Here is a 144,179-nt window from a genome sequence, read left to right on the forward strand (position 1 = left end):
GAAGAAGATAGAGAGAGAGAAATGGGAAAGGATGGTGGAAGGACTAAAAAATGAGAGTCAGATATGGAAAGTGGTGAATATGGAAAGGAAGGGGGGAGCGAGGATAGACGAAAGGATAAAGATGAAACAGTGGGACGAATATTTTAAAAAAGTATTAGGAGGAGTAGATAGGTGGGAAGGAAAGGAAGGGGTGGGTAGAAGTGAGAGGGATGGGGAGAGGAAGCTAGATAAGTCGGAGGTCAGCAGGGTGATTAGGGGTTTGAAGGAAGGGAAAGCTGCCGGGGGGGGGGTATACCGAATGAAGTATGGAAATATGGAGGGAATGAGGTGGAAGAATGGTTATGGAGAGTCTGTGACAAGGTTTGGAGGGGGGAGGGATGGCCGGAAGACTGGAAGGAAGGGATAGTGGTGCCAATAGCCAAAAAGGGAGACAATAGTAAGGTGGAGAACTACAGATGTATAACGCTCACACAGACAGCGTATAAAATATACGCGGCGGTATTGGCGGAGAGGATGAGAGAGGAGATAGAGAGAAAAGGGTTACTACCAGACAGTCAGGCAGGTTTTAGGAAGGGGATGGGGTGTATAGACAATGTGTACGTGTTAAATTATTTGATTAATAGACAGGTTAGAAAGAAAACAAAAAACAGGGGGTTGATTATTATGTTCATAGATTTAAAAGCGGCCTTTGACTCGGTAGACAGGGAGGTGCTAATGAGGGCAATGAGGAGGAGGGGGGTAAGGGAAGGACTAGTGGAGAGGTGCGAGGAGCTGATGAAGGAGACGAAAAGTAAAGTCAGAGTGGGGGAGGAAGAAAGTAAATGCTTCTGGACGGTAAGGGGAGTGAGGCAAGGGTGCCCACTAAGCCCACTACTATTTACGTTACTAATGGCAGATGTAGATGAAGAGTTGGAGAGGGGTGGATGGGGGGGGGGGGTAAAAGTAGGAGGGAAGAAAATTTATACGCTAGCGTACGCTGATGACATAGCGATGCTGGCGGAGGATGAGGAGGGGATGAGAGGGATGATGGGTAAGATGGAGAGGTACCTGGATGAGAAAAAGCTGCAGTTAAACGCGGAGAAATCTAAAATAATGAGATGTAGGAAAGGCGGGGGGAGATGGAAAAAGATGAAGTGGAGGTGGAAGGACAGGGAGGTTGACGAAGTAAGGGAGTACAAGTACCTGGGATACGTGATAGCGAGGAATGGTGGGCAGGAAGCGCAAGTGGAGGAAAGAGTGAGGAAAGGAGCAGCAATAATGGGGAAGGTGTGGGGGATAGGAAAAAGGAGGTTTGGCAAAGATTGGGGTAGGAGAGTATGGCTTTTTGACAAATTGGTATGGTCGGTAATAAGTTATGGGGTGGAAATTTGGGGATGGAAAGAGAGGGAAGGCATGGAAAAGCTGCAGGAGAGATATCTAAGGTGGGTCCTGGGAGTGGAAAGGACAACGCCGGGATACATGGTGAGGGAGGAAATGCAAAGGGAATTATTGAGGGGAAAGGCAGGACTGAGGGCGTGGGGATACGAGAAAGAATTAGCGGAAGGGAAAGGGGGAAAGCTGGCACGATTATGTTGGGAAGAAATAAGAAGAAGGGATAGGGTGGGAGGGGTAAGAGATGGGTGGGAAAAGGAGAGGTGGGAGTTCTTTAAGGAGAGGGGATGGTCGGGTGAGATAATAAATGAAATGATTGAGGAAAGAAGGGAGAGAATGAGCGAGGAAATAATTAAAAAGGAAAAGGAAAGACAAACAAAGGGAAGGAGGAGTAAGATAGAGGAGTCAAAGTCAAACAAGTGGTATGGGATGGTGAAAGGGGAGGGACTGCCGGGGTACCTTAAGAAAGGATGGGGGGAAAGTAGATGGAAAAGAGTGGCGAGATTTAGGTTAGGATGACAGATGAGGGGAGAGTGGTATTGGATGAATGAGGAGCAGAAAGCGTGCAGAGTGTGCGGATGGGAGAATGAGACGTGGGAGCATGTGTGGGAAGTATGCATGAGAATGGATGAGGAAAAAGGGTGGCAGGAGAGAATGTGGGAGGTGTTGGAAGATGAGGGAGGAGGTGAGGAATGGATGAGAAGGGTGGAAGAGTGGAGAGAGGGGAGAAAGGAAAAGAGAGGAGTGGGAGATGAGCGAATGGAAGGGGAGGTCCAAAGGGTAGGGGGGTAAATGTAAGACTAGCAATATAAGGTCGTTTGTATATACAATTCTCTCTCTGTGTCTCTACATAGTTCATAAGCATGGTTAAGTATAAGCTATGTATAAGCTAGGTTAAGTCATAAATATAAGGTCTATTGTAAATAAACTCTCTCTTTTCTCGCTATATAGTATATAAGTCTAGTTTAAGCTAAGTATAAGTATAAGTTAGGTTAAGTTAGATTAAGATAGATAAGGTCTAAGTTAGAGTAAGCGAAGATGGAAAGACGGCGATAGAAGGAGGTGGTGTAAGGGAAAAGGAATTGTAACCCTTAGAGGAGGCAAAATAAAAGTATATATATATATATAATCCCTATTTCCATTTAAAGAAATGTTAAGTAGATAAGTAATACATCCCATAGATGACTAAAGGCCGAAAGTACTCCAAAAATATTTTTCCGGAAAATTATTAAAAAATAGTTTAAACATAGTTAAAAAATGTTTTTACAACAGCGTAACAACAATCGTACGGTTAGAAATCGAAAAAACATCTGATTAAAGAAAAAAAAACATTGGTCCGGTGCGGGATTCGAACCTGGTCCAAAAAGTCTTCAGCGGTTCCGCAGTCGGAGACCATAGCTACTGCACCAATCGGCGCCGTTGAAAGCACCTTCAAAATATTGGGATATACCGTGCATAGTATAATTGTTGTTTTTTGTACGACGCAATTTTTAAAGTATGCACGATGTTTCTCTGAACTTAGGGATGTTTAATATTTGTTTGGCGTCGACCGAAGGTCGGAGTCGCCGGGGGGCCGGGACCACTCAGAAATGAGCGCGCGAGGAGGCAAGGAGAGACGGGAGAATTAAACCCTTGTCCTTCGGGAAAATGCACTTTATTTTACTCGGTTGCACGGCGCACGAGGTGCGAGGCACTCGAGGGCGCGAGAGAGAACGCGCGCACGAGAATCGCGAGCCGGCGAACGTACGGAGATCTTGCGCGTGCAAACTTCTGCCGTCGGATCGCGAAGAGGAAATCTTGAGCGGCACGAAAAGCGTGCCGCCGCGAGACGGAGATCTTCTACGCGGACGCCGGAAATCTTGTCGCGAAACAGAGTGCACGTAACGCGGCGCGGGAGATCGCGAGAATACTGCTCCCGAATGATGCGAAATCGCGAGAGTCTCAGAGCGCGAGAGATGAGAATCTCTAACTATCGCGACGAGAGCGGACAGACGAGCAAACGTGCTAGAGCGATACCTTGCGATTGATGAGCGTTCAGAACGTTAAGAGAGTGAGAAGGCATACGCAGGTGCCTTAAATAACAAAGACCGTCGAATGTGGAGCACCGTGATTGGAGCTCGAACATCGGACGATCCTTGTTTGTCTCAATTTGAAGGATTCAAGCTGTGAAATTCGGCCAATGAGAATTGAAACGGTTGCTACGCGGTGTCGAGCAACGGCGACACGCGCTCTTGCCGCGTGTTGACATACGCGACAAAAACCGTATGAAATAGCGGTCGCCAGTTCGACAATAGGCACCGAATTCCACAGCTTGAATCCTGAACAATATTACATAATATATTTTTACGATAATTATAAATTAGTTTTTCACGGAAAAAACGCCGAAAAAAGTGGTTTTTATTTTTTCCCACTATGGCGCACCAAACGCAGGAATCTGGAAAAAATTGAGCATAATACTTAGGACAATATCTTATTGCTAAATTAATTCTGTTCTAGTGTCTCTTCGATTTCCATATGAAATCTGCATTTTTTCGATTTTTTTTTTCGTGTTTTTCGATTTTTACAGCCAGAGTTTGCAACGGAAAAATCTGAAAACGACTCAAAGTATGTGGTTTGGTGTCTGAAATGTGTCAGATTTTTTTCAGAATTTTAAATTGTCATTAAATGGGGAAAATTGGCCAAAAACTGGATTTTCGTTTTTCCTCTATAATTACCCTTACAGACGAGCTATAGGGCTTAAACTTGGCTGAAAGGTATCTTTTTTGGTAGGCTATCAAATGGCGCAAATTGGAACAAAATCCCTTCCGGGGCCGATTTGGCCCCCAAAGCCGGCTATAGCCATTACAAAGAAAAAGAAAAGTTGCAACTGTTCGACGTTGAGTTGCACTTATTAGTGCAACGCCACTGACCCGATCAGCTGGTAATGTAAAATTGGAAACTTATTACAATTACAAAAGGATTGTATGTGATCCAAAAGCTGTTCGACGTTGAACTGCACACTTGGAAAATGGTTTCAGTAGCGAATCTTGCCTACTCTGGGACTGGACCAGTGATGCCAGAATCTAGCGACGCCGTCCCACGGGGGAGGGGGGTCAATCCCCACCGCCGACTCGGCCCCAAATTTTACAATTATTTTCTTGTTTTATCCCTAGTGTTACGTATGGAGACGTTCTCCAGGTTCATTTCGATTAGAAGTTTTAATCTCTTTTCTGAGAACGAAAAGCGTCCCAACAGACCCCCTTTATCAATGGAAGACACTGTATGCCTTCTTTATATCAAAATCTCTAGACACTCCCTTCTGGCATCCGTTAATTAATATTCTGATAAGAAATAGCCCGGATAACCTTCACTAACCCCTTTTACCAAAATCTAACTGAGGCCTGCTTTTCATTAGAAGTGACAAAAAATGTGACTATGACCCTACGTGACATTAAATCTTAAACAGAGTACCCCTTTCACTTTCAAGATATATAAACCCGTTCGTTTTCATCCTCTTTGGTTCAGTCGAGTTTCAGAAGTGATTCGGTAACGTCGCATTACGCGCATAAGAGTCAATTCTAGTGAGATCGGGTTAAAGTCCCTTTCGGATCAAACGTAACCTTATAGATTCTGTTAGTTCGTGTATTCTATTTGGCATTCAATAATTGCTCTCTGACCCCGCATTGCCAGTGCGTCAACACCGTGCATCATAGGTAACAATTTCTATAATTGTACACTTATTCCATTCACTCGCGACACAACAATTGTAACAATTCCAATTCATAATAAATTGTCTTGTTCGTTAACTCGCGTACCCTTAATTATAGCCTAAAATTCTAATCTAATAATTGAACGTTCCCACACGATACAATCTTACCGCTCGGATTGTATCAATTAAATTATATAGAAGTTACGAGGCTTACTAATCTTAAAATTCAATTCAACAAAGATTTCTCCAACCTAGTGGCTCCCCGATTTCGCATCGAGTGCGTCCACGAAATTATACCATCCTAGCGGATCCTCGATTTCGCATTGGGTTCTTCCGTATCCTAGCAGCTCCCTGATTTCGCATCAGGTGCGTCCGCGCTCTTATACAACCTCCTTTCGTATCGGGTTCGCCGCGTGTCTCCCTAGTAACTCCCCGATTTTGCATCGGGTGCGTGCACGAAGTTCCATCCTCCTAGTAGCTCCTCCATTTCGCATCAGGTGCGTCTGAGTTTGACACCAACCTCCCAGAGGTTCCCTAATCTCGCATCAGGTGCGTCCTCGACGTCAACTATCCTAGCGGCTCCTCAATTTCGTATCGGGTGCGTCCGCGTACCTAACTAACAATTGAAACCATATTCCTGGGGTAAAAATCCCCTCGCCGGCCTCTCGCGTTGCTCATAGCCCTGGCTCGCAACACTAGAATGAAAAATTCGAATACCAAAATGAACAAAAAAACGTACAAATATGGTACACCAGATAATTCTAATTCAGAGGCGAGTGATATTGAATTGCCTGTTCCTTTTTACAAGCGGAAATTTAAGAAACGTCGTCTTTTATTATCTTCATCAGAATCAGAAGATAGTGTAGCGGCGTGAAGTGAGCGTGAAGAGAGAAAGAGAAAGAATGTGTCAGTACGCGTAAAGTGAGCATGAAGAAAGAGAGCGAGGATAAACAAATGAGCGTGAAGAAAGAGAGCGAGTATGAACAAATGAGCGCGAAGAAAGAGAGAGAAAGAATGAGTGAATACGTGTGAAGGAGCGAAAGAAAAGATAGAACGTAGAGACGCGTGCGTGTAGTTTTTACAGAAGCAAACGAACCAGCGTGCGAGACGGTTGCAAACCGCGTGTAAAAAAGTAATAAAAGTGAATTCCAAAAATACAGCGTGCAAAGTGAATAAAGGCAGCCTAACAATAGCAGTATAAAAGCGGCACCAAAGCAAACAAAACGTAAAACCAAATTTTCCTGGACGCGTGGACACTTTCAACCAGCAATTTACGAATTTGATATCCAGAATAGTAGAATCAAAACCAATATAACTAGAAAATCATCTATCCTCAAAATATTTCAAAAGTTTTTTTCGGAAGAGTTAATAGAATTCATTGTAGAGCAGATTAACAAATCTTTCGAAAATAATACAAGAGACGATATACACAGTTCTAATGCAACTACTGTGCCCGAAATGTATAATTTTTTAGCCATTAGCATTAATGGGACGAATTCATAAAATATCTTTATCAGAATATTGGTATAAAGATAAGTTAATAAGAACAGAGTCGTTTCAAGAAATAATGTCAAGGGATAGATACATACTATTGCTAAAAAAAAAAACTTGCATTTTTGTGATAATAATATTACAAATCACGATCCAATTATGAAAATACGTTACATTGTTGAACAGTTAAGAACATCTTTTAAAAATGCATTTTATCCACACGAAAAATTATGTATAGACGAAAGCTTGTTAAAGTTTAAAAGGAGATGTTATTTTAAACAATTTGTACCGTTGAAAAGAAACAGATTTGGGATAAAATCCTTTGTATTGTGTGACGTTCGGACAGGCTATATTCAAGATTTACTTGTATATTCCGGGGCAAATATGATAATTTCTGAAGATATACCATCCAAATCAATAGGAAAATCCGGACAGATCGTGATGACACTTCTTAAACCTTATCTTGGCAAAGGTCACACACTCGTAATCGACAATTGGTATAGCAGTCCCAGTTTATTTAACGAATTATATAAAAACTATACCAACGGGTACGGAACGGTAAGAAAAAACATGCTGGATATACCAGATTTGAATAAAAAGATTAAAAAAGGAGAGTATGTATTTCGTTCAACGAAAAATATGTTAGCTTTGAAATGGATGGACAAGAGAGAAGTGTGGATGATTTCGACCTATCATTCTGCAAATATGATCGAGACAGATAAAATACATTATCTTACGAAAGAAAAAATAATTAAACCACAATGTGTAATTGATTATAATAATACAATATATATATATATAATGAAATAATAATGAAATTGTTGAGTTTCGAGGTCTCGAGGTTGGCAATGTTTGTGTTACGGTTTGCGGTCTGAAAGATTGGCGCGGGCCCCTCTTCTGCCATGGACGTCTGTGAGGATGGACGCGTTTCGTTGTGCGATAGTATATAGAGATAGAATAGATAAGTTGTTTTCCAAAGAGTAATAGTATAAGTAAATATATATATTCTATAATGAGTTTAACAGAATATTTAAGCGTGTAATCAATAAATCCATAAATATAGTAGAAATAACAGAAAATAACAGAAATAATAATAATGAAATAATAATATAATGAAATATATATATAAGTTAACAAGTATCACTAATAAACAAGATCCTGGAATATTCCAACAGTAATAAGCGGTCGAAACACATAGATGTAAGTAAATTATATCATATATCAACTCGTAAATTTATAACAATCCCAACATAAATAAATGATTTCTAACTTACCTTATCTATATTCATTTTTTGGAAAGCATTGTCCAAAAGTTTTAAATTGTTGATGTAGTCGTATTCGTTTCTTGATTGTATTTTTAATTTACTAAGTGGGATAATTCCTGGAAACATTTGATTAAATAGCAGGCAATATGCCACTCCTGTGTGTAGATCAGATAATGCGACTATTTCAATGCCTAATGTTGACAATATCCAGTCCTTCATTTGTACAAGGCTCCACTGTGGTTCTGGCCTTGCTATCGAAAGGTTCGCCCACTTATTGGTAAACATTGTATTTATTATCTGAAATACAGCAATGAAGGAATTAACCATGTTGTATAATGCTAATCTTTCCGAGAAAATGATTATGCACGACCTTTTATTCGTGGCACGCTAATTTAAAATCATCAACCTTATACGTAATACATACCTTAACGTACCAGATGAGATATTTTTACTGTAGCGTGGCCAGTTGACCACGCGAACATAGCTAGATATATATAGTATCGATTAATGGCGCGGAGAGGCAAATTTAAATATAAGATGTAATCGCGTATTTCATACATACGTATTTTATTTGGGCGAGATAGTTTAGAGTAGGTAAAGAAAGACCGGGAGAGTTCCATAGAGATCCTCGACGAAATTCGAGTCGGCAAATTGCGGAATTTAGAGAAAGTCACGCAGCCTCTTAGAGTAGCTTCTCCAATTCTACATAAATTAGGGATAGTCGAAGTCCGGAATCAGTTAAGGACAAGAGGTCATAAATTCTCAGTCAAGGACCTCTTGGAACTCCCTCGGACCTCTCTCTTGTTCGGTCCTACATGGCCCCAAGTCCCTCGTTTTGGCGGGGCTTCACCCTCATGCGTACCCCACTCCCGTGCGTGCGCTATTAAGATCCATCCACTACCAATCACCATCAAGCAGCAACCGGAAGACGAGTGATCCGACGAATCAACGCCTAGCCAGAAGATCCTAATTTTCCTATTGGCTAAGGAAGCGAGACGAGAAGGAAGAAGCTGGAAAAGGATTTGAAGCTCCAGGATGAGACAGAACTCATTGTAGAACCGAGGGAGTTACATCTCAAAGAACTACCAATAAAATCTTTAACAATTTTCGCCATTTTACTCTGTGTACTAGGTTATTTGTGAACCTCCACGAGCAGAGCGCTTCAGGGCTCCACGGGCACTCGAACCCACAACAAAAGTCCCTATTCCACCACACTGCGACGCAACATTACAAACTGCCAGACTTACGGGAGAATGTGTCTCCAGAAAAATACGACGTTTTCTACCGCCCTCTAGAATAGATTTTGGCTGGTGTAGGAAACAGAAGGCCAACTACGGTATTTCGTCGGTGCAGAAGACCACTAAGGAAATTCACGTCGGCGAGAAGGTGAATCATCACGGAACCGTATCGATTATTTATCAAATATTACATTCTCCGACGAACGTATTCGAATTAAACAGATACTTTTTTTGGTGTTGCTTTTTAAGACGTAAAATATTAAAAGTAAAACTAATATCAAGGACAAAAAATTCTTAGTAATATTGTACGTAAGAAAGTATTAAAACATAATTTTAGGAAAATCAATAATTACTACTTTAAATTTGATGGAGTATCGCGTAGCATAGATATATGTATATATGGAGAGTATCGAATGCGCGCGCAGCACTCGATAAAACAAAAGAGAGAACGGCTCTCCCGCGTGGAACAGACGAAGGGCTCTCTCCCTCGCTGACCATGAGACAACGAGCATGTAGCGTTTTTCAGTATATTTATATTTAATTAGTTCTTTATTGTTCGTATGATGTAAAGTTTATTTCAAGGAGATTAAAGTTTATATATATAATGAACGGAGTTCTGTGATGTAACACCTCAATCCCACAACAATTTGGTAGCAGAGCGTGGTTACGCTGAATGGGATTGAAACACGTGTTGCACCGAAAAGAAAGATTAACCGGTAAGATCGAAAGAAACAAGTAATCATGGCAGAATCGGCATCGTTTGCTATTTCGAGAATAGAGCCATTGACGAGCAAGAATTACGCTCTATGGAGCATGAGATTAGCAGCATTAATTAAGGCGAAACATCTATACCAAGAGGTTATAGTACAAGATGAGCCGATTAAGGACGAAAACGATGCGGAATCTGTTGCGAGATGGAACGATTGGTCGAGAAAAAACGACGAGGCATGTGCAATTATTATCCTAACACTTTCGGCTGAACAAGCAATGGCGTGTAGAAATATAACTAAGGCGAAGGAACTATGGAATACAATAAAAAGGCGGCATGAAGGGGCCGAACGCCAAAGGAAAACGCAGTTGAAGATGAAACTAGCGCGTATTGAAAAGTTAGAAAAGGAATCAATAGACGAATACTTGACGAGGGTCCAATCTTTAGCAACAGAGATCTCAGAGTTGGGTACTGTCATAGATGAAGGCGAACTAATCTATTTTATTATCGAAGGTTTACCAAATAAGTATAGCGAAGTAACAACTGCGATACCCTCAAATCCTAATATAACGTATGAGACGATGAGAGAGACATTATTAAGGTTCGAGAGTAAATATGATAAGATGAGGAATGAAATAGAAGCCAAGGCATTTAAAGTTATAGAACAGAAGAAAGGTAGCTGCTACAACTGTGGGAAATACGGCCATCTTGCTAGAGATTGTCGAAGCAGGCCAAGAATTCAATCAGAGAGAGGAAATAATACCAGTACCGAAAGAGGCTACAGAGGGCAACACTCGAACAATAAGGGGAATCGATATGGATACCAAGGTAAAAATAATTATAAGAGTTACAAAGACAAACGAACGTACGAACATCGTGATGAATACGCGAAATGATATTTGTGAGTCTTGTATCAAAGGAAAAATGAACAGATTGCCTTTTCCAGACGTTGAAGTGGAAAAGAGTCAACGAATTTTAGAAAGGCTGCACGTGGACTTGTGTGGTCCTATGCCAAAAACATCTCTCGGTGGAAGTAAATACATGCTGGTAATAGTGGATGAGTATAGCCGAAGATACTTTGTTGAATTTCTACGCTCGAAAGGTGAAACAGCGAGCAAGCTGAGAGCATTTATAGAAAAATGTGAGAATGAAAAAGAAAAGAGAGTAAAGTATATCAGATCAGATAATGGAACTGAGTTCATCAATGAACCGCTACTGAACTATTACAACGAAAAAGGAATTAAATGTAAGAGAACGACGGTACATACGCCTCAGAGCAATGGATTGGCTGAAAGAGCCAATAGATTCCTAATAGACATGGCAAGAACGCTGCTGATAGATGCTGGTTTACCCCAAGAGTTCTGGGCAGAGGCTGTGTGGACTGCGTCATACATTCACAATGTTGTACCAACAAAGAGGAGAATCATAGTACCATTAGAGATATGGATGGAAAGGAAACCATCTATTAAACATTTAAGAGTTTTTGGATGCAAGGCATTTTATAGAAACGACAACTTGCCTCGGAAGAAATTTGATGAAAGATCAAGAGCTGCTGTCTTCATTGGGTACTCGAGGGACAGAAAAGCATACAGAGTGTATGATATAAAGAAAGAGAAGGTAGTTGAAAGTAGAGATGTAAAATTCATCGAAATGGAAAAGGGATATATAATGCAGAGGAACATAGAATCTGAGACATTAAACTATGTTATCCCATACAGTAGTACGGAGGGATATATTGAGATGAGAAACCAGACAGTCTCGATGAATCAAAGCCAAGATGAAACAGGAACACAAGAGGTTACTAATACAGTAGAAGAAGAAGAATTGAGTACAGAAATGAACACTGAGGGATTTACAAAAAGAGGCAGACGAAAAGGTGACACAAATGAAGTTTTACAAGAAAGACATAATCGGATAAGAGAAGAGAATGAAAGACAATTGCTGAATCAAGGTGTACGAAGATCTTCTAGAGAAAGGAAACCAAACGTGAGACAGACTGCAAATATGAGTCGGGAAGACACCCCGAAAACGTATGATGACGTCATTCGATCAAAGGAGAAAAACAAATGGTTGGAAGCAATAGAAGGTGAACTAAAGACATTAGAAAATTACAAAGTATGGAAAGCAATTGAAGAACCAAAAAACGAAAAAATAATTAGGAGCAGATGGGTTTTTGCGAAGAAAGGGAACGGTGATGGCATAAGATACAAAGCCCAATTAGTTGCTGATGGGTCGAGACAACAGATAGGCAGAGATTATGAAAATTCATACAATCCAGTTATGAAAAAGGAATCTCTGCGCACACTATTGGCAATAGCAGCAGCTAGAGGATTTCAAATAAAATTCATAGATGTGGAGACGGCATATTTGAACAGCAGACTGAAGAGGAAGGTATACATGAGACCCCCACAAGGAGTCAACGTTGAAGGAGGGAAAGTTCTCCTGATTGAGAAAAGCCTGTACGGTTTGCCAGAAGCAGGTAGATGCTGGTATGATAAGCTAGTCGAAATTTTGAGAAAAGCAGGTTTGAAGTCGACGAAAGCAGATCCGTGCGTATTTGTCACGGAAGAAGGTAACGATTTCTTAGCCGTAGGATTTTATGTAGACGATTGCGTTATAATTGGTCAAAATGATAGGATAATAAATATGTTAATATTAAAATTAAAAGAACAACTGAAGATTAGAGAGTTAACAGGTAATATAGAGTTCCTGGGAATCAGCGTTGATCGAACCAAAGACGGCTTTCTATTGGGTCAAGGGAAGTTCATAGATGAAATTCTGAGTAGGTATAGCATGCAGAACTGCCACGCTGTCAGAACACCGGGAGTAATAGGAACAAAGCTAGACGAATACGAGGACTCGGAAAAGGTTGATGACATCCTGTATCAAGAAATCCTGGGAAGTATCGGATACCTGGTTGCTGGGACAAGACCAGATCTGGCATTTGTTTACAGTAAACTGTCGCAGTATGCTAAAGATCCGCGTGAGATGCATCTACAGGCGTTAAAGCGGGTGCTGAGGTATCTCCAGGGTACGAAATCATTAAAATTAAAAATAGGTTCCGAAAGTGGCAAGCTGATCATAAGTTCAGATGCAAGTTGGTGCACAACGAGCGACTCGAAATCATTCGCTGGGTATACAGTGAAAATAGGAAATTCCATGATTGGTTGGAAGAGTCGGAAACAAAAGATGGTAACACTATCCACCATGGAATCAGAATTGGTTGGATTATGTGATGCTGTTAGCGAGGGAAAATGGATGGTTGTGTGGCGGCGACAAGCTGGCGCCACGTCTCCGCCATGTGTTTAGTTTTAAGAAAGTATGTTTGTACGAATGAATATCGGGTTGCGTGCTGCGCGATAGCGTCAAGTGGATGTTTAGATGACTGGGTCGAGTGTCGCGTAGGGTGAGCGTGTTTAGTTTAGTTAAGAGCGAATGCAGACCGTGAGAATGAAGAAAGAGGGATTGTTGTGAGAATGCGTTAGCGAGCGAATGGTTAGTTCGTAAGTTAGTTCTGTAAGAGAATTCGTCGAGAGCGGACACGCGGGCTACGCGGGTGTATTATCCCTCTCAGAATAAAGTCTAGTCGAACCACGAGCGGTACACCTTTAATACCCGTAACCTATCCCGACCGTACACACCATCCACAGTTGGATTACTAGAGGAGCTAAACCAATTTGATTTAGTTGTAAGACCAATTCAAATCAGTACGGACAGTCAGGCAGTGATAGACTGGATATCAAATCCGAGAGTTAATAATAGGAACAAACATATTCATCGTAAATATCACTTCATAAGGGATGAAAAGGATATGGGAGAAATAACACTACAATACATTAAGTCATCGGAACTGGAGTCTGACACAATGACCAAAGACTTGAGCGCAGACGTGCTACAGAAACATTTAAAGAGCTTGGGTTTGGAATACAGTTAAAGTTGCGACGCGAAAGGAGGGATATGATGGAGTATCGCGTAGCATAGATATATGTATATATGGAGAGTATCGAATGCGCGCGCAGCACTCGATAAAACAAAAGAGAGAACGGCTCTCCCGCGTGGAACAGACGAAGGGTTCTCTCCCTCGCTGACCATGAGACAACGAGCATGTAGCGTTTTTCAGTATATTTATATTTAATTAGTTCTTTATTGTTCGTATGATGTAAAGTTTATTTCAAGGAGATTAAAGTTTATATATATAATGAACGGAGTTCTGTGATGTAACACCTCAATCCCACAACAAAATTTCATATGCGATACCACAATTTGTAATTTAAAAATATTTCATAAACAAGCATTATTTCCTTAGACATTTTTTTATAGTTAATTGTTCCAAGAATCGATCTGTGGGAACAGAAATATGTTGAAAACCAGAATAACGTTCATTTGACATACTATTCCGAATAACAAAGGGTTTGAGAGAGAATCACATGGATAAATTAATATAATATAAAATAATGTAATTGTAGGAGCAAAGATGGGCTAGTTTTATTGAAATAGACATTTCAAATAATGAATAAAAGATAAAAAGAATTATTTGTTACGCGTTAAACAAAAATAATTATGTTATCTCTATTCCACACGTAATGAATATATTCAACGAATAAAGATAACTTTTTTCTGAAATAACGAGATAACGGTCTAGGATGAACGAACTATCTCAGACGAGGGATAGGTATAGACCAATCACCATATGGGGCTTCTTGTCTCACATGTAAACAAATGGTTTTCTTACGCCCTCTACGCTGACGAACGGTAAATGCTGGAACCAGATCTACAAGAATGATCAAATCTGATTGACGAGTTACGTATCTGATGTTATGACTATATGCTCAAATTATATTTTTTTATTTGATGTTATTATGTTATATATCTGCAATTGTCTCTGTCAACATAATATTAATAAATATAGATACCACGTTTTCAAATTATAGAAATACAATTTTCATAAATCTTGAACGTGAATATCTTTACGCATACATTTATTTTATACATTTTATTTATACGTATGATTATTATTCGCATTTCTATAATTTTTTAACACTATTAATACGCATCCATTTTGAATATATTTCGTAACTGAATTTGAAAAAGGAATTAAATTGAAATTTACTATACATTTTCATGTATGTTTCATTTAAACAACATGAATTTTGCCTTTAAAGAATCTTGCAAAATATCAATAAATATTAATTGTGAAATTTGAAAGAGTTCAGAATTAATCAATCAATAATTATTTAGTTGATCGTTTTTTGATATATGTCAATCTACTTTACTACTGACTCAGACCGTAGTTGTATTGTTTTCTTGCACGTTTGTAGTGAGAAAATAAACAACGAACGCAATACAGTATTAATTCGATTTAAGGGGGCCGGCAGGAATTTGACCTTGACTGTCACGCCACTTCTCAAACGGTCCTCGAACGGTCAGTAGGGAAAACTCATTGTGGAATGGTTAAAATTTTTTTTGTGGAACTACGTCGCGTCTACGAGATATCGGTAAAAAAGAATATATGAAATGCCGACTGAGGATGGTAAGAAGATTGAGTAGTAGCGGAAGAGAGAAACGAAAATTGAGAGAGAAAGCTAGCGACTAGACATGGTTGTCACATATAATCCTTCGCCTCAGTGTTGCCATGTCATCAAAACCGTAAATGTACAAGCGTTTCGTGAAACTGATTCCTGCCTCGTGAGCCCGATTCAGCCGACCATCACAAGCTAACACATACATTGCCACGGGCGCGTAGATATACGCAGGACTCGTTGTCACATTATCTCTGCAGTTTTTCGCTAATATCTCTGGAATGAAACTCGAATGGCGGTCACGTGTATGCAAAAGCTAATGAAATCATTTGATGTATATTAAATTAAATCAATTTATTCTTAACATTATAATAATTTTATATATATTACCAGGACTTCTTGAAAATGTGCCTGAATTTACTTCCTGGCAGAAAGAAAATTATATTCAAATCTCATTTGAATGAAATTTAAAGCAGCTCTTTTTATGCCACGAAGCGCATAAATGTAATAATATATGTATACTATTATATATATGTATATTTATATATATATATATCGTCTATGTCATGCCGTATTTTATCTAGACTACAAAAATTGGTGTGGCGCGACGATAGCGTGCCAAGCTTTCACCCGGCCGTCCAGGGTTCAAATCCTGCCTACTAACGCATTTTTTAAAAATTTTATTATGTTTTATCGTTATGTATTTATATTTTCAATCGATTTTTATATAATAATTATATATTAAATTTTATAAATTTCCTGTGATTTTCCGGATTTCGAACAAGTTACTATTACGTTTGTGTGATGAGACATCTCGATATCTTAAAAATTGTTGATTTTAAATAGACGTGTTAAAAAACGGATCACCCTTTTTTCATTACATTATAAAGTCAGAAAAGTAAAACCATAAAAGTATCTACTAAAAATGTTTCCCCTTCGTAATGACCCCTTTAGAAGGATGGAGAATTGAACATTGGCTTCACAATGAGCTGGAAACGGACGCGGAGTGTCTCCGTTTCAGGTATTGTACGCTCGGCGAGAGTTGGCACAGAATTTCGTCAGTGGGGTGCAGGGGGAACGGCGAATCCCCACTCTTGACGCAAAGCTGCGGATCCCACTCTTACGCTTTACTCCCGGCGGGGACGGTCGACATAGGCGTAAATAAGTAGGATCCGCATAAACTATGGGCGGCACATGATATTCTCTGATTCTCACTAACCGTGAAGACTGGAGTCTTAAATTTAATAAAAAAAGTCATAAATTTCAAGCGTGGGTTGATGGATCCCTGCTGTGCGTGCAAGGAAAATAGGTTTCCATGGACCTGTTTTCCATGGAAATTTGATGAAAGATCAAGAGCTGCTGTCTTCATTGGGTACTCGAGGGACAGAAAAGCATACAGAGTGTATGATATAAAGAAAGAGAAGGTAGTTGAAAGTAGAGATGTAAAATTCATCGAAATGGAAAAGGGATATATAATGCAGAGGAACATAGAATCTGAGACATTAAACTATGTTATCCCATACAGTAGTACGGAGGGATATATTGAGATGAGAAACCAGACAGTCTCGATGAATCAAAGCCAAGATGAAACAGGAACACAAGAGGTTACTAATACAGTAGAAGAAGAAGAATTGAGTACAGAAATGAACACTGAGGGATTTACAAAAAGAGGCAGACGAAAAGGTGACACAAATGAAGTTTTACAAGAAAGACATAATCGGATAAGAGAAGAGAATGAAAGACAATTGCTGAATCAAGGTGTACGAAGATCTTCTAGAGAAAGGAAACCAAACGTGAGACAGACTGCAAATATGAGTCGGGAAGACACCCCGAAAACGTATGATGACGTCATTCGATCAAAGGAGAAAAACAAATGGTTGGAAGCAATAGAAGGTGAACTAAAGACATTAGAAAATTACAAAGTATGGAAAGCAATTGAAGAACCAAAAAACGAAAAAATAATTAGGAGCAGATGGGTTTTTGCGAAGAAAGGGAACGGTGATGGCATAAGATACAAAGCCCAATTAGTTGCTGATGGGTCGAGACAACAGATAGGCAGAGATTATGAAAATTCATACAATCCAGTTATGAAAAAGGAATCTCTGCGCACACTATTGGCAATAGCAGCAGCTAGAGGATTTCAAATAAAATTCATAGATGTGGAGACGGCATATTTGAACAGCAGACTGAAGAGGAAGGTATACATGAGACCCCCACAAGGAGTCAACGTTGAAGGAGGGAAAGTTCTCCTGATTGAGAAAAGCCTGTACGGTTTGCCAGAAGCAGGTAGATGCTGGTATGATAAGCTAGTCGAAATTTTGAGAAAAGCAGGTTTGAAGTCGACGAAAGCAGATCCGTGCGTATTTGTCACGGAAGAAGGTAACGATTTCTTAGCCGTAGGATTTTATGTAGACGATTGCGTTATAATTGGTCAAAATGATAGGATAATAAATATGTTAATATTAAAATTAAAAGAACAACTGAAGATTAGAGAGTTAACAGGTAATATAGAGTTCCTGGGAATCAGCGTTGATCGAACCAAAGACGGCTTTCTATTGGGTCAAGGGAAGTTCATAGATGAAATTCTGAGTAGGTATAGCATGCAGAACTGCCACGCTGTCAGAACACCGGGAGTAATAGGAACAAAGCTAGACGAATACGAGGACTCGGAAAAGGTTGATGACATCCTGTATCAAGAAATCCTGGGAAGTATCGGATACCTGGTTGCTGGGACAAGACCAGATCTGGCATTTGTTTACAGTAAACTGTCGCAGTATGCTAAAGATCCGCGTGAGATGCATCTACAGGCGTTAAAGCGGGTGCTGAGGTATCTCCAGGGTACGAAATCATTAAAATTAAAAATAGGTTCCGAAAGTGGCAAGCTGATCATAAGTTCAGATGCAAGTTGGTGCACAACGAGCGACTCGAAATCATTCGCTGGGTATACAGTGAAAATAGGAAATTCCATGATTGGTTGGAAGAGTCGGAAACAAAAGATGGTAACACTATCCACCATGGAATCAGAATTGGTTGGATTATGTGATGCTGTTAGCGAGGGAAAATGGATGGTTGTGTGGCGGCGACAAGCTGGCGCCACGTCTCCGCCATGTGTTTAGTTTTAAGAAAGTATGTTTGTACGAATGAATATCGGGTTGCGTGCTGCGCGATAGCGTCAAGTGGATGTTTAGATGACTGGGTCGAGTGTCGCGTAGGGTGAGCGTGTTTAGTTTAGTTAAGAGCGAATGCAGACCGTGAGAATGAAGAAAGAGGGATTGTTGTGAGAATGCGTTAGCGAGCGAATGGTTAGTTCGTAAGTTAGTTCTGTAAGAGAATTCGTCGAGAGCGGACACGCGGGCTACGCGGGTGTATTATCCCTCTCAGAATAAAGTCTAGTCGAACCACGAGCGGTACACCTTTAATACCCGTAACCTATCCCGACCGTACACACCATCCACAGTTGGATTACTAGAGGAGCTAAACCAATTTGATTTAGTTGTAAGACCAATTCAAATCAGTACGGACAGTCAGGCAGTGATAGACTGGATATCAAATCCGAGAGTTAATAATAGGAACAAACATATTCATCGTAAATATCACTTCATAAGGGATGAAAAGGATATGGGAGAAATAACACTACAATACATTAAGTCATCGGAACTGGAGTCTGACACAATGACCAAAGACTTGAGCGCAGACGTGCTACAGAAACATTTAAAGAGCTTGGGTTTGGAATACAGTTAAAGTTGCGACGCGAAAGGAGGGATATGATGGAGTATCGCGTAGCATAGATATATGTATATATGGAGAGTATCGAATGCGCGCGCAGCACTCGATAAAACAAAAGAGAGAACGGCTCTCCCGCGTGGAACAGACGAAGGGTTCTCTCCCTCGCTGACCATGAGACAACGAGCATGTAGCGTTTTTCAGTATATTTATATTTAATTAGTTCTTTATTGTTCGTATGATGTAAAGTTTATTTCAAGGAGATTAAAGTTTATATATATAATGAACGGAGTTCTGTGATGTAACACCTCAATCCCACAACAAAATTTCATATGCGATACCACAATTTGTAATTTAAAAATATTTCATAAACAAGCATTATTTCCTTAGACATTTTTTTATAGTTAATTGTTCCAAGAATCGATCTGTGGGAACAGAAATATGTTGAAAACCAGAATAACGTTCATTTGACATACTATTCCGAATAACAAAGGGTTTGAGAGAGAATCACATGGATAAATTAATATAATATAAAATAATGTAATTGTAGGAGCAAAGATGGGCTAGTTTTATTGAAATAGACATTTCAAATAATGAATAAAAGATAAAAAGAATTATTTGTTACGCGTTAAACAAAAATAATTATGTTATCTCTATTCCACACGTAATGAATATATTCAACGAATAAAGATAACTTTTTTCTGAAATAACGAGATAACGGTCTAGGATGAACGAACTATCTCAGACGAGGGATAGGTATAGACCAATCACCATATGGGGCTTCTTGTCTCACATGTAAACAAATGGTTTTCTTACGCCCTCTACGCTGACGAACGGTAAATGCTGGAACCAGATCTACAAGAATGATCAAATCTGATTGACGAGTTACGTATCTGATGTTATGACTATATGCTCAAATTATATTTTTTTATTTGATGTTATTATGTTATATATCTGCAATTGTCTCTGTCAACATAATATTAATAAATATAGATACCACGTTTTCAAATTATAGAAATACAATTTTCATAAATCTTGAACGTGAATATCTTTACGCATACATTTATTTTATACATTTTATTTATACGTATGATTATTATTCGCATTTCTATAATTTTTTAACACTATTAATACGCATCCATTTTGAATATATTTCGTAACTGAATTTGAAAAAGGAATTAAATTGAAATTTACTATACATTTTCATGTATGTTTCATTTAAACAACATGAATTTTGCCTTTAAAGAATCTTGCAAAATATCAATAAATATTAATTGTGAAATTTGAAAGAGTTCAGAATTAATCAATCAATAATTATTTAGTTGATCGTTTTTTGATATATGTCAATCTACTTTACTACTGACTCAGACCGTAGTTGTATTGTTTTCTTGCACGTTTGTAGTGAGAAAATAAACAACGAACGCAATACAGTATTAATTCGATTTAAGGGGGCCGGCAGGAATTTGACCTTGACTGTCACGCCACTTCTCAAACGGTCCTCGAACGGTCAGTAGGGAAAACTCATTGTGGAATGGTTAAAATTTTTTTTGTGGAACTACGTCGCGTCTACGAGATATCGGTAAAAAAGAATATATGAAATGCCGACTGAGGATGGTAAGAAGATTGAGTAGTAGCGGAAGAGAGAAACGAAAATTGAGAGAGAAAGCTAGCGACTAGACATGGTTGTCACATATAATCCTTCGCCTCAGTGTTGCCATGTCATCAAAACCGTAAATGTACAAGCGTTTCGTGAAACTGATTCCTGCCTCGTGAGCCCGATTCAGCCGACCATCACAAGCTAACACATACATTGCCACGGGCGCGTAGATATACGCAGGACTCGTTGTCACATTATCTCTGCAGTTTTTCGCTAATATCTCTGGAATGAAACTCGAATGGCGGTCACGTGTATGCAAAAGCTAATGAAATCATTTGATGTATATTAAATTAAATCAATTTATTCTTAACATTATAATAATTTTATATATATTACCAGGACTTCTTGAAAATGTGCCTGAATTTACTTCCTGGCAGAAAGAAAATTATATTCAAATCTCATTTGAATGAAATTTAAAGCAGCTCTTTTTATGCCACGAAGCGCATAAATGTAATAATATATGTATACTATTATATATATGTATATTTATATATATATATATATCGTCTATGTCATGCCGTATTTTATCTAGACTACAAAAATTGGTGTGGCGCGACGATAGCGTGCCAAGCTTTCACCCGGCCGTCCAGGGTTCAAATCCTGCCTACTAACGCATTTTTTAAAAATTTTATTATGTTTTATCGTTATGTATTTATATTTTCAATCGATTTTTATATAATAATTATATATTAAATTTTATAAATTTCCTGTGATTTTCCGGATTTCGAACAAGTTACTATTACGTTTGTGTGATGAGACATCTCGATATCTTAAAAATTGTTGATTTTAAATAGACGTGTTAAAAAACGGATCACCCTTTTTTCATTACATTATAAAGTCAGAAAAGTAAAACCATAAAAGTATCTACTAAAAATGTTTCCCCTTCGTAATGACCCCTTTAGAAGGATGGAGAATTGAACATTGGCTTCACAATGAGCTGGAAACGGACGCGGAGTGTCTCCGTTTCAGGTATTGTACGCTCGGCGAGAGTTGGCACAGAATTTCGTCAGTGGGGTGCAGGGGGAACGGCGAATCCCCACTCTTGACGCAAAGCTGCGGATCCCACTCTTACGCTTTACTCCCGGCGGGGACGGTCGACATAGGCGTAAATAAGTAGGATCCGCATAAACTATGGGCGGCACATGATATTCTCTGATTCTCACTAACCGTGAAGACTGGAGTCTTAAATTTAATAAAAAAAGTCATAAATTTCAAGCGTGGGTTGATGGATCCCTGCTGTGCGTGCAAGGAAAATAGGTTTCCATGGACCTGTTTTCCGTGCACGCACAATAGAGTTACGCCAATGTTCTGAGCTCAGCGTTGCGTCGCCACGCGACATCGCTCTGTTGCAGTCACACTCAATACGCTCGTTTGCTGTCTTCGTTGAGTGATTCGGCCAATCGCGGAAGACGTGTAGCGCGTAGTGGGAGCACCACGTGGTACCTACGAGTTTCTCGTGCCAACTCTCGCCGAGCGTATAATAGGTGAGTGGTGCGCTCCGCAATACCAGCCGACTTCGTTTACGACTAAATGACCCTATTTTTACCTCGAGAACTATGGGTCATCCCTGTTGTAGTAATCTTTCGGCTTTTATTCTTTCTATGTAGTGTTTAGTGACCGAATCTCAAAGGATTTTTCGATCTCTTACAAATTGTTGAATTTACAGACATTTCAAAAAACGTGTCACCCTTTTTCCATTAATTCTAAGACTAGAACTCCCAAATCGACGTTATGACCTTCGAATGACGAATAAAATTTTTTTTATCTTTTATTCGTTATTTTCAAAATTTTCTTTTAAAAAGAAAGTGAGCCGGAATTCACTTCCGATCAGAAAGAAAATTATATTCACATAAAGCAGCTTTTTCCATGCCACGAAGCGCATAAAAAATTAAACAAAATTTATAATATTTTTTATACTTTAGATGTTGAAGTAAAAACTTTAGAAGTTTTATATACGCATATGAGGGATGAGGGACGAAGGATGCTAAAATAACTGTAACAAAATACATAGTAATAAAAGAAAATGTTTTATTTGGCAGAAAAAGAATACCAGCATTCGCTGCTAGGATAAGGAAAACTGCCAAAACCTTATCAGTATTCATAATACAAAAATTACATTATAAATATAATGAAATTGTAACAGTATGATCGATTACAGAAACGTCCCCTCAGTCCTCCTATTGGACTTGGCCGCATGAATCTCACCTGTAACATGACATAAGTAAAAACAAATAAAGTATTGAAACATATAATAGATAAATTCGTATGATTGTGTATACTTACCGGGTCTGAGATACGCAGTCGGATGGTTTGGGATCCATTGGCAGCACTCTGGAATCTATCAGGGAAGTCGAATCTGCAAAAATAAATAAATTCTAACCGCTGAAGTAATCAGCGGTTCCGCAGACTGTTTCAAAGTGTGCGGCCCGACGACATCGCGTCAGGAAGCTCGAGCGAATCCAATGATTCGCGAGCTAAAGAATGATCTAGTTTGCAATTTTCAACCGCTGAAGTAATCAGCGGTTCCGCAGACTGTTTCAAAGTGTGCGGCCCGACGACATCGCGTCAGGAAGCTCGAGCGAATCCAATGATTCGCGAGCTAAAGAATGATCTAGTTTGCAATTTTCAACCGCTGAAGTAATCAGCGGTTCCGCAGACTGTTTCAAAGTGTGTGGCCCGACGACATCGCGTTAGGAAGCTCGAGCGATTCCAATGATTCGCGAGCTGATGATGATAGGCTTTCTTCGCTCTATATCGGAGGGCTCTCGAATGACCATACTCCTATTGTGTCGACTGTCCACTATTTCCGGCAGCATGCAATGTATGTAAAATCGGCACAATTTCGACTGCATTTCTTGCTGCCAAAATTTGTCGGCTCTATATATCTTTAGCGATATCAAGCCTTTGCGTGTCCAAACACAAAACAGGCAATACATTTTTTGCGTAATGTGCAGCTGCCCTTGCACTTGATAATAGTAGTAATGGTTTTTGTTCATTACAGTACCCGCATCATCCACAAATATTTTGCGTACTGCAGGTACTGTTTTTATTGCTTCTTTTGGCGATATATTTTCTGCCGTTTTCGGGTATTTGATTTCGACGATACCGTCGTCATCATCGATCACGCCGTCCGGAGAAGCTCCCAAAAATGGGATTGAGGCATCGATGAAAAGGCCACATTTTCTTATTTTGATGCCTTCTTTCCGCGAGAGTTCTTCTCGGGCAATATGTTCGCACTGCCGCCCATGCTCAATAGAAGGCAGGTCCAAAACTTTTGGGTATAGCAGCGACCTTATCAAATTACCACACGGCGTTTTTTTCAAACGCCGGCACACTTGCCCGAAGTTCGATGCCGTGAGTAATTTGGATCTATACATTTGCCATTTTTGGCTCTTCACTTGCTCTGTAGTGTCCTTTTCAATGGTTTTTCTATTATTCTGCCAATCCTGCAGAATTTCCATGTGTCTTTCCTTCTCTAGGTTGAACACATGTTCCTCCATGTCCGGTTTTTCTGCGCTGGGTCCGTAATCATTGTCTCTCGTCGTCTGTGAAAACGGCTTTCGCGCCTTCTTCGGTGAGCACTTCCGCTTTTGGTTTCAGTTTTCATTCTCTTCTTTTCTTCGTTTCTCCATGGCTTCCAAACATTTCGGCGGCTCCTTTCGCTTGGCTCGCATAATGCGGGACAATACCTCTTTTGTGTTATACTGTATAACAGCAGCGGCACATCTCGCGGTATACGATCCCCTCTGACTCCAATTTATCCTTTTGCCGCCAGTATATTTCGCAATGATTGAATTGAAGCTCTCCACTGAGTTGTTATTGCTATTATATAACAAACTTTCAGCGTGAGCTATCAGCGGACGGAAGATATCTTGAATCTTGTAATATATTTCGTTTTCCATTAGGTGCGGCACCGTGTTTTCTTCGTCGTTATTTGCGATGCGGTCGCAGAAATATCCGAGTCTTCGGCACTCTTTGTGCTCTCCAAAGACGTGGCTAGGAACGTTCGTCAAATCCTTTTGCAAGTTATTTATCTTGCGATTGATCGAAACATTTTCCTTTACTCTGTATTCCGCAGCTTTCGTAATGTCCGTACGCATTCTGCGAACGCTGCTTTCCACGGCTTTTCTATATTTCCCAGGCGGAGTCGTCTTCGCAATATCTTTTAGCTTATTGCAGAAGTTGCGTAGTAAATGGTTCGTGCTTTCAATCTTTTTCACACGAACCATCTCCGCTTTGTACGGATCACAATCCAAAATTTTCTTGTATACGCTGCTGTCGCCGTCAACAATCAGTGTCGCATACACGAGACCTCTTTTTTTATGCTGGTCTCGAAGCCATCAGCAATTGCGTCGCTCTCCATTTTTGTTGACGTTTGATGTCGTCCCCAGTTTTTGAAGCACGAATGTTTTTTCGGCTTCTCGTTTTTTCTGGCAGCGTTGTGACAAATGACGCACATCTTGTTCTTCACTCCTGCAAATAAAACTTTTTGCATGTGGTATCCAATTATTGCACCCACACCGGACATGGAGTCGTATTTTCCAGTACGGTAGGATCTCTTCATCCAACTACCGTCAGCCACGACGGGGATGAATGGAATTCCCGATGGTAGAACGTCGCCTCTTTCAATGGCTAAGCGTTTTTCTTCTTCAGCCGCTGCTATCATTTCTGCTTCTGCAGCATTGATGGAGGTCTGCACGATGTCGTCATGACATTTTCTGTATATCCATCGAGACATGCATGGAATGTTCATTGCTGAGAACATTTCCTCCATTTGCGTGTAACCACCTCCACTAGTTATTGTGCCGGCGACCGCACTGCAATTGATATTCAATCTATCGCTTTCTGCGGATTCACTATTTATTTCCGTTTTATATTTGCACATCTTGCATTCGATTAGTATTTTTGTTGCAAGCCCAAGCGCCTCGTGCCGGTTATGGTTAAATTGGCCATGGAACATTTCAAAGTTTCCGAATGGCTCTCCAGTTTTTTCATCTCCTCGAAGATGTGCCGCAAATCCACAATGCACAATTCCGCGATAGTGGATTTTTCGGAAGTTTCCTCCCGCGTTGATGACTCCGCGACGAAACAGTCTGTGTCGCTGGTCATTGTTGTTGCCACATCCATCTTCTCGGGAATATCCTCGATTCACTGTTCCTGCGTTTCTTGATTATGAACTTCTAGCTTGGCAACCTTATTTTTTGCTGCATGCTTGCGTCTGAAAGTACAACATAACAACATGCATCAGTAATTTGTGTACTGGGGTCATTCCACGCGAAATCGGGCACAATTTTGGAGTACTGCTGTGGGATTTTGTTCAAATTTGAATATGTTGTAGTCTTTAGCGACCTATGAACGAATGTCAAAGGATTTCTCGATATCTTAAAAATTGTTGATTTTAATAGACGCGTGAAAAAGAGGATCACCCTTTTTTCATTACATTATAAAGTCAGAACTAACAAACCGATGAAAATGACTTTTTAGGAGCTTATAGTAAAATTATAAAAGTATCTACTAAAAATGTTTCCCCTTCGTAATGAACCTTTTAGAAGGATGGAGAATTGAACATTGGCTTCACAATGAGCTGGAAAAGGACGCGGAGTATCCCCATTTTTTTCATCTTTTATCTCTGGTTTTCATTGAGCAATGACACCTTTCTTGTAGAACATATTCAATTCATATAAAAACTAACATCTATACATAATCAATCAGAATTCTCCATTCTTCTGAAGGGTTCATTTTGAAGGGGAAACTTCAGAGAATGTGACCATATTTTTCCAAAATTTGAATCACTGGCTCATCATCGAGAACAAACATTGTTTATCGACAATGTAGGCAAAAATTGCAAACTTCGAGCTACAAAAAAGAAATGATTGCTAAACCTCTTCTACTGTCACATGGACTACAACATATTTCATTCAGTACAAAATCGCCGATAGGGACATCAGAAAGTAATCGATCTGACATGGTATGACCCCATATGATACTCTGCTGCGAATAAACGAAGTTACTGGAAGATAACGGATATTTTTCTATTCTATAAATAAATAGTAAATAATCAGATTTTATTCGAATAGATCTTCGAATAAAGGTATCATATTGTCATCAGACATCGGATTTTGCCATTTGTCTGCACTGTGCGACGCTGTGCTACATTGTCGTCAGCTATGGTAACGCGCGAAAAAAAAATATGCGAGCATACCCTACACCAGCGTTCGGCAAAATATTTATCTAAATTAAAATTTCGAATAACGAATAAAAGATAAAAAAATTTTTATTCGTTATTCGAAGGTTCGAATAAAAAAAGTATCTTTATTCGACGAGTATCGGATAAATAATTTTATTCGACGAGAATTTATCCGACGAATAAAGATAATTTTTTTATTCGAACTTCGAATCATTTTTTCATCTTTTATCTGTATCTTTTATTCGAAGGCTTCGAATAAATCTTCGAATAACTTTTGCCGAGCGCCGAGCGCCGAGCGCCGAGCTTCAAAGACCCAACGACGACAGACGGCAACAATATAAGCGGATGGAGAATCGCGCACGTATGAAAGTTTAAACTTTTAGATTTTTCAATATATCCTCATGAAATTGTGACGAGAGAATGGAGGGGATTTTCCTGATGAAAATGAGGTCAAATTCGAGTGTAATCGAACAAGTTTCACTGATACGTAATGTTACGATAAAAATTACAATCTCATAGACAGTCCAAATTATGTCGTGTTTGGACTCATTTTGATCGGGATAAGCTCTACAACTCATTCGTCTTACCAATATTGTTCTGATTAAAATCATAAAAGCATAAATTGCCAATAATGCTCGATTCTCCATCAGCTTACATTGTTGGCTGTTGGTCGGTCGTTGGCCTTTGAAGTTCCGAGCTCGTAGAGTCGCGAGATATCGGTGTGAAACAACTACCACTCCAATTGCAAAACTTCTTTATTCGTCATTATTTTTTTATGGGACTTGCGCCAACTAATTCGTGGCATTCTTTTGATTAAAATGACACTAAACACGGTACGAATTGGACTGTATTTAGCATAATATATTATAATATATCCGCTTACATTGTATGCCGTTTGGCAGTCGCTGGGTCTTCGACGTTCGGCGCCCGACAAGTACCGACCGACGCCGTTTATTCGACGAGCTCGCAAAAGTTATCCGAAGATTTATTCGAACCTTCGAATAACGAATAAAGATAAAGTATCTTTTATTCGAATCGTTATTTAAATAATTTTTTATCTAAATAATGCCCAACTCTGCCCTACACTGCTTGCAATATTTTTATATTTTTATGTCTGATTTTCAACCACAGTTTCTGACAAAACAAAATAGACAAAATTCTGTGATAAAAAAAATAAAAAAAATTTTTTAAAACCATCCTTTAGCGTGGTCTCAGGACAGTTCTATCGTCCTGGTACAGGGGGAGGTTTATGGTACTCTCAAGTGCTTTCTCATTTCGGGTTCTTCGACGGGGAAAATCATACTGGCGCAGAAAAGGCTGACCGAGACGGGACTAGCTAAAATATGGAAACACGTGCACCTGAGCAGGACAGGCCTAACTGACAATGTCCAGATCAGAGTTGGGCAAAATATTTATCCAAATAAAAATTTCGAATAACGAATAAAAGATAAAAAAATTTGAATTCGTTATTCGAAGGTTCGAAGAACTAACGAGTATCGAAGAACTAATATTATTCGACGAGAATTTATCCGACGAATAAAGATCATTTTTGTTATTCGAAGCGGATTTATTCGAACTTCGAATCATTTTTTCATGGAACCTGCGCCAACTAATTCGTGGCATTCTGACACTAAACACGGTACAAATTGGAATGTATTTACAAGGAGATGCCATGGCTCGGGTCACCGATTCGGTTGAAACTTTGCACACTTATACAGGGTCATCCGTTTTTAAACGGCCAAACGTCAACCAGCTATAGAGGACCCCAAATGAAACAACTTTCACCCCTAACACTTTTTTTGATTCGGTCTTGATTTTTAGATAATTGCAAAAACCCGTCATTTTTTGCGTTCACAAGATTAAATATATTAGGACTGCAATTATGTATCTTGATGATTTTTCCTTTGTTTGCTTTAAAATAAATAGGGGCATCTTTTTTATTCAGTCAACTTTTTTGTATGACCTTCGGATCTTGGTTTTTTTGACATGGGGCACGCCGCACAGTGGGCAATTTGGACAAAATCGGATTCAAAATCAAGGAACTTTCGATAGGAATGAGGTTGTAATGCTCGGCGGTGCGGGAGAATCGTGCCGGCTCAGTCGGTTGTCCGGGTTCCTGAGCCGCGAATGAGTGAGACGTGTTTCGGCTGGGTAAACGGTATATTTCCGTATCGTCTACGGTGACGGTATATTTACACTTTGTTATGCTTACGGCTACGGCTTATAGACTACGGTACATCCGCGGTTATGCTATGCTTACGGCTACGGCTTATAGACTACGGTACATCCGCGGTTATGCTATGCTTACGGCTACGGCTTATAGACTACGGTACATTCTCGGTTATGCGATGCTTATGTCTACGGCTTATAGACTACGGTACGGTGGTACGGCGGACGCGCCGATCGGTCGTGTGCGCCGGTGGGAGCGCCGGGCATCGGGAGGGCACTTGCCCGAGGACGGGAGTGGGGGATGGCGGCGTCGCGACACCCCGGGGCCTCAACGGCCTGCGCTAGGGTTCGTGCCTAGATACCTTTGCGTCCGGTGCTCCTGTTAACACTTCGCGCACCGGACAGAGTGGGAGGGTCGCCGTTCTCGCACTCCGTAAACGGAGGGTTGGCGGGGAGCGGGCTATGCGCAACGGGAGCGGCACTCGCCGCGGTCACCGTTGGACCCGTTGGAGGAGAGAGAGGGAGAAGGCGCAGTCTCGAGGTTGGAGCGTGCTGGTCGTTCATGTACTCCACTACTAGACTTGTGTGGCTCGTCACCCGGACTGATTTTCCCCGTTCCCGGTGGCGGTACTTATCCCCGTGGCCGATCATCTTTACTCGCGAGAGCGGCCCGTCGCGGCGTTGGCCCTCTCGCGGTCGCGGTCCGTACTGGCGCGGCGCGCCTACGGTGTGATCGGCCACGGCGGTCTCCGCCGGCGCGCGGCCAGGGGAAGGCTCGCGTCGAGGGCAGGATCGTTACAAGGTAGAGCGATGAAATTTTTTTAAAATGAAAGCTGCAACTTTGTAGAATATGGGAAAAATAGAGAGATTGTGGTACGAACGTTTTTTAACCTCGAGAAAATTCGTTAAACGCGAACAAATTCAAGAAAATTTTAGTTTTTCCAATACCACGCGTGGAAAAAAATTTTTTTTAACATGCTATACATCATTTCCCATAGATTTTTTCATGCTGATTTCAAATCTGGTCTCAAAATTTGTCCACGACCTCAGGATTTTGCAAAAAATAGATTTTTGTGACAAAAACTAATGAAGTCATTTTTTCGTTGAAATGATTGGATGGTAATAATCTCTCTATTTTCCCATATTCTACAAAGTTTCAGCTTTAATTTAAAAAAAGTTTCATCGCTCTACCTCATTTCTATCGAAAGTTCTTTGATTTTGAATCCGATTTCGTCCAAATTGCCCACTGTGCGCCGTGGAGACTGAATGAAATAACTTCGAATCAAAAAAAAGTGTTAGGGGTGAAAGTTGTTCCATTTGGGGTCCTCTATAGCTGGTTGACGTTTGGCCGTTTAAAAACGGATGACCCTGTAGATCTCGTTCTCCTGTTCACGAATATATACCATTATAGGTGCAGATATCCAATAGGTCGTGGTCTCTCCTTGTTAGTATTTTTATCCGTAGATTTATTCGAAGGCTTTTTATTCGAAATTTTTATTTAGATAAATATTTTGTCCAACTCTGGATAGCTCATCTCTAAGGGTAGTTATAGAGGAAAATCGAAAATCCATTCTGAAAAAAATCTGATAAATTTCGGATACCAAACCACATACTTTTAATCGTTTTATTATACTCGTTGTCAGTAATTTAGAATTCATATAATGGTCATACACATTTATATAAATAATATCGTTAAAAATTGGAAAATAAAGTATTATAATAATGAAAAAAATACAAAACAAATACATAACTATGTAACGTAAAGGATTGCGGTGGTTGCGGAATGACAGGAGTCGGAATATCTGGAGACATAGGATATATTTTCCAAACACGTTAGTACAAAGGATGAGGAGATAGGTTTTGTTATAAAATAGATTCTTTCAAAAGAGTGAGAGACAAAGCTAGCAACGATTAATTTAGGAAAAGATTTTATAATACGCGATACCACCATCGGGCGTCCGGTTTATTTCAACCGTACTCTCCCTCTGGGAATACGACGACGACGCGGTTTCGCCTGTTTTCTCATGTCCGATCGGCGGCCGGCCTTCATGGCTGTCCTCTCCGAAACGTACAGAGGAACCAGGCGTCCCTACTCTCAGGCGGCCAGGAAGCTACCCTGTTCTTTCCTCTCGGCGGGCGGCCGGCCTTCATGGCCGTCCTCTCCCATGTATCCAGAGAGGCGTCCAGGTGCAACCCCTGTCCTCTCCTGGGCTGCTGGGCGTCCGATAGCATTGCTTCGTACTCTCCCGTCCTGTGGGCGGCCGTGGTCTTACTCATCCTCTCCCACAGGTGCAGCCCTGCTGCTGGGCGTCCGATAGCATTGCTTCGTACTCTCCCATCCTGTAGGCGGCCGTGGTCTTACCTCGTCCTCTCCTACAGGTGCAGCAAGAGTGCTTACTCCGCGGTAATCTACCGATATTTATATGGACTCGTTGCTATCTTTATCAATAACGCGTTACTAGGGGTCTAGAAGGTTCCAGACCCCGCGGTTCCTCTTGAACACCGGCCACGCTGCCTCGGAGCAATTCTTCTGTTACATCGGGGGGGGGGGGGGGTGACGAGGGGTCTTGACGCTTTATTGTTTCCTCGTCGCGTTACAACTACATAAATACATAAATACATAAATAAATAAATAAATCATAACATATGATTTCATATATTATGTTATATATTTATGTTATAAAATCTCATTATTATGCCCGTTCCATTTTACTTTCAGTGAGTGTAAAAAGTATTCGTACACCTCTTGTAGGCTTAAAAAACCATGTATTGCTCTATGTAATTGCACACATGTTTATAAAACGAAACATAATTGTAATTGTTATATATTTTAACTACATACTGTCATATAAATATACTTGAAAAAGTTTAACGTTAACGAGAAAAATTAAAGAGTATGAGAAGTGTCTCTAAATTGGCGCGCAAAAAGTATTCGTACAGGTACTAGAATGCACTTGAAAGGCGTCCGATTGTTTATATTATGGTTTAACGGGACCCGACAAATAATCAGACAGAGTCTTTGATGCACAGTCTAATGGCAACCTTCTGCAAAACCAGTCAATTTTTGTAACATTCGGTAAAACGGGTTGTAAAGGTAAGGAAACAAGTGAGACTGAAAGAAAAATTATTATACAACTGCATAATCAATGCAAATCATTGCGAGAAATAGCAAAAACAAAATAGGCCACATAGCACTATACAAGGAATTATAAATCGATATGGTGAACGAAAAACCAATAAAAGTAAAGCGAAATCTGGTCGACCTCGAAAACTTAGTTCACGCGATGAACGTTTTATAGTGCGTGAAATAAAAAAAAATCCTAAAATTAGTGCCCCTAAGATCGCTGCTGAGCTTGCAAACAATGCTGGAGTAAGTGTATGTGCCAGCACTATTCGTAATAATTTACGAAATAATGAATATCACGGCCGAGTTGCTCGCAAGAAGTATTTCGTAAATGCCGTAAATAGAAAGAAGAGACTTGATTTCGCGAAAAATAATATATCGAGTTTTGGCGAAGAGTCATATTTACTGCCGGAAGTAAAGGGCCTAGCCGATTAAGATGGTCAAAACTGCCCTTAGAGGTTTTTCAATGATTAATGAACCATTCGAAAGCTGACCCAGAAAAACCCCTCTGAGCAAAATTTCAACCCCCTATCTTGCCCGTGAGGGTAGTTACAGGGTAAATTAGATTTCGCGCTTTTCCGCGCATTTCCCACACTCTGATGCTTCCTAAAATTCTGAAAAAATGTGGCATATTTTGGATCCTAAGACAGATTTTTGAGAATTTTTTCAGATTTTTTTCTTGCAAACTGTGGTCGCAAAAAATGAAAAACCTCAAAAAAAAATCGGAAAAATGTACATTTCTCAAAAATATGAAAACATGCTATTTTGCTGTTTAGTGCCCCGATAAAGTATCATAACAGGCAGTGTCCTCATTTTTTTTTAGATTTTTTCTTGTGGGCACTTTTTGTCTAGACAAGAAAAACCGAATTTTTTCGCCGTTTCTGCTATTAGGAGGAAAGTTACACTTGTTGGTTTTATCGTAGGTATATATTAAGTCATTTTAAACATTATTACATTGAAACAAGTAAGTGTTTGACCTAAGAAATGTTTTAAGAGGAAAAATGGATTGTATTTTGTGCGGTATATACCAGAATGTTCGTAACGTTTACAACATCGCTGGTTGGCACAGCGGTTAGGGCGTCGGACTACGAAGCGGATATGCTGGTGTTCGAATCCCGTCGGTGGGAAAGTTTTTTTTCCATACGTCATCTTTATTTTTTCAATTTCTTATATGGTTTATTTATGTGATTTCAACAATATTTCTTTAATGTTTTAAAAATATTGAGGTAACATTTTTAACTAAAATACATACAAAAATAGTTTTGCAGTATCTATTATTTCCTCGATTCTCGAATTGTATATGTTCATCATTGCGGTCCTGTTTAACATTGTTAATATTAAAATTCATTAATCTATGTTCTAAGCCTTGCGTCTTCAGAAATTAGGGAGGAAATAAGAAGAACTCTGAATAAATAACACGCAGCAAAGTATTGGTTTTTGTCAAATTGAGAGAAAAGGGCTACATACTACCACTATTTTGAAAGTGAGGTATCAGGTACAAATAAGCCTAAGCCATTCCTGTTTATTGTAAGGTACATGAGGAAGTAATTCCCGTTTATAGTTACTTGAATGAAAGACTTGTTCTGTGGACATTTATGATACGGATCAGGAAGTTCATTATTTTCGGTGGGATGCAGGGGCAATTCATAGTATACTAGGTCAAAAGTACCAGCTTCTACACAAACAAGTAGACAACAAAACCTTTCCAAAAATTGGAAACAATTGGAACTGCAAAAAGACTCCATTTCAAACAGTATCCTCGGTAGATACTCTTGATTTTCCGGAAATGACAGAAGTAGATTTAAAAATTCTTTTCACGGAATCTTACCAATTTTCACAAGCAATTTCATATCAGGCAGAAATCGTGGACGAACACAATAATATAAATATTAATTTATTGCCTAATGCAAGAAAATAATATCATTAAATTCGAAGTAAAATCGGAGTGATATAAACAAAAGGTCAAACACTTACTTGTTTTAATGTAATAATGTTTAAAATGACTTAATATATACCTACGATAAAACCAACAAGTGTAACTTTCCTCCTAATAGCAGAAACGGCGAAAAAATTCGGTTTTTCTTGTCTAGACAAGAAGTGCCCACAAGAAAAAATCTAAAAAAAAATAAGGACACTGCCTGTTATGATACTTTATCGGGGCACTAAACAGCAAAATAGCATGTTTTCATATTTTTGAGAAATGTACATTTTTCCGATTTTTTTGAGGTTTTTCATTTTTTGCGACCACAGTTTGCAAGAAAAAAATATGCCACATTTTTTCAGAATTTTAGGAAGCATCAGAGTGTGGAAAATGCGTGGAAAAGCGCGAAATCTAATTTACCCTGTAACTACCCTCACGGGCAAGATAGAGGGTTGAAATTTTGCTCAGAGGGGTTTTTCTTGGTCAGCTTTCGAATGGTTCATTAATCATTGAAAAACCTCTAAGGGCAGTTTTGACCATCTTAATCGGCTAGGCCCTTTGTTACGTGTACGAATACTTTTTGTGTGCTAATTTTGAGAGACTTCAGACCGTTTGATTAACGAACTTTTCGTTAGTTTATTCATGTCACATTTTGTAGTTGAAACATATAATAATCGTAATTGTGTTTTTGTTTTATAAAAGAATGTACAATTACATAAAGAAATATATGGTTTTCTAAAACTATAAGAGGTGGACGAATATTTTTTACACTCACTGTATATCGAAGGATAAAATAAGGTAAATAAATATAAAAACAGTGGTTCCGATTTTTTCAGATTTTTACGGGGTTGGAAGAATTACCCAATACAAGCTAGACATAGTAATACAAATATACACTTACCTTTCCTTCATTATTTGTTTTACACTGCATCTTCTACTGGAAAGACGAAGCCTGCTTGTTGGACACTCCCTCGCATATCGTATCGACGCGGACGATACACAATCTTGGTCACTTTCTCTCACAATTTTTGTCATATTTGAATAATAAGAAATAAATGTCGCGTTTTGAACAATTACAGCACTGAACGCGTCTCTCTTCGTCAGTAAACAACATCTTTCAGTTTTTTTCTTTCGTGCTGCGGCCAGCAGTCGCGGGAAATTCGAAAGACTGTAACAGACCTGGCTGCGCCAGGCCTGTTCCTAGCTGTACGCGCCCCGAACTCGAACCGCCCCGAACACGACCGACGGATACCGAGATCCGTCGGTACCCGCGAACGCACCCCCGCGACCCCCGCACCGCGGAACCGATCTTGGCGGGAACCGGAACCCGCCATGATGCGACACCGTCGCACCGGATGCGTGACGACAACGGAAAAGCCGGCCGCGATCCGTACCGCACCGCACCCCCTCGCCTGGCAAGACGAGAGAGACGAGCCGGAAAACGGTCTCTTCGGTTTTCCGCCGTCATAGCGACCAGTCGTGTTACCGAGCCGTATTCTTCAGCCGCCGATACCGACCGCACGGATATGCCCGAACTCGCGCTGTTCCGACGTCGAGAAACCGCCCGCCGATTCTCGCAGAGTATTATTTTACCCGCGGATCTTGTAACCGCGAGTGTGACGAATTACTCGCGACCCGCGAACCCCGATCTACGCCGCTGCGTACGGGACCACCTGGAGAGCCGCCCCGAACGCCGAGCGATCGAGGACCGGAACCAGGGTAAGTACCTTTCTTTCCCGTTAAACCCGACGTCCCCGCCTCCACCCTACACCCTCGGAGAGCGAACCACCCGCGACCGGCGTAACGCCGGCCGTCCAGGGGCACGGGCTCTCCGTCCGCCGAAGTTGCCCTGGTCCGGAAACGCCGCTGCGTACGGCCAAGACCACGCCGTGACCCGACACGCGCCCGAGACCTGAGTCGCGACCGCCGACCCCCGAACCGCGAAGCCGGGGGAGTGATGAACGTGTAGCCGAGCCGCGTCATTAACCAACCGCGCCCGACCGTCCGTGTCCCGCCGTAACCATCGCGTTATCCCGCCGCGAACCCTGGCACGGCGAGCCAAATCCGGCCGCGAGGAACCAGTTGTATCGAGATCCGCCGGGAAACGGACTCGTTACAAGACGAAGGGGGGTTCGAGCTTTCGTGACCAACCGACGTATTGATGACATTCGAAAAACCTTGAAAACGACTACTATTGGAACATTTCTTTATATTACCATATTCCTAACATTCTCTTCTATCTCTAAGCCTAACGGAGCTATTTCGGAGTTTTTTGGTTTTCTTTATTAATAATAAAGAAGTTAAATTTTTCAGCGCTCACGCGGGCTTTGATATGTGCCTGCGGCCGCCGAGGAGTGTGCCATACATTGTCGGCTATATCGGTGTGAGAACAGAAGACCACCACTAATCCAATTACAAAACTTCTTTATTTTTCGAAATTTTTTTATGAAACTTTTACCAACATATTCGTGGCATTTTTCTGATATCAAATATGATATAATTCCGATGATATTTACTTGTGTAACAAGCGATAAAAGTTTCAAACACAGAGAAGGACAGCGTATCTGAAGGAAAGAACCGCGGAGAGACACGGCCGCCGGCACAGATCAAAGCCCGCGTGAGCGCAGGCGAAAACTCCTTTATTATTGAAACTTTCACCAATATATTTGTGGCATTATAAATGATATCAAATGCGATATAATTGGGATCACATTTACACTAATTTTTAATGTAATTGTAATGGGAAGTAACTTTCATCGTCCGGTTTATTTTAACCGTACTCTCTCCCTGGGGATACGACGACGACTCGGTTTCGCCGGTTTTCTCATGTCCATTCGGCGGCCGGCCTTCATGGCCGTCCTCTCCGAAACGTACAGAGGAACCAGGCGTCCCTACTCTCAGGCGGCCAGGAAGCTACCCCTCTTGGTATCGCGATTCGTTTCGTAAATAATTCGTTGCTAACTTTATCAATAACACGTTACTAGCAGTCTAGAAGATTCCAGACCCCGCGGTCCCCTCGAACCGCCGGCCTCGGTGCCTCGGGGCGCAATTCTTCTATTACATCAGGGGGGGGGTGTCGAAGGATCAGGACGCTTTCGTCGCGTTACACAATTCTTTTATCTGTGCTCATTCCAAGTGTGACTTCGAAAGTGGAAATAACGTAAGTACAGTAAAGTCTATCGCGAATAGATGTGAAAAAAAACGTTTGTAAGTGCAACTATTTGAAAGCAGTGCAATAAAATGGAGTTTCTTCTTTATTTATTACGCGAATAGACTTGATTCATTGGACACGTGGTGAAGTGTTATAGCATAGTGATATATACAATTTAGAAGTGTGCGAGAATGTTTTGTTCGACATCGTATCAGATTCGCGAACAAAGATTGTGAGTGACTGCCGGTGTGCAATAATTCGACAGAGTCGGGTACTGAATCGTTTGGACGTGTCGGAAATCCATGGGGTCGAGACGAATTAGTGATGAATTTTGCTCCTCAGTGATTCATCTCGATCCTACGGATTTCCGACCCGTCCCAACGATTGGGTAACCGATTCTTTCGAATTATTGCACACCTGCAATGACTTACAATCTTTGTTCGAGAATCCGATACGATCCCGAAAAAACCGTTCTCGCACACTTCTAAATTCCGCACAAAGCTATAACACGCGTCCAACAAATGAAATCAATTATTATTTTATTTGTATATTATTTTCCTTCTGGTTGCTATAAAACGTTTTTTTTACATATATTCATTTTACCCCTTCTATAATTCAATTTGAACCTGATATTTTAGTAATTCTTTTTTCTTTTCCAGCTTTATGGAACCCAACAGAAATAAATTAGAAAAAATGAGGTTGGACCAGGAGCCATCCACCTCCCCGGGGGGGAGCATAGCTCTCCCCGTGATAGGCCGACACCCCCCGGGTTAGTTTCCCGATGTGGGGGGGTGTAGGTCCGTCCCTCCCAGATTGGGGAGGGGGATCCGTGGGGGGTATTGGGTGAGGAAGGGTCGGGGCGTGCCGGATCGCGCCTCCGACGGCCCTTCCTTCCGGTGGCGGCGTCTTCTTGCCTCGGCCGGGGCTGGTTCCTTCGGGACACCGGCCCCGAGCGGGGCACGAAGACTCCGGGAGCTGTGGGTGGACCGAGCTGGGGCTCGGGAAACCCAATCCGAAGGCTCCAGGGATGGGGACACCGGGCGGGTCCCTCCGCCCGGGGTCTTATAGCGTAGGCAGTGGGGGAGGTTAACCCCTCCCCCGGGGCATGATGATAGCTGGGAGGTGTCCTGTTGAGTACTCGCGTGATCCAGGCACCTCCCGTGTAGCTTAGGTGGGCGTGAGGTTTTAGTGGGTAGTCCCCGGGGGTTCGTCCTCCGGGGAGAATCCCACATAACCCCGGCTTCCCCCAGGGAGTCGGGGTATGTATAAAACATTTCCTCACGAAAAAAAAAAAAAAGGGATCAGAGGGACGTGGGCCAGAGATAGATACGAAACGCGGTAGCGTGTAGTTGATATAGAATAGTAATCGAGTAATTGGTAATTACAGAGTGCGGTTTTCGAATAGAGTTGTAGAATTGTTTATTCTAGATGAAATAAGAGTAAGATTTAGATTTAATGTAACGAGGTAGCTGCAGTGAATAGTGTCGAGCTGCTCGCGCGCTCGGTACATCCTAGGCTGCGTGCTCCTTGGTTGCAAGATAGTGCAGGGCAACAATTTAAATAGCTAAAAGGCTGAATAACAGTTCATAAAGCCAGGAGTAGATAGACTAGATTGAAAGGAATAAAATAAAATCAGTTTGGGATATACTTACCGGAAAAATTCTAGTAGCATAGACGATAGAGTGAGAACGGACAGGGCTGGTGGGACTCCGACGACCGGAATACCAGGAGGAACCGCCCTCCGAAAGGGACAGCTGGGAATCGGGTCCTGAAACAAAAAAGAAACGGAGTTAGGCAATTTTCCGCTACGTTTCAAATAAGAAGACGGGAAATAGAGAAAAAGGAAACCGGGATTACGTGCCACTCAACGGGGAAAACCTAACCTGATAAAAATAGAACGAGGAAACGGGGAAAAAGAAGGGTCGGTTGTTCCTAAGGGCGAGTGAGGCGAGTAAACAGGAAATAAACTGTTAGAACTAATAAAATAGGATAGCTATATAGTGGATCGGCGGAAAAAACACCGCCGAAACCGGAATTTGTAGTAGCTGGAGCAATTCGCGCGACCCACGAGCGCCCGAAAGGGTTAAAATCGTGAAGGGAGGGACCGCTGCGAAGCATAGAATAACCCCAACGTTAAAAAAGAAGGGTAAAACCTAAGGGAACGCTAAAAATCGAGTTTTAAGAAAATCTAGTAAGAGAAACCAACCGGATAATAACAAAAATTGACAGGGAGGCTTCAAGGAACCACAGAAGCACCCTCCAAAAATTTAGAGCCCCGGAAACGGAAAAAATACCTAAAAAGTCGTTTTTCTAGGACTTACAGACGATTGGGACAAAATCGGTCGATAACCTCGTTGACGTATATAATATATATAATATATTAATATTATATCGTCAACTCGGTTATCGACCGGTCCCAGGGGATTGGCCTTTAGCCTCCCCTGGTGTTTTATCTATGTTTCGCGAAATTTCGCAAAAGGGACCGTTTTCGAAGAAACGGGATAGGGCGCTAAATTAAGGGTATCGAGCGACCTTCCAAGGGAGGGAGTAGACACAGCGAGGATCCTGTACGGGGGGAAGCGCCCAACGGGGAAAGATAAAAAAATTAAGATTTAGCGATAAGAAAAGGTTGGAAACGGACTAAGAACACCGAGAGTGTGACAACCGTTTGTTAAAAATCGCCAAAAAGGCAGAACGCAGGGGGGCCGCACGCGATATAGGGCGCAACGTAAAGCCCAGCGACCGGGGCGTATTAAATAGCTTAACTATAGAGTGTAAGAAAGAAGATAGCGGCGAGAAAAATCGGAAATTCGAAATTATAGACTAAGAAACTAGAAAAAATATAGTTAAAGAGCGACGAACAAACAATATAATTTAGGTTAGGAGTTAGATATTTACAATAGTGATAAGGTACATGTGATAAATTTACAATCTATTTTTAAATTCTGAGATCAGTCGTGCGAGAACATAGAAAAAATATCCGGAAAAAAATCACGGAATTTTTGTAGGACGTAAGAAGGTGTTAGTAAAGCAACACACGCGTTAGATTTATAAGTGAAAAAAGAAAACAGAATAGGATAAATTAGAGATTTAGTTTTTGGATAAATACTTAGTATATAATACAAGGCGTTAGAAAAAATTCGAAATTCAAAGAAATTAGCATTAGAAGCGGAAATATAATAAAATAATTAGTGTGTAAGCGTCGTAGCGAATAGTAGAACTAGACATAAAACATTTAATATTTTATTATCTACGCGATAGCGAATTTAGTTTTAAGAGAAATTTGGAACCTAATTTAGGAAGTTTAAGTAATAAAAGTGGGGAAAATAAGAAAAGGAGAAAGAGAGAAATAAAGTTATACCGGACCGCGTCGCGTGAAACGCGCGATAGGTACCGAATAGCGAGAGCAAGGTCGCGCGTGTTGGCATAATACCAACAGACGGGTGCGAGAGAGTCGAAGCTATACGTCGCGCCGTCTCATCGGAATGCGAACATAGACGCGCGAAGATGCAGTTCGCTGCAAAATAAGTGGGCTCGCTAAATAGAAAAACGGATAAGAGTAAGCGAAAAATAGTAGGAGAGAGAGAGAGAAAGAGAGTGGCGAAGAGAGAATAAGGATAAGAATAGTAATATAAGCAGATTATTAAGAAATACCAGCGGGTATACGCACTAGTTAAATAAGAGCAGGCCAAGAATAAACATAGAATAAAATTATAAGGATAAATTAGCGATTAGATATAATAATTAAGAAGCATACGATAGAAATAAGATTATAATGTAAATAGACAAGAGAAATATAAAGGAAATTCATTTACTAAAAAAAAAAAAAAAAGAGGGACGTGGGCCAGGCTTGAGGACGGGATAGGTATCAGGGGGACTCCGGCCAGGCTTGAGAACTGGACAGGGATCAGAGGGACGTTGGCCAGGCTTGAGGACGGGATGGGGATCAGAGGGACTCCGGCCAGGATTGAGGACGGGATAGGGATCATGGGGACTCCGGACAGGCATGAGGACGGTATAAGGATCAGGGGGACTCCGGCCAGGATTGAGGACGGGATAGGGATCATGGGGACTCCGGACAGGCATGAGGACGGGATAGGGATCAGGGGGACTCCGGCCAGGCTTGAGGACGGGATAGGGATGAGGGGGACGTGGGCCGGGCTTGAGGACGGGATAGGGATCAGGGGGACTCTGGTCAGGCTTGTGGACGGGATAGTGATCAGGGGGGCGTGGGCCGGGCTTGACGACAGGATAGGGATCAGGGGGGCTCCGGCCAGGCATGATGAAGGTATAAGGATCAGGGGTACTCCGGCCAGGATTGAGGACGGTATAGAGATCAGGGGGAGTACGGCCAGGCTTGAGGACTGGATAGGGATCAGGGGGACTCCGGACAGGCATGAGGACGGTATAAGGATCAGGGGGACTCCGGCCAGGATTGAGGACGGGATAGGGATCATGGGGACTCCGGACAGGCATGAGGACGGGATAGGGATCAGGGGGACTCCGGCCAGGCTTGAGGACGGGATAGGGATGAGGGGGACGTGGGCCGGGCTTGAGGACGGGATAGGGATCAGGGGGACTCTGGTCAGGCTTGTGGACGGGATAGTGATCAGGGGGGCGTGGGCCGGGCTTGACGACAGGATAGGGATCAGGGGGGCTCCGGCCAGGCATGATGAAGGTATAAGGATCAGGGGTACTCCGGCCAGGATTGAGGACGGTATAGAGATCAGGGGGAGTACGGCCAGGCTTGAGGACTGGATAGGGATCAGGGGGACTCCGGCCAGGATTGAGGATGGGACAGGGATCAGGGGGACGTGGGCCGGTCTTGACGACGGGATAGGGATCAGGGCAACTCCGGCCAGGCATGAAGACGGGATAGGGATCGGCGGGACTCCGGCCAGGCATGAGGAAGGGAAAGGGATCAGGGGGACTCCGGCCAGGCATGAGAACTGGACAGGGATCAGAGGGACGTGGGCCAGGCTTGAGGACGGGATGGGGATCAGAGGGACTCCGGCCAGGATTGAGGACGGGATAGGGATCATGGGGACTCCGGACAGGCATGAGGACGGGATAGGGATCAGGGGGACTCCGGCCAGGCTTGAGGACGAGATAGGGATGAGGGGGACGTGGACCGGGCTTGAGGACGGGATAGGGATCAGGGGGACTCTGGTCAGGCTTGTGGACGGGATAGTGATCAGGGGGGCGTGGGCCGGGCTTGACGACAGGATAGGGATCAGGGGGGCTCCGGCCAGGCATGATGACGGTATAAGGATCAGGGGTACTCCGGCCAGGATTGAGGACGGTATAGAGATCAGGGGGAGTACGGCCAGGCTTGAGGACTGGATAGGGATCAGGGGGACTCCGGCCAGGATTGAGGATGGGACAGGGATCAGGGGGACGTGGCCCGGTCTTGACGACAGGATAGGGATCAGGGCAACTCCGGCCAGGCATGAAGACGGGATAGGGATCGGCGGGACTCCGGCCAGGCATGAGGACGGGAAAGGGATCAGGGGGACTCCGGCCAGGCATGAAGACGGGATAGGGATCAGTGGGATTCCTGCCAGGCTTGAGGACGGGATAGGTATCAGGGGGCGCCGGCCAATGGATGCGAGGCGGTCAGAAGCTGCATCCTATGCATAAGGGCGGGTCTACCCGCAGCAAAAGCCGAGCATGTAGCGGGCGCGGTAAACTGCCCGCAATACAAGAAATATATACCGGATCTAAACAAGGGAAAATAAACATTTATAATGGATATACTGCAAATAAATCTCAACCATTGCAGATTAGCGCACTACCTACTAACTCAGACAGCTATAGAATCGAAAGTAAATTTAGTATTAATAGCAGAACCACTGTATAATCCGGGTGACTGGATTTTATCTAAGAAGGGAACTGCAGCAATATGGATATGGGATCTAAAAGGAGGAAAAAGACAAAAAGATGGAGATAGAGAGGAAGACGACTTCGTGTTAATTAGAATAGGCGACACTTCGTACGTGAGTATTTATATATCACGCAATATGTCATCAGATTACTACTCTTACAGAATCAGCATCCTAAAGGATGTACTACAAGAAGAATCCAAGAAAGGAAGGAGGATAGTAATAGGAGGGGACTTCAATGCAAAGTCTCCGGCATGGGGCTCGAAAGAACAGAACGCAAAGGGAAGAATCCTCCTAGACAACCTTATGGAACTAGGAATCCATCCAATAATTCCAGACGGGGGACACACGTTCGAGAGGGGGAAATCCACCTCAAACCTCGATTTTATTGCGATTTCAAACAGCCTAGCGAGGCAAAAGGATGCGAGGACAAGGGTTTTGGATACCGAATCAGCTTCGGATCATAAATACCTACTTACTAAAATTCCGGAGACCGGGGAAAAAAGAACAATTAATAATGTATCTGTTTCTAGGTGGAAAGTGACGCAGAGAGGACTATCAAAAATCATAAGAGTCATGAACGATGCTCTTAGAGGGGAAAAAATTAATGAGGAAGAAATATTTGATGCGGAAGACGAAAAGACGTTCTTAGACCTAATTCCAGGCTGGTGCGAGAAGGCCTTAGCGAAAATGGACAATGAGCAAAAACAGAGCAAGAAGAATAACCCCTGGTGGAGCGAGGAGATCAACGAACAAAGAAGGAAGGTTCAACAACTAAGAAGGAAAAGGCAAAAGGAAAGGAGTAGAAATAACGAAGATATAGCGGAAATCCTGGGCTTTTTGTACAAAAAGGCAAAAAGAGAACTACAAAAGAAAATAAGAAAGGAAAAGGACAGAACTTGGAAAGAACTCTGCGAAACAGTTGAAAAAGACCCCTGGGGGAAACCCTATAAGACGATCATGAAAAGAATAAGGCCCAATGCCCCACCAGCCGCAACCTCAGCATTAATGGCTAGATCGGTCCTGAAGGAACTATTCCCAGAAGCAGAGGCAGAAGAGGGGGAGTGGGGAAAGGAGGCAGAAGATGCGGAAGGTGGACCGGATGACGGAAGCTCATCAGCAATGGAGGCAATACCAAGAATAAAGGAGGAAGAGATCTTAAAGGCAGCCAAAAAATTAAAAATTAATAAAGCCCCAGGACTAGACGGTATACCACCGGCAATCATAAAGAAGCTAGCGGAAAACAGACCGGACAGATTCGCGGCACTGTTCAACGGTATTATAACAAGAGGAGAATTACCTGGAAATTGGAAAAAAGCAAGAGCAATTTTCCTCCGAAAAGAAGGTAAAGATCCAACGTTACCGGCAGCCTACAGACCAATATGCATAATAGATGCGATATCAAAAATGTTGGAATATGCTATAAGGGATAGATTCGAAAAGGAACTGGGCGAAAAAATGTTCGACGAAAACCAGTTCGGTTTTATTAAAGGTAAGTCTACGGTCCATGCCATGGTGAGGGTGAGCAAAGAAGCAATAACATCGTCAGAGAAACAGAGATTCGGTACGATGATCGCTCTCGATGTTAGAAATGCTTTCAACTCACTAAAATGGGACGCAATTATGAAAGAAATGAAGTTTAGAGAAACTGCGCAGTATCTTATAAAACTGACAAGGAATTATTTTAAGAATCGAGAAGTTTGCTATGCAGCAACGGACGAAATTATATGGACAAAAATGAATATGGGAGTCCCCCAGGGCTCAGTATTAGGACCGTTCCTATGGAACTTGGTTTATGACGGGCTCCTCAGGAAACCAGTGCCTCCAATGACGAGGCTAACGGCCTTCGCGGACGATATCATAATTACGACGCAAGCGGCAACGCAGAGAAGACTCAAGATTAGGGCTAAAGAAACTATTGATGAAACACAGAAGTGGATGAAAGACACGGGACTGGTCTTAGCGGAACATAAGACAGAAGTGATCATGATGAATAAAAAGAAAATAGATGACGGATTCCAGATAGAGATAGGTGGAACTAAGATCACCCCAGGCGAGCACCTAAAGTATCTAGGAGTCATCTTTGATGATAAAAAATCTTTTAGAAAACACTTCGAAACGGTGACAAATAAAGCAATCAGAACACTGGCAGCATTAAGCTGTATTATGACAAACGGGTGCAGAACCAGAATGACGATTAGGAAGCTATATTATACAACTATAGAATCTATTGTGTTATACGGAGCTCCGGTATGGGCGGAGGCGGCCAGCATAGGAGCAAACCACTCCCTACTGAAGAAAACACAAAAGATAGGATTAGCCAGAGTGACAGCCGCTTACAAAACGGTCCCCGCGGAAACGCTGTGCGTGCTGGCCTCAGTCCCACCATGGCATCTAAAAATTGAAGAAAGAAAACAGTCATTCGAACTAGAAAAAGAGATACTCCTTAAAGAAACCCTGAGAAGAATACAAGTGGCAATGAGAGGGGGGGGGGTAAATATAGGAGAAATCCACCCCTGCATAGAAGGCATCACGCTGGAAAGGATGGAAAACGAGGAAGAGGAACTAGAGGACATAGGAAGAAGAATAAAAATAGGACTCAGAAGAAGGGTGAAGGAAATGACGGAAGCCAAATGGCAGGAAGAATGGGAGAGAGATTGTGTAGGGAGATGGACTTTCAAACTCATCCCTAACTTGTCCGTGTGGAACAGGAGGAAGCATGGTGAACTGAACTTTCATATGACGCAAGTATTAACGGGACATGGGGTTTTTAACTTTTTTAGAAAAAGGATCGGCAAGACAACGAACGAGAAGTGCTGGTGCCAGCAAGAGGAAACCGATACAGCCGAGCACACGGTCATTGATTGCCATATGTGGAGGGAGGAAAGACAAACGCTGAGCAGGGGCCTGAAACTGATGGACGAGGCCATGACTATGGAAAGGATAATGAAGACCATTACAGAGAACGAAGACAAATGGAGGGAATTTGCCAACTTCTGCGGACAGGTGATGAGGAAAAAAGAAAAAGAGGAAAGAAGAAGAGAACAAGAAAAGGGGGATAATCCTGTCGGCAGGGGAACTACCGAGGATCTAGAATCAGGTGATCCAGACAGGATGCAACACCTTTAGATATAGCACAAGCTAAGTTAACTAATTGAATAATACAATGTACATAGTAATGTAAGAACCAGGTAGTGATATAAAATACTTGCAGCGGCGCTGGAGCGGGCAGGGACGAGGAGAGGAGGGGCGACAAAGGAGAAATGAGACTGGAACGTCACACGGAACGGAGTATGCGGCCGGGACGCTCGGGAAATCCCTCTACCAACCCCCTCGGATGCCTGTGGAAAAGCTTAAAGAGCGGGACCAGGCTAGGAGAAGGGAACATAGAGGGAAGGTAAACTGAGCCAAGACGGTAGCTGCGCCGCGACGGGTGGCAGTCAGGAACCCAAATGCAAGAAAACAAGAAGGATGGGAAGGAGAGAGGAAAGAGGAAGCAGGGTGTTTGTAAGATTGTAAGATGAAAACATAAAGAAGGATGAGATTGCATAGTGTACGGAAAGAGGAACAAGGAACGAGCACAGACCTACAGAGCCCCCGCGCTCCTCCACTCTGCCTCTCTACCTCCCCCTCTCCCTCGCCTGAACCAGACAGCTGCTGCATCCGCAATCTGAAACAAATTAAAAAGTAAGTCAAACATAAGACAAACAAAGTAGAGAAGAAGCCTGGAATAGCCGGGTATAAGAAGGAAAGGGTAGATAAGAATAGTATCAGTTAACAAAAAAAAACCTAGCAGAAATGAGAAAAATAGTAAGCAAGATAGTAGAGATAACCGGAGGGATAAATGTAAATACAAAGTGGAACAAAGTAAGGAGAGTGAATGAGATATAATAGCTTAGTCGAATATACAGCAACATCGATAAAAGGAAATTATCCGATCAATTAAAATAAGGAGAAATTTAAACTAGTAGGCTTAAAAACAATATTCGAATAACAGACTACATTTTTAATGAAACAAAATGAACACTCCCTTACTAGGGTGAAGCTAGTGTATAAAGAAATTATTAAATAAATACGGAATCCAAGTGAAGAGCAAACAGAAGGCGGTAACTAGAAAATAGACAGTACCGACAGGGAATAACGAAAACCAAAAGAGTTTACTGTAAATGCAAAGTGGAACAAAGTAAGGAGAGTGAACGGGATGTAATCTGTAGCTGAAGATACTGAGTAATATTCGAAAAAGGTAACGAGTAGAAGAAAGTAAAAGCAAAAGTAGAAATAATTTTGTAGATCAAAAGTTAAAGTAAAATTCGAGATTACAACTTAATAAACTAAGAGAACACTCCCTTATCAGAGCGAAACTTGCGCATAAACGAACATGGATACCGAGAGAAACTTCCAAAAATCAATTATCCACAGACAGGAAAGGCCTCTCTCTGCCTTAGAAGAGAGATAGGTATGAAATAAGAACAAGAATGAGAAAGTCAAATAAAGAAAGGTAAATATCAATCAATGAGGAAAAGGAAATAAATAAATTTAATTTTGGAAGTAACATGCACAGCGGGTGCAAGAATATGTAGAGACTTGGTTCGATAACACGCGGTAGGAAAGTCGCTTGGGATGTATATACGGTGTTTATTATTTCGGTTGTGATACACGTTTGACAGGAGTGGTCGTGATCGGCAGCGAGCGACCAACTGAACTCGGTACACTTTTTGGGCGCTATTTATAATAGTCTAACCGCGTAGAGGAAGGTACCAGGTATGTCCATACCGAGGTCACGCCGGTGTCTCGGGAAAAACCCTGGTACCCTTCGGTATACAAAAGGGAGCGGTGTGGCGGCAGCCGGGCCGCTACAAATACAATGGGCAAGACGGCCCAGGTAATCGCGAAACGAGGATAAGAGAATGTTAAGCGGGTTGCAAGTAAGACAGGGGCTCCGGGGATGGAGGAGCATAGCTCCCCCCGTGATAGGCCGACACCCCACGGGTTAATTTCCCGGTTTGGGGGGGTGTCGGTCCATCCCTCCCCGTTTGGGGAGGGGGATCCGTGGGGGGTTTGGGGAAAGGAAGGGTCGGGGCTTAGAAAAACTTCCAAACTTCCGCTAAGAGGAAGTTTGTCATCGCGATACATGCTATCGTAGAGAAAAAAAAAAGATAGGGACAGAGGGAATCTCGTCAATCCAACGCTGCGGTACGCATAGACCTTCAGGGATACACTACCTAACAATACGGAGCATCATTTACAACCGCCGTTTACCCGTGCAATTTGTAGAACAGAATGTAGTACGGCCGGGTGTCACTCGGATCGCTAATAACTCGGTAAACACGCTCCCTAGTCGTTTGTCATCGCGATACATGCTATCGTAGAGAAAAAAAAGATAGAGACAGAGGGAATCTCGTCAATCCAACGCTGCGGTACGCATAGACCTTCAGGGATACACTACCTAACAATACGGAGCATCATTTGCAACCGCCGTTTACCCGTGCATTTTGTAGAACAGAATGTAGTACGTTCGGGTGTCACCCTACTCAAGTCCATTATTTGCTAATAACTCGGTAAATAATAGTAGTAGCGAGTTTGGTGTTATGATATATATTGTTAGAAACCGTCTATATTATAGTGATATCACGTCGAAAATCGTCTAGGACCGATACGGAAAAAGTTTCCTCTTAGCGGTGGGACTTAGAAAAATTTTCGTCCAACGTCCGACGCAGTAGTACATCCGTCCATTATTTGCTAATAACTCGGTAAATAATAGTAGTAGCGAGTTTGGTGTTATGATATATATTGTTAGAAACCGTCTATATTATAGTGATATCACGTCGAAAATCGTCTAGGACCGATACGGAAAAAGTTTCCTCTTAGCGGTGGGACTTAGAAAAATTTTCGTCCAACGTCCGACGGAGTAGTACATCCGTCCATTATTTGCTAATAACTCGGTAAATAATAGTAGTAGCGAGTTTGGTGTTATGATATATATTGTTAGAAACAGTCTATATTACAGTGATATCACGTCGAAAATCGTTTAGGACCGATACGGAAAAAGTTTCCTTGTCACGTGCTAAGCCTTCCCTGAAGTAGAGCTTGTAACGAGGCCTGAGTAAGGGCGGATTTGTTCGTAATTTCGTCTGAGGAGGAACCAAAACGGAGCAACGAAGGTGAGGGTGATACTGAGGCTTCTTGACAACAACTGGTATTAACAAGATTTATTTGTGCGTGTAAAAATAACAATAGCTGACTCTTATGACTAACTTATAATTAAAATTCTTGACTAATATTTACATTAATTTACTTAAGGGCCAGTTTTCCCAGGTGGCCTTGAAGAATCGATAGTACCGCCATAACGGCCACTAGAAGAAGCTAAATAGTAACATTTTCGTCCAGTATGGGGAGCTGGGTGCACTTTCCACATTCAGTGTCGAGTGGCATTTTCCGAGTATCCTCTTTGATTCGATCGCATGATCTCTGACAATAGACGCGATCTGGGCACGCGTGGTCGACATCGTAAACGACGGCGCTGCCGTAGCTTCGTTCGAACAGCCGTGTCGCGGCACTCTCACACACCGCCAAGTCGGCGTGTACGTGTACCGATGAGACTAGCAAGGGTCCGGGATGCCGCGATTCCTGACTCTACAATACAAAGGTGGGGCCTGTCAGTGGTCAAAAGCGGTAGACGAAGGATAAATCTAGATCGCTTGACCACCGGCAGGTCCTTCTTTCCGCTTGTTAGGGAAGGGGAGGCGTAGATGTGTGAGAAAAAAGACAACTTTCTTTATTTTATTTTGTTCTTAGTTAGGGTTAGAGTTAGGATAGTAGCGGGGAATGGAAGGAGGCGTAATAGAAATGTGACCCTGAGGGGAACAATAAATGAATAAAGTATATTTAAATATATTAAAAATAATAAACTATATTTATTAGTTACAAACTAATATTTATGTAGGGGGCCGCGCGGCCCCCGCGGCCGCCACGCCACCCGCCGCCGCCACGCCCCCCGCGGCCACCGCGCCTTTGTTTCCAGCCTCCTCGGCGGTACGAATTTCTTTTCATCTCCTTCATTATCTTGGTCTGAAAGATATACACAACATTTATATACAACATTTATATGCAACATGTACAGTAAGGAGCAAAACTGAGTCCACACTATTTGAAACAACATAACTTTTTTATAATTAGATCAAATGACTTGAATGTTATTGAGAAGCTAGAAGGATTAGTTTATTAGACGAAGTATAAAAAATTTTTGAAAAAAATTTGTATTGGAAAAGAAATAGTAAAAGTTGGTTTTTTCACCTTTTTTATTTGAGCCTGTATCTAAAATTTAAAGAATGTGTTTGATTGGCTCGAATAAATTATATCCATGCTGAAAATTTCATCGATATTGGTTAATTCGTTTACGAGTTATAAAAATGGCAATTTTCCCACTTTTAAGCGTTTATAACTTGTAAACGAATTAACCAATATCGGTGAAATTTTCAGCATGGATATAATTTATTCGAGCGAATCAAACACATTTTTTAAATTTTCAATACAGGCTTAGAAAAAAAAGGTGAAAAATCCAACTTTTACTATCTCCTTTGCGATTCCGACCAATTTCAATTTTTTCAAAAATTTTTTACACCTCGTCTAATAAACTAATCCTTCTAGCTTCTCAATAACATTCAAGTCATTTGATCTAATTATAAAAAAAGTTATGTTGTTTCAAATAGTGTGGACTCAGTTTTGCTCCTTACTGTATATAACATTTTTATGTTTCTGTACTCACGAACATATCTTCGGTCATTTGTACGACCGGGCTGGATGGCGGGTTGGGCGCGGTCCTCAAGTCTATTGATGTCCCCTCGCCGGAGCGGCCGTTTACAATTTTCTGTAAATGAAATGAAAAGTTTTAGAAATAAATAAACGTTTAGGAATGACGAAATATACCGTCTACTCACTACATTTTCTTGACGCCTAGATTTTAAAGATAGGCGGGCGACGGCCGCCATCACCGCCGCCGGTACTGCCGGTGCAGGTGCCGTCGCCGCCGGTGCTGGTGCCGCCGCAAAGTGTATATTCTCCATCTGAAGAATTGCCACAGTCAGTCAAATATCAACACTAATCAACACTAACTAGAAGTATCAACACTAATATACAGGGTGGCCCACATAACTCTGAACAGCTCAATATCTCGAAAACTATGCCATCGATTTTAAAGTTCTTAGTCTTAAACTGCATGGAACTGAACGGCCTTTCTGACTACATAAACGTGAAGTGGCCTCCCTTCCCCTTTAACGGGGGAGGGGAGGTACCTTTGTAATTTTAAATGGAACCCCCTATAAAATGTTACATATTTAGATTCTACCGGAAAAAACAAGTCAATTTTGTCTGAAACATTTTTTTGTCAGATACTTCCATGATGAGATATAACAGTTTGAAGTTTCGAGTTGTAGGTACTTGAAGCGCTCGGAAATAGCGTTATGGAATTATACGCGCTTGAGTCCTTTGCTTATTTATGAAGAAACACAAACAATAATATTTACAATTCTTGAGTTTGACTCGCTTATCTATGAAAACGTTTTCAGTTTAGAGCTGTTATTCAAGCAGTAACATTGTGATTATGGCTACTTTTGACACAGAAGTGAATATGTTATTAACGTTAGGTGAATGCGAAAAAAATTATCGGCGTGCAGCAGTGATGTTTTTTGAACGTTATGGGATCAAAAAATGTCATGCAACATTTCATAATTTAGAAAAACGGCTTCGCGAGCACGGTGAATTGTGTAAAAAAACTCGCAATAAACCTAAAGCTGTCACTAATGAAAATAATAGTGCCAGTATTCTTGCTGCAATTACATTAAATCCTCATATTAGTCAACGTACACTTGCACAAACATCACATATTAGTCGTTCATCAATTCAACGAATTTTGAAACGGCAAAAGTATCATCCATATCACATGGTTTCATCACAAGAGCTTTCGATAGCAGATTACGATCACCGCGTAAGATTTTGTGAGTGGCTGCAGGGCGTTGTGGAAAATGACTTTTTGTGCAAAATACTTTTTTCCGATGAGGCCACTTTTATGAATTCAGGGCATGTAAATAGACATAATCTGCATTATTGGGCCGTGGAAAACCCAAATTGGATGCGATGTGTTCCCTTTCAACATCGATGGTCTTTAAATGTTTGGTGTGGCCTAATAGGAGATTTTGTGATTGGACCTTATTTTTTTCAAGAAACTGTAACATCTGCAAGTTATTGTGATTTCTTAAAAAATCATTTGCCTGCGCTTTTGGAAGATGTGCCACTGCACGTTAGAAGAGAAATGTGGTTCCAACAAGACGGCGCTCCTCGACATTTTGCAATCATCACCAGGCAATTTTTGAACGAAAAATTTGGGAACATATGGATAGGTCGTGGGGGACCTCGTCAATGGCTTCCTCGATCCCCCGATCTAACACCATTAGATTTTTTCTTATGGGGATATGTAAAGGACAAAGTTATGTTTGAACCACCGACGACAAAAGAGGATATGAAACAAAGAATACGTGACGCTTGCGCTTCAGTGACTCCCGAAATGTTAAAAAATGTTAGAACAACTTTGATGTTTCGAGTAAATAAATGTTTACAAGCCCGTGGTGGACATTTTGAACATTTAATTTAAAGTACATTTGATTTCTTCACGAATAAGCAAAGGACGCAAGCGCGTATTATTCCATAACGCTATTTCCGAGCGCTTCAAGTACCTACAACTCGAAACTTCAAACTGTTATATCTCATCATGGAAGTATCTGACAAAAAAATGTTTCAGACAAAATTGACTTGTTTTTTCCGGTAGAATCTAAATATGTAACATTTTATAGGGGGTTCCATTTAAAATTACAAAGGTACCTCCCCTCCCCCGCTAAAGGGGAAGGGAGGCCACTTCACGTTTATGTAGTCAGAAAGGCCCTTCAGTTCCATGCAATTTAAGGCTAAGAACTTTAAAATCGATGGCATAGTTTTCGAGATATTGAGCTGTTCAGAGTTATGTGGGCCACCCTGTATATTCTACAACAAGTTGGATACGTACGACTGCGTGGTTCTTCAAGGAAAACTCTTGACTAATTTCAATTCGTCGTTGGCTCTGGCGCGTTTGGAACCGAATTGACTTGGAGGATCGAGCGAACCGTAGATCCTCCCTATTGCTTCGGGATTTTTCCTCCCTTCCTAGATGACAAAAAACATCCCTGGATTGGCCAGGACGAGGACCAGTAGGGAGTGGACGGTAGAAAAGTAGGAGATGGGACTGAGGAACATCCTGATAGCCCCAAGGCCCTCCTGATCGGCTAAGCGCCATCAACCACTTGCTAAATACAAAGAGTTGCTAGACCCTGGGAAAAACCCAGAGCGTCTGGCAATCGTCAAGCGCAAAGCTAAAGAAGGGCAGGATGGGACCTCTGGCAAGTTTATGGCACGGTCCTAGAAAACTACATACAATTGCTAACTGTACGCCTTGAGAACGGACACGATTGGGAAATTAGCTAAATTTACGGTGACAAGGCCACTCCGTACTTAATTTCTAAAAATCCCAAAAGTCATGTTCCAAGAGCGTAAAGCAATACCCATGCCATAACCAGATGTCCCAATCCAGAGTTAGGCATTATTCAGATAAAAAATTGTTTAAATAACGATTCGAATAAAAGACACTTCATCTTTATGCGTTATTCGAAGCCTTCGAATAAAAGATACAGATAGAAGATGAAAATATTATTCGAAGTTCGAATAAAAAAAATTTTCTTTATTCGTCGGATAAATTCTCGTCGAATAAAATTATTCATTCGATACTCGTCGAATAAAGATACTTTTTTTATTCGAACCTTCGAATAACGAATAAAAATTTGTTTATCTTTTTGAAAATTGTAGAATATGATCTTGTAGAATTAGTAAAAAGTAATGATGTTGAAAGCGTAAATTCGGTATCATTGCAGTTCAAAATTGGTCATTGCTATTGAGTTTAGTTATACAATTAAAAATACATGTTCTAATATGTTAATATTTTTATAAGTACGCGACATTATTTACCAACCAAATTATACTTTTTCTTTTTTAGCATTACAGTTAGATAAATTCTCGACGTTTGGAAAAAAAATTGTCTAGAACGCACTGGGAACATAACAAACGGCTTAGAAATGTATGCAAATTTGACTATTTTTTCGAAGTAACAAAAACAGTTCCCTGTAATTAAATGTTAGAATATTTTCCAAATGCTACCACATGTAATCCTTTGCTTACCACTAGACGATCAAGCCATATTTTAATTTGGTTGGTAATTAATGTCGCGTACTTATAAAAATATTAACATATTAGAACATGTATTTTTAATTGTATACCTAAACTCAATAGCAATGACCAATTTTGAACTGCAATGATACCGAATTTACGATTTCAACATCATTACTTTTTACTAATTCTACAAGATCATATTCTACAATTTACACACGAGTCATCATGAATTCTCGAATATTCATACTTCGAATTTGTGCGTGTGTAGCGGTACGCGATTCGCATCGCAAGATGTTAGAGTTGACCGCCTGCAGATGTTAGGGTCTAAGGTAATAAAACCTACCCTGACGTTTGCAGGATGGCAAAATTATTTTATTTCCGAAATGACTTTACGGGTGTAGAAAATTTAACTACCCCATCACAAACAGTTAATTGATTAAGGTTTATGAACAGAAATTATGCTGTTTGTTAATTTTCGAAACTACTGAATTTTTATAAAACCGGTGTCTCTGAAACTTCAATACAAAATACGCACTTTCTTCGAATGTTTGGAGATTTCCACTTTTTTTTAAACAAACACGTTTGCATAATCCGAAAGAACTGTAAAAAAATACACATTAATAATCACAATGAAGACACAGCGAACATAACAATATAAGGGGGTCAATCGAGAAGTTTGATATAAAATCGGGCATTTTATGCTTTCGGATTTGTGTAAAAATCGATTTTTCCACCTAAAATTCGGAAAAAATCTCACTCATGTATGCTAGTAAGTAGAATATCCATGAATTTTTTCGTAATTTTTTGTTCGGCACGGTGTGACTACAAATCAATTTGATTCGGGGGTCACTTTTGAGGATCGTAGGTGGCTATACCGAAAAAAGAAAAAAAAATTATTTAAAAATTACAACACATTTTTCAGTATACACAGATAAACAAATCAAGAGCGAAAGACCTGTTGGTGGGGGGGGGGCGATGACGCAACTGGCAACAGCTAGTTGGGGCGTTGTTTGTTTCGTTCAGTTTACTGATGGACAGGAACGCATTCGTGTCGCGTGCGAATCATTCCTGTTTCATTTGTTAAACAATTTATACACAGCGCGGAAAGATAAGTATACGGACTTGTGGTGACGCGAGTGTGTGTAGTTTTTTTTTTATTACGCTTTATGCCAGAACTGGCCTGTCAGCGGGAGTGTGTATAGTTTGCAGTTTTTGTGAAAAAGTGTGAAAACTTAAAAAATGGAGTTTGGTGATTCGTCTTCTACTGAGCACGCGGGAAAAACGGCGGCCAAGCGAGCATCCAAGGCGACTGCATCAACCAAAAAACTTCGCATCTCAGCGAAAAGATACAGCAGAAGAAGATTACACCTGAATAGGTAAGTGACAAACAATCCATATACTGTGTGAACTTTTCAAATAAATAAGAAACCAAACAATCATTGTGGGAGTCGGGTGAAATGACTGAGGCCGTGTTCGCGGGTATACGTCTTTATTCGTCGGTGGACCGTCAACCGTCCTATACCGACGTTCGCGAGCGAGTGTCGATCGCATGCCTTCGACCGACCAATTCTCCCTCGCGTCAGTAGATTGTTTAACAGATGGCGACCGTCCCCGAAGCCGATCTTCACGTGTTTCGCTGCGGCTTTCCGAGGACGGTCGCCGCCGCGTATACAATGTATGTTGTCGGTGGTCGGCGTGCTCTTTGCGCGGGCCGCCACAATCATCATTTAGCGACAAACTATTTTCGAAGTCGTGTTCTGTTCTAATTTACATTTAAATGAATTATTTACTATAAACACATTATAATAAATTAAGACAACTAATTATTTTTTAAATACATAAATGATGAAGGTTTGGTTTCTTAATTATCAGCTGAATTTTACGTTACTAAAAATTATAGACTTTTATATACAGTCAGTCAAAAAAGTCTCTGTACACCGTACAAGAATTTATTTAAAGTTGCATAATTTTAAAGGATATGGTAATAAATAAATAATTCTTGCGTTATTATGTTCATAAACATAACATTTATTAACAGTGCAAAAAAAGCTATATTACATTTATTTGTTGACAAATAAACAAAGGCAAAAGTAAAACTCAATGAAAACGAGGTCAAAAAAGTGTCCGTACATGTAACACTATTATTCATAATTTGTTAATTAGTGATCAGCTGGAAGATAAACGACTTTTTAAGACGTAATTTTCTGGCACTGGTTTTTAAATTTTCTTTCAAAGTGTTCCAATATTTATGCTGATCCATTATACCGTCAATAAAGACTAAATTTCCCACCCCTGCTGCACTCATACACCCCCACACCATCACGCTGCCGCCTCCGTATTTACGATGGGAGTAAATTTTCGAGTTTCATCTGGTCATTTGGTTTTCTCCACACTTTAACATTTCCATCCGAAGTAAAAATAGTAAATTTACATTCATCACTAAATATAACATTATTCTAAAAGCTTTGATCCTTATTAACGTGTGCCTTTGCAAATATAAACGTTTTCTTTTATTAACTTTGTTCCGTCGTAAAAACCCTCTGCAAAGGGACATCTGCACGACCGTGAAGGTCAACTAGACCAACCACCCGCGGCATAATGACCATGACCGCCATAAAAAACCTACCGTAGTTTGGCGTAGTCAAACATCCGAACAACCTCAGCTGACGAGCACATGTTGGCCTGCGAACCGTTAGCGTACCAAAATGTATAGTTTTATAACCGTAGCCGCCTGTAACCAAATGTATCTTCCACTCCCACTCTTCCTAATTTTCCACCACTTCCAAACACATCCTTCAACCAATCATAGACAACTTCCTAAGACCACACCCACATCCGAGCCTACCTTATTCCAAAATATTGTAACAACAACAGAACTGTCTGATACACCAACCCGACTAGTACACCGAGCTCTCTAGAAATATCGAGAACCGAATTCCTTCTAGCACCGAGCTGCTTAGAAGCTACCGAAGGCAAGCCGAGTCTTGCATTTTAGAAATAAAGACTAGTTCTCCGGAGTTTGAATTTACAATCATTCGCCGTTAACCCACTACCCAGTCGCGAGCCGATTCTCCCCAATTCCGGGATCGACGCGACACCACAAACTTCACTTACGAACGGTTTTCTCCTGGCTGTACGACCATTGTGTCCAGCTTTTCTTATAACATTTCGAATAGTTTCGGGCACTACTTTTATATTATAGTCATTTTCTATCATACTGGCCAATTTTGGTGCACTCGTTTGTGGATCACAACGAATTGTTCGTAGGATTGCACGTTTACGATTAGTTTCTAATTTTTGTGGTCGACCTGTACGTTGTAAACTTTTAATAGATTTAGTTTTTGCGTATTTCTCAAGAATATATTGTACTGAAGAATTTGTCCTTTTTACTATTTGACCTATTTTTCTAATAGATAATCCATCTTCTCTTAATTTTAAAGTTAAATCTCTGGTCGCAAGTGCTACTTCCATTTCGGAGAAATTATTTCGCGAAAACGTTATTTATTCTTGCTAACAGCCAAGCAACTAAATTGTACTTGACCATAGAGTGTTTCCTTGAGAGTTATTTGTAAACATTCAGCTGAACCGTTAACAAAGGAAATAAATTTACACGCTCACAGTCTCTGTACGGAGACTTTTTTGACTGACTGTATTTTGTGGTAGTTGTTGACCAGATCCGAACAACGATATTATAAAATTCAGATTGGGTTAGGTTTGCATTGCATTTAGATTAATTTTCAATGAATGTAGAAAAATTAGCGTCACTGTTTTCTTATCTATTTCGTCCTTAATACACTGCTTTTTGAATTATATAAATATTGCTTTTCGTTTGTTTTTTATGAGCTTTTTTCCAAATCCTAGTAAAATCGTGAAATCCGGCCGGTTAACTTCGCATAGGCACCTCTTTTTCGCCCGGCACTAAAAGGGTTAATATTGCATCATACGATTTGGATTTTGTCGACAAGTTAGAACAATTAGTTAACAACATGTCGTGGAAAAGAAATTTTGAACGAAATTCTAGGTGCCCTCCTGTCGGCGCCTAACACCTGCTAACTGTCACTGTATATACATATATATACAACGTAATTCATCGAGCATCACAGGTGTGGGGGGGGGGGGGATCGACGTTCTCAGCTGATCGCTGGAAAAAAAAAGAAAGCAAACTGTCGTACAGTGGTTCAGATTGGAAAATCGTGCGACATTTTTGTATGACTTTTAAACCGTATGTGATATTAGCGTGAAACTTGAACCAGATAATGTTGAATTGCTAACCTACGGATAGGTTAACCCTTAAGTGCATAGGTAACAAAAAATTCCGTAAAATCTGTATGACGCGTTTCTTGGGCCTCCTCTGAAAGTTGCCCTATTGGCAACAACGCATTTTTTATAATTTCCGCCCCATGTACTAGTAATTTATGAATCGACGCTGGCATGTAATACCATTCATAATTTTGTACATTGCCACTAAAAGATCAAATAGACTGATAGACATTTAAGAAATAGTATATAAGTATTAAATATTGATATGCGATAGTCGATTTTTTAAGGAAATGTCACACGATTTTCCTATCTGAACCACTGTGTGTCGTTACCGTAACAGCTGACGGACATCGGCGGGCTCTGCTGAGTACGTCGACCTTGCGCGGGTGAGTGTGTGCGTGCGTGCCTGTGTGAGCGGCAAAGATGTTGGGTTGGCGCAGCATGCCCGCGAAAACATTAGGGCCTACGGGGTAATTAGCAGGTGTTAGGCGCCGATAGGAGGGCGCCTAGAATTTCTTTCAAAATATTTTTCTTCACGTCATGTGGTCAACTATTTGCTCTAATTTGTTGTTATCAGCCAGGGCTGCGAGCAACGCGAGACGCCGGCGAGGGGGTTATTACCCCCGGAGTATGGTTTCAATTTGTTTTCAATGTTGCAATCTGTGTTGATTTGAATTTAAGATTTATAGGCCTCGTAAGTCATATATAATTTAATTAATACAATCCGAGCGGTAAGATTGTATCGTGTGGGAACGTTCAATTATTAGATTAGAATATTAGGCAATAATTAACCCTTTGCACTCGGCGCTATTTTCATTCTAAAACTAAATTTTTCTTCCGTCTTAGAATATTTTCATTTTATTCATACGAAACTGATCCGATTTCCACATATAATATTGAAATGTTTAGTAATCTATGAAATACAAATTTTGCAATAGAACAAATATTTTGTAATATTTTTTGTAATTTCTTTGAAATAATGTCACAACAATCTCCAGTGGTGCTTCAGAGTAACCACTCGAGTGCTAAGGGTTAAGTTTCTGCAATTATTTTAAACAAAGGAGGTGTTTCTCTACAGTTTCCCTCTTACAGACCTGTTTTTAAAAATGATAAGGCGAAATTAAAATTATTTCAATTGGACGCTGCATCGTAAAACAGTTATTATTCATTGCTCAATGGACATCATGAGAAAGTGGAGGATACGTTCCATTAGGAAATAATGAAGAAGACAGACGGAAATGAAGACGGAAGAAATGACTCGTTGTGAAGAGGACGTGTCGTCACAGAAGGCGAGGGTGTGATCTCTGTACCAACGCATCGAACTCCTTTCATTTGTGGAAGATACGGTCCCAGGTATTCGGGGGAGGAAGTGGTATCCTCGCGGGGATACGTCCCCAGGAGGGTACCCCCTTTCCCGACCGGTCCACAAAAAGCGATGCACCGGCTCCCACATTACTGCAGATTGATTTTTGCGGTAATTGGAGCATCCTGAAAGAAGTTTCGGTGGTTGTTTGGAGGGGAAAACACCCGTGAAGACGGCAAGAAAGAAGTGCGCAAATCGTCTTCAAGAAAGAAGTAAAGTATCGAAGCCCCAAAACGAAGAGTCAAGAAGAAGACGCGAGAGCAACAGTATTCGAGAAGTACCGACCGCATGAGAAATGTTGTGACACTTGGAAGTTCGCAACATTATGATGAACAACTGAATTGCGATGCAGCGTTCACTTGAAATAATTGTAATTTCGCCATTTTTAAAGTGTTACCATTTTTAAAAACGCATCTGTAAAGGGGGGCCGTATAAACCTAAAGCAATTTTTTTTGTAATCTGTATGTAGAATGAAGCGGATAGCGAATCTTGCCGTGGAGGATACTTCAAGCCGTCTCCAAACATATGAAGAGGCAGGGTCAGCAGAAAATGTGCACCTCGTCGAAGAAAACAAAACAACGGTCGAGCCATCCACGATGGAAAATGTAACGCCGTCGTCAAGTGGACAAGAAAAGGAACTATTACGGACAACCTCTTCTGACGCCGGGCGTAGTCAAGAAATTACACAACAAACCGATAACGTTGAAGAACTCGGGGAGCAAACTGCCACCGACGAAGAAATGCACTTCGTCGAGGAAAACGAAACGACGATCGAGCCATCCACGATGGAAAGTATAACACCGTCGTCAAGTGGACAAGAGAAAGAAATATTACGGAATACCTCTTCTGACGCCGGGCATAGTCAAGAAATGACAAAAAAAAAAAATAGCCAAACGTAAAAAAACCATCAAAGACATCCTGAAGGAAGAAGCGGAGGTGCAGGCCCACCAGCTCGTCGTGGAAAGAGAAACGACGGTCGACCCACAGGAAGAATTGTGTCTTCGGGACGGATCTCTCAGCATTGTGGACATTCCTCATATTTTTCAAGAAATGAAACGCATAAGCAAACATTCCGAAATATTAGATTGTTCGATGGAAGATTTGAACATAATACGTATGAAGAGAACGGGGTTGGAGACCACCCTGACCGTGAAACGCATGATGTGCGATTATAGAGCCGATATCCACAGTCAACCTGATGATCCTCAGGTCATGGATATCAATCGGAATGCAGCGGCAGGAACAATTCTCAACGGAGGCGGCTACGCACAAATGGAACAATTCCTCACTGCCATTAATGTCCCCGGTATGTCAACGAAGAGATACAGCAAATGCCATGACGACATCGTGGAGAAATTAATCCGTACTGCGGAAGCGGAAATGGTAGCAGCGACTGAAAAGGAGAAAAGACTAGCCGTTGGAAGAGGCGACGTGTTAGCATGTGGAATTCCACACATTCCCGTCGTGGCTGACGGAAGTTGGATGAAGCGGTCCTACCGCACAGGAAAGTACAATTCAATCTCTGGTGTCGGCGTGATAATAGGCTATTACACGAGGAAAGTTCTATTCGTTGGAGTACGAAACAAAACGTGCTCCATTTGTTTGAACGCGGCGAAAAAGAAAGAAGAGCCGCGGCAACACGCATGCTTCAAAAACTGGGGCAGAAACCAGCCGTCCACCAGAATGGAGAGTGACGCCATCGCAGAAGGTTTCAATACCAGCGTGGAAAAACGTGGATTGATTTATTCGACATTAATTGCTGACGGTGACAGCAGTGTCTACAAGAAAATTCTCGACTGTGATCCATATAAAACATGGATGATCCGCGTGAAGAAAATTGAATGCACAAATCATTTGTTGCGCAACTTTTGCAACAAAATGAAAGATGTTGCGAAAAAGGCTCCGCCCGGTCACTACAGGCAAGCCGTAGAAAATAATATTCGGCGGATGCGCTCGGGGATAATGAAAGCTGCGGAGTATAGATTCGAAGAGAATCTGCCGATGGTACAAAAAATAAAAAATTTATGCGACGATATAATGAATATGCCCAGCCACGTGTTTGGAGAGCACAAACACTGTAGTAGAATAGGATACTTCTGCGATGGAACCAGGAAGAAGGATGAGCAGAATATTGTTCCGGAATTGTTGGACCTTGGAGTTTACCAGAACATCCAAGATATCATCCGGTCACTGTCAGCGCACGGAGAAAGCATCCTCTATCGAAGCAACAACAACGCAGTGGAGAGTTTCAATAATATTGTTGCAAAATATATTGCTGGAAAAAGATTAAATTTCGGCCAAAGAGGATCTTACACTGCAAGATGTGCTGCTGCTGTGATCCAGTACAATACGCAAGAAGTATTATCTCGTCTACAACGGTCCATGGAAAAGAAGCCGCCTCTACTTGTAACACAGATGGAAGAACGGCACAAAAAGAAACGACAACTCGAGCAACAAGCTCAACAAAACAGCACGACGAGAAACACAAGGAAGCAGTTCGGCGCAACACAAGATTCCGATTACGGACCAAATGCCCACAAGGCAGATATGGACGAATGCATGTTCAATCTGCAAAAGGAAAAGCATATGGAAATGCTAAGCGATTGGCAGAAAGATAGAGAGACGATTGAACAAGAAACTATTGGACAGGCCAAGAACAGATAGTGGATGGCGTACAGAACTAAACTTTTGACAGCGTCCAACTTCCGCGCCGTGTGCCAAAGAAGGAAAACAACGCTATGTTCGAAATTAGTGCGGACATTGCTATATCCACGCCTGCTAGACGTTTCCGCTGTAGCGTATGGAAAGCAGAATGAAGACACAGCTCGCGAAGAATTGTTCAGAAAGGAAAACATCGAAATTAGACCATGTGGTCTTTTTATCGATGCATCGATTCCCTATTTGGGAGCATCGCCAGATGGTGTAATCGATGACGACGGCATTGTGGAGATAAAGTGCCCAGAAGAGGCAATATCAACAATAGAAGCAGTAAGTAAAATATTTACAGACAGTACTGGCAGCGTTATGAATAAAAGCCACGCGTACTTCTACCAAGTACAAGGGCAATTACATATTGTTTCGGCGTCGACCGACGGTCGGAGCAGCCTGCTGCCGGGACCACTCAAATTTGAGCGCGCAAACGAATCCACAGGATGGGTCAATGAGAGGTTGAGACAGAGAGAGAGAGAGAGAGCGAGGATTAAAGGTGGAACTGCACTTTTAATAGAGTACTCGCACTTACAATGCGCCGTGAGAGGCGCGAGCCGGCGGACGAGCGGAGATCTTGAGCGAGCCAACTTCTGCCGTCGGATCGCGAAGCGGAGATCTTGAACGACACGAAACACGTGCCGTCGCGAGGCGGAAATCTTCGACGCGAACGACGGAGATCTTGGCGCGAAGCAGAAGGCTCGTAACGCGGCGCGAAAGAGCGCGAGAAAAATACAAACGAGTGTTTTGAGAGCGCGAGAGATCAGCGAACGGGCGCGAGAACTAGTACAGTACTATTCGAATATACCTTGACGACTGACGAAAGTTACAAGAGCGATGCGAGAGGCGAACATGAAGAGAGCGAGAAGGCACGCGCAGGTGCCTTAAATCACAAGGACCATCGAATGTGGAGCACCGTGATTGGTGCTCCCGAATCGGATAATCCTTGTTTGTCTCGATTTGAAGGATTCAAGCGTTGAAATCCGGTCAATTAGAGCGACACGCGTTCTTGCCGCGTGTTGACATACGAGACAAAAACCGTATGAAACAGCGGTCGCCCGCCAAGACAATAGCCGCCGAATTCCAACGCTTGAATCCTGAACATACCGCCCGCCTCGAAATATTAATTTCGAAATGCAGTGGAGGCGCACGGAAGCGCGTTAGCGCGAAAGAGCGGCCAAGTTTGGCCTAGCGAACTTAAACGATAAAGAGACAGCGTTGTACAATGCCCGAGCGCCTGTCCCCATGAGCGAGTGACGGACCGCCCGCCGTGCGAGTACCGGCTAAGAACTAAACGCGAACGTTTTCCAATACGGAACAGAGACATGAAAGTTACGAAAGGGCCGCCCGCCTTGTCGGCTCGGGGGCGCGAGTTTTATACACGTTGAGCGGTGTGACGGAAAATAGCGAGAGACGCTTAAAACACAAAAAGAGAGATACATTATAAAGTAGAGTAGAGATAATCGCAATGGTACATGAGTCACGAATAACATTGAGTTTGACACGTAGAGCACGGTGCGTGTACTGAACACTTTCGGAATCGACGCACTTATGAATTAGAGTCGGGACCGCACGCAACGGGTAGAGGACACACTTTTACGAGCGGACGTTTGAACGTGGACGTAGCAGTGCGTACAGTCACGACGCGAATGTGGCCGTCGTCGCCGGGATGCAGCTCGATGACGCGACCGAGATCCCACTTGCACGGGGGTATGGTAGGATTCCGAATTAGGACTAACTGCCCTATTGCTATAGCGGGGCGCGCTGTACGCCACTTCCCGCGTTGCTGGAGAGAGTTGACGTAGTCATCCTGCCACAGCTTCCAGAAGCGTTGAGCAGCGTGACGAATGAGCTGCCAGCGTGAGAGGCGATTTTCTCCGAGATCCAGAAATGAAGGTTGAGGAGGGACGGTTAGCACGGAACCTACCAGGAAGTGCCCCGGAGTAAGGGGTTCGTAGTCGTCGAGAGTGTCCGATAGCGCGGAGAGCGGTCGCGAGTTGAGACACGCTTCTATCGCACAGAGGAGTGTGCTGAACTCTTCGAACGTGAGCGTGCGGTCACCGATGACGCGGCGGAGGTGGTACTTCACGCTTTTAACCCCAGCTTCCCACAGGCCACCGAAGTGGGGCGCTGAAGGGGGGATGAAATGCCACGCGGTCCCGTCGCCAGCCGTTTTGTTCTGGAACTCAGGGTTCCGAAGCGCAGCGCGGTAGGCGGTTGATAACTCGCGGTCACCACCCACGAACGTGGTGCCGTTATCAGAGTAAACGGCTTCAGGAAGACCGCGGCGAGAGCAGAATCGCAAGTACGCGTTTAGGAAAGCCGGGGTGGAATAATCCACGACCAGCTCCAGATGAATGGCCTTGGTGACCATGCACACGAACAGCGCGATGTAGGATTTCCGCGAGGTAATACCGCGACCGGCGGAGGCGCGAACATTGAAGGGACCGGCGTAGTCGACACCGCAATGAGCAAAACAGCGGGTCGGAGGGGAGACTCGCGAAACAGGTAAATTTCCCATTAATTGTTCGGGAACAGCGGCTTTCTCCCGAACACAGGTGATGCAGCGGTGAATCACCTGTTTGACGAGGCTTCGAGCGCGAAGGAGCCAATAGTCCTGACGAAGGGTGAGGAGAGTGAGTTGCACACCACCGTGCAAAGTCCGAAAGTGAGCCTGCTCGACGAGAAGTGTCACTAAACGATGAGGAGCGAGCACGATTGGATGTTTTATCCTGTGAGGGAGAGGAGCGTGATGCAATCGTCCTCCTACCCGAATGATGCCGTCAGAATCAATAAACGCGTTGAGCGAATGAAGTGGGCTTTTGGTGGAGAGGGGCAAACCTCGGATGAGAGCGCGGATCTCATCGGAGAACGCGACGGATTGGAGATGCTTTATCCAGAAGCGTCTGGCAGAGGAAATGTGGTCCGCAGTGAGCGCGCGCTCTGATGCTTGTCCCGAAGGGTGGGAGCGATCCCTGCGACAGTATCGGGTAAAACGCAGAACGTAGGCTGTAACCCGAAGCAGTTTGGACCAGCTCGGAAACCGAGAGGCTAAGTCCCATTCGGGAAGAGGGGTTTCCGAGCAGTGGAATGATACTTTAACCTCTGGTGGGTCAGTGTCCTCGTGAAGGAGCACTTGAGGCGGCCAGGTGGAGGCGTCGTGGTGCAACCAGACAGGGCCTTGCCACCAGAGGGGGAAATTCAGAAGGTCGTCGCTGAGAAGACCGCGCGAGCCGCAGTCAGCGGGATTATCCGCGGTCGTCACATGCCTCCAACTAGCGTGCGGCAAGCGAGCTTGTATATCGGCAACGCGGTGCGCGACAAAGGTCTTCCACCGAGAGGGGTGCGATTGGAGCCACGCGAGGACGACCGTTGAATCGGTCCAGCAGAAACAAGGAATGTCCCGATTGTCGAAGGAGGAGAGCACGAAGGTCACGAGGCGTGAGAGCAGTACCGCAGCCTGCAGTTCGAGTCGCGGTATGGTCATAGGGGAGAGTGGAGCGACCTTGGACTTGCCAGCGAGCAGAGAGACGGTAACGCGACCATCGGCTGAAATGCAGCGAGCATAGACGACGGCAGCGTAAGCGACCGTCGACGCGTCCGCGAAGCCATGGATCTCCATTTGGGAATCGGCAGGAGAATGACCGGTCCAACGAGAGAGTTGAACGCCGCTTAGTAACGGGAGACGCGTATAGATCGCGTTCCAGCGGTCGAGCAGAGGAGGTGAGATCGGGTCGTCCCAACTCAGACGGAGACGCCAGAGATCCTGAATGAGTATTTTCGCACGAATGATGGCAGGCGTGACCCATCCGAGAGGGTCGTATAATTTAGCAATAATTGAAAGAATCGTCCGCTTGGTTGAGGGGAGCGATTCGGACAACGAGACGTTGAACTGGAAGGAATCGCGAGAAGGATTCCAACTAATCCCGAGCACCTTGACGTGATCGTCAGGAGCGAGAATTTTGGAGCAGGCAAGGCCATGATCCGACGGATCGATGTCCTCAAGGAGAGCGCAATGATTGCTAGCCCATTTCCGCAGGGTCATATGAGCGCATTGTAGCAAATTATTAAGCTGAGATCGAGATTGCAGGAGAGATTGTACGTCATCGGCGCCGAAGAGAACGTCATCGACATAAATGTTCGAGCGCAAGATCGGAACTGCGAGCGGGAAACGAGAGCCCTCGTCTTCGACAAGGCGCTGGAGAACTCGAAGCGCGAGAAAAGGGGCGCACGTCATCCCATAAGTGACCGTCAAAAGTTGGAACGGAGTTGGCGCGTTTGCGGGAGACTCTTGCCAAAGGATCCGCTGATAGTCGATGTCGCGAGGATCGACGAGGATCTGACGGTACATCTTAGCGATGTCCGCTGTGTACACGTAGGGGTCTTATAAGCGTCAGGGACTTATATCATGGTATAACCCTGACGCACCAACCCCTCCTTCACGTGGTAGGACCTGGACACCTTCGGGTGACTAACGGGGCTCTGGTAAGAGAGTTCCCTGCGAGAGTTCTCGCCATGCGACAACCGCAACTCTGGGAAGAGAGCTCTTGCGGAGTTGTCGCATGGCGGGGACCGCGGCTCTCAGAGAGCTCTGCGTGAGTTGTCGCTCTGCGACAACCGCGGCTCTCTCATTAAGAGAGTTCTGGCGGAGTCATCGCTTTTGCGATGACCGCGGCTCTCAGGGAGCCCATGCGTGTGTTATCGTTCGCGATAACCGCGGCTCTCACCCGGAAGACTCCCCTCTGCCGCGACGACCCACCGGATACATCCGGTGGTATGTTGCAGAACGGGAGAAACGGGGGGCTTACCTTAACCGGTCGGCCTAACGGGGAGGCGAACCCCTTGAACAAACCCTTAACCTCTAAGCTGAGAACGCGGCGAAAGAGGTCCTGTGTTTACACGGGCGGTCGGTGGGTCCATCGACCATTAGCGCAAACCTCAGGATACCAGGCGAAACCTGAGCGTAAAAATGCCTTCTCCCCGGAAAGGGCGTAACCCGGGGAGCGACCGTCTTTCGTCCCTACTCGTGGGAACAATTATGAACTCAATAACTAAAATACAAAACAAAACGAAGAAGACGGGAGGCAAGAAAGGAAAGAAAGGAGGAAAGAAGACGGAGGTGAAGAAGGAAACGACCCAGGCACAAGGGGACACAGCTAGTGCCTGGGAAGATGTAATGGACTCAGGAGAGTCGGACCCAGAACTGGGATTTGAGGAATTTTCATGGGGAGACATCCCCATAAACAGAAAAAGGAAGAACAAGCACTCAGACGACTCGTGTGACGAGTCACTGAGACAGCTTAAAGAAGTAAAGATTGAGTTGGTGAGGTTCGATGGCATGCCATTGAACGCAGAAGAACGCCTCAGAAGTTTCTTCAGGGGACTCACAGAGCCCCATCGAAGCAGCGGCGAAGAACTCCTCGACACCCTACTTAGGGAACACGAGGAGGTAGAGACGGAAGCAAGAGAGTTCAGGATTGAACTCGGCAGGGACAACAAGTCCCTTAGAGAAAAATTAGACGCACTAAGGGAGCAGCGCTCCGTGCAAGACACCGTTATCGAAAAGATAACGGAAAAGCTGAACGAGTTATCAGCAAAGATAGACAAGCTTTCGTCCGAGAGGAGCAGTGCTCAAGAGGCCCCGTCCTCTAAGCCGCTCCTGTACTCGGACATCATTAAGGCAAACAGAGCAACAAAGCAAGTGGCCAAACGGACCCCCGTAGCTAAGTCCAAGCCAGCTGCAGCCATCTACCCGGTAAAGGGTAGCAAAATTAAGACCAGCGATGAAACCAAGAAGGTCCTGTCGGATTGTATCAATCCGACAGAACAGAAGATCAGAATCCGGAACCTGAGGAAACTCGGGAACTCCGGCATTCTTATAGAGACAGAAACAGCTGAGGACCTTGAGCAAGTCCTCAGCAACGAGAAACTACAAAAGGTAGTAGACATTGGTCCCCTCCCCAAGAGGAGACCAAAAATCATAATATTTGGAATCCCCTCGGAGACATCCGAGGAGGAAATCCAAAAAGCAATCCAGAATCAGAACCTGGAACTTGACTCGAAGGCAAAATTAGAAGAGGAGTTTAAACTCCTCTTCAAAACAGGCAAGAAGGACTGTGAAACCACCAATTGGGTGGCGGAAGTGTCAACGAAGACCCGGAAAATCCTGCTGGACAGGAACCGGGTCTTTATAGGGTTCCAAGCCTACGGGCTAAAAGATTATATAGCTGCAACGAGGTGTTTCAAATGCCAGTCATTTGGACACGTTGCAAAACATTGCAGAGCAAAGATCGACACGTGCGGGCACTGCGGCAAAGACGGGCATAATTATGACAAATGCCCGTCCAAACAAGAGAAGCCTACTTGCATTAACTGCAAGAGAGCAGGAAGACCAGCCAATCACGGGCTGAGAGAAAAGAGCTGTCCGGCGTTTAAACACGCTATGGAACTATGCCTTAGCAGAATAGACTTCGGCACATAGGAAACAGGCAAAAACAACCCTGACGATCCTTCGCAGGTAATACCTCAACAACTGGGTATTCGGGATCGTAAGGTGAAATAGTCATGAGAACGGCTACCACACCGTTGACGAAACCTGCTAGAGACCGAGCGCTAAGCTGGTAACTCCGCCTCCTCGTGGCCCCCGCTGGTAACGCTCCTGGGTCGGCGCAAGTCGATTCGGTAGCGGCTAAGCGAGTTACTTCCCGTACGGGACGGTCTACCTTTGTGATGATCCTTAATTGGTGAACGAGGGGTTTTTCCAATGCCCAAGTCCACAACATCTACGGGCTGTTTCCTTTGCAACTGATGGAGCTAGGGGTAGAGAGCCTAACATGAACGGCTGACTTTTCCGGTATGGGGCGAATCCCCGAGGTACGGAACTCCCCTCACGGGGGGTGGTCAATACTACATGTGTACACGTAGCGAAAGTTCCGCCACCGTAAGATTACGGAGGGAAGGTCCGACTGTAACTTCGGGCCTGGAAACAGGTGGTCATTCAATGACGTGCCGTCTGAGGTGACGCTTGAAGCATTGAAGACTACGCGTAGGTGCGTAGTCGCGCTACCTTCGCGGAGGACGGGGTGATGGGGTATGTAAACGCACTGCGGAGAGGGTTGAGCAGACGAGAGAGCGCGTCGCATATGACCCATTTCTTCGTATTCACGGAGAAAGGTCCGATACTCCAGAGCGAGAGAGGGCTTTGACGAAAGCTTGCGATGGAGCGATCTACTAACCTTCGCGGCAACCGAGTAGGAGTGTCCGATTCTGATCGGAGGACCGTCGCGAAAGGGAAGACGGACCACGTAGCGGCCGTCGGCCGTTCGTGTAGTGTTGGCGCGGAAATGAGCTTCGCATTGCTCTTCGTCTAGCGTGAGGAGAGTCCGACGAGGGATTTCCTCAATTTCCCAGAATCGAGTCAAATCGTGGGAAAGAGTGTCCTCTGGAATGCAGTGATGCATTGAGAGGCGAGATGCTGCGTGTGGAGAAGCGCGAGAACGGAAAGCGTCGCGATCCGGGCGCGAGCAGGATCCAGAAATAATCCAGCCGAAAACGCTATCTTGAGCGATCGGGTGTCCTCGTGGGCCTTTACGCACGCCGTCGAGTATGAGGTCAGCGTAGACGTCCGCGCCGAGGATGAGATGGATCGCGGAGGAACTGAATGGGTCTGGATCCGCCCAATTGAGATGCGAGAGATGCGCGAGAGAACGCGAGTCGAGAAGACGCTTCGGAGAATACGTCGAGAGCGACGGAAGCACGAGAGCGACCGCGGAGATCGTAGGGATCGAGGATGTCCGGGGTGACACGCGGAGGCGCACAGCGTGACGCACTCGACCGGCATGCACGCCACCGACGGTCGAAATCGAGGTCTCGACCCGGAGGCGTTTCGCGCGCAGGAGGGAAACCATAGCTTCAGTAATGAAGCTCGCCTCTGATCCTTGGTCGATTAACGCGCGAACAGGGATCGATTGGCCCGACGGGACGTGAACTTGGACCCACGCGGTGGCGAGCAAGACGGCGGAGCGCGGCTCGGTCAGAGTGGACGCAAGATGAGAATTCACCTCTGGAAGAGGTGTCGATACCGGAGAAATCGACGCTGGGAGAGCCTCAGTGTCGTGGAGGAGTGAATGGTGTCGGTTATGACACACGCGGCACGTATATTTGCTCGGGCAATCCCGTACAAGATGCTTTGAGCTTAAGCAATTTTCGCATCTCGCGGAACGGTGTACGAGATCGCGCCGTTCGCGAGGGCTGCGTGCTTTAAATTGCGAACAAGAGCTGAGCATATGCGAAGCTCGACAGACGGGGCACGGAGGATTAGAGGTTTTATCCGACGGAGACGCAGTGGCGACATGGACGCGAGATCGACCGGCAGAGGACCGACTCGATGCGGCGGGAGACGCAGAAGAGTTCGCCGATGCACTGGGCGCGAATTCCTCGAGGGCGCGAACGCGAGAGTCGATGAATTTCGTCAGTGAGTCGAACGAAGGAGACTCGGCATCGTCACCTGTCTTGATTTTCCATGCCTTGCGAGTCGGCGCGTCCAACTTTTGTGACACGATATAAACGAGAAAGTCGTTCCAGAGATCGGCTGGGCCACGCCCGAGATTTTGAAGTGACGCTACAATAGTCGAAACACGGTCGCGTAGATTCTGAAGGTCGGACGCGGACTCACGAGGCAGCGCTGGCAAAGCGAGTAGTGACGTCAGATGCGAACTGAGGAGACGCCGAGGATTTTCGTAACGCGCGGTGAGCGCGTTCCACGCGATCTCAAAGTTGTCGGCCGTCACGGGGAGATTCCCGACGCATTCGAGGGCACGGCCCTTGAGCGACGACACGAGATAATGGAGGCGCGTGACCTTCGCGAGTGATTGATTCGCGATAATGAGCGCGGTGAAACGATCGCGGAACGTCTCCCACGCTTCATAACGGCCGTCGAATTCAGGTAACTGAATGCTCGGCAGGTGCGGAGCGGCGGTCGTGGGACTCGCTTGTCCGTCGGAAGAATAATTAGGACGACTTACAGAAGCGCCGGTGAGCTCGTCGAGCACGGCTTGCATGGAGGCCAGAGCATCGAGGTACGTTTCCTCCGTCGTCGAGAAAGAGTCATCGGAGAAGTACGGAAGCGCAGCTTTCTTGTCCGATGAGGTGGAGGCGAGGAGTCGAGCGTGCCCGGCCTCGAACTGCGTCCAGTTGGCCTTCAGATGGTCCATCCGAGTCAGCAATGTCGAGCGGGTCCATTTTGCCTTCCCCAATTTATTGAGGTTGACGAGCGCGCGCTCGATCGCGCGCTGCGCCAACAGCTGACGTTCGAGGACTTCCTCCATAATGCGCGAGCTCTCTCTCGTTTCTTACTGACCACGTGGATGTTTGCGATCCGGCTCGAAGGACCAGAATGTTTCGGCGTCGACCGACGGTCGGAGCAGCCTGCTGCCGGGACCACTCAGATTTGAGCGCGCAAACAAATCCACAGGATGGGTCAATGAGAGGTTGAGACAGAGAGAGAGAGAGCGAGGATTAAAGGTGGAACTGCACTTTTAATAGAGTACTCGCACTTACAATGCGCCGTGAGAGGCGCGAGCCGGCGGACGAGCGGAGATCTTGAGCGAGCCAACTTCTGCCGTCGGATCGCGAAGCGGAGATCTTGAACGACACGAAACACGTGCCGTCGCGAGGCGGAAATCTTCGACGCGAACGACGGAGATCTTGGCGCGAAGCAGAAGGCTCGTAACGCGGCGCGAAAGAGCGCGAGGAAAATACAAACGAGTGTTTTGAGAGCGCGAGAGATCAGCGAACGGGCGCGAGAACTAGTACAGTACTATTCGAATATACCTTGACGACTGACGAAAGTTACAAGAGCGATGCGAGAGGCGAACATGAAGAGAGCGAGAAGGCACGCGCAGGTGCCTTAAATCACAAGGACCATCGAATGTGGAGCACCGTGATTGGTGCTCCCGAATCGGATAATCCTTGTTTGTCTCGATTTGAAGGATTCAAGCGTTGAAATCCGGTCAATTAGAGCGACACGCGTTCTTGCCGCGTGTTGACATACGAGACAAAAACCGTATGAAACAGCGGTCGCCCGCCAAGACAATAGCCGCCGAATTCCAACGCTTGAATCCTGAACACATATCACTGCCAGAAAGTACTGCCTCTTCCGTATATGGACGAGGAAAGGTATAAAGTCCATTAAAGTTGACAGAGATGACGAATTTTGGCAACATAAAATGGAGCCAAAATTGACGCGCTTTTATATAGATTGTATGTTGCCCGAAATAGTTGACAGTAGATATACGAGAGGCATGTCCATTCGGGAGCCCCAATATATTATCGAAGCAATACAAAATTCACAAAGAAAAAGAAAAGTTGCAACTGTTCGACTTTGAGCTGCACTTATTAGTGCAGCATCACTCACTCGATCAGCTGGTAATAAGAAATTTTAAAGTTATTACAATTACAGATCAAGGATCGTATATGATTCAAAACCTGTTCAACGTCGAATTGCACACATGCAAAAAAGTGTGCAGTATCGCTGATTCCATCAGCGAATGAAAATAATATTCAAATATTATACAGTTGCAACTATTCGACGTCGAATTGCACATACTAGTGCAGTACCACTGACTCGATCAGCTGGTAATATGAAATTATAAAGTTACTACAATTATAGCCCAAGGATCGTATGTGATCCAAAAGCTGTTCGACGTCGAACTGCACACATGCAAATAAGTGTGCAGAATCGCTGATTCATTTCAGCGACATTTTTGGCATGGTAACAATGGCCGACAGCTCTCCGCCTCACCCAGATTCCGAGGCGACAATGGATGCAGCATCAGCTGCTAATATAAGTAGACAAATGCAATTTTACTTTTCACACTGTCGCGTGGATTTCAACATTTTTCTCTTTTTCTATATTTGATTTCTGTTTCAGTTGCAGCCACGAATCATCTGGGCTGCTTCGTCGTCGAGACGATGAAGGACCACACTGGCCGATTGCTCTCCGCCTCACCCAGATTCCGAGGCGATAGTGGAAAGCCAGAGAAAGTATTCGACGAGCCACTATTGGTGAGTTACCGAAGCCACATATGTTTGTACAAAATAACAAAATATTTGTTAGATTGCTTCTTTTTAATTTACATTTTACATGTTTCAGAACAAGCTGAGGCGGGGTATCAAAAGGAACTCCCACTGAAGAGGCGGCCACGGCAGCCGCATCATTAATTTTACAATTTATTAATTATTTTAAAATTGTAATTTATTTATATTCTTTTTTATATATTTTATAATATTTATATTTTTTCGTCTATTTATATTTATATTCTATTATATTCACGTTTATATGTTTATTCTTTTTTTAATGTACGATTGTTTGTATTTTTCTTTTTTCGAATAAAAAAAATTATATTTATTCGTCGGATAAATTCTCGTCGAATAAAGATACTTTCTTTATTCGAACATTCCAATGAAGAATAAAAATTTTTTTATCTTTTATTAGTTAATCGAAATTTTTATGTAGATAAATATTTTGCCCAACTCTGCCATTTTGCATTATCCCGAAATAACATACGGATTCCGAACCCTTGAGATTCTCGGAAATACACGTACACGCCGACTTAGCGGTGTGTGACTGTGTCGAGGCAACGTGTTTACGTTGTCGGCCACACGTCATCCCGGACCCTTGCTATTCTCATTGATACACGTACGCGCCGACCTAGCGGTGTGTGAGTGTGTCGAGGCAACGTGTTTACGATGTCGGCCACACGACATCCCGGACCCTTGCTAGTCTCATCGGTACACGTACACGCCGACTTGGCGGTGTGTGAGTGTGCCGCGACACGGCTGTTCGAACGAAGCTACGGCAGGGCCGTCGTTTACGATGTCGACCACGCGTTCCCAGATCGCCTCTCTGACGGGCATCATGCGACCGAATAATGGAAAATGTTGCTCGAAAACGCAAAAGTAGGACCTGCCGGTGGTCAAGCGATCTAGATTTATCCTTCGTCTACCGCTTTTGACCACTGACAGGCCCCACCTTTGTATTATAGAGTCAGTAATCGCCGCCTCCCGAAACCTTGCTATTCTCATCGCGGCACGGCTGTTCGAACGAAGCTTACGGCAGCGCCGTTGTTTACGATGTCTGAATTTTGCAAATTACGCCTAGAAAACGCAAAAGTAGGACCTGCCGGTAGTCAAGCGATCTAGATTTATCTTTTATCTAACGCTTTTCACCCTTGAAAAGCCCGATCTTTGCATTATCGGGCCATAAATCGTGGCCTCCCGAACCCTTGCAACCTTGTACGATCTAGCGTTGTGTGCAGCACACCATGGCACAAGCACACGGCACACACACTGTCATTTGAGCTTCTCCTATGCAGCCGTTTGTAGCGTGAAGATCGCTAGGAAGCTTCTCCTAGTTCCTGTTTGGAGCGTGGCGACTCAAGGCCACGTAGGAAAACTGGCCCTTAACTTTAGAAGGGGGAACAGGGAACAGTTTTCGCGCATAGAATTTAATACGGGGATCCGATTTGACGGCTTGTCTAAAATCTGGAACGCTCGTTACGGGGAAAGAAATGGGGGTGAGCTTCCAGGTGGGGAGGGGGAGTGGCTCGATGGGTGGCGTTGATTGTTCTTCCTTCTCTTCGGCGATATGACTTCTTCTTCGGCTGCTTCTCCAGGGGTTGTTTGAAAGAACAGCTTCTTAAGCTGATTCAGTTGGTGTCGGCGTCCTCCGCGCCTAGTCTTCTTCTTCTTAATTACTCGAGATATTACAACGCCGGTCATTAGTATACTAACTATGTGCTTCTATAAGGGGGCAGCGTCTCAGTCTTCGTCCTCGTGCTAGTGACACGCACCGAGAGCAAGATCGTGGAGGCTGGGGTAGAGATTTCTAAGCTTAGCTTGTAGAGATCTTTTCCGTCTTCTGCTCTCGCCGCTAGGGGTACTTATAGGTATCCTCGAATATTTTTAGCAGCGAGAAAGCTCGGGTCCTGAGGGTGTATCTCAGGAGATTCAGTTTCTGAAGCGAGAAAAATGTTGGGTCCTTGACCATCTAGTTTCCGAAAAAGGAACTAAAAGGCCTGAAGAGAGAAAAAGCAAAAGTGGCTGTTAGAATGAATGGGACGGAGCACGATGAGGGCCAGAAAGATAGCATGATTGTATGCTTGAATGGTTGCGAGGGAGAAAATACTAGTCTTGTATTCGGCTGGGCGTGCGAGCGAGGCGGTATCTGTTTAGAGTGAGAGGGGAGATGCAATGGGTGCGAGTGAGAGCGCACTGGCCATTGGTGTGAGTGCGATCGCACTAGCGCTGAGAGTTAATGAGTGTGCGTGAGAGGTTTTGGGCTACGAGTACGAGAGAGATAGCGCCACTTCGTAGTTACTCTCTGGTTTCTGGGATGTCGCTGGTGTTCTCGTGATAAGTAGGGCGTGACTGTTGGTAAGAAGCTAAAGGTAAGTTTGCTGATATGATAATATATAGGTGGTGGATAACCGAAAGACGAACGGTAACGTCTAGAACGTAGGTATATAACTGGCAGATGGTAACATACAGGCGGTAGGTAACTGTTTAAGACGTAACGCAAGATATAATTATAAAATATAAAAGAACGCAGTATAAAGTAAGTTGTTAATGAACGAACGCATGTTTAATATATGTATATATGTAAAAGAACGCATGAGATATATATGTCGGGGCGTGATGGCAGCGATGCACCCCGTCGGCAACAACGCGTAACGCGTATAGGATTTAGTTTAATCGTAAAATAACGATTTACCGTACCCTGATAATTGCCCTGCGAAGGGGCAATAAAACAGTCACTGCGTACCTGCGCTACCCCTCTTCGCGCGCGGGGCAAAGGGAGATGCGAGACAGGGTGCCTGGAATGATGGGCTGGGACCCTGTTGAACGTGACCACGGGCGGCAGAATAGTTTGGGCAACGGTAGGCCGAACACCAGCTTTGAGGAAAGTCACTTTTCGTGGGTAGAAAACGTAAAGACGTACGCGAACATTCTGTGAGGCCCGTGTGCTCGTTGACGTGTCTCTCGTTGCACCACGAGATCGGGCATAGCGTGTACGTAGAGTCCATACGACAATCGCGTAAGCGCAAAAGGGTCGAATCGATGGAGAACGACGCTGGACAATCTCCGGCGGGTCCGAGGACGGAAGAGTCCGCCCAGCCTCCGACATATATATGTATTGATAAATAATAAAACGCAAGAAGATTGTTTAATTAATAAAGAACGCATGTGTATTGTTATTTAATAATAACTATACTTTAGATAATTAATATATGATAATGAAAGTAAGTAAAAGATATAATTATAATAACGGTAAGAGAATAGTCGTAGTATATAATATATGTATATGTATATTTATATGAATGAATATATGTATATATATTGTGACGGGTATCCGTCGGGGTGGAGGAAGTGCCGACTCAGCCGGCTGCCAGGGGTCGGTAGTGCCTCGAGGAGGAATGAAGAGTAGTCTTTTTCTGGTAGAATGCTTGTGTCTTTATTGTCCCTGTTATGTACAACGGTTGCCCTCAGGTGGCGTGATCGCGGCGGCGGATCGATAGCGCGACGGCGCGGTATCGCGGCGGCGGTTCGGACTCGCGACGGTCCTGCGGCGGTATCGCCTCGGGGTGTCGGGGAGTCGGTCAGGTTTAGCAGGACGGTCCCGCAGGCTTGCGCCCCTCGGGCGAGGGATTCCGGCCCGTTTGCACGGTGCCGGCTCGGACGAGTTTCCCGTAGGCTTGCGCCCCTCGGGGGAGGGATTCCGGCCCGTTTGCACGGTGCCGGCTCGGACGAGTTTCCCGTAGGCTTGCGCCCCTCGGGGGAGGGATTCCGGCCCGTTTGCACGGTGCCGGCTCGGACTAGTTTCCCGTAGGCTTGCGCCCCTCGGGGGAGGGATTCCTGCCCGTTTGCACGGTGTAGGCTCGGATGCGGGAACGGGGGTGTCTGGCGTGAACGGTGGTTTCGTTAGGAACGGGGTGCGGTGTGGTTGGAGGTACAGCGGAGGTCTTACGTGGCAGTAGCGGTGCTCGGCGGAGATCGGTTCTCGGACTCGCATCGGATGCCTTGCCTCAACTGCCCCGTTTGGCTGTTCTCGTGGCCTATTTATTCCTCCCACCGCCCACTTCCACTCGCGAGCAGCCGTATCGTCGCGGTGGCCACCTCGCGGCCGCGACGGGAGGCTGTGCTCGGCCGTGGTCTCGCGGCGCGCTCGCTGGGAGTGGGGCGGTAGTAGGCGCGGTGTTAGGCGGGGAAGTCGCGGGCCTTCGATATACCCGTTACAATATATATGTGTATATATACTGAGCGCGAGACTCTAGGTAGCGCGTAACATACGAGTGAGAACGCATCGTGCAAGCTTCACGGGCGCGAGAGAGATGTACGTGAAAGCTTATGAATGAAATATAACGGGATCGTTCCTGTGTGAATGAAGCGTAGCGGGGAACGCTCTTGTGAGGGAGACGCAAACCGGTACTGGCCGCGGGTGCGAGAGGGAAAGCGATAGCCGCGTGTGCGAGTGAGAACGCGGGACTATGCTGACCGTGGGTGCGAGTGAGACAGAGCTACTATAGTGAACGCTGCGCGTGCGAGAGAGAGGTACTATGTGTTGGTGCGAGAGACAGAGCTATTGGGGTCAGCGGCACGCGAGTGGTGGGGGTTAGCCGCGTTCAGCGTCAGGCAGGAGCGTCGAAAGTGTGTCTTCTGGGCGACTTTCGGCCAAATCGTTGCGTTTGCTGCATGAAATGCACGGGAACGTGACATCCTCTTAGCGGTGGGACTTAGAAAAATTTTCGTCCAACGTCCGACGCAGTAGTACATCCGTCCATTATTTGCTAATAACTCGGTAAATAATAGTAGTAGCGAGTTTGGTGTTATGATATATATTGTTAGAAACCGTCTATATCGCAGTGATGTCACGTCGAAAATCGTCTAGGACCGATACGGAAAAAGTTTCCTCTTAGCGGTGGGACTTAGAAAAATTTTCGTCCAACGTCCGACGGAGTAGTACATCCGTCCATTATTTGCTAATAACTCGGTAAATAATAGTAGTAGCGAGTTTGGTGTTATGATATATATTGTTAGAAGCCGTCTATATTACAGTGATATCACGTCGAAAATCGTCTAGGACCGTGTAACGGTGCATGCCTCGTTGCGTGGAGCGCGGCGAGGCGTGCGAGCCCTCCCCGGATTGGCTCAGCGGCCAGGGTTCTTTGGGGAGGGGGGACAAGGTGACTAAATGAGAAACGCTCAATTAAAGTAAAAAGAAATGATAATAGTTTATTATTAACTCTTTGCGGACGAGTGTCGGCAAATAGCCGCCCTAGTCTTTTTACCGTTGCGGACGAGTGTCGGCATATAGCCGCCCAATTCTCGTGCTGCGGCTGGCGTATGTTTATCGTTCTGAACGATATAATACGCATAGTTATCCCTTTGCGGACGAGTGTCGGCCTATAGTCTTTGTATCGATAAGATCTTATCTTCCTTATAGTGTAAACTTACGATGCGAGACCATGGTGGGTTGTTTCATAGGTGATTGTTTCGAATTATATCAAACAAAGCACGAATATAAAACATCGCCTATGTCCAGGGTGTCAAAAAATTATATGTCACGGCCACCATAGCGTGATTCTACACCTACGATTTGGTGAAAATTGACATAAAAAAGTCCACGCAAAATTGACCTTGACCTTGAAAATCAAGGAAATCTTAGAAATCAATTCTTATAATTTTTGCAGCTTCTTTATTTGTCAATTTTTTACATCCAGCGCCAATATATAAGTAAATAGCGTACTATCATACAGCGGGTACCATCAGTAAGGAATCTCGTTCGGTATGAAATTATCATAATCATGATACTCCTATTTCCCTAACTACAGAATGAAAGAAAGAAGCTGCAAAAATGATAAGAAATGCAACATCATTTTTTAAGAGAACGGTTGAGATGCGACGGTTTCTTTCACAAAGTTGAACGTTATGACTAGTAGAACACGATTAAACAAAAAATTCTTGTTTTTTGACCTTGATTTTCAAGGTCGAGGTCAATTTTGCGGGGAGTTTTTTATGTCAATTTCCACAAAATCGTAGGTGTAGAATCACGTTATGGTGGCCGTGACATATAATTTTTTGACACCCTGTACAGACGACTAAATTTGTTTCTTTATGATTTTATTGGATTTTATAAAAATGTTATTTGAATAAAGCTTTAGATTTTATAACGCAAACGTGCGACGTGAACATTTTCTTTACTGCGCGCTCCAATACCTGTCGTCCACAGTGACGCTCGCCCGTCGAGCGCCCCCGTCCGCAAAGGGTTAATCTCGGTCGGCCGGATTCCCCGTTGGTCCGGCGACGGAGTCTCGGAGGGAGCCTATCTCTCGGCCGGCCTGGTTACAAAGAAACAAAATAAACTGTGAGTGTGGACGCCCGGTAACGACGCGAATCTAACGTAATTATTGCCGAATGACGCGAGCTTAACCTAATCGGTAGAACACCTAAATCTAGCGCACTTATCTCCTACTAACGCGGGCTTAATCTTAATCTATACGCGGAGCGTCGTTATCTCCGGTACTGGTACTGGTATCGGTGGTCCGGAGTATCGCGGTGGGCGCCGTCCGTCGGTGGACGGCGGCAGAAAACCGGAGTCGTGTTCGGTACGGTGCGCGGTACCGCGGTGCGGGGAACGCGGGGCGAGTCGGGCTCGCCTGGCGTCGGCACGGCGATCGGGCGTTCTCGGCGCGGTCCCGAACCCCCACGATTCCCGTCGCGCGGTCGCCTCAGCGAGGTGATCGGAACGGCCGCGGCCCAGCAAAAGATCGTGAATCGGTGACGTTTCCTGCGTCGGCTGGGCTCGCGGAGCGCGGAGAGGATTTGCGGGATTCGCGGAACGCTCCGTTTCTCGTCCCCGCGCGGCCGCGGCTCGAGTACGTAGACGCAGACGTAAACCTAGTGTCTACGACTCGAAACCGGCGAGGTCGCTCGTCCCCGGTAGTATACCGTGAGGCGAGCTCGACACGCTGCTGCGGTCGGTGGGAGACTAGACTCCTGGAGCGCGGCGCGGAATCTCCGGTCAGGAGCGCGGGATGCGGAAACGGGTCCGAGGAGTGGGGGATGACGATCCGGAGTGTCGAAACTACGGTGCTCTGAAAAGAGCAGGCCGTCGATCGACTGCCTCCCAGAACCTATTCGCGGTCTCGGTTTCGGCGTATGGGACGTAAACCCACGTACGCCTCGGCCGGTCCCAGCGCTTCGGCGTGTTCGTCCGGTAGTATACCGAGGCTAGCATGATTCTGCGGGGCTGCGAGAGGATCTGGGCTCGGGTGTTCGCCCGAGAGCTGCTCCAGAGCAACTCCGCTCTCGGGTGGTTTCGTCGCGATCTTTATAGCCCGAGCGCGGACCTCGTGTGCTCGTTCGCGAATCTTCGGTACACGTCGAGTGGTCCGCGCCCGGGCCGGATTCGCGGATTGGCGCGCGGCTGGTCCTAGTCGGTGATTGGTGCGGGCATGGTCGCAAACTCGCTCGCAACGAGACGTACGTGCCTCGTTGCAACCGATACGGAAAAAGTTTCCTCTTAGCGGTGGGACTTAGAAAAATTTCCAGAGTTGTGTCGACGGAGTAGTACATCCGTCCATTATTTGCTAATAACTCGGTAAATAATAGTAGTAGCGAGTTTGGTGTTATGATATATATTGTTAGAAACCGTCTATATTACAGTGATATCACGTCGAAAATCGTCTAGGACCGATACGTAATAATTTTCCTCTTAGTGGTGGGACTTAGACAAATTTTCAAAGTTCGGTGAATTATGAAAAGTTGGTTATTTTGTGTAAAATAACATAGAAATGTTAAAATTTATCTGTAGTAATCGGAATGAGTACACTTTAAATCCTTTAACGAGGATCCATTGGAGGGCAAGTCTGGTGCCAGCAGCCGCGGTAAGTCCAGCTCCAATAGCGTATATTAAAGTTGTTGCGGTTAAAAAGCTCGTAGTTGAATCTGTGTGTCACAGAGTCGGTTCACCGCTCGCGGTGTTTAACTGGCATTATGTGGTACGTCCTACCGGTGGGCTTGCTCTTCACGGGGCGGTCCAACTAATATCCCATCGCGGTGCTCTTCACTGAGTGTCGAGGTAGGCCGGTACGTTTACTTTGAACAAATTAGAGTGCTCAAAGTAGGCTATCTTCGCCTGAATACTGTGTGCATGGAATAATGGAATAGGACATCGGTTCTATTTTGTTGGTTTTCGGAACCCCGAGGTAATGATTAATTGGGACAGATGGGGGCATTCGTATTGCGACATTAGAGGTGAAATTCTTGGATCGTCGCAAGACGGACAGAAGCGAAAGCATTTGCCAAAAATGTTAGAGGTAAATGTTAGAGTTAACTGTGAAAGTTAGAGGTTCGAAGGCGATCAGATACCGCCCTAGTTCTAACCATAAACGATGCCAGCTAGCGATCCGCCGAAGTTCCTACGATGACTCGGCGGGCAGCTTCCGGGAAACTAAAGCTTTTGGGTTCCGGGGGAAGTATGGTTGCAAAGCTGAAACTTAAAGGAATTGAGGGAAGGGCACCACCAGGAGTGCAGCCTGCGGCTTAATTTGACTCAACACGGGAAACCTCACCAGGCCCGGACACCGGAAGGATTGACAGATTGTTCGCGATCGCGCGAACGTTCGCGGTAAAACATGACCACAGGTTTACGGCATGGGGCCCTGCGGCGACCTCCCGGTCCTTCGTAGGACACATTGAAAGCCCACGGTTTTCACCCCTCCGTGTGAGCCTTACCGGCATGGAAGGCCCTGTCAGGATCCGAAGATCCCGCCGGCATCGCCTCACACATCATTGGGACTACTTATCGCGGAATGCCCCTCGCTCCGTTAGCAACACACAACTATGTGTGTTCCCAGGGTCCACTACGAGGAGGTGAAGCGAGGGGACTTTAGACCTGTGAGATCCCTCAAATAGAGAGGACGGCTCGACAGTAGGACAGATGGTCCTACTATAGAGGGCTCAGGTCCTCGGACCTGTAACCGTACATTCCTTTCTTGACTGCGTTGATTCGATTTATCCCTGTTCCGACGACTTAAGGGTTATTTATACTAAGACACGGGGGCCGGTTACTACTCCCAATTCCCAAAGCGTGTCAATTCGCGAAGGAGATGGATTCGTGCCTCCAGGCACTGGAAAGCGGCGAGGTTTGGACGAGACAAATAAAGCTTGTAGACAAATTTCTGGTAAAAGGGCAGTATATTCTTGGAAGAACTATTTATACTCTTTCGAAGAGCGATCTCTCCGATATGCTCGGAGACGAGCTATTTGTTTACAGGACGGCCCGTGATCTTTCCCGACGTACGGGGCAATAAATTCCTTTATGATGACGCGCTGAATACCGCGTATCGGTAATCCGCACCGAATTCTCGTAACACGTAAACACGCAGTGTATACCGTGTTACGACGCACGCAGTTCGCTCGCTTTGCCTCTACCCCTGGTTTTTCAATGAACGATTTTAACGATTTGAATGCGGATCGCGCCTCGCGATATGCGAATTCGTGACCTGTCTAACCAACCGTGCACCCGGCCGCAAATGCGTACGAGTAGTCCGGTTGGAGACACACACACTAAAAACCCCTGGCACTCCACGCGCCCAAGAAGTTTACTCTTCAGCACAATACGTGGCCTCCGAGCAATCTCCGTATCGGTAGCGGCAGAATGACAAGAATCGTGCACAGTCCGCTCGCTCTAATCCGACCCGTGTGCCCGACGCAGTGACGGTTGAACGACTCGTTTCGACCTCGTAACCGATCGAAGGCGAACCTGTCAGACCACCCAAGTATCTGGCCGAATTCTCGTACAAATGGCCCAAGTGGAGACACACACTAAAAACGCCTGGCACTCCACGCGACCAAGAAGTTCACTCTTCAGCACGATACGTGGCCTCCGAGCAATCTCCGTGTAAGTAGCGGCAGAATGACAAGGATTGTGCAGGGTTCGGTCGTATCGAATCGACCCGAAGGGAAATTGTGAGTTCGTTCGAGCAATCCGTATGCGTACTAAGCACTGCACGATTGTGGACTTGTCAGACCATCCATACACTCGTCCGAATACTCATATGAGTGGTATGGATAGAGACGCACACCAAGCCGTAAGTCACGCCACGCTACCAAGGACTATGCTCTTCAGCACGATACGTGGCCTCCGAACGTATTCCTTGTTGATGGCGGCAGAATGATCACGACCGTGCACTTCCTACCGAAGCAGTGATGGGCATTTCGAACGAGAACCACGCTATTTACGATGACGAAGTGTCCACTCGGTACCACGATTACGACGAACGATTTATAAATTCTAAATAACCCGTGATAATTCCACAGAACACAAACTGCGTCTTAATCGTCGGCAATGCCACAGCGCAGTTTGCACCTGTGACTCCTCGGTTTGAGGCGCTTACGCGTCGAGGATAGAACAGTCGGTTTGCCTGTTCTATCGGGTCGGTTTGACCCCTCGATCGCCTACCGTGTTTCGCCGACGGGACACTTCGCGAACGCGTGCGGCTAGAACCGCTTCCAGATGTAGAGTGATCTATCTGCGGCACGCATCGACCTCCTTCGATCGGTATCGAGTGGGGATCGATGCGTGCGCATTGCGACAAGTGTCGCGATATCTCGCGGTCCTTCTCTCCGTCAGGACTCGCGGGTTACGTCACCGAGTGTTACGGTGGGGTTGACATCGACGTTCGATATATGGGGTGTATCGATATGTAACCTGTACGGTTACATATTACCCCCTCCCCCACGCTCGAGATTACCAGTGCAGGTACGCAGTTTATATGCATTGGGAATCTCGAACACGACCACGGAGATCCGTAAAGACAATTCAGTTTTTGTAGCAACGCAGGAACCACGCAAAAAAAATATAACGAGAATGTAACGCAGTCAAAAAAAAAAAATTATCACAATGTTCTGACCTGAACGAACTGAAATGTTCCTTTTGCTAATACTAAATGCATCGCAGTCTTAACAAGAGAAAAGAGAGAAAAAAAAATAAATAAAATACATATATAAATGTGGCAGTAGCGTTATGTGCTGTGACGTGGCATATTTGTCCACGTCCCGCCGATCAAGGTCGAAAGACCGGGCCACCCTTTGGCGGCACCGCGGCAACAACGGTTGCCGTGATCGATCTCCCTGGGAGCACCCGAGACCCCAGATCGAGAAATTGACGCGGTTGAAACGCCGCGCCACTTGGCGCGACGAGAAGTTGCAGGACCGTGGCCGGGTCCCTGGGGGGCCCGGATACTTTTCACTTCTCCCAGGAGCGCGGAAAATCCGGAAAGGAACGCTGAGGGGCCGGCTACAAAGGACGCCCGCAAGGATACATCGAGGACGACACCGAGCCCGGGTTTGCCAACCCGGAGGCGCCGCCGAGGAATTACGGATCAGAGAAGGCCTTCGTCTCGACCTCGTCGTCGCCTCGCCCGGAAAAATTGAAGAGGATCCGTGAAGGGATAGGCCCGAGGTCTTCCTCAGCGGGAGTTAGCCAATCGACGCGTGTCATCGGAAGAGCGTTAACCAATAAGTTTGTTGCCGGAGGCCCCGGACCGCTAGGTGCGGCCCTGCCGCGTGCGAGCGAGTAATAGGTCCGAGTGTCGCGTGGGAGCGGGAAAAATGAGGAAAGTGGGGGACGCCTCGCTTCCGCGTTTGCGAGGCTTCGCGAAATGGGTCACTGTGCCGCCAGATCTAGTCGGGTTTAGACTTTTTACAATTGCCTAAGAGAGTCAGTTTTTGTACGACCTATTGCTGCCGGAAGGACGTGGTAACGCTGCAGACCACCGAGCGAGCGACACAGCTTATTAACCACGCTGCCGGGTGGTAAGTGCCGACTAGGCTTTTCGTGCCCTTATTATTTTCGCGTTGGCTCGGTAAGCGTTTTGCGAATCGGCCGGACTTCCCGTCGAAATAAAGACGGAATCTCGCCCGCCGGGAATCGCGGTTCGAGGGAATTCGCGAAGGGGGTGAGACCGTCCGTCGGTCATCGGGCGAGAGATTCGTTCCGATACCGACCCTTGGCGATATTTGCGAATCTGGGGGTGACCCACGGTGGGACGACGCGACGTAGGCCGTACCGCCGTTTCCGGCTGTTTCCGACGGTCACAGTCTTTAGAACTTTGCTGCCGCGTATTCTATCGGAATCCGGTCGCTTCTCGACCGGCTAATTGCCACTCGTAGCTGCCGTACATCGCGCCCACGATCGGATTCGACGCGTAGGAGAGTAGCATCGGGAGAAATAAGCGCGAGCGACCGTCCAACTGTCGAACTATTGTACTATACCGCGCGGGCTTCGTTGCCATCGCTGCCGGGTCGCCCCGGCAGCCTTCTGTAATCAGCAAGATTAATAAATGTAAAGTCGAAGCCCATTCTCGTCTATCTTTCTTTCGTGAGAAACCTTTCCGCCGCGGGAAACGTCCCGCATTCCCTCCGCGTAGTTTCCTGGCCCAGGCTGCCGCTATTCAGGCCCTCGCGCAGTTCTCGTAGGTTCGGCCGAATAATTAGCGTCTCGCGTAATCTTCGAAATTGTTCGTGTGACACTTGCGAGTGTCTGGCGCCCGTTTCGAGTCCCGAACCTGGTAAAGTCTTCCGTCGGGGAAAAAGTCGAACCTACGGGATACCGTTTGTCACCGGGCGAAACACGTTCCGCGCGGCCGAACGTGCCTAACCCGTCGTGGCCCCGGTTTTCGTCTAATAGTTTTCGTCAAATAGATCGCAGATATGTACGCAAAGGAGACCGCAAAAAACAAAACTCAAAGCAAAGTACAAAACAAAGTAAAGTACTAAAGTACTTAATGATTGCTCAGTCTTTGTTGCGAAAATAAAAAAAAATGGCGTATCGCAGTGTTTCAACGGAAACGTCACGATGTTCGACCGCGCCGTGTGTCTCGCTAAACAAAAATTCTAAACTCTCGCTAAACAAAACTCTCGCTAAGAGAAAAAAATATATATGCAGCTGTAGTGCTGTACGCGTAACTTAAAATGTACTTTTGGCGACTGCGAGATCACTTGAATTCGATAACTAAACTGACTACGATCTTAGTCATTACAGTATAAGGAAAAATATTTATGGCGATGAAACAAAAAAGAAAGGAATAAAAGCACTGTCATTTATGACCTGCTAAGCAGTATCTTACCGCAACGCAATGTAAAAGAAAGAGAAAAACCAAAAAAAAGTCTGTATGTGCATGAAACTTCACTAACCACTTTCTTCGTGGACCATGTGGATCACTGCAGCGTCTCTACTCCCCTGTCGGTGGCGACTCCAGGAGTTTGTTAATGGCACTCTTCGTAAGGGCCAACAGTCCTAGTGGATCCCGGGGATTTAGGTCGGGGACTTCCACTGTAGGATCGTCTTCCCACCGGCATGACTCCCAAGACTCGTCGTGGTCAGTGTCGGGTGCTGCAGGTGGCTCACGAGTTTCCCGTGGTTCTTCCGGGATCACCTCCCATGACAGGTCCAAGTCGGCTGTTTTCGTGCCCCCGGTTTTGGCGGTGCCTGGCCTCTCTTCCTCCGGTTTCTGGTCCTCTTCGTCCAGAATTTTCCCTCGTCCGAGGCTTGCCCACGTTTTCCGTGGCATTGCCGGTCCCCCTTGTGGTGTCTGCGTTTGCGCCGGCACCATTTTTACACGGGCCTGGGTGGCCACTCCGGCTGCGTACCGTCGCCTCCTGCACCTGATTATATCTTACTTGCGAAATATATTAATAATTTGATTCCTTTTCAGATTGCACGTAAAGAGAAAGTATGTAGATTATTGTTTGAGATATATTTAAGCACAGTCTCACATTCTATACATGTAACACGATCTCTATATCTTACATCTTTATTTCATATCTTACATGTAATTCGCCGTCTCCACTTTACATTGTTTTAAAATTGTACATATACTCAGGACAATAAACCGACACGAACGACGCTGTTGACGTTGCGCACCCGGCGGCCTCTCGCCTCGCCCCCCAGAACCCGCGAGTGCCACGGGTGGACCGAGTAGCTCGAACACCGCGGGGGGCAAGGGGCGAGCGAGAGGTGTCGCGCGCAACGAGTTCAGTTCAGTTCACGTGTTCAATTGGGATCGACAATTGATGCACTAATGGTGGCCTCATCATTATGGACTATCTCTTCAAATATTTTCTTATTTCCTCTAGGAATATGTAATTTCTCCCATGAACCGGGAACGGCTTTCCTCAATTCGATTTCTACTCTATCACAAAACATATTAACTCTACTATCTGCAACACAGACAACCTGCAAATATAAAATTATAAATATGTAGTGTGATACTTTGTTGAAAGATTGTTTAAGACTTCAAATACCTACCCCTTCTAATTCTAAGTCGCGAAAATATCTAGAATTATCTTCTGGGAATGATAAATCCACAATTAAACGTACAGGATTCACCTTAACTTCCGAGTAGAAATATGGCATATACTTGTTAGCCAAAACAATAACCAGAATTGTTCGTGGCTGGATGTATCCCAGAATGGGGGATTTCTGCTCGAGGTTGGTCGAACCGAAAGAAAACTAGCTTTTTGAAAAGTGAACACGTGATGTGGTCGTGTCTTTATTATAAGTTACGCGATCGCGCACTTAATGTGAACGTATGTGACTTTGCGGTTGGAAATAAAGGTGGTTGAAATAACCGATGGGTTTAATGAAACCTTCAAAATACAAAAATCGGTCCGCGTGCATGGCGCAAGGCAAAACTCAGGACAATTGGTCGCACGTGGTTTCTCTACAACGACAGAGACGAAAATGAGAGCGAGACGAGTGCGTAACGAGCCGACGTTCGTCTTGCCTAGTCTTGGGGGAGGGGACCACCGGCCTAATTAATTGGCACGCGTGTGTGCGCTCGCACGGGAATCGCGAATTGCGAAGTCGCGGACTCGGCCGAGTCGACGAATCGCGTCATTACGTTCGCGACGGCTGAGCTGCCAAATCGGCGCGATGTTCAAATCTGAACACACCGGCCCCTCTATTGAATGAATTCATTCAACGAACCGTACCGGTGGGAATCGGTGCGGCACACGCGCGGTGGCGGGGTTTGTGCCTTTCGGCACGGTGTTACGCATTTCACGTACGCAGTGCGTTACAAAGTGTCAAATTTGAGCGACGTGACAACCAGAGTTGATGGTTGGTGAGACGACATCGCGATGGAAAGGACGGTAAGCGCGACTTAACCTAATTATTCTAACTTAATCTAATTATTTACACTATGTACACGTTGTATATGGACTAGATACGACTATTTACAAAATTTTCCGTGCAAGTGTCGCATGGTGTCGAGAGGTTATGTTCGGTCATAACACTGACGACGGCGTAGTCGGTTTGGACGCAGTGGTAACGAGAGGGGATGAACTGCGGTGTTCATCGTGCTCGTTGATGGCAACTGGCAAGAAACAAATTTTGGCGAGAGGACGTTTGTACTCGGATCTGCTGGTCCTTATAGTGACGACTCGGGTGAGCCCGTCCTCTCCAGGGTGGCAGGCCGTGATCCGTCCAAGTTCCCACGTGCTGGGCGGCAGTGCTGTGTTCCGGAGAAGCACCATTTGCCCCACCTTTGCGAGACCTTGGACCGTTCTCCACTTCGGACGTTGTTGCAGCGTATGGAGGTAATCGTTTGACCACGATTTCCAAACGTTCTCGGTAATGCGTTGTACCAGTTGCCACCGCGAGAGTCGGTTTTCGGTGAGGTGTACCACGCTAGGTTGAGGCTCAGCAACGATCGCAGTGCCGATTAAGAAATGCCCCGGTGTCAAGACTTGGTAGTCGTCGATGTTGTCGGATACGGCGGATATTGGTCGCGAGTTAAGGCAGGCTTCGACTTGGCATAGGAGCGTCGTCATTTCCTCGGCAGTGAGTGTGTGGGACCCCATGCAGCGTTTAACATGATACTTCACGCTCTTTACGGCGGCTTCCCACAGCCCACCGAAATGAGGTGCAGCGGGAGGCAAAAAATGCCACTGCACTCCCCTCACGGCGGTATGGTTCGCGAAATCTATGTTTTGCGATGCTAATCGAATCGCGGTAGAGAGCTCGCGGTTTGCTCCTTGGAACGTGGTGCCATTATCGGAATAAATGGCTCTAGGCCTTCCTCGACGCGAAATAAAGCGGTGATACGCGGCGACAAACGTACTAGCCGAATAGTCGTTTACCAATTCAATGTAAACTGCCTTAACTGCCATGCATACAAAGACAGCTATGTATGTGGGAGCGCGAGCGTTCCCTCCGCGAAGGCGTCTCGATGCGACGTTTCGGAACGTTGCGATCGTTCCCGCCATAGAGACGCATCGGTGATTCGGGAAGCTTCGAGAAGCGTGGCGACCGTTGCGATCATCGAAGATTCGAGAACGCGGAAAAACAAATAAAACGCGCGGAGGCGCCGGGCCTGGGGGTCTTTCGTCTTCGAACCACGAGCGTGAGCAGTTGATTATACGTTGAACATATTTTCTGGACCTTTCATATTAAATTCTTGTTTTGTTGAACACTTGTAACGAGTCCGTTTCCCGGCGGATCTCGCACAACGGATTTCCTCGCGGCCGGATTTGGCTCGCCGTGCCAGGGTTCACGCCGGATAACGCGAGGGTCACGGCGGGGTGCGGGCGGTCGATCAGGACGGTTCCGTGTCGCGTTCACGCGGAATGTTCGCCACTGTCCCGGCTTCGCATTTCGGCGGTCGGCGGTCGCGGTTCGTGACTCGTATCACGGCGGGGTCGGGGCCGTACGCGGCGGCGTATCCGGACCAGGGTAATTTCGGCGGGCGGAGAGCCCGTGCCCCAGGACGGCCGGCGTGGTGCCGGTCGCGGGTGGTTCGCTCTCCGAGGGTGTGGGGACGGGAGCGGAGGTACCGAGTGATAGAATGGAGGGCTACTCACCCTGGATCCGGTCTCGATCGCTCGGCGGTCGGGTCGGCGTTTCGGGAGGCTCGGCACGCTGCGGCGTGGCCGGTGCGGTGGTCTGCTGACACACGTCGGTTCACTCCCGGGTAAACTATCGATGCTACTTTTACGCGGACTACGCGGGTTAGACTCCGGCGGCTTCGGGGTCGCGGCAGAGCGGTCTTCGGCGGGATCCGGCGGTTCGCGTTCGGTTCGGTTCGCACTTGTCGTAGCATGCGTCCGTACTTGCGCGTGGCGGAAAGCCAAAGAGACCGTTTTCCGGCTCGGCTCTTTCGTCTTCACGGCGAGGGGTGTGGTGCGGTACGGTTCGCGGCCGGTTTTTCCGGCGTCGTCCGGTATCCGGCGCGGCGGTACTTCGTCATGGCGGGTTCCGGTTCCCGCCAAGATCGGTTCGGTGGTGCGGGGATCGCAGGGGCGCCCGCGGGTGCCGGCGGATCTCGGTATCCGTCGGCCGCGTTCGGCTCGGAACAGGCCTGGCGCAGCCAGGTCTGTTACACACTTTGTTAGTCCGTTACCCGTCTCAATCCTACATGTATGCTTTATGCGTTTTGTAGCCTCGACCGGGCGTGGTGCGAATTAAAATTGGCCCTGCATAGTCGACTCCGGTATTGATGAAAGCCCTCCTTTCAGGTGTGACTCTCGCTGTCGGAAGGTCTCCCATGAGTTCGGTAGGTACTGCGGCCTTTTCACGTGTGCAGGCAACGCACTAATACAATACTGCACGGACAGTGGCTCTCGCTCTCACAATCCAGTACTCTCTCCGCAGCACTGAGAGCGTGAGCTGTGGTCCTCCGTGGAGTGTTTGGAGGTGAGTATCGCGAATGATTAAACTTAAAAGGCGATGAGAGCGGAGAATAATTGGATTTTTTCTCCAGCCGGGAGCGAGGAGTGCCTTAATCTCCCTCTTGCTGTTATGAGCCCGTCGTCGTCGATAAATGGCATCAATGAGCCGATTGCGCTGGTCTTCGACAATGGGCGGTTGTTGGACAGCTGGGTTTGTTCGGACGGGAAGGTCTCGGCCTGCATGGTCTTTAACCAGAAGATTTTGGCTTTTGAGATTTCTTCTGGGAGCAGGACAAGCGGAGATTGGGACTTGGGATTTCTGGACGTCGAGTCCTCGCGGTCGCGTTTTCGAGCTGCAGCGGTGAATCGAAGCACGTACGCTGTTACGCGAATGAGCTTCGGCCACGACGAGTAGCGTTCGGCCAGCTTCCAGGACTCGGTGGTTGCGGTAACGCATGACGGGACGGTAGATCGTTCTTCGCGACACGTATCGGGTGGTAACGAAGGCATCGTCTTTGGCCACTTTTCTTCCGACTCGCGTAGCCACTGTGGACCGGGCCACCACAAAGGGTGGTTTTCTAATTCCGATGGGAGGAGGCCACGGGACGCGCAGTGGGCAGGATTCTCCTCGGTGGAGAGGTGACGCTATGAAGCATCGGGCAAGGCTTCGTGAATTTTAGTCACTCGGTTTGCGATGAATGTTTTAAGCTGGTTTGGTGGTTTACTGAGCCACCACAGAGTGATGCTTGAATCGCTCCAGCAGAAAACATCGAAGCGATGTGATCGAAGTGCCTTTTGGACGGTACAGAGAAGTTCGGCGAGTAGCAATGCTGCGGACAGTTCGAGTCGCGGAACAGAAATTGTCTTTACGGGAGCGACTCGGGTTTTTGCCGTGAATAACCCGATATCAACTGTGCCGTTATCCTTTATGCTACGTTGATAAACAACCGCGGCGTAGGCTTTGGTCGAGGCATCGGCGAAACCGTGCAACTCGCGACTGACGATAGCACCGGAAGCTACTTGACGCGGGATTGACAGCTCTTTCACGCAGGGAAGTTGGTTGCAATATAATTTCCATTGCTCTGAGATTTCGCGCGGGGCGTCGTTGTCCCACTCGCAGCGCGCTTGCCAAAGCTGCTGCATGATAACTTTGGCGGTGACAACGACGGGAGCGATCCATCCAAACGGGTCATAGAGCTTCGCGATAGCAGATAGGATTGATCGTTTTGTTCGCGGCGCATCCGGGATCGTGACAGATGTTATTTGAAATCTGTCCTGGACTGGGTTCCACGCGATCCCAAGGACGGAGAGTGTATCGCCGTTAGCAAAATCCTTTCCGCCAGCTAAGCCATGATCGGACGGATCTATATCTGATAGGAGCGCGGGGCCGTTACTGGCCCATTTCCTCAAGCGAAATCCGCCTTTTTCGAGAAGTCGGATTAATTGGTCGCGATGCGAGCGGAGCTGAGTTGGGTCATCAGCTCCGAAGAGGCAATCGTCCACGTATGTCTGCTCGTGGATGATCGGTATCGCGAGAGGAAAATTATGCCCTTCGTCGCGAGCGAGCTGTTGCAAAACCCGAATAGCTTGATACGGGGCGGACGTAGTACCGTATGTCACGGTGAGTAATTGATACTCGGAGATCGGTTCGCCCGGTTGTTCTCGCCATAGAATGCGTTGGAAATCAACGTCGGCGTCATGCATCAGGATTTGGCGGTACATCTTAGCGACATCGGCGGTGTATACGAATTCGTATTGCCTCCATCGCATTAGAATAGCCGACAGGTCCTGCTGCAGTTTCGGTCCGCTCAACAGTAAGTCATTTAATGACTGACCGTTGGTGGTTTTCCGCGATGCGTTAAAAACAACTCGCGTGCCAGTGGTCTCGCTGTGGTCGCGACGTACCGCGTGGTGGGGAATGTAATATCCGGGAGCCGCGATGGCACTAGATTCTACGCGCCTCATGTGCCCGAGCGATTCGTACTCTCGCTTGAATTCTCTGTACTCGTCAGCTAGGGACTTATCGCGACGAAAACGATTTTCTAATTGGAAGAGATGCCTCGTCGCGGCGGAACGCGAATCTCCTAACACCGGTTGAGTCGTTTTGAATGGCAAGCGAACGATATACCGTCCGGTGGTTGACCGTGTGTGCGTTGTCTGGAAGTGGTGTTCGCATAACTCAGCGTCGGGGGACAACGCGGGTTTATCGGTTATCGCTTCAACCTCCCAAAATTTCCGACTGCTCTCATCCAGCCGCTCGAAAACCGCGCCGTGATGCACGTCGATTCGCGTCGGAATTGAGGAAGGGATGATGGGACCGGACATGATCCAACCCAATGTCGTCGACTGCGCAATGGGTTCGTCATCGCCACGTCTGCGCAACTCACCGGTGAGCAGCTGGCCGTAGAGGTCAGCTCCGATAAGTAATTCAATGGGGTCCGAACTCATGGGGTCGTCGTCGGCGAATTTTAACCCTGCAAGGTAACCCAAATTAGTGATGCTTACGTTGGACTGCGGCGTATACCTAGTTATATTTTGCAGTATAATTGCCGTAGTCGAATATGCAGTCTCAACTTGATCCGTGGACGAGAGACGCACGATCGCTGAGTGCGTTGAAGTCGACGCTGATGATCCGATCCCGGACGCAGACGGACTGCTGATCGCGCTTCAGTCGGATTCGGCGTGATAGGGCAGCGGTGATCAGTGTCGCGACAGAGCCCTGATCAAGCAACGCACGCGCTTTTATGGGGTAACCGCTGATCGAGTACACATGTACTCGCGCTGTCGAAAGTAAGACAGAACGGTTAGTACATGTTTTCGTGACAGTGTGAGAACTTGTCTCGCTCGTGTTTTGGTTAGAGGTCGCCGAGTCATCCTGACCGCTTTTGTTTTGCTTCAGCGATTTGGTTGGAAAGTGCAGGAGCGTGTGGTGGCGCTGGTGACACTCCTTACATTGGTGGACGCTCCGGCACTGAGCGCCGTCGTGTTTCACGGAGAAGCAATTCAGGCATCGACGTTGCGATTTTATGAAGTTATATCTTTCGGTTGGCGTTTTCGCGAGGAATTGATCGCATTTGTAAATTAAATGCCCGCCCTTGCACACTGGACAAGTGATTGCAACAGCGGTGGCGGCGTGAGCGGGAAGGACCCTCGATTTGGTGGGTTTGGTGTTTAGATCGATCGGTCTTTCTTTTTGAAGTGGAATAATAAATTCCAGCGCGCTAATTCGCGACTCGAGAAACTCGTCGAAATGGTTATACGCGGGAAACTCTGTTGTGGTTACCAAAGTTAATTCCCACGCTTTGCGAGAGGATCGATCTAAGCGCTGTACCCCGAGAAACACCAAAATGTCGTTCCAAGAATCAACCGGGCGGTTTAAATTCTTAAGCGCTTGGATGGCTCCGTTCAACCGATCGCGAAGGTTGCGTAATTCCTTCGGCGACTCGGTTGAAACGGTTGGCAAGGAAACCAGAGCGTGGAGGTGTGTTGTTATTAGTCGACGGTGGTTCGCGTATCGCGATATGATAATTTTCCACGCTATGTCGAAATTCGCGGCTGTGATGGGAAGATGCATTATCGCGGCTTTCGCTTCACCTTTGAGCGCGGAACACAGATACTGCATCTTCTTTACACTAGACAGATTTGTATTTGTCGTTACCATGGACGCGAATTGATCGTGGAAGCTCTCCCAGAGGTCGAGGGCGCCGTCGAACGTTGGCAGCTGCAGGCTTGGAAGATGGCTGCCGGAACGGGATGTCGAAGCGGTCGTCTTTCCTTCGTCTGCAGGGTTTGGCCTCGTTGGGGCCAGACCAGTGAGCCACTCCGCCATGAAGTCCATGGTCTCGTTGTAGGTAGTCTCGCTGGCGGCGAAATGGTCGTCCGTTTAGTAAGGGATGGTCGCCTTCTCCTTGTCGCTCACGAGGTCGTGCAGCTGGGCGTCCAATCTCGTGCATTCGGCGAAGATTTCCTTCACCGTTTGCATGCGGCTTTTCGTGACCGCGGCGGTCATCTTTTCTTTACCCAATTTTTTAAAATTGGGTAGAGCGCGCTCGATTGACCGCATTGCGCACGTCTGCTTCGTCAGCGTGGATGTTAACGCACTCATGTTCACTTGTGGCCTTTCGGTTCACTTCAACTGAATTTTCCGCGACGAAATCCGGCTCGAAGGAACAAAAATGTTCGTGGCTGGATCTATCCCAGAATGGGGGAATTCTGCTCAAGGTTGGTCGAACCGAAAGAAAACTAGCTTTTTGTTCGCGATCGCGCGAACGTTCGCGGTGGGGTTTTCGTCTCGCGCTCCTCTTGCCCCGCCGTGACGTCGGCCACCGAACGCGGTGTCGCGGAAAGCCGTTACGCCAGCTCGCGTTACCCCCGTCTTTCCCCTCGGGATCCATCGATCGCGACCCAATAATCGACCATGGATCATCGCGTGATCCAAAAAGGACCAATACGCGACTTCCAGGAAGGCAGAATTCGGTCGCGCTCCGAATTCTGCTTCCTTCTTCGCTGTGCAACCGTCGTGCGACTCGGTCCTGTTTCTCTGCGCTCTTTCTAATCGTTGGGTTTAAACTCGTTATTCAACGCGTTATTCTGTATATATCTTGTATATTTCAAAGTACAGTGTTCGTACATTTTCACATTCATTTCACGTTCATACAGTTCAAAATACAGTCCACTTTCATCCAAAATAAACGTGTTCGTCACAGACTCTTTTTCACTCAACTTCGACGCACAGCGCTGTGCGATTCCGGCTCCTCCTCATTCCATGTATCGTTCGGTCGGCGACCTTTTCCGATACACTTTTTGAAAAGTGAACACGTGGTGTGGTCGTGTCTTTATTATAAGTCACACGGTCGCGCACTTAATGTGAACGTATGTAACTTTGCGGTTGGCAATAAAGGTGGTTGAAATAACCGGTGGGTTTAATGAAACCTTCAAAATACAAAAGTCGGTCCGCGTGCGTGGCGCAAGGCAAAACTCAGGACAATTGGTCGCACGTGGTTTCTCTAGAACGACAGAGACGGAAATGAGAGCGAGACGAACGCGTAACGAGCCGAGTATAAACCTTTATAAAAAAGTCTCTATCCCAAGTTATCGTAACGTGGCGATGGGAAACTCCCGGAGTAAGCGCCGGGGGTGGGCGGTGGATGCACCAGCCCTTAAGCGTTGTACAACCTCGGGACACCTGCCGACCTCCCATTGTACCTAGGCTTACCGGGGCATGCGGCTCTGCCACGGTGGACACCCCTTTCCGCGTGCTGTATTTAGGGTATCAAGTGAGGCGCTTCCAGAAATGGGGGCATAGTAACCAGGCCCGCTAATGATAATGTTAAAGGATGCAGTAGGAGTCGTGGAGGGAGTTAAGAAACTTCGATGCGAGCACTGTGGTGTTCTAAATATATCGTCTATTTTATTCAAAACTTGCGTGAGTCACTTATTAACTAATACCGTCACCAACTTAAGACTATGAGTAACACAAAGTAAGAAAACTATAACTAAACGAGGCGCGGAGACCCGAAGAAGCGCAACGAGTTTCCTTTTGTTAAGCGAAACAGCAAGACTCTAGCTAAGCGATGCGTGTTAGAGAGCGCAATTCAAAGGACTAATTATATAACGAATTATCGGGAGTCGGTTGCGCTGAAGGTGGTGGGGAGAGGTGACGAGAGGCTCGGTGGTCTAGCGCCTTGTTATGTTTGGGCATTCCCGTCACCTCTCTTGCCCCTGGCCCAGACTTGGGTCTCGTGCCGCCGCGGAGCTCGCGTGATCCGAAACAGATAACTATGGATTTTTCAAAGGACGTGCCTCGGAGAAATCTTGAAGAGGTTGTCGAGGGGTTACCACGCCCGGAAGTAGTCGTGGAGAGATTGGTGGTGCCAGCACCATCGAAGATGGGACCACCCTCGGCCCCGACCGACCTAAGCTCCGGCCTGGGAAGGGAACGCCGGGAGGTGATAACCCGGACCTGGAGGGGGACAGAGCCTCGGTGAAGTCGACCAAGTAGGCTCGCCCCTCCTGCAGCGGCGCGGCGCGCGAAACGCCCACTGACCGCGACTCCGGGGAGGACCTCACCGACCCCGTCGGTGGATAAACGGCCACGACCCGTGTATCAGCCCTGGCCGGAGATCCGAAGCCTCCTCCTGGGGGAGTTGTCCGCCCAGATCGTGGAGCGTGGCCTCGAGATCGAGGATATGGCGGGCAGATGCGGGAACCTGAAGGGTACCTTTCAAAAGGCCTTCAGGGACAACTCCCGCATCATCGTAGAGTCTGCGCGGGAGCTGAAGCGGAGCCGCTGCCGGCTCCGTCCCCTCCGATCCCGCTAATGCCGCGCTACTGGAGAGGTGTGCGGCCCTCGAGAGGGAGCTGAGAGGGACGCGTGAGACGCTTGAGGCCATCAAGGGGGAGCTGATGGCCATGAAGCGACTGCGCGACGCTTCCACCCTCCCCCCCGGCCGGAAATACCAGCCCCCAGCTCCAGCGGGGATACCACGGCGGTGGGCGTGATGGCGCAAATGCAGGCGCTCCTGGAAGCGGGGCTGAACTCCATCCGCGACGAGATGCGGGTGGAGCTGCGGCGCGAGGTCGTGGCCGTTGCCTCGGCCTCGGGCGCGCATGGGGCCCCTCAACCGCCGTCCCCCGTGCCTCCGGTGCCGCCGACGCACGCCCTTGACCCGGTGGCGCGAGCGGCGACGAAGAAAAAGAAGAAGAAGAAGAAAAAGAAGGCGGGGGGAACACCCCTGCAGTCCCTGCAATCTCTCTACTAAGGATCTGAGTATTTTTGGTTGCTCGAGAAACGAAATTGGCAGCTAGTAGCAAATTAAGTTGGATTAGGGAAAATTGCAAAGCGTACAAGGGCGTTCAAAATGTTAACGCTATGTTTCCTCGGCAAGAAGCTTTCTATAAATAATTAATTAAATAAGTAATTAATTATTATAACCCAACCCCAAAATAGAGTAGAAAAACAATAAAAACCTAGGAAGAAGGAAACCGTTACGAGGCGAAAGACCGGGTTGAGGTCGAGCCACCCGAAATTTTGTAGCGTTAGACGGACTTGAGTGCTCGAAGAGAACGGTCGATTGCGAAATTGGCCAGTTTTCGAGTAGAGATTGGGAAGTTGATATTAAAGTATTAGATAGTGTTATTGAAAGGAACAATGCTAACGAACGCGAACATTCAAAAGGGACAAAATAAATTTTAATATTCACGGTAAACCAGCTACAAGTGAAGTGAAATAACTTTCGAAGGAAAACTCGAACGGTTACCCCTGACCCGGGATAAACCGCGATAAACATTGAATTAGTGGACAATAAACAGAATAGACAGTAGCCAAAGTGAAGTGTTTAAAAAAGAAAAGTGGACTAAAGATTAAGGTTAGATATAGGGAAAACGTAGGCTAGAGTTAGAAAAGTAGAATAGGTTAGTATAGGTTAATGTAAATATAGATATAGAATAGTGTAGATTTTAAATGATACGATAGGACAGATGTATAAACACTTCGAAATACTCCGATCGTAAAGAAAATCTGTACCAGGATATTTCCGAGGGTGGGGAGTAACCAAGGGTGAATTCGGAGAAGTATTCTCCCCCCTGGGGAAAAATTTCCGAAATCCCCACTCTTTTAGGAGTGGGGATCACTCTTTGAGTGCTCGGCCCGGGCTTCACAACGAGCCGTATCTCGAAGAGATAGAAAGACTTTTAGTTTCGGCATATAACGGGTGTCCGAGAAATATATTTGCGAAAAATTTGTTCTGAGGGCGTGGGCGTGTGTGGGGTGGGATCGTAAGACAGTAGCGGGGACAGGGTAACTGGGTTCCCCCCTGGTGAAAAGAAAATCCCCACCCCCCGCACCGTTTTCGAGATAACGGTACCTACAAGGAGAAGGGCTGGGTCCACAAAAAACTCAATACAGGCCGATTGCTAGGTAGCCCTAGGGCTATCCAAAACCGTCAAAAAAGTGGGGCTTAATAAAGAAAAATCCCCCACTTCCCTCTTGCGCGGACCCCCGATTTGGACTATTTTTAGTTAATAAGTTAGAGAGAGAGGGAGCGATAGTTTTAGGCAATTGCGGAAATAGTTGTATAACAGCGATAGATTTAGAATTAGACTTAGATTCAGATTAAGCAATGTAAAAACTTGGAAGTGAATAAACTGTAAGAAATAGCTCATAAAAAAAGGTGCTCTACGACCATGGTTGCTTCGGACAGTAGCTGCACAAGATGGGGCGGGAACCGACTGCGCAGTGCCACCACTGCGGTGAAGGCGTTGACACGACGCGGCACACCTTAGAGAAGTGCCCGGCCTGGGCCGAGCCACGCCGTCCCCTTAGAGACGCAGTGGGCAGCTGGGACACTCGCTGGCGGCCATGATCGACCACATGGTCGCCGGCGAGAGGTCGTGGATGGCGGTGGCCTCCTTCTCCGAAGGCGTGATGACGGAGAAGGAGGCCGCCGGGCGGGCCCGGGAGCGGGACCCGGGCTCCGCTAGGAGAGTATGGTAGCGGGGTCGACCCCCGCTCCGACGTGTGACCCCACGAGGGGGGCGACGAGGGATGGGAGGGCGCGGGGGTCTCCCCCGCACCAAATGGTGCCCCCGGGAGTGGGGGTCGGCGCGGGGGGACTCCCCGCGTCCTGATGTGCCCCCGTCATGGGGGGCGGTGGATTTGGGGGCCCGGGATGTGAGCTGACCCGGGCCTCCGGGGGGAGCGTGGCTCCCCCCGTGTAGGGACGTCACCCACCGGGATTATATTTTTCGGTGTGGGGGGGGGGGGGGGGGTACCGGTCCGTCCCTCCCGTAGGGGAGGGGGATCCGTGGCGGGTTTTGGGTGGAAAGGTTCGGTGCGTGCCGGATCGCGCCTCCGACGGCCCTTCCTTCCGGTGGCGGCGTCTTCTTGCCTCGGCCGAGGATGGTTATTTCGGGACACCAACCCCGAGCGGGGCACGAAGACTCCGGGAGCTGTGGGCGGACCGTGCTGGGGCTCGGGAAGCCCAATCCGAAGGCTCCAGGGATGGGGACACCGGGGGGGTCCCTCCGCCCGGAGTCTTGTAGAGTAGGAATTGGGGGAGGCTAACAACCTCCCCGGGGTATGATGATAGCTGGGGGGTGTCCTGTTGAGTACTCGCGTGATGCAGGCACCTCCCCTTTAGCTTAGGTGGGCATGAGGTTTTAGTGGGTAGCCTCTGGGGATTGTCCCCAGGTGTAGTCCCACATAACCCCGGCTTCCCCCAGGGAGCCGGGGTATGCGAAAAGCATTTCCTCGCGAAAAAAGGATAGGTTCCTCAGGTGGGTGCTAGGGTTAGAGAGGTGCACGCCGGGGTGTATGGTAAGGGAAGAGCTGCAGAGGGAGATGTTGAGGGGGATGGCGGGGTTAAGCGCGTGGGGCTACGAAAAGAAGCTGAGGAAGGGGAAAGGGGGGGAGCTAGCAAGACTATGTTGGGAGCAGTTAAGAGGAAGGGATAGAAGGGGGGTGGTAACTGGTTGGGAGAAGGAGGGACGAGGATTTTGGGGAGGGAGGGGGTGGACAGCGGAGGAGGCGGAGGTTTTGATGGAGGAGAGGATAGAGACAGTGAGTGGGGAGATAGTGAAGAGGGAGAAGAGGAAGCAGCAGGAGGAGAGATGGGAAAAGATAGGAAGAGGAAGGTACAACAGGTGGTATGGGAGGGTGAAGGGAGAGGGGATACCAGGTTATTTGAGGAAAGGGTGGGGAGATAGCAGATGGCAAAGGGTGGCCAGGTACAGGTTGGGAAATGAGATGAGAGGTGGTAAGTATGGGTTGGAGGAGGAGGAGAAATTATGTAGGGTGTGTGGGTGGGAGACGGAAACGTGGAAGCACTTGTGGGAAATGTGTATGGGAGGGGGTGAAGGAAGAGGTTGGCAGGGGATGATGGGGGAAGTATTAGGGGAGGAAGCAGAAGGAGAGGAATGGCTGAGGAAGGTGGATGAGTGGAGAAAGAGCATGAGTGGAAGAGGCACGGGAGATGTTACATGAAGGGAGTGAATGAGTAAGAATGGAATGAAAGAGAAGAGCAACCGGAAGAGGGGGTCCAGGAGGTCTTAGGGAAGGATGAGTGAGGTTAGGAAAGGGGGATCAGAGAGGTATGAATGTGTGGGAGAGGGTGAAATAAGAACGCGGGGTGACATTAGGCGTAAGATCTCTATCTCTCTCTCTCTCTCTCTCTCATGTATATAGGATAAGTTAAGCTAAGCTAGTTAAGTTAAGTTAAGTTAGGATAAGTTTAACAATAAGTTTAGGTTAAGAGCGATCGCAAGAAGGAGAAGTGTAAAGGATTGTAACCCCGAGGGGAATCAATAAAGGATATATATATAATGTCTCTTTCTTTTATGTGGCGTTTTGTGGGTGAATAAACCAAATTGATTTTCACTATAAATAGAGATGATATTTATTAAACAATAATTAAACAATATTTATAATATTTACAGATCCATTACCTATAAATAGAGAAATGGCATTTACGGCCTATTCTTCCCTATATTTCTTACTAATAGTATTTAATACTTTTCAGTCTCAATCTCTCTCTTATCCTCGTGCACGTGTTTCTCGTCTCCTCTGTAATCTAACCTACCTACTCGTCCCGCGACAAACTTTAAGAGGGTTTGTAAAGTAGTATCCGTACTACTTTATATATATCGTATCGTGTCGAAGAGCTCCAGAGCGGGAGATCGCACCCGCCCACTCCGGACCATCTGGTAACCCGAACCGCCGGGCGTAATAAAAGGAATCTATTTTTCCATATCCGTTGTCAATTCATTTCGAAACACCCGCGCCCTCTCCACAACCCTGGCCGCTGAGCGAATCCAGGAGAGGGCATCCGCGAGCACCGCTCGCGCTTCACGCGAGCGACGCTCCATCGTTACAAAGGCAGACTCGGTCTGTCTTAGAAATAGGTTTCCTTCTTCGCTGTTCAACCGTCGTGCGATTCGGTCACTTTTGTACTACGCTCTTTCTAGTCGTCTCGTTCGGTCGCAATCAACGCGTTATTTTGTATATATATGTAATGTGTGATTGAATTATTTGTTGAACGTCAAAGGATTGTAGAGAATAACAAACAGAAACGTTTCACTGTAAAAATACAAGTGTTTTTATTAATTAAACTGTTTGAGATTGGCTGAATGTGTCGGCAGCGTTTCCGCGCCGACGCGGATCGGCGCCCCGCAATTGGCTGGATCGCGGAGAGAAGCGAGATCAGGAATCGATTATTAGATCGCTCTCTAATTGGCCCGCGCCGACGAGACGGGTTACGATCGATTATCATCGTTTCGCCGGCCCGCTCGCTCGTCCAGTTCGTTTCTAACGCTCTATCAAACTATCTCGCAATCGATCTTGATCTCGACCTCTTGTTCGCGTGAACGCCTCGCGTCTTTTTGACCGGTTTCGTGCTACAAGAGCTATCTACGGCTCCCGAAATAGACGGGAGATATCCACGTCAAGCTAACTGTTCAAACGTGTTTATTTGTGTTTACAAACTGTACAAAGTAATCGGTTATAGTTCAACGATCCTCGCGGTGAAATAAAGTCGTTGTGTCAGTAAACCGCGGCTCTTTAGTGTTCGCCTTCCGATCCCAAACATTTGGTCCTTCGAGCCGGATCCAGTATACAGTCCACTAAAAGCAAACGTTAAATATATCGTAAAAGACTTCGGTTGAATTCGTGAAGGAGACAATGGCTGACCTTGTCGACGAACAACGTACGCTCGCGCAGCGAATCTCCCGCGTCGCGATCAACCTTAAGAAGAAGGGTAAGGCGAACATTACTCTGGGAATGCTTCGGGCGGCTCACTCTTCGATCCAAGAATTCTGGGCTGACTTCTCCCAGGGGGGTCTAAAAATAAGAAAAGCGGCTAAGAACGACGCCAAGTTGAGGGATAGCGCTTACATCGCGGAAGACGAATTCAGCGATGTACATACAACATATTTGGAGCAAGCTGGAGTTCTCCTCGACATGATCGCCGAATTTGAAACGGCGGCAGCCGTTAAGGTGCCCTCTGATTCGAACGTAACGCCCGGCGAGGCGACGTTCCAGAGGTCACGCGCAGTGTTGCCAAAGATGGCTCTCCCTACTTTCGAGGGTCACTACAAGGACTGGCCATCCTTCCGCGACTTGTTTACCTCGCTTATAATCAACGACTCTTCGTTGTCTCCGGTGGAGCGCCTGCATTACTTGAAGACATGCATGAAGGGCGAAGCCATGGCGCTTCTGAAGAACATTCGAACTACGAATGACAATTTCAACATCGCGTGGAACAAGTTGGAGGATCGCTTCAACAATCCCCGGCTGCTCGTTCAGGCGCAAATAAGAGCTCTATCTTCTGTAGCTCCGCTGCGCAAGGAGTCGGCCGCTGAGATGAAACGTCTCTTTAACGAAACGTTCGATGCCATTGACGCGCTTGAGAATCTTGGCCGGCCTGTCACTAATGCAGTCGACTGGATCGTGGAATTGACAGTCGAGCGATGGGATCGGCAATCGCGTCGGGAATGGGAGGATTCTCTCAAGCACTCCAAGGACCATCCTACGCTGGAACAGCTGAGAACCTTTATGGAAGGGCGCATACAAACGTGTGAAGCGCTCGAACCTCAGACGGACGAAGCGTCCGACGGGAGGAAAGTCAACGTGAAATCTGCGAAGGTGCATACGATGTCCAAGGCGAGTTCGCCCGCGAAGGTCTGTGCATTGTGCCAGGGCAATCATTTTGTCCTGTATTGTGGCCGGTACCAGGCGAAGACTGCTGCCGAGCGGAAGGAAACAGCCAAGACACTGAACCTGTGTTTTAACTGTCTCGGGAAGCATCCTGCGAGTGAGTGCACGTCCTCCAAGCGATGCCAAAAGTGCGAAGGAAAGCACCACACGACTATCCACGAGGCCGCACCATCCACCAAGTCAACGAAGTCTCCGGAAGCCTTCGTGCAGCACGTCTCCATGCACGTGAGTCGCTCCTCCTTCTCAGTTCTCCTCAGTACAGCGCGCGTAGCAGTTTCAGGCCCACGGGGACAGGGCTGCTCAGCTCGTTCTCTTATTGACCCTGGCAGTGAAGTCTCCCTCATCACGGAAGCGCTCGCGCAGCGGCTCGGTGTCAAGCGGAGCCAAGCTCGAGTTCCGCTTCTCGGCGTCGGAGGTGCAAGGGCAAAGTTCACACGAGGGAAAACCACGCTGGTCATATCTCCCCCTGGCAGAGGAGAACTCCGCTTCCAGATCCCTGTCTATATCCTGCCTGAGCTCTCGCGATACCGGCCGTACAACTTACCTGCTCGAGTCGATTGGCCGCATATCCGAGGACTGGAGCTCGCCGATCCGGGGTACCACCTAGCCGATCCAGTCGATATCCTGATAGGAGCGGACTCCTACAACATCATCCTTCGAGAGGGGGTCAGACGGGGGCCGCCACACACTCCTGTAGCGCAGGAAACGGCTCTGGGTTGGATCCTCACCGGAGGCATCGACTCGGGAAACGCCGATGGGTCATCGAGCAGGGCGGAGGTTCCGGTCCATCACTGCAATATAGACCGCGAATTAATAGAGTTTCTCACCAGGTTCTGGGAGCAGGAGGAAGTCGAAACTTCGATTCCAGCCACCGCTGACGACAGGAAGGCAGAAAAGCACTTCCTAGACACTCACCAACGGCTTCCTGACGGACGGTTCATGGTGCGTCTGCCGTTTGCAAGGACACCAGAACTGGGAGACTCTCGCCTCATCGCACTGCGTACACTGGACTCGCTGAGCTCCAGATTCCAGCGTTCTGCCGAATTCCGCCAAGCTTACGGTGAATTTCTGGCAACCTACGAAGCTCTGGGGCATATGGCCGCGACGGCGCATCCAATTTCCCGCGCAGGGTATTATCTCCCGCACCATGGAGTAATGCGGGAATCGAGCACCACGACGAAACTCAGGGTTGTCTTCAACGGCTCGAAGGCATCCTCCAACGGGAAGTCTCTGAATGAGTTTCTGCTTCGGGGACCTAACTTGCTGCCGAATCTCGCGGACATCCTTCTACGCTGGCGGCGGTACGCTCTCGTGTTCACAGCGGACATAGAGAAGATGTACCGACAGATCATCGTCCATCCTGACGACCGGAAATGGCAGAGGATCCTGTGGAGGCCTGCAGGGAAAAGCAGCGTCGTTGACTACGATCTCAACACGGTCACGTACGGACTCACCAGTGCTCCATATCTGGCGATCCGATGCTTGCACCAACTGGCTAAGGTGGAGGCACAGCGTTTCCCCTTGGGATCTGGCATCTTACTCGAGGAGGTCTACATGGACGACGTCCTCACTGGGGCGGACACACCCTCAGAGGCTAAAGCCAAACAAAGGGAACTACGGGAGCTCCTCATGGCGGGCGGTTTTCCTCTGCGCAAGTGGGCTGCCAACGCGCCGGGTCTACTTGAAGGACTGTCCCGCGACGAGAGGAAGGGCATCGTCGAGTGGGACTCTCCCACGCTCCACAGCGTCCTAGGTATCAAGTGGTTGCCCTCATCTGATTGTTTCCAGGTCTCCGCTGTGAAGTCTCTTCCGAGCTCGGGATTCACCAAGCGTGCAGTACTCAGCGGGACAGCGCAGCTGTTCGACCCACTCGGCTGGCTGGCGCCAGTCACGATCGTAGCCAAGGTGCTGATCCAGTCCCTGTGGCTCCTGAAGGTCGATTGGGACACGCCACTACCGGAGAAGGAGGAAAAGCTGTGGCGACAGTTCCAGAATGGAATCCCGGAACTGCAGCATCTGCAGGTACCGCGATGGCTCGGAACCAGCTCCTGCAGTTCGCCTCCCGAACTCCATGGGTTCGCTGATGCCTCCGAGCGCGCCTATGCTGCGGTGGTCTACTCCCGCAGCGTCAACCCGGAGGGAGTGGCGACGGTGTCGCTCATCATCGCCAAGTCTAAGGTGGCTCCTCTGAAAAGGGTCTCGCTGCCAAGACTGGAACTCTGCGCCGCTTTCCTGCTGACCAGACTCGTCGAACACGTCGTCCGGGTGCTGGACTGGCCGTCCGTCGACGTACATCTGTGGTCGGATTCCGCGGTGGCTCTCAGCTGGATCCGAGGACATCCCACACGCTGGCCCACTTACGTGGCCAACAGGGTCGCCGAGATCCAGAGGATGCTTCCAGCGGCGAAGTGGCACCACATCCGGAGCGCGGAGAATCCGGCGGACTGTGCCTCCCGAGGGTTATCTCCGGCGGAACTACCGAAGTTCTCGCTGTGGTGGCGAGGACCCGAGTGGCTCGCCTCACCCGGTCCACTTCCAGAGGAAACCAGGTCAGAGGCAACGCACGAAGCAGAGGAGCACCAGGTTCTGCACGTCACCAGCCGGGAGAAGAGCAGTTCCTCGGAACTAGTCGAACGCTTCTCAAGTTTGAATCGGCTGCTCCGGGTCCTGGCCTGGTGCCGCCGATGGGTTCCTGGAAATCGACAAGGAGAGTCATTCATCACGGCAGCCGAGATTCGGACAAGCAAACTCACCCTTCTACGACTGGAACAGGCCGCAGCGTTCGCGGAGGACATCGCCAACCTTCGGAAGGGTCGACCGCTAGCCGCCAGAAGCCGGCTAGCCAAGCTGTGTCCAATCCTGGACAAAGACGGGGTGCTGCGCGTGGGAGGGCGGATACAGGCCGCGAACCTCCCATACGACCGGACTCATCCCGCGATCCTTCCTGACGAATCCTCCTTAGCTAGGTTGTGGGTCGATGCTGCCCACAAACGATGCTTGCATGGAGGAACACAGCTCACACTGGCTACGCTGCGCCAGGAGTGCTGGATCCTCAAGGGTCGCCACTTAGTTAAGGCCTGCATCCATCGGTGCACCACCTGTATACGCTGGAAAGGCCAAACAGCCCCGCCAAGAATGGGAAACCTTCCATTATCTCGAATAACGCCTAGTCGTCCCTTTTTCAGATCAGGCATCGACTACGCAGGACCCATACACGTGCCAACCAGTCGGGGTCGTGGCAAGCTGACCTCGAAGGGATACATCGCGGTATTTATCTGTCTGGCCACCAGGGCTGTCCACCTGGAGGCTGTCTCGGATGGGTCCACCGAAACCTTCTTGGCAGCACTGCGGAGGTTTATCTCTCGGCGAGGCCGATGCGCAGAACTTCACAGCGACTGTGGTCGAAACTTCATCGGAGCCAACCACGAGCTCCGAACGCTACTAAAGCAATCCGTGGCACAGGGAGGTGGCCCATTCGCTGCAGCTTCCAGGGAGGGCATCACCTGGAAATTCAATCCCCCTTCCGCTCCACACTTTGGGGGCATCTGGGAAGCGGCCGTCAAATCGGTCAAGCACCACCTGCGGAGGCTCATCGGCGAACAGCGGCTTTCCTTCGAGGAGCTTGCCACGCTCCTGACTGGTATCGAAGCCTGTTTAAATTCTAGGCCAATACTACCGCTGTCCGATGACCCTGAGGATCCAGCAGCTCTAACTCCGGGACATTTCCTAGTCGGGGAACCGCTCCTCGCTATTCCAGAGCCCAGCCTCGAGGAATTGCCAGTCTCACGGTTATCTCGGTGGCAGTTGGTACAGCAGATGCAGCAGCACTTTTGGAGGCGCTGGTCCCGGGAGTATCTGAATTCACTGCAACCGAGGGGCAAGTGGCGACGAGATCAAGCATGGGTCAAGGCCGGGTCCCTCTGCCTAGTAAAAAACGAAATACTGCCACCCACACAATGGCCACTAGCGCGCGTCGTCCACGTACACCCGGGGCCAGACGGCTCGACTCGCGTGGTCACTTTACGCACCTCCACTTCACAACTGCTGCGACCGGTGCACAAGCTCATCCCGCTCCTGGCTCCGGAAATCGATGAGACTGGCCACGGGAACAACCTCGAGGCTGGACTCTCGGCGTAACTAAAAAAAATCATGTAACTTTTTCATTTCGTGGTCGATTCACCTCATTCCATCATGAAGTCATTTCACTCACCTGGTACATAGCTCACTCTGTAAATCATCACTGCATCACTCGGCACCATCTTCGCGTTCACTCGTCACTTGTAACTTCGTAAATTACTACGCACTTCTTTCTGTTGTAGAAACTACGCAACACGTTGCTGACCCATTCAGCCGAGCCATTCATCTGTTTCGCATCTCCCCACTACCTCCACACAGCGGTTTAATTTCGTCATTGGCTGACGAGGCGGGCGGAAATGTTTGAGATTGGCTGAATGTGTCGGCAGCGTTTCCGCGCCGACGCGGATCGGCGCCCCGCAATTGGCTGGATCGCGGAGAGAAGCGAGATCAGGAATCGATTATTAGATCGCTCTCTAATTGGCCCGCGCCGACGAGACGGGTTACGATCGATTATCATCGTTTCGCCGGCCCGCTCGCTCGTCCAGTTCGTTTCTAACGCTCTATCAAACTATCTCGCAATCGATCTTGATCTCGACCTCTTGTTCGCGTGAACGCCTCGCGTCTTTTTGACCGGTTTCGTGCTACAAGAGCTATCTACGGCTCCCGAAATAGACGGGAGATATCCACGTCAAGCTAACTGTTCAAACGTGTTTATTTGTGTTTACAAACTGTACAAAGTAATCGGTTATAGTTCGACGATCCTCGCGGTGAAATAAAGTCGTTGTGTCAGTAAACCGCGGCTCTTTAGTGTTCGCCTTCCGATCCCAAACATAAACTATTTGCCTAATCTATTTACAATGGTTACAAACCTGTAAAAATACAAGAAACAACATTCAAAGTTTGTTCTTCGCAATCTTGTTCCTCGTATGAACCATTCACTCTATTATAAAAGGAATAACTCGTTGGAGATTATTAAATTGGCAATCTTCACACGTGTCTGCCGAATCATTGTTTTTATTTCTCTGCCGCTACTGCGGGCCCTTACTTATCGACTCACTGTATTGAGCGGGAAGATTTAAATCAATTAAGGAGCGCACTCCTTACATCTCCCCCCTTCGGGAGAGAAAAATCCTGTTCTCCTTCTTTATACATCGTATCTTGTATTGGAATAAGTTTTGAAATATGGAAGAGATTCGATTCTGTTCTCGTATGTCCTGTATTGATTCGATAAATTGATTCAGACACTTTTTCTTCTGTCTTATATGGGCCTATTCTTAATTCGTCCAATTTTCTTCTGTTCAAACGATTGCCGTTCTCAACATATACTGACTCGCCTTTTTGAAAATTGTAGTTCTTCCTATTTTTGTCGTAAAATTGTTTGTTAAATATGTGGTATTTTATGCTATTTTCCAAAGCCTTTTCTCTGTCTTCTTCTAACTCACTTTGTGTTTTTCTTCGTAATAACTCGTTTGGTAATATTGACGTGATCGTTCCCTCTAATAAGTAGTTTGGACTAAACTTTGTCACTGTATGTATCGTTTCGTTATATTTTCGCACACATTCATGTGCCGCCGTTGTCCAAGCTTTTCTTCCATTATTTTCATTCACTTTACACCTGATTTTATTTACTAGAGTTTGGTTTAACCGTTCATTTAGACCGCTGGAAAAAGGCGCATTGACCGCTGTAAAAATAATCGGTATATTCTTGCTTTTTAGAAAGTCCTTATATTCTTTTGAATTAATTCCTGGATACTGGTCCGTTAGAATTTTTCCGATTTCTTCATTTTCTGCTATAATATTAGTTAATTTTATAAAATCATGAGCTGACTGTGATTTTGAAGTTATGATGTATGCGAATCTTGTAAAATGATCCACCAATAAGTGCAAATATTTTTTTGTGGATCTTGTGCCACCAAAACCTCCGATTGTGTCAATGGATATTATCTCGAACGGTTTTTTCGCTGGACCAAGCTGTGACATTAATCCGTACTTTACTTGACCTCTGGTTTTATTTTTAATACAAATTTTACAGTTTTTGCATAATTTTTTAATATTTTCTGATAAATTCTTTGCTGAGTAGTACGGTCTCAACATACTTGTCATTTGATTTATTCCAATGTAACAGACCTGGCTGCGCCAGGCCTGTTCCTGACCGCACGCGCCCGAATCCGAGCCCCCGAACACGACCGACGGATACCGACATCCGCCGGTACCCGCGAGCGCCCCCGCGAGCCCCGCATCACCGAACCGATCTTGGCGGGAACCGGAACCCGCCATGATGCGACACCGGCGCGCCGGATGCGTGACGACACCGGGAAAGCCGGCCGCGAACCGTACCGCACCACACCCCCTCGCCCGGCAAGACGAGCGAGACGAACCGGAAAACGCTCTCTTGGGTTTTCCGCCGTCATAGCGATCAGTCGTATGATCGAACCGTATTCCCCAGCCGCCGATACCGACCGCACGGATACGCTCGAACCCGCGCTGTTCCGACGCCGAGAAACCGCCCGCCGATTCTCGCGGAGTATTATTTTACCCGCGGGTCTTATAACCGCGAGTGTGACGAGTTATTCGCGACCCGCGAACACCGATCTACGCCGCTGCGTGCCAGACCACCTGTAGAGCCGCCCCGAACGCCGAGCGATCGAGGACCGGACCCAGGGTAAGTACCTTACTTTCCCGTTAACCCGATACCTCCGCTTCCGCCCACACACCCACGGAGAGCGAACCACCCGCAGCCGGCCCCTCGCCGGCCGTCCTGGGGCACGGGCTCTCCGCCCGCCGAAATTACCCTGGTCCGGATACGCCGCCGCGTACGGCCCCGACCCCGCCGTAACCTGAGGCACGAACCGCGACCGCCGACCGCCGAAGCGCGAAGCCGGGACAGTGACGAACATTTGGAATACTCGTGTCGTTAATCACCCGTGCCCGACCGTCCGCGTCCCGCCGTAACCCTCGCGTTATCCTGCGTGAACCCTGGCACGGCGAGCCAAATCCGGCCGCGAGGAATCCGTTGTGACGAGATCCGCCGGGAAACGGACTCGTTACATGGCGCCCGAACAGGGACCTGTTTAACCACGTGGGACAGGCTGGATTACGCCCACGTGGGAATTTGTGAGGTTAAGTGTGCCGCGGAGTGAAGTGAACCGAACCGCGCGCGCGCCACCTAGTGCGAGCCCGCCGAAACAGTGCCGGTACACGCGCGCCGCCCAGTGTCGCCCTGCCGAAATAGTGCCGGTACACGCGCGCCGCCCAGTGTCGCCCTGCCGAAATACTACCGGTACACGCGCGCCGCCTGCCGCCGCCGCGAGGAAGCAGGACCGCCGATCGAACGTCGGGCGGGCGCGAAAGTTTGAATCGCAGCCGGAGGAAACCCACGTGGATGCCCCGAGGGACACCCACGCCGAGCCGCACCAGAAGAAACGCCGACGGACCACCATCCCCCGAGACACCGGACGACCGGAGACGACGGTGGGCCGACTGCATTAGCCGCCTGACGAACGATCTGTACGCGATAATGGAGCCCGGCGTACAGACCCGGAAAATGCTGTCCGCCGCCGCGACGGCCGAGAAACCGGACCCGCTCCGCAACATCGACCGGATCCGGAAGAGCGGTTGCACCACCGACGGGAAAGACCCGCATGCGTTCCTGGAACGCGTGGAGGACCTCCAGTTGACATACGGGTTCCCAGACGAAGACATGCTCCGAGCCGCACCGGAAATGTTAAGCGGACGAGCGCAGGCCTGGTACCGGAACGAACGGGAGGAAATCGCCACCTGGGACGAGTTCAGGCAGGCATTCCTCCGGGCCCATGCGTCGCCGCAGACCCGCTATCAGCACGAGCGGGCTGCCCGGGAAAGGAGACAGCGGGACGACGAGCCGTTCACGGACTTCGTGACGGATGTTACCACGCTGATGCGACGAGCACAGGTGCCGCCGTCCGAGAGACTCGACCTGCTACACGAGAACATGCGGACGAAGTTTCAATATTTCATACCCCGGGGATCCGTGCCGGATGTGAGGACGCTCCGCGAGCGTGTGCAGGAACTCGAGCGTATCGAAGAACGGGAAAGACGGCCGCGCCGAACCCCGGCCCACGCCGCCGCGACCGAGCTAGCAACGCCGACCACGAGCCGCGCTCCGCCGTCGGAACCGTACGACGTCGACACCCACTGCTGGCGGTGCAAGCAGCGAGGACACACACGCTTCGAGTGCCGGAACGCGTACCGGAGATTTTGTTCGCGGTGCGGACGCGACGGAGTGCTAACCCGGGAGTGTCACCCGCCGGGAAACGGAGCACGGGCCCCGTCGCCGAGGGGCGAGCGCCGGGCCCGCTAGATGACCTGTCGGAGCAAATCCGATACACGCCGCGTTCCGTGTTATCGGTCCGAATCCTCGGCCGGAGATTCGATGCCCTCCTCGACACGGGCTCACAGATCTCCTGCATCAACGAGGACGTCGTGGCCTGGGCGCAGGAGCAAGGGAGATTCCCCGCGGATAACCGCGCCGGCCTCGTCAACCTAGCCGACGGAACTGATACGCGTCCGACGGGACGCATCCGCCTGCCGTTCCGAGTCCGACACCGGGAGGAAACAGCCGAGTTCAACGTACTACCGAGGATGGGGATGCCGGTGCTCCTCGGCATCCACGCCCTCGCCGCCCTGCGTTTGAGGATTGAGCCGCCCGCCGAAATCGCCGCCCGGACCGAGGACTACCACGCCGAGCCGTGTCTCCAACTAGGACTACGACCGCTGCCGAAAGACGAGCGAGAAGCGTTCGACCGGTTCCTCGACACCGAGCTGGAACGCTTCAACGCCGTGACGGGCCGTACGACGCTTATACGGCACCGGATAAAGCTGCTCGACGAGACGCCGGTCAAGCAGCGGTACCGTCCCCGGAACCCGGCCATGCAGGCAATTATCAACGAAGAGGTCGCGCAGATGTTGCGCGACGGCGTCATCGAGCCGTCCAGCAGCCCGTGGAGTTCGCCTGTCGTCGTTGTAAAGAAGAAGGACGGCCGGCCGCGATTCTGCGTCGACTTCCGCAAATTGAACGAACGGTCGGAGAAGGACGCGTATCCGCTGCCGCACATCCAGGCCACATTGGATAAACTGCAAGGGGCCAGGTTCCTCACGACGCTGGACCTGAAGAACGGATATTGGCAGGTGCCCCTGGAGCCCGCGAGCCGACCGCTTACCGCCTTCACCGTTCCGGGGCTCGGCCTTTTCCAATTCACGGTGATGCCCTTCGGCCTACACTCCGCGCCCGCGACCTTCCAGCGCCTCCTGGATCGCGTGATCGGCCCGGAGCTCGAGCCGCACGCGTTCGCCTATCTGGACGACATTATTGTCGTCAGCCGGACCGTGGCCGACCACCGACGCCACCTCCACGACGTTTTCCGGCGCCTGCCTGCGGCCGGACTGAAACTGAATCCGGAAAAGTGCCGATTCTGTGTCGACAGCCTCCGGTATTTAGGCCATATCGTCGACCAGCAGGGCATCCGGACCGACCCGCAGAAAACCGCAGCCATCGCCCAGATCCCGACGCCGAAAACAATCAAGGACATCCGCAGATTCCACGGGATGGCCTCGTGGTACCGGCGATTCGTCCCGAACTTCGCGGAGGTCATCGAGCCGTTAACCCGCCTGACCCGCAAAAACGCCATATGGCAGTGGACCTCCGCTGAGGAAACGGCGTTCCGCACGATGAAGGAACGCCTCGTAGCCGCCCCGGTGCTGGCCTGCCCAGATCTCGAACAGCCTTTCACGCTCCAGACCGATGCCAGCGACTACGGGCTGGGGGTCGTACTCACGCAGGGCCCCGAGGACGACGAGAGGGTGATCGCCTATGCCAGCCACACAATGAGCGAGACCGAGCGCAAATACAGCGCCACCGAGAAGGAGTGTCTCGCCGTGGTCTGGGGCATCAGGAAGATGCGGCCGTACCAGGAGGGGTACCGCTTCACCGTCATCACCGACCACCAAGCCCTTAAATGGCTCCGCCAACTCGACAGCCCGACCGGCCGCCTGGCGAGATGGGCGTTAGAGCTCCAGCAATACGATTTTGAGGTGCGGTACCGACCCGGAAAACATAACCACGTGGCGGATACGCTGTCCAGAATCCCGCCGCCGCCCGGAGTGAATTCGCTCCGGCCGAAGCAGCACACCGACACGTGGTACCAGAAGAAGCTAGCCGCCGCCCAGACCGACCCAGCCGCCGAACCAGAATTCCAGATACGAGAGGGGCGCCTCTACAAACGCATCCCGCACCAGCTCGATTATAACGAGCCCGAGCCGAGCACAACGTGGAAGCTGTGCGTACCGAACGAGGACCGCCCGGCTACCCTGGCCCAGTACCACGACGACCCCACGGCCGGTCACCTGGGAGTCGCCAAAACCATCGTGCGCCTGGCGCAGCGATTCTATTGGCCGGGGATGTTCCGGGATGCCGCCCGCTACGTCCGGAGCTGCAAGAACTGCATGCGGTACAAGGTTCCGCCGCACCCGTTACCAGGACAGCTGCACGCCAACCCGGGGACCGAACCGTGGCACACCGTCTCCGTCGACCTGATCGGCCCGCTGCCGCGATCCCGACAAGGCCACCGGTGGCTGCTAGTGGCCATGGACCGTTTCACCAAATGGGTCGAGTTCACCCCGCTCCGGAAAGCCACCAGTACCGCCGTCGCAGCTGCGATCCAGAGGGAGGTAATCCTGCGACACGGAGCCCCACAGATCTTGATTTCAGATAACGGCCGTCAGTTCATCGGAGAACCCGTGACCGCTCTGCTGAAAACCGCCGGGACCCAGCACCGCCGGACCCCGCCGTACGCGTCCCAGTGTAATCCGGTAGAGCGAGCCAACAAGGTCGTGAAGACCATGCTCGCCCAGTACACCGGAAACCGACACAACCGCTGGGACGAGAAACTGGACGAAGCCAGATTCGCCATCAACACGGCGTGGCACGAGTCCACAGGGTACAGCCCGGCGTACCTCAATCAAGGACGGGAACTTCGGCCACCAGGATCGACCACCACGGAAGGAGCCGCAGCCCCGCCGCAGCAGCGGTGGAAGAACCTCCGAGAGGCCCAGGAACTGGCCCGAGTACACCTGGCCCGGGCGTTCGACCGACAGGCCAAATACTACAACCTGCGCCGTCGAGGTTGGAGGCCTGCCCTGGGGGACACCGTCTGGAAGAGGGAGCACACGCTGTCCAACAAGGAAGAAGGCGTCGCCGCCAAACTCGCGCCGAAGTTCAGCGGCCCGTATACCGTCGAGCGCGTCGTATCACCGGTCATCGTGGACCTGCGCGACCGGAACAGGCGATGGCTGCGCCACATCCATGTCCGGGACCTCAAGCCCGCAGCCGGCCCTGCTGACGACCCCGACCACACCCCGGAGGAAAGCGCCGCGCGCGGGCGCCGCCCCTCCCTCGCGGGACCCCCCCGACCACCCACGCCCGCCCCCGCGGACAACCCGGTTCCCAGGCGTCGAGGCCGCCCCCGGAAATTAACCGCCCCCGTTCATTTCTGCTCAGGCAACCCAGGACACCACGGCATGGAGGGCAGTAGGGGCCCCGCCGACCGGCTCCGCGAGCTCCAGCTCGCCGCCGACCCGCCGACCACCGGGGAACGCCGCCGCAGCGACGACCCGACGACCCCGGCCGTCGACCCACCCGCCGAGGAACCGACCTCACGGGACGGCCCAGTGTTGAGGAACTGGGACTCCCTCACCACCCTAGCGTCGGTGCCCGACGAGCCACCGCCGGCGGCGTACTGGCTGGGTCAGAGCCCCTGGCCCCGGCTCACCACCCCGCCCAGCTCCCCGGGCTGGTGGACCCCGACGCCGTCGCCGCCGCCGCACAGCAACCGGAGCACCCGCCGCCGCAGGCCGAGGAGGAGGCGCCGAGCAGATCGCGACGAGCGCCAGACAGCCAGTTTCAGCCACTGGTCGGACCCCCTCCCGCCGGAGGCCCTGGGGAGGCCAGTGGAGCCAGGCCCCGTCGAGGCGCAGCCCGCCCCCGCCGTCGCGGTCTGGGCTGTCACGGAACCGCCCCCGCCAGAGCGGATCCCGCGCCCGGTACCGGCACCGAGACGCCGACCGATGGCCGCCACCACGACCCCCGCCACACAGACGACCGGGAGTCAAACAGAGGACGCCCCGCCGACCCCGACACGCACCGCAGCTACGCCAGCCCGGACCCGGGAAACCCCGAGGCCGTCCCAGGGACCCACGACCCGGCGCCGCCAGGCGTGACCAACGGGGGCGGCGGAAGGAGTGACGCCCCCCAACGGGGGATACCCGGTCCGCGACGCGGACCGCCCCCATATACGGTGGGATCCGATCCCCTTCCAGGGACCATTCCCCACGTTCCCGAGCGCATGGTTTCAGCTGCCGACGGGACGACAGGCCGAGGTGACGCTGCGGCTAATCGCGCGAGGCCGCGCCTATGTGACGGTACCGCCCGGGTTCGAGCGCTGGCGGCTGGTGTTCGGGAGTGATGGCCGCCTGACTCGCTGTGTCCGCCGCCCGCCGTCCGTCCGGATACCGGCCGAACCAGCCCCACCACGCCGTCGACGCCAACCCGGACGCTGCCACGACAGTGAGTGAGGTGCGCGAGGACGTGGCCCCACGGGGCACCCGCGACTTCACCCCGGCGGGGGTGAACGGACGCCATACCCTAGGCTAAGTTAGGTTAAGTCATGTGTGGTGTGCATAGTTTATGTTAGTGTTAAGTGTACAGTTCGCGTAGGCTAAGCTAGCAGTAAGTGTACAGCTCCTCGTAGATTAAGTTAGTGTTGTACTGGCTGCGCCAGGCCTGTTCCTGACCGCACGCGCCCGAATCCGAGCCCCCGAACACGACCGACGGATACCGAGATCCGCCGGTACCCGCGAGCGCCCCCGCGAGCCCCGCATCACCGAACCGATCTTGGCGGGAACCGGAACCCGCCATGATGCGACACCGGCGCGCCGGATGCGTGACGACACCGGGAAAGCCGGCCGCGAACCGTACCGCACCACACCCCCTCGCCCGGCAAGACGAGCGAGACGAACCGGAAAACGCTCTCTTGGGTTTTCCGCCGTCATAGCGATCAGTCGTATGATCGAACCGTATTCCCCAGCCGCCGATATCGACCGCACGGATACGCTCGAACCCGCGCTGTTCCGACGCCGAGAAACCGCCCGCCGATTCTCGGGGAGTATTATTTTACCCGCGGGTCTTATAACCGCGAGTGTGACGAGTTATTCGCGACCCGCGAACACCGATCTACGCCGCTGCGTGCCAGACCACCTGGATAGCCGCCCCGAACGCCGAGCGATCGAGGACCGGACCCAGGGTAAGTACCTTACTTTCCCGTTAACCCGATACCTCCGCTTCCGCCCACACACCCACGGAGAGCGAACCACCCGCAGCCGGCCCCTCGCCGGCCGTCCTGGGGCACGGGCTCTCCGCCCGCCGAAATTACCCTGGTCCGGATACGTCGCCGCGTACGGCCCCGACCCCGCCGTAACCTGAGGCACGAACCGCGACCGCCGACCGCCGAAGCGCGAAGCCGGGACAGTGACGAACATTTGGAATACTCGTGTCGTTAATCACCCGTGCCCGACCGTCCGCGTCCCGCCGTAACCCTCGCGTTATCCTGCGTGAACCCTGGCACGGCGAGCCAAATCCGGCCGCGAGGAATCCGTTGTGACGAGATCCGCCGGGAAACGGACTCGTTACACCAATATGACAGAATTGATCATGCAGATTTCTTATTAATTTCTTACTGAATTCTTCTGATATTATGATTTTTTTCTTCTTGTAATATATCTTGTTTTCCTCATACACATTTTTTTGTTTCTTTAAATCTTCGTTTTTATTCTGATCATCCATGATACTCCTTAAATTTATTAGATTTACGGTTTGCAAGTTATCTTCATTATTTTCTTCTGCTTCAAATACCGGGTTTCTGCTTAAGCAGTCTGCTTCTATGTTGAATTTACCTGGATTATATTTCACCGTAAAATCATATTGTGACAAGTAGTATATAATGTCGCCTAGCTCTTCATCCGGTCTAGCTTTTATGTTTAAGTCTTTTAATGGCTTATGATCCGAGTAAACTTCGAAAGATCTACCCATAAGCCAGTATTGCCAAAACTGTACTGCTTCTTTGATTGCTAGAGCTTCTATATATATTGCCTTTTTCTTTTTTTTTTTTGTGAATTATTTAATTTTTTTGAAAAATAGGCAACTGGTTTCTCTGTACCACTTTCCGGTTGAGGCTGTTTTAGTACGGCGCCCAATCCTTGGATACTTCCGTCTGTATAGATTTTTATCAGTAACGAAGGGTCATAAATTGTTAATACTGGCTTAGTACATAAAATTTCTATAGGTGGTCAAAAACGTTTTGGCATTCTTGCGACCATACAAATTTTTGATCCTTCCTTAACAGGTTGTGCAACGGTTCCAATATGACTGCGATCTTAGGTACGTAGTCATGATAGAAATTTACTTTTCCCAAAAATTGACGTATATTTTTATGAGTTGTTGGAGTTGGAAAATCAACTATTGCTCTTAGATTATCTTTCATTGGTTCAACCGTATTATAACTTATAACGTGCCCGAGATAATTTACTGTATTCGACGCAAACATACATTTTGAGAATTTTAGTCTAAATCCTTCTTCTGTGATAGCCTTCAGCAACTTTTCTAAATGTCTAAGATGTTCTTCAAAGGTTTTTGAGAATATCAATATATCATTTATATAATTCACAGTAAATTCCGACAATTCGTGTTTTTTTATTATATTATTTAATATTCTCTGAAAGATGGCTGGTGATGTTTTCATCCCAAAGGGCAAACATGTCCATTGATAATGCCCTTCTTGAGTTATGAACCCCGTTTTGCTCCTGTCTTCTACTCTTAGTGGAATAGACCAAAACGCCGAATTAATATCTAGTTTTGAAAAGTATTTGCAATTTCTTGTTTTTGTTACTAAATCTTCAATTCGCGGAAATGGCTGCGATTGAGGTATTATAATTTTATTAAGGTCTCTGAAGTCAATGCAAAGCCGTGACTTCTTGTTTTCATCTTTCTTGAACGCTAAAGTTACTGGAGCTGCGAAAGGACTATACGATTCTTCCATAAGATTTCTCTTTAACAGCTCCGATATCTGTTGCTCTATTTCTTTCTTATCTTGTATTGTGCATCTGTATGGTCGCTTGCTGCAATATTTATCTATTGTCAGATCTATTCTAGCTTCATATTCCTTTACAGTGCCAATATCATATTTGTCTTTAGCAAATGCATGCTTATACTTATTTATTAATTTATCGATTGAATTTTTCTTTTCAATATCCAAGTGTTCCGTTATGGATACAAAATTTGTTGTATCTAAATTTTCATTAAAATTTATTTCATAGAAAACTTCTTGTTTCTCTATTGATGATTTTCGTCTATTTATTTCATTAGCTCCATCAGGAATTTCTGTTTCACCTTTCTCATGTTCTTCATGACCAGTGATAACATCTTCCGTTTTCTGTGCTATCTTTAAATTTTCATCTTGAGTTAATCTAAATTTTTTTATCATATCTAGACCAATGAGGAAATCAAATCTAAAATTTTCATTGTCTATAATGAAAACATTGATATCTTTTTCTATTTCAAAAATTTTTGCTTTCATTTTTATCAATTGCTCTGTCATATTAACACCATTAATTGTTCTAAGATTAACTTTTCCATTATCATTATCTTTTTTTAATTTTAGTTTCAGTACTTTTGAGTTGATAAGTGACACATTCGATCCTGTGTCATATACCCCATTTATTTCAAAAGTTCCATTTAATATTATCTTCAAACTGATTAATGGTGTGTTTGTAAGTTTTTTGGGTCTTGTCCTTCTGCTTCAATTTCAAATAAAGAGTTATTTACTTTTTTCTCTGTTCCTTCCTTATTTTTGAACCAGCAGTCTTCTTCTGGATGAAAACGGATTTTTTAAATCTTTTCTTTGCAGAAAGCACATGGCACTTTTGTTTTTAACTTTTGTCCGTTTGTCTTCTTGATTTCACTAAAATTTTTGTAAACTAGATGCTCTAGTTTTCCTAATTCATTGTATAAATCCTCTGTTTCAAGCAGAGTTTCTCTATCGATTTTATCACTTACAAAATTCGGTAAACCGACTGCAATGAGATCAATTAAAAAGTCCCAGTATCAATTGATCTTCTTGTTTCTAAAAGTAGCTTTTCTTTTCTCAATGCATATTCTATCAGAGAATCGGTTTGATATCTAAACATCATAGCATATCTGATTGGGTACCAGCCTTTATTTGCGAAGGTATCACAAAACTTTTTTCTCCATTCCTCCCACTCTGAGTTTATTGTTAATTTAATTAAAACACATTCATACCAATCCAAGCAAGACTTATCAAGGAAGAGCTTTAGTAATTTAATTTTTCTTTTATTCTCTGATATATTGTATCTTTCACATTCTTCTTCAAATTCGTCCAACCATTGACTTGCATTCTGTGTTTTATTATTAAATTTTTGTATGGTGATTTCCTTTGCAATTTTATCTAATGGCTTGTCTTCTACTCTCTTGCTGTTTTCAATCAATGTTTTTAACAGTTTTTCTATAGAAGAATCCTGTGCCGAAGCTGTTTCTTCAGTTTTACTTGTAGTGGTTGAGTCAGGATGTGGGCGAAAAATAGGGAAACCTGAATAACTGACGCGAATGGAGAACAGTAACAGTATATATATTGAGAGACAAAAGAAAACATAAGGCGCATAAGGGTACGTAACGGACTAACTGCGGCCACTACAATGATGGTCGCCGCTCGGTCGTCTTCTTCCTTTTTTTACCTTCGGCTATCGTCGGCCGATCTCGTGCCGGTTCGTTCGGGGGCACTCGTCACTCGCCGGTACGTCTAGCCTAGGTATCGAGACTACAGTTCGGCCATCCTGACCAAATGATTGTCCCCAATCATATCGCAGCTTAAGGGTACATAAGATTACACAATGATGCGTAGCCATACATGACAATACATACGGGTACATAAGACTACTACTATTGCTAATAATAATAATATTATCGTGAAAACTACATAAAGGTTACCTACAAAAGATTAAAGTATAACGTACCTAACTTAACTGTATATTCTTATAATAATTTACGCTTATCATTTAACATCTTGTCTCAATTGCACTCTTCTTTTATCCATCGTTTCATATTTTCGGGCGAGCAAATTCCCTCAAAAGGTATTTGAGTTAATTGTTCTCCTTCCGGATCACATACAACATATCGATCCTTATCTAATACACGCTTAACCACGTATGGTCCTTTAAATTTCGGCAATAATTTTTTGCTAACTCCGGGTGTTACATCAACGTTTCTTAACATTACATAATCGCCTAAATTGTATTTGGTTGGAGATTTGTGTTTACTGTCGTAATATCGTATATTATATTTATTACTTGTTTCTATTCTCTGCACCGCGTTGGATCGGATATTTTCTAAATTTCGATCTACCGTCTGTTGTTCTCCTAATAGCGTTCTTAATTCGTCATTTACTACTCCTACTTGGTTTGTCCCAAATAATAATCGAGCCGGTGTATCCCCAGTCGCACGACTTACCGAATTATTCAACGCGAACTCTACCTCGCTAATAATGTTATCCCAATTAGCTGAGCTATTGCTTAATTTGGCTATCATAGGTGTTAGTGATCGATTTACCCTTTCGATCTGCCCATTCGCGTGTGGTGTGGCTGTCGCGATTAACACGTGTTGTACACCATTTCCCGCCATAAACTCTTTAAACTTAACAGAAGTAAAAGCAGTTCCTCGATCGGTTACAATTTTGGTAGGCTTGCTATACGCCTTAAAATACGACTTCAAATGCTTAATAACCTCGTCTGAGTTGGTGCTAGTCACCGGATATAATTTTACAAACTTCGTGAAACCGTCTATTACTTCGAATATATATTTTTGTCGATGGTTCATTCGATTTAATGGACCATAATGATCTAGGTGCAAACAAATAAATGGAAGATTTCCTTTGTCCGGACAATGTAATTTTCCCTCTGTTCGATTCATGGTAGTGTTATAAGTAATGCATTTAATACAATTTGCAATAAAATTTTGAACCTTGCTCTTTATGTTAGGGAACCAGTATACTCGCAATAAATATTCTGAAATTTTGTTTACTCCTTGATGTCCAATTTGTTCATGACTTGCCGTATCACGTTGTTTTCCATGCTTAAGGGTAGATAGAATAATAGTTTATTTTTTGATTTTCTATAAACTAATCCGTTATTTAGTTCAAAATATTTATCTTCGTTTTGTTCTAATTTTTTCTTTTTCTCCATAATGGTATTATCTAATCCTTGTAAAATTGTCAAATTTCTCTCGAAGCTATTCTCGGTTATAATTAGTATCGCATATTGACGACTTAAGGCATCTGCATGCCGCATACGCTCATTCGATCGATGTTCTAACTCGTAGTCGTAATTCCGCAAAATAAGAGACCACCGTAAAATTCTCGGATTTACTTCTTTTCTTTCTAAAGTTTGTTTTAAACTATTGCAATCAGTGATGATTTTGAATTTTATCCCTTGTAAATATATTCTAAATCGCTCAAGGGAGTAAACTATCGCAAGAGCTTCCAATTCAAAGCTATGATAACGTGATTCTGTTTGTGAGGTACGCTTACTAAAATAAGAAATCGGATGAAATTTACCGTCAGGTTGTTTTTGCATAAGTACTGGACCATAGCCATGTGAACTAGCGTCACAATGTAGTTCAGTTTCCGCTGTCGGTGAATAAATTGCTAGTATAGGCTCTGATATGAGTATCTGTTATAACTTCTCAAAAGCGGCTAAATTTTCATCGTCCCATTTAAAATCACTCTTTGACTTCAACAGGTCGTACAATGGTTTGGAAGTGGTTGCAAAATTCTTGATAAATTTACGAAAATAGGATACAAATCCTAAGTAGCTCTGGAGTTCTCCGAATGTTCGAGGTGTCGGATATTCTGATACTGCGCTAATATTCTCCTTGCTCGGTCGTATACCTTTATTATTTATTCGGTAACCTAAGTACGTAATTTCTGTGAACAAAAATGTACATTTTGAGAATTTCAGATCAAGACAATTCTCGGTTACGGTCCATAAAACTTCCCGTAAAATAGAGAGATTTTCTTCTATTGTTTCGGTAGCAATCAGAAGGTCGTCCAGGTAAACTAATATTTTGCCTTTCTCCAATAAGGGACGGAAAACTTTATTAATAAATCGCATAAAAGTGGATGGTCCATTCTTAAGCCCAAATGGTATACAAGCATACTCGAACTGGCCCAGGAATGTCACGAAAGACGTATATGGAATACATTCCTCTTTTATACTAATATGATGAAACGCGTCTTTTAGATCTAACTTGGTAAAGTACATTTTTCCGCGTAGAGTATCTATCTGATCTTCAATCCGCGGTATCGGAAAATTGTCTCGAACTGTCATTGTGTTCAGTGTTCGGTAATCAACTGCCATGCGAAATTGTCCGCACTTCTTTCTCACGAGCACGGTGGGACTACAGTACGGTGAATCGCTCGACCTAATAATTTTTCCATGTAATAAATCATTTATAATTTCGGTAACTGCTCGTTTTTCCGCATAGGAAAGGGGTCTCGGATTAAAATAAAAACTTCTGTGGTCTGACTTAAGAACTATATCCATTTGCAATCGTACTTTAGGAAATTCTGGTTTCTTGGCTTCTACGTAACATTCGGATATAAGAGCTTTAACTTGGTCTTGTTCTGCCGGCTGACGGCCGGCCACGCCGTGCACATTATGCAAACGCATTTTTATGTGTTTTTTATTGCCCAGCGGGCAGCGAGTCTGCGCATCGCAATTAGCGGGAGCGCGGTGTGTTAGCCTTGCGTAATTAAAAGATGCCTATTAACAAAACAGATGAGAGTCTCGTGATAGGGAGAGCAGGTGGACAATGGCGGAGCTCGGAGCACGTTCCGGATGATTGTCGTCGATGTTCCGATCAAATTACGGATATTTAGTGCGCGATACCTTTCATATTTTCTGTCGGATCACTGGATTGATGCTGGTCATTAATATTCAATTAAAAGCGGATTGTAAGTCGGAAATACGAGGCAATGAACAAATTGGATAGATTAATCGGCGAACACGGTAGCATTCGACTGTACTTTGTCTCTGTTAACGAGCAAGGAACACGATTTTAATTTAGTTTTGTCAGCGCGTCCATTTGGAAATTTATTTTATTTTAATTTTCCCGATGCAGAAATACGTGTTAAAGTAAACAGTTAACTGGTCCGCCTTCCACACACGAGCATTACAGTAAGAGTGGGGAGGAGATACGCGTGTGGTGCGATAGATGGCACGCGTGCTTAAGCAGGTCTGTTTGACTGGGTAGCGTGGGGTTTGCGCCTGTCTCTCTCTCCTTGGTGTGATCTCGTCGTGCATGGACGTGTTTTGCGTATCGCAGTTTATTGCGAGGTATACTGTATTTCTTTTGCTTCTGTTTAAAGCGTTTTATTATTGCATCACCGTGTTCTGTGAGTTGGTGTGAAGCGTGCGAGGTTGACTGCCTTTGTAACGTGCGAACTGGCGTTGAGCCGTGTGGCACATACGTCTAGTTAATCAAAACTGAAAACATTAACAACACGATTATGAAATTGCGTATGCACTAGCGCCAAAACACGAGTAGGTGAAATTTAAAGCACTAATTTAAAAATAATTGATAGTCTGATGATCACCATACTGCAGCATTCTCAATTAGACGTTCAAACTCTAATGAACTTTAAACAGTTTTCCAGCAACATTTTCCTATTAAATTTTCCCATGATACGAACATTGAATTAAACGACTTGATGACCAGATGCATTTTCATATAATATTTGAATATTTAAAACCGCTGCTTCGAAGCATCCAGAAGACGAGCAAAAAATGACCGGTACCGATCAGTTTTCCTCGAGATGATAATTGAAAGCTATTAAACGTGCTATTACACTCGTCGATGTAAATTAGCTCTCCTCCGAAATGATCTATACGGTCTCGATCGGGGAAACAGATTTTCTACGCGACTAACGTTCGCAACACGCGACTCTAGGCGCGAACCGCGTTATCTGTATTTTTCGGTGTTCGCTCGGCAGAACCAGCCGTCAAGCGTAATTCCGAGCGGGACTGTCCTCGAACTATTGCAGCGCGACCAACAAGACCTGTTACACGGTTATAAATCAGAAGCAAGTGACCGGACCGAGAGGACATGATTGACATCAGCGGAACCGAGCAGAACCAAAAGGAAACACCGCGAGGAACACCGCACACGGACACACATAGATGTACCGGTGTTCCGACGATAATTAAGAAGACGGGGTAGCGAGACCTGTTGTTCAACTGTTGCGACGACCTTACTATACCTTCTTGCTATGCCGTGGTGTACAGCGCGGTTCAAAAGAGGCGATCCTGTCTTATAGGTTGCTACATGTTCGAAGTGCACGTTCAATCATCAGGATGCTGAACATGTTTATCCAAATAGGTCTTGAAGCATTTTTAGGTTCATTTAGAATTTGTTATACAGGGTGATTCATCTTTAAGTAGCTGTTTAAATGTTTTCTTCAGTTGTCATGGCATAAGAAATATTCATCAGGAATTTTTTAAAAATTGTCTTTTCTGAAGAGATCTAAAAGATCTTTAAAAAATTTCCTTGTCTATAAGGATCTTTAAAAAATTATTTTCTCTGAAAAGGTCTTCAATAGAGTCCTTAAAAAATTATTTTCTCTGAAAAGGTCTTCAATAGAGTCCTTAAAAAATTATTTTCTCTGAAAAGGTCTTCAATAGAGTCCTCAAAAAAGTATTTTCTCTGAAAAGGTCTTCAATAGAGTCCTTAAAAAATTATTTTCTCTGAAAAGGTCTTCAATAGAGTCCTTAAAAAATTATTTCCTTTGAAAGGATCCTTGAAAGATGGTTATCCTCATGAAGATCTTTCGAAGACGTTTCTCTTTAAAAGTATGTCTAAAAAATTGTCTTCTTAGAAAGAATCTTTCTAGGAGAAAAATGTTACTTCTTTTCTAAGAAGAGTCTTTCTAGACTCTCGAAAGTATCCTCGACAGGACAGCTGCTTTCTAAATTATTTAAAAATATTCCAGGACCAAGCGAGTTCCTCAACAAGGAGATTTTATTTGTAATTTATGACAGAAGCAACTACAAGCAAACAATACGAGTAGCAGCATGCTCCCACCTGAATCACGAGCCCACACGCTCTCGAGCGTCGTAGAGTTGGGATTAATGGGCCGAATCGTCTCGATTTTAGAGTGGATACAAGCCTGACGACTTTAATTGATTAGGAGGCCGCCGGAAGGCGATAAACCCGCCGGCTCGGGTTTCGATCAGCGTTCCCGCCGATGATTAATCGCGGCCAGTTTCCTGCGTAACATTGATGATTCGCGGTGTACCCGGGGGACGTGTCGCTTGGAAAATGATCGGGCCCGCTACTTTATCCAATAAATCCACGACCGGCGACGCTAACACACGCGTCGCGACACGACGAAAATGAGAATGAAGGCGGGGGGATAAAGACGAGCCGGATGATGATTAATCGCGTCGCGTTGCAACGAGACGCGGAACCACCGCGATCGTGGTCCGGAACGCGGAGGAATCGCGGAAGCGACGATTTTTCGTGGCCGACGCTTCATCCGCGGTTTGACCCTAATCTGTTTCAGCGCGTTCATTAGTTCGGACATCGCCGAGTCGTTTATAATCGCTGCACACTCGCCGGGAAGCGATTTAATCAATTTGTACGGTCCGCCGGTGATTAATCGATCATCCCGGACCGGATAAAGTTTCTTCGCCGCGAATTAATTACAAGTTTGTCGTGACTGTAATTGGTTACGCGTTCGGTGGCGAGGGCGGGGGGATGGAACTCTTCTGCATCGACGACTTCCGGGCTGTCGTTCCGGTTCGACAAATATCGCCGAACTTCCCGGTGTCCTCCAGAAAGTTTCCCGTAAACAAAATGTTTGCACGAAGTATTGCTCGGTTGCGGCCCGTTGCGAAAATTGTTGACTTAAGCCAACTGTATTTTTATATTGTATTTCTTCACTTTCTTCTTTTCGCAAATCAGAAAGTTTGCCTCTCGTTCATTACTCACAGAACGCCGTATCGTCGGCTGTTAATTATTCCGGGTTAAAATTACGGATTGCGTTATTCCTGGAGAGAAGTAACGCGTACCAATATGGCGGTCGCGTGGCTCGCTTGATAACACAGAAATTTCGGATGTTCGATCGCGGGCCGCCATTAACGAGGATAATTAAAGAAAAGAGGGTCAGCAGTATATCAGACTTGGTCGCGGCGCCTGTTCGCCTACCTGTTCGCCGCGCCGTTTACAAAATAATCGGTCGAGCATGACCAGAGCACCGGTCCGTGGCGGGTCCGTAAATCATTCTGTTAATTGCCGGTTATCAGCAGGACGACAGAACTGTCTTTTCGTTCTCGTTGTCACGGGGTACAATGGCGATCACGCGTCAGCCCAAACGATCGAGCCGCACCACATATGTGATCGTATTCGCATATAATTCGCTGTTATAGAAAAATGTTGCAACAACTTAAAAAATTAATGCCCAATTAAGCTCCGCCGCAAGCGATGTAGGCACCAGCATACGTTCGCAGACGACATTTATTTCCTGTTACGCTCTTTGCGTTTTGCATGATTTTCTAAGTCCACCTTGCACTTGTATGTATCGTGCAATTTCATATTTATTTTTTTGGAAGTCTGCAGCTGCAAGGTGAACATTTATTATTCATGACGAACATATGCGCCACGTCTTAAAGTATGAACAGTCGGATGAAAAAGGAGCAATATTAAAAATAATGTAACAAGTGTTTGAGTAACCCTGCAAGTTTATAGCGCCCCGCATATCATGCGTTTCGATGATCAACAATGAGATAAAACTGAGCGATGTTTCTTTAAAATTTATGTTACACAAAATTTGAACAATTTGTCAATTTGTCAAGAAAATTAATCCTTGGGCAACAGAGATCCATTCAGAGATTAAAAATTGCCATTCAGCGGCCGAGCTCCTGGCAAATCCTGGAGGCTGTACCATTAGGAGGAACAGAAAGGCGTTTCAGCATGGAAAATTCGTTCCGCTAAAAATCGGCAAACGATGCCGTAAATGGTGTTGAAGACTCTCAGCGGTGTACTTAAGAGAACGGTCGAAAATTCGATGGTTGGCGGTAAGATTCTGGCGCCAAGGGTAAAAATCGTAAAATGAAGGTTAATGCTACAATGTAACAGCGTTACAAGCTCGAGACTGTGTAAGGGCTCATCAGTTCCGCTGGCGTGTATCCCGTGCAGAACGCAACGGCGCGAGTCGATCGCGGCCTCCGATTTTCTATCACATTAGGCGCATTGAAAAAGAAGAAGCGTCGCGGTCTCGCGGGCAAAATGAACGCGTCCTCGGCCAGTATTCCCGGCGCGGATCGCTCGGTGATATTTACTGGAACGTTATTAGCATGCCGGCCTGTATATTACGCCGTAATTTGCATCGAGTTTCAGTTGGCAGAGAACAGAACCGCGCGCGTCGTTAACAACCTTATAATCTCGCGGTACGCAGCCGCGGTTCTTTTCTTCGTCCTTTCGTCAAGGCGTAATGCCGGGTCCGCATGGACCCGCGAGAACATTGCCGGTGGAGTTGCTCAAAGCGTTATTTCTCCGCTCTTCGTACCCTCCTTCTTCTTCCATGTTGCCCTTCTTCCTTCTTTCCATTTGGACCTTTTATGCTCGCGTTTTCTGCCAACACCTCCGGCCAGATCACCGAGACGTATCTAATCGAATTCGGCTGTTGAACAGTGGTGCAAATTGGCGATGATAACGGGTTTGCCACCCGGCCAGGCTTTTCGCTGGCTCCCCATAGGCTGGCCCCCTCGCAAAGCGGTTCATGATCCCAGTCATGATCGTCGGATACATTGTCTGCTGGATCGTCCTTTTGTTCGCCCGTTTCCAAGCTGTTTGCTGGATTAGGTGCTAGCAGGCTATCGTTTTTTAAGTGAATTTTTAGGGTGTGACGAGTCTGACAGTAGCCCTTAGCTTTTGGCGTCTACATCATCGACGGGACATGGTTCTTCACGTAAATTCGTGGGTTAGAAGATTGCTGTTGTAATGATAGAATTTTGTGTGCTCGGTTTTTTTGGGGATTCTGCAAATTGGCATGTGCGTCGAACGCATACAAAGCAGGACATTCTTCGCGACGTGTTTGGGCATCGTTTGAGAATTTTGTTTCTCACCTGTGTCAATAGTGGAGACTTTGAAGCGAATATTTCAGCTAGACAGATAATATTCATGATTACTTTTATTTAGTGATGTGTTTGTTTTGCGATCGGAAAGTTTTAGAGAGGTTTGAAATTCTCAATATTTATTTGTGGTTCCTGGAGATATATCCTTGACCGTTTATGGACGTTGGTTTTTTCGATTTTTATAATTTAATCCTTGTATCAATATCCAAGTGTCTACTTCTAATTTGTTTTCAAAATTTATTTAATGTTCTTGTTGATAAGAGGTAAAATAAATCTCTATTTTCTTGTATGGATCATAATTTGAGGTACATTTCAGGTGTGACACACCTAGAAATACACATTGGAACTATGAAGCACAATGTTGCTGAACATTGTAGAAAGTTTTTTGGGAATTCACATAAGTCGAAGTAGGTATAATAATTTCGAGACGTTCGACAGTGCTGTCCGTTTAACACTTCGAAGTTATGCATATAGTTTGTTGTTTGTAACGGCAATTACACCGTAATTGGATGTCACGATTGAAGAATTAGCCGGTTATTGAAAGGAGCGATAGTCATTACTATAGTAGCTGTAACACACGATGATGTAGATCCTCGTTTCTCCGATTCCTTTATCCCAGCACCGACTTAATAAACCACATCGTCGCGATCTTTCTCGAGTTACATTCAAGTCAAACGCCATATCGTTAAGAAACAATGTCACAACAACGCCGGTGAATTACTTGAATACAAAGCAGCGAGCTGGGTAACTGGAAAACAATGGAACATCGCCCGACTACTTTATTACTTTTAACTGCCGCACGAGAATGGCACGGCGCAAGCGATTTTTAAATGCCTGTACACAATTTACTCTGATCGTTGCACAGGATATTGCAAAAAATATCGAAGAAGAAGGAAAAAAAAAGAAAATTATAATGAAACTAAACGAAAAATTTCAAGATGATTATACGTCCAGGAAATCTTTACAGTTGTCCAATAATCAATAGCCAGAGAATAGGAAAAAATGTCCTAAACAAACAGGAAATCATTCCAATAAGAATTGACATTATTATCGACCGTGTGTAACGTCCACCATGCTGCGTGGTTGCGCAACAGTCTCATTGTCATGCCGCGCGAAAAATGACAACAGGAAAGAAAGTGACACATGTGGAATTAAAATAAAATAAAATTATACAATCCGCGCGAGCAACGTTAGAAGGAAAGTTACAGTTAGGCATCACGGTGTATCTTCGTTTGCGAAGAGGAGGTGAACAAATTTGCAAATTCAGCGAACGAAATCGAAAGAGGGAAGGGGTACTCGCGCGACGGGTTTACGCGTTCGCGGAATACGCCTCGCTCGATGAATCACGGCTTGTACCGTTCGGGTTTCACGAAATTCCGCGTTCCCGCGAGCGGATCGTTGACGGAGGAGTCGCGGAGGAGAGCGACGAAAACGGCAAAACCACGAAACAGGGGGAGAGAGGGGGAGGAGGAGAGAAAAAGAGGCGAAGAAAAATTCTTAGTCTTAAATTGCATGGAACTGAAGGGCCTTTCTGACTACATAAACGTGAAGTGGCCTCCCTTCCCTTTTAACGGGGGAGGGGAGGTACCTTTATAATTTTAAATGGAACCCCCTATAAAATATTACATATTTAGATTCTACCGGAAAAAACAAGTCAATTTTGTCTGAAACATTTTTTTGTCAGATACTTCCATGATGAGATTTAACAGTTTGAAGTTTCGAGTTGTAGGTACTTGAAGCGCTCGGAAATAGCGTTATGGAATTATATGCGCTTGAGTTCTTTGCTTATTCGTGAAGAAATAAAATGTACTTTAAATTAAATGTTCAAAATGTCCACCACGGGCTTGTAAACATTTATTTACTCGAAACATCAAAGTTGTTCTAACATTTTTTAACATTTCGGGAGTCACTGAAGCGCAAGCGTCACGTATTCTTTGTTTCATATCCTCTTTTGTCGTCGGTGGTTCAAACATAACTTTGTCCTTTACATATCCCCATAAGAAAAAATCTAATGGTGTTAGATCGGGGGATCGAGGAGGCCATTGACGAGGTCCCCCACGACCTATCCATTTGTTCCCAAATTTTTCGTTCAAAAATTGCCTGGTGATGATTGCAAAATGTGGAGGAGCGCCGTCTTGTTGGAACCACATTTCTCTTCTAACGTGCAGTGGCACATCTTCCAAAAGCGCAGGCAAATGATTTTTTAAGAAATCACAATAACTTGCAGATGTTACAGTTTCTTGAAAAAAATAAGGTCCAATCACAAAATCTCCTATTAGGCCACACCAAACATTTAAAGACCATCGATGTTGAAAGGGAACACATCGCATCCAATTTGGGTTTTCCACGGCCCAATAATGCAGATTATGTCTATTTACATGCCCTGAATTCATAAAAGTGGCCTCATCGGAAAAAAGTATTTTGCACAAAAAGTCATTTTCCACAACACCCTGCAGCCACTCACAAAATCTCACGCGGTGATCGTAATCTGCTATCGAAAGCTCTTGGGATAAAACCATGTGATATGGATGATATTTTTGCCGTTTCAAAATTCGTTGAATTGATGAACGACTAATATGTGATGTTTGTGCAAAGTGTACGTTGACTAATATGAGGATTTAATGTAATTGCAGCAAGAATACTGGCACTATTATTTTCATTAGTGACAGCTTTAGGTTTATTGCGAGTTTTTTTACACAATTCACCGTGCTCGCGAAGCCGCTTTTCTAAATTATGAAATGTTGCATGACATTTTTTGATCCCATAACGTTCAAAAAACACCTAACGTTAATAACATATTCACTTCTGTGTCAAAAGTAGCCATAATCACAATGTTACTGCTTGAATAACAGCTCTAAACTGAAAACGTTTTCATAGATAAGTGAGTCAAACTCAAGAATTGTAAATATTATTGTTTGTGTTTCTTCATGAATAAGCAAAGGACTCAAGCGCGTATAATTCCATAACGCTATTTCCGAGCGCTTCAAGTACCTACAACTCGAAACTTCAAACTGTTATATCTCATCATGGAAGTATCTGACAAAAAAATGTTTCAGACAAAATTGACTTGTTTTTTCCGGTAGAATCTAAATATGTAACATTTTATAGGGGGTTCCATTTAAAATTACAAAGGTACCTCCCCTCCCCCGTTAAAGGGGAAGGGAGGCCACTTCACGTTTATGTAGTCAGAAAGGCCCTTCAGTTCCATGCAATTTAAAACAATGAACTTTAAAATCGATGGCATAGTTTTCGAGATATTGAGCTGTTCAGAGTTATGTGGGCCACCCTGTATAATATCGGGGAAGACCTGTTATTCCCGTCGAATCGTGCGTGTACCCTTTCGGGCCGGCGTATTACGTTCGCCCGTGGACGGTAATGGAAGGAGTTTTGCATATTATGCAGGCCGTGTGCGGATTCTCTATGCATAATGAGGCGTGTCGTCGTCGGACTAAGAATAAAGCATTGCGAATGCGCTGTCATCCGATATATTGTATGTGAACGTGGCCTCCTCTTCCTGGCCGCAATTATGCGACCGATTCCGCGGACTGCCCCCACCATTACACGCTAATTATAGTTTCGATTGGCGCGCTCGCGAACACCTTGAGGATCGTCAGCGTCACGACGCCCTCGGCTTCAACAGGAATTAACGATCGACGGACGGTTGCGAGAAGTTTTAGCCCGGCCGCATACCAATAAGTCAATTACTGTTATCCGCTAATTGTCGGTTAATACTATCCTTTTTTATCCCCTCCTCATCCGGGAACCCTACGACAGGCTGATTGTAGTGCGAAACGTTTTTCTCCCGTGCGAGGCTTCCTTTTTTTTTTTTAAATTAAAATTAACTAGACTGTTTTTGTGCCGTCCTTTTCTATGCGATTTTTTTTTGTGCGATTTTTTTTTATGCGGTATATGAATGTCAACGGTGTTGGCATTATAACATCCTTGTAATGTTCTCATCACAAGAAGATGCGCGTTTTGGACTACGACGAGTAGCATTGAATTATGTGCATTTCGAAAATTTCTCCATGTTTAAAATGTGAAATTAAATGTTTGCAAGTGTAATTTAATTATTTATTTTGTTTGGAAAGCACTTTCTCGCTATTTCGTAAATCTTTGACATACTTTCTGAGACTTTTTTTATGCGGTCCCTCTCCACCGCATAAAAAATTTTCTTTAATATGTTGTAAAAAATTATTTATTATAGCTGTCTATAAAGTTATGCGGTCCCTATCTACCATACAAAAACAGGTTTGACTGTATTATTTTATACCGCTTTTGAATTTTGAAAATAGAAAATGATTAGCTACTTATATGAAATACAACAAGAGAATTAACGTCAATAGCACAGAAGTGCGTTCGGAAATATGTAAATGAAAATCAACAAGCAACGATTTCAATGGATCAAGTTCAGGTAGACAACGACCTTTTAGCTATTCGCCATTCCTGGGATCAATTAATCCAGCTTCTCCAACGTGGTCACATGAAGCTACGTAAGTGGGCGAGCAATTCGGTCGATTTTCTTGCCGATATTGATCCGGAAGACCACGGTTTGGCATGTTCCAAAAATCTCGCTCCCGACGGTCGAGTCAAAATCCTCGGGATAAGTTGGAACCCCTCTCGCGACTCCTTTCAATTCAAGGTTAGTTTAGCCGAGCCGCTACCGTCCACCAAACGAGCCATTCTTTCGACTATCGCGAAGCTATACGATCCTTTGGGATGGGTTACTCCCGCGATAATCAGCGCAAAGATATTCATACAAGGATTGTGGCGCGTCCGCATCGGTTGGAACGATCCAATCACGCCGCCGTCTCTCGAGCAGTGGAAATCTATTTATTATCGCTTTACAGTCCTGAACGGTCTCCAGATTTCCCGATGGATCGGATTTATTTCGGAGGCCTCGCGGATTGAACTTCACGGGTTCGCGGATGCGTCGACAGTCGCATACGCCGCTGTTGTTTTCGCCCGTTGTATCTCCTCTAGCGGACGCATCACTGTCTCTTTATTCGCTGGCAAGTCAAAGGTCGCCCCTTTGACTCCATTGACCATTCCCCGCCTTGAGTTGCAGGCCACAGTCCTTCTGGCACGTTTAATGAATTTCGTTTCGTCCGCCCTTGACCTTCGCGACGCTCCTTGCCATTGTTGGACCGATTCTCCAGTAGCACTCTCGTGGTTGCAGTCTCACCCGTCAAAATGAAAGACGTTCGTCGCAAATCGCGTCGCTGACGTACAAACTCGTCTTCCCCACGCTATATGGCGGCACGTTCCTACAGCGGACAATCCCGCTGACTGTGCGTCGCGCGGACTTCTCTGCGACGAACTGCTCCACTCTCACCTCTGGTGGAAGGGCCCCGCCTGGCTTCCTTGCGATCCCTCGGAATGGCCAACTCAACCGCGACATTTCCTTTTGGAGGACTCGTCCGAGTCAAAGGTCGTGCATCACAGCGTGGTCCCCACTCCCGCGTGGGACTTAGACTCCCGATTCTCGAGCTGGCCCAAATTAATAAGAGTCACGGCTTATATACAAAGGTTCGTCCGAAACTCTTGGGGATGTCGCTCCGACAATCGCAAACGACATCCAGGACGCGCCCTCTCAGCGAGCGAGTGCACCACGGCCAAACTCTTCTGGTTGCGACGCATCCAAGAGAGCCAGTTCGCTAAAGCCATTTCCTCGCTTTCTAATGGTGAACCGCTACCGCCAAAGGACCCGATCGAGTCGCTACACCCGTTCCTCGACGAGACCGGACTTCTTCGCGTGGGAGGTCGTCTGCGAAATTCCCCCCTTCCGCATCAATCAAAGCACCCCATTTTATTGTCGCCACACCCGTTGGTGCGCCTCATTATCGAGCAAGCGCACGCCCGCGCCCTGCATGCCGGCGTGCAACTCACCTTACACATTCTTCGGCAAGAATACTGACTTCTCCGGGGAAGGAGTCAGGTAACAGCCGTGATTCACGCATGTGTCCGATGCATCCGAGAACGAGCTGCGATACCGATTCAGATCATGGGAGATCTCCCGGCAGCGAGAGTGTCCCCTGCTAAAAAACCCTTTTCGCATTGCGGCTTGGACTACGCCGGTCCTATTCAAATCCGCGCCTCCGCTGGTCGCGGTATCACATCCCGCAAGGCATACATCGCGCTCTTCGTTTGTATGTCCACCAAGGCGGTGCATCTGGAGCTAGTCGCGGACTACTCCACCTCAGCGTTTCTAAACGCTTACACTCGCTTCTGTTCCCGTCGAGGTCTCCCAGAGTGTATGTATTCCGACAACGGAACAACCTTCGTCGGAGCAAATCGGGAGTTGGTTTCGGCCTACAGCGCTGCGCTTCGCGACCCCGATTTTCAAAATCGTACCGCCAGCGATGGAGTCGCTTGGCATTTCATCCCCCCCTCGGCGCCGCATTTCGGCGGATTATGGGAGGCCGGGGTAAAAAGATTTGGGGCCAAAGCGTGTGCCCCGGCTCTCAAGAGGGGCCGCGCGGCAATGAAGGGGAAGGGAGCGCCTAAGGCTGCATCCGCGCAGCAGCCGCAGGCCGCGACGGGGGCCCAGCCCCCCCCCCCCCCCAGGGAGGTGAGCCTGTAGAGCCCATGTCAGAGTAGGGACCTTTAATCCTACTCCGGTTATGCAGGTGAACCTCAACATCTCACGCGCGGCACAGGACTTGTTCGTCAAAGCCATGCGCGAGCGGGGGGCAGGGCTGGCAGTTGCAGTGGAGCCGTACGCCGTCCCTGAACCCCCCTTCTGGGTGGGGGACGAGGTCGGCTCCGTCGTCATAGTGGCGGGAGGGCGCCCCGGATCCCCGTCAGTCACCCTTCGGGAGCGGGGCGCGTGATTCGTGGCGGTACAGTGGGGAGACATCGCAGTTGTCGGGATCTACATCTCGCCGAACTCTGGCCTCGATCACTTTCGGGGATTCCTGGGCGAGCTGAACAGCTGCATCGCGCGGTGCAGCGCCCGCCCGGTTCTCGTTCTAGGAGACTCAATGCCCACGCGGTATCGTGGGGGAGTCCTAGGACAACCAGTAGGGGTGGCGAGGTGTTACGGTCGAATGCTAATATGAATACTACCACGTTTTCCTAATTCATTCGCACCGGAACCTTAGCAAGGCCACTTGAGAGGCGCTCAAGGTGCTCGCAACAAAAGCTAAGAGCCGCACACAGCGGGGGTTTTCTACCTAACACCAAAACAGTTTACTCCCCTCTACACCCCGGGGATGTCTATGCATCCGCTGAGAGCTGGGCATCCAATGACAATCTGGTGTCGGACATCCGGCAAGCCGTTGGTCATCCAATCTCGTCGTATTCTCTCCGACCGCCGGGTGCCACGACAGCATCCGCACAGAATCCATTTTCGAAGTAGAGAAAAAAATATTGTTCATCTGAGTTGTAATGTTCATAAGGAATGGTTCAAACTATAAGGAATACATTTAGCAACATTTGGCGTGCAAATGGTCGAGCGAGTTTATGGAACCCGTTGTCCCACAGCTGCTTTCGAGAAAGCCGTTAGTCGTCTTAGAAGTTCTTGTTATGGCACGTATTGGCCATTAGATTCTTATCATCGGCCTCAACAGCTCGTACGGATATCATAAACCTTGAGTTTCCGAAGGGACCTGGAAGCTAGGCAGGTAGGCGTGTAAACGTTCATTCTATGCTCGTCTATTTTAATTAATTTTATCTCTGTCTCGGCTACTCAAGAATAATCTATACTATCTCGCGGGGGCCGGTTACTACCCCGAATTCCCTACGCGTGTCAATTTGCGAAGGAGATGGGTTCGTGCCTCCAGGCACTGGAAAGCGGCGAGGTTTGGACGAGACAAATAAAGCTTTGTAGACACATTTCGAGTAAAAAGGCAGTATATTCTTGGAAGAACTGTTTATATAATATGCTCGCAGAAGAACTTGTAACGAGAGCGTTTCTAACGCGATCGTTTAGTCGCGAAGGAAGGTGAGTGCTGTCCTCTCCTGGATTTGCTCAGTCGCCAGGGTCGGCGGAAAGGACAGCGGGGGAAATAATCAGAGACGGGTTTACGAAAAAAAATAGTAATTTTATTTCCGGCGGTGGTTCACGCCGGGGCAAGACGGCATGTCCCGGCTGGCGGGTTCCGGTGAAACGGCTGGCGGGTTCCGGTGAAACGGCTGGCTGTAAGCAGCGCGAGGAGACGACACGTTATAATGATAATGCTAAACTATTCTTATAACCTAACTTAATCCTAATTAACGCGAAGCGATAAAACGGCAGAACGCGAAACGATCTGGACTCGCTTTTATACACGGAAACGCGGAGCGAACAGGACTCGCTCTTATACGACGGAACGCGGAGCGAACAGGACTCGCTCTTACACGGCGGAAACGCGGAGCGAACAGGACTCGCTCTTATGCAACGAACGCGTAGCGAACAGAGTCGCTCCTATACGGCGGGAACGCGCGACGAAATCGTTATGTCGATTCCTGGAGTCTGCGGGATTCCGGATCTGCGGCTGGATGGCAGGAACCACCTTGGCTCAGCGAGATGTTGGTGAATTGGCGTTCTATGCTTAGGCTGAGCTCACGGTGGTCGCGAATCGACTACTAATCCGGACCGACGGGACGCCCCACCCGTCGCCCCCAGTCAGATCGCGGTGTGGGTTACTCGCACCCAGACTAGCCCAGAGAACGAGCTCCCCGACACGGAGGACTGACACGGATGAGACGCGACGCCTGGTCGCGGATCGACGAGTGGATTTCGCAGGGTGACGGAATCTGGAATCGGGTAGTGGGGAGAGGGCCGGAGCGCGCGGCGTGTAGTAGTAGCGCTTAGAAGCACTGCCCTCGCCCGACTGCTCACTCGAGACTCGCTAGCGGTATCGGTTTCGCTCGCACACGGACGATTCCGTAGTACACGTTCCACCTGATACCAGCGTGCTCACACACACACACGGAAGAAGCCGTAGAGTGCGTGTTCACACGCGGCTGCGAGTGGTCAGGAGCTCGGAGATGATCCTCCATGAGGAGCTCCAAGCCAACTCCGCTCTTGTCGCGTTTCGACCCGGTATTTATCGAAGAAGCGCGGACTACGGAGAGCGCGCCGCCTCGCGAAAAGTTCGCGAAGTGTTGGTGCTCGCGGATTGGTTCGCGTAAGGGGCCGGTCGCGGATTGGCTCGCACTCGGGTCAGTTTTGCGAGCTCGCGACGGAACGCGAGTTTCGTCGTTTCGTCGCAAACTATTTGTACACAGGACGGCCCGTGATCTTTCTCGACGCTCAGGGCAATAAATACCGTTGCGACGACGCGCGGAATACCGAGTATCGTAAACACACAGTGTCTACCGTGTTACGACGCACACGGCTCGCTCGCTTTGTCTCTACGCCTGGTTTTCAAGAACCGATTCAAACGATTTTCAATATGGATCGCCCCCCGTGATATGCAAGTTCGAGACCTGTCTAACCAACCGTGCACTCGGCCGCAAATACGTACGAGTGGTCCACTCCATGCAACCAAGAAGTTCACTCTTCGGCACGATACGCGGCCTCCGAGCAATCTCCGTGGAGGTAGCTGCAGAATGACAGTGATCGTGCACAGTCCGATCGCTCTAATCCGACCCGTGTGCCCGACGTAGTGACGGTTGAATGACTCGTTTCGACTTCGTGATCGATCGAAGTCGAACCTGTCAGACCACCCAGGTACTTGGCCGAATTCTCGTACAAATGGCCCAGGTGGGGACGCACACGAGACCCCTGTTACTCCACACAACCAAGGAGTGTACCCTTCGGCACGGTACGTGGCCTCCGAGTACTCTCTGTGATGGCAGCGGCAGAATAGCAGCGATCGTGCAGAGTTCGGTCGTATCGATTCGACCCGAAGGGAAACCGTGAGTTCGTTTGAACAATCTGTCCGCGTACTACGCACTGCACGGTTGTGGACTTGTCAGACCATCCATGCACTCGTCTGAATACTCGTATAAGTGATATGGATGGAGACGCACTCCAAGCCGTCGGTCACGCCACGCTACCAAGGACTATGCTCTTCGGCACGATGCAGTGCTTCCGCACATATTCTTTATAGATAGCGGCAGAATGACCGCGACTGTGCAACTCCTACCGGAGCAGACATAGGCATTTCGAACGAGAATCACAAATTTGACTATAACGAAGTGTCCGCTCGGTACCACGATTACGAAAAACGATTTATGATTTTAACAAAGTTTACCGCTACTACGCGATCGCGTCCGTAGAGCACCAAGCTGCGTCTTAACCGTCGGCAATGCCACGGAGCAGTTTGCTCCCGTGACTCCTCGGTTTGAGGCGCTTACGCGTCGAGAATAGGACAGCCGGTTTATCTGTTCTATCGGGTCGGTTTTACCCCTCGATCGTGTACCGTGTTTCGCCGACCGGACACTTCGCGAACGCGTGCAGCTACACCCGCTTCCAGACGTAGAGTGATCTATCTGCGGCACGCATCGACCTCCTTCGATCGGTATCGAGTGGGGATCGATGCGGGCGCATTGCGACAAGTGTCGCGATATCTCGCGGTCCTTTCCTTCGTCAGGACTCGCGGTTTACGTCACGGAGCGTTATGGTGGGGTTGACATCGACGTTCGATATATGCGATATGTAACCTGTACGGTTACAGGCGACAGCCGGCCGCGCCATGCACCGCGGGCCCGTCGGAAATCCCGCAGCATTACCGAAATTACAAGGAGTCTTCGGTAACAAGGAGAAAGTATCAAGGAGTCTTCGAAGAAGTACCTGATTGGCGAAAATGGCTAATACAACCCCGGCCAATCAGGACGATTCGGGGAATGGTTAAAAAGCCTCGTAAGCTTAGAGTTAGAAGAGAAAGTGTTAGACACGGTTACACCATAGAGTCGCGTCGAGGTATAACGTAGCACAGCGGAGATACTGAGTCGCGTCGCGTAATAACACACCAGAACACTGTAAACTCTATAAAATAAACCAAGTTTCCTAGATAGAACACGTTGGGGAGATTCAGTCAGAGTACCCCAATACTCTTACAGGAACAATAAAATTCAGCTTCACAAATAAATTTTAGCATTGTTAAATTATATGTTTCGTTCTGTCTTCCTTCATTCTAATTCTGTGAATTGTAATGCTTATTTCTTCATATTGTGTTAAATCTCTACGCTTTGGAGTATAATATTTTTGTTATCTACAATTGTACCTTGATGACCAGAATAATGAAATTTTAATGTCACAATTGCTTTCGTGATTACGGATGAGCACGTATACAGTTTAATAAAACAGGGTTTCATAAAGACAAATTATTTTATCTCACTTCCATCTTAAATAACTGTGGTGCCTTTTTAGAATGGAAGGAAAATTGTTCATCTGAATTGTAATGTTAAGAAGTAATAGTTCAAACTATAAGGAACAATAAAACTCAGAACAAAAATACTCTATATCTTATAAATAATTATAAGTCAAAACTCCGGAGAACAAGTTTAATAAAAAACCATTTTAATTTCGCCATTTTTGCAGTGCCACCATTTTTGGGAAGTCTATCGTTAGGTCTGCCTATGCCCATCTCAGGCGCGCCCGTAGTCCCAGTGTTTTGGCTTCGACGTCACACGCTACATAGTATATGTGACCGCTGTAGCCAATATTTCGACTGTAGCCGAAAATACGTGTGAAACGAGGCCTGTCCCTTGCACTCTGATCCAATCAGCCGCGCATTCGTACCTATGCTCTGTCCAACGAGACCGAGACAGTAAAGCACCCAGCGTGCGTCCGTTGCTAATTATCTTGTAAGGATAACTTCAACTCTGTCGCACTCGAGTGGCTATGTACGATTCCTATCTCCATAATGTTGTAGAGGAGAGATACCGATAGTTTACGTAAGGAGCTGTAGAGCCCCGAAAAATTTTTTTTGTGCCACGCACAGCAGGGAACTGTCAACGCGCTCTCTAAAGGCCATCTGGTAATGATCAGCCGCTTGCCGGACTCGAGCTAAACGGCGGCCGGAGGGAATAGTCCAACGGCCGGAACGAAGGCATCCGATTTTCGGTTAACATGACATTAGGCCTAGAGTCCGGCCGTAAAACCATCCGGTCCCAGCAAGTATTGTAAGCTAAGATTTAATCCGCCACTGTATATATTGTTCATGTAAATACTCATATGTTCATGTTACTGATATAACGAACGTCGAAAAACGAAAAACGAACGAGACGATCAAAGGACGAAGAGTCTCTTCAGGTCCGATACCGGAGAAAGACGTGTTGTTAATAAATGATTTTTGCTTCCCGTCTGATTAAATTCCTTACAAATTCAGAAGTGGGATCGAGGCAACCGTTTTGCAATTTCTTGTCGGTCTTGTCGGTCGAAGTTTAAGTTACGTGACGGACGTTTGTGTGAAGTGTGCATTCCGATTAAAAATGAATTGTTCCCTTACGGTAGCGGAACTGAAGGAGAAGCTGAAAACCAAGAATTTGTAATCGACCGGTACGAAAGCCGAGCTGGTCAAACGGTTACTGAATACTGGTGTCACAGCGGAAGAATTAGCCATGACAGAGGTCGGGACAGAACCGCTACCGGGGTCGAGCAACGAGACTCAAAACCAACCCGATACGAGAGGGCTGGACGAGATAACCATCCGTGAGTTAGACGTTTTAAGAAGAGAACGAGATGTTATCGCCCGGGAGAATGAGCTGCTTAGGGGAGAATTGGCGTTATCACGGGAGACCCCAAGCTGGAAAACAATCACATCTGGATGGACGAGAGTGAAAAAGTAGCAAGAGTTAACAGACATAGTGGGTGAATTTAGTGGAAGCAGTAACGACTTTGATCGTGGGAGAAACAGGTGAGAGGACTCCTGTCGACGTACGAGTTGGACAACCACCAAGCGAAAGCTTTAGTGTGTAGCAGATTGACAGGTCGTGCATTGAAGTGGTATCACTCAAGAATAGACTGCGTAGACTTAACTGCCCATGAGCTTTTGAGAGAGTTGAAGAGGCTGTACGGGCAACTACCGGATCCTTTATGTTTGAAACGTGAGCTTGAAGCGAGGAAGTGGGGAGCGAAAAAATCTTTCACCGATTATGTGCACGATAAGACAATCCTTGCAAATCGAGAACCTGTTTCGGAAACAGAATTACTCAGCTACGTCGTCGATGGTATACCGAATAAGGAGTTGTAAATACAGGCTAACGTACAGCGTTATGAGTCCGTGGACGAAATACTGACGGCTTCACGAACGTAAAGTTGCCGTCGGGAAGACTACGACTTTCGGAGGGAGTTTCGCTGTCTGAATAAGGGTCTATTCATACTTGCCGGGACCGGATGATTCTGCGGCCGGGCTCTAGGCCTAATGCCATGTTAACCGAAAATCGGGCGCCGTCGTCCCGGCGTCGGACCAATCCCACCGGCCGCCGTTGCTCGGCGGCTGAGCAAGCGGCTGATCATTACCAGATGGCCTTTCGAGAGCGCATTGTTAGTTCACTGCTGTGCGGGGCACAAAAAAAAGGTTTTCGGGGCTCTACAGCTCCATAGGTAAACTATCGGTATCTCTCCTCTACAACATTATGGAGATAGGAATTGTTTCGAACTCTTCGGATCTTTCACGGTGCTGAAAGATTTCCGTCAGTTCGCAGAAACGGGGTGGCAGGAAAAAGTCCGACGAAACGAGGATCGCAAGGAATACAGAGAGAAACACGCTTGAGACCTGTCGATTGTCGATAATACAGAAGACTGCGTCGATCGGCTGTTAGATCGATCGCTCCTGACGCCCGTCCCCCGCGCGGCACGCGAGGGCCGCCGAGCTGCTCGATCCACCCGGGACTCGCGGGGCGCGGGAGGGGACGCAGGAACGACGTCGCGCACGCGCCGTTGATCCAGTCCTCTGAGTCGTGTATTTACAGTTTTGTACAGTGTTGTTCGTTACCGAACATGGTTAAAAATACAGAGTAATTATATAAAGGTTGGCTATGAGTTCGGAGTTTGCGAACCCCGTCCGCCTCCTCTCGATTCCTCGATAAATCTCTAACAGGAATCGTTCCTGCCTCTTCGTGAAACAGCATCACACATCCTTATATATTAACGTAAATTATACATATATTGTGAAAACGAGAATAGTTGTTTTTTTTTTTAAGGAAGTATCCACATTAGGAAGGGACTATGTCTCGAATTTTGATGACATTGAAATATGTTGTGGTCCAAGTGAAAGTGGAAGAAATCCGAAACAATTCTCCCAAAAGTGTTCGATATCGCGTGGAATGACTCAATTACATGATAATTTGTAGAATAAGAAGAATTAATTCCACATAAATTGCATCGTTTTGTCTTACGACACGAAAAAATGTATATGGAAACTTCTAAATTCTTGTCCATAATGACCTAAAAATGATCAGATGCAAGGTTCCCTGGCAGGAATGCGATGGCGTATCTATATCTTGTCCAATGAGACGAGACAGTAGACGTAAACGTAGGCGCTCGAGTGCGACAGAGTTGAAGTTACTCTTACAAGACAATTAGCAAAGGACGCACGCTGGGTGCTTCACTGCCTCTGACTCGTTGGACAGAGCATAGGTACGAATGCGCGGCCGATTGGATCAGAGTGCAAGGGACAGGCCTCGTTTCACGCGTACTCTCGGCTACAGTCGAAATATTGGCCACAGCGGTCACACATACTATGTAGCGTGTGACGTCGAAGCCAAAACACTAGGACTACGGACGCGGCTGATATGGGCATTGGCGGACCTAACCATAGACCCCCA

The 144,179-nt window shown here is 46.7% G+C and overlaps 1 long non-coding RNA gene across 1 annotated transcript; it reads left to right on the forward strand.

Moving 5' to 3' along the window:
- The first annotated feature begins 38,292 nt into the window (after positions 1–38,292).
- LOC143363635 (uncharacterized) lies at positions 38,293–100,669 on the forward strand. The gene is made up of 2 exons (XR_013083857.1): positions 38,293–38,422; positions 100,602–100,669. It is a non-coding gene; the product is annotated as an uncharacterized LOC143363635 (long non-coding RNA).
- The last annotated feature ends 43,510 nt before the right edge of the window (positions 100,670–144,179 follow it).

Source organism: Halictus rubicundus, unplaced genomic scaffold (genome assembly GCF_050948215.1).
Source record: "Halictus rubicundus isolate RS-2024b unplaced genomic scaffold, iyHalRubi1_principal scaffold0081, whole genome shotgun sequence".
In the NCBI taxonomy this organism is placed as follows: Eukaryota; Metazoa; Arthropoda; class Insecta; order Hymenoptera; family Halictidae; genus Halictus; species Halictus rubicundus.